This window comes from Bidens hawaiensis, unplaced genomic scaffold, assembly GCF_021521415.1.
Source record: "Bidens hawaiensis isolate Kalapana, Puna unplaced genomic scaffold, B.hawaiensis_p1.1 tig00000458_1, whole genome shotgun sequence".
In the NCBI taxonomy this organism is placed as follows: Eukaryota; Viridiplantae; Streptophyta; class Magnoliopsida; order Asterales; family Asteraceae; genus Bidens; species Bidens hawaiensis.
The window spans coordinates 4,058,750-4,186,821 of record NW_027491030.1 but is presented as its reverse complement, the minus strand read 5'-3'; the positions used below and the strand labels follow the sequence as shown (position 1 = coordinate 4,186,821).

Genomic DNA, 128,072 nt, shown 5'->3' with positions numbered 1-128,072 from the left:
TGAATCGCAAAGCCTATTCTACTAAATATAAATCCTATTCTACTAAATATGTATATTAAATTATATGACAAAATGACATGTTTATTAGGGTTTAGAAATGAGTATATATGGGAATTTCTAGATATTTGGTAATCAATAGGATTTCATCTTGTATATCATAATTGAACGCGTAATATCCAATAAAGACTAGCATACCATTGTGTTCGAGACTGTGTATTCAACATCTAATTTTGTTATATGATTTGGAATTCAAACTTATCTTTTGATGTAATCACTACAAAACAACCGTTTGAAGTTTTGTATAACATTATAACTATCAATATCACGAATGATATACCATCATTGACATTTGAGTTCACCAACATATCAAATAAAATCTTATGGAATTTATAACCAAAGATTGATATAACCTACCAAAATCAAGCCTAATGCATTTGTATGTTTATTTCTAGTTGTTAGTGGCATATATCTCTACCCCAACATTAATATGTGCCTTAAATTTTAAGTTGGCAGGACCAATATGAGCAATTAAACCCACCTACCATATGCAACAATTATTGGGTGGACTCATTTATTTATTTATTTTGGTCAAATTTTTCTAACATGTTTTTCATTGTAATTTTCAAGGAAAAATGGTTTTATTAAACATACCATAGTTACTCATATATTGGCTAAAAAACAAAAAATGCACAATCAAGAATGTTGAAACTCATTGCTTTTAAATAAAGGATAATTATATAAACCAAATTTTATTGAACACTAGTAGATGATCTAGCGTAGATTAAGGGATAACGGGGCTACCTTCAAATTTTCTTTTAGATCCGTTGATGTTAAACACGACGTGTATTGTTGTTGTGTACTGAACTAAAATCAATATTTGTTATTTTCAAAGATTGCAGTCAAACGATGTTTCACCTCACTTATTATGATAACATTTTTAAGTTTGACGTATTCAAAAATAAAATTTTCTTAACAATATCATATATGCGGTTAGTTTTTTATACTTTTTTATTGTTGGAACATTACCGATTCTTTATTTTAAGTACAAATTAAGCCAAAATTGTGAAACCAACCCAAGACAAACTATTAGTAACTGTTTGGTTTGGTTTGGTTCATTTTTAATTTTCAACAATTTGATTTTTTATTATTAAAAAAAAACTGTTATAAAAAGTTTGACTCATGATTTGATGTAAAAGTGTCACGAACATCACTTGTGTGTGTAGTTCCATATATTATGATGGTTTTAAGCTTTTAGATAACTATGAAGATCAGAAGATGTATTAATGGCTAAAGTAAATTTCATTTAAGACCATAAATAGGGGTTGTTTTCGGATGGTTTAAAGAGATCAGTATGCATTGTCATTGATGTTGACATGGATCACAACCATGTGATTTTTTGATTTAGACAATTTTACTAGCAAGATAATAGGCATGCATGTCTACAATCGCTTCATGACTATATGTATGTGTTATTTGGTCCGACTTCTTACTGATAATGCATTAATGTACGATAGGTACGCGACACGCTTAAAGGCCAAAAAAAAAAAAAACTAAAATGCTCAGCCAAAACTAACGCTCGTCCAAAAACCTAAAACGATTAGCCAAAATCCTAAAACGCTCAACCAAAAACCTAAAACGCTCAAAAAAGGTTTCGTGAAAAAAAGTAAAAAATTGATCGATTAACGATCCCAAACTGTTTATTTCGGTGAACCAATGATTAATTGGATATGTATTGACGATTTCAAGATCTTGTGATGTGATTTCATGGATCGATTTCATGAAATATAAGTATTCTTGTATTCTTGTACGTTAAACAATTATTGTATTCCATCTTTTCTCATTATTTGTAATTCAGTTAACATATATTTAAATTCGAGTTTTGTTTTTTATTTAGTTTTACACTTATTTACACTTATATCTAACATAAAAAAAATACTAAGCTTTATTAATTGAACCCGTAATTATGTGATAGGTTAAATGTAAATTGAATGTAATTGTTTTATATAAGCATGTATTTTTCTTTTGTTGTAAAAATGGAAACTTAAAGCATTAATAAGTGAAAAAGAAAAAAAAAACTTTCAGGTTAAAGGGTCGTGTTCGGGTAAACGCGTGAACTTGAAGGTTGTGTTCATGCTCACGTGTCTTACAAGTTTTCCGGGTTCGGTTCATTTTCAGGTTCTTCTCAAACTTTCAGGTTTGGGTCGGGTTGAACCCTCCAACCCACGAACACGGCCTGTTTAACATCCCTAGGCACGATTAGCCGACGGTTAAGAAACCCATTATTGAAAGTCATTAGGCCTATATGTACTCGTTGAGATGTCCGGGCTACTAGGTGGTTCGGTTTGAAGGCCCACTCTTAAAACTTTGGGCTGGTGTAAAGCCCAATGACCCAACTAATGGACTTGGTGGTTAAACTTTTGTTAACTTGAAGTCTTGAAGCCCATTTGAGGAAGTTCCATGAAGGTCCACCATCAACCCAATCACAATATGTCTTGCGATTATCTCTTCAAACGGTCCGACAAGGGCAATCGTGGTGCCTGTTAAAGTTTCCGTTGGACCAGTCACGAACGTGATTTGAAACTGGTCGCTTTATCGATTTCGTGATGCACCTTTTCATCCAACGTAGCCTGACTAGGCACCATCTTAGTCAAACCGAACGAGCTTGGGTTTGAAGGCCCGAAGAAATTCCTGAGTGAACCCAGTGATAGGCGGCCCAATTATCTAAGAAGAGGTGGAGGCCCGTTATGTGATAATTAGGGTTTAATCTATGAGAAGGGGTGGAGGCCTATTATAACTAAGTACGGTTTAATCTATGAGAGTTATTGCATTAGGGTTTTTGAGTTATATTTCCCTAGTATAATAAAATCGGTTTTACTTTATATTGTGTGTTTGCTAATTTTGTTCGTGTTCTTGATATCGATTCAATCCTTGAGGGTTGTGGTTCGGCTTTATGGCTTGGTTGCTGGCTTGAGTCGGCTAGGGAGGTGCTGTGTTAGAGGCTTATAGCTTCGTCTTAGCCTGAGTGCATTTTGTCTATTTTTAGATGTTGAATTTGTTTGCTTATTTTGGAGAAGTCAAAGCAAAAAATGCCTATTTTGGAGAGTATCACTAAATTTTTATTGTATTTCACTTTTTGAAAGCTATAATGGCACCAGTTATCACTTATCAGTGTCCCCATAAAGAACCATGGCTATCTCAATTACAATTAAAACCAACAAGCATAAAAATCATTTGTAACTACTCATACTAATTGATCGAGTTTTTCGAATATATAGACGTAGGTATTACATCTAATGTAGTAATGTTAACATGTATCTTTTTTTTGTTAGTTATTGTCTATCTTATTTGCTCTGACTGATGATGACGATCATGACGTAGGTGGGCTCACCACGAAGAGAAGCATTTAAGCTCACTATGATCAACTACGAATGCTCCAAGGCTTAAATGGTTAAAGGCTCAAAAGCGTCTATTTTGATAGGATGTCTACAGTAACTCTCAAAAGCCTGTGCACCGAACACAAGGACCAAGGTCCACTCGTGGTTGAGTGAGGGATGTCTATTTTCTAGCAGGCCAGACTCTTACTAACCGATATGGAAAAGTCTTGTCTGCGATCAAGGAAAGAAAGAAATCGTCACAACGTCATCGCTTTAAGCCTCTGAGCTGTCAACAAGAGGTTGGCTCAGTCCAACCATTCCACTATAAAAGAACATCTAACTTATTCTCACACCGGAGGCTGATCACATGAGACCCCCTCATGCGATGATTTAAAGTGTGTTCGTTTTGCAGAACCCTTTAAGCCTCGAAACCCTTGGAGACGTCTATATATGCTATCCTTGTCTTATTTTTTGTAGCATCAACAATTAATAATAGCGAATATTACGAATTATAAGAACCAAAATGAATATATTGCAAGGAGTAGAAATTACATGATGGATCATCAATATTACAACACAAGATGCAAACTTCATAAAAGAGAAAAATAAAAATCCTTTACATTCGTAAAAGTCTACGACATTTGGAACTTTCTTTACTTACCCGTAGAGCATATATTTTGGCGGCCTCTTCCTGGAAAGCAATGGTGCTAATCATCGAGGACGGAAGAAATGGGCTTAGTAGCCCCTAAAATCATTAGCAAAGCATATGGGTAGATTACAAACGTCCACTTGCTTTTTTCATATAGAACGAAAAAGCCGATGATAAAAGCCATGACTAAGAAGAACACGGAGTAGAAGAGTAACACATGACCAAGCTTCGAGTTTATATATAATGAATCCAGGTTTTGTCGGTGACCAGAAACGATGATGGTTAGGTAGTTGAGGATTGAAACCGTGGCACTAATAAATGACATGGCATCCATTACTACAAAACCAATGAAAAACTTCTTGTTGTGGAACACAGGATATCCATTGTTCTAATCAAACCCGCCAGGAATTGAAAAGAGTACTGAAAACCCGATGGTGCATACAAGCGCGGCAACCACCATGGATTGATTGATTGTTTCATTTATCCGTGCCACACTTTGGAGAGAAAGATCTTTATGCTTCTCTATGAATACTTCTGCTGGTGTTTGGCCTGCTTCACTCTTTACTTCTCTACAGGGAGGAGGGAGTATATCCTCTACTTTCTACAGTTAAAAGACACACATATATATAAAAACATAATATGATTAGTATGGGTGTAAACGAGTCGAGCTGAGCCCCTAGCTTGACTATCCCTAGGCTCGTTTTGACGTACCAAAGCTTGAGCTTAGCTTGTTTCAAACTCTTTTTTTAAAGCTCGAGCTCGGTTCATGAATTGTTATTCAAGCTAGGGCTCAGCTCGTTTATTATTTATTTGAATTATATTTATATACGTTTTTAATTATTTTAATATATTTTGAGAAAACCTTAAAACTAGCTTAAGCTCGACTCGATCTCATGTAGTACCTTAAACAAGCCAATGTTAGGCTCAAGCTTGACTGTGCAGTGTAAAATCAATACATAGAAGTTCAAAATATGTAAAACTTATAAATACACAAGGCTCGAGCTTAGTCTCAATAAATAAACAAGTTTTACTTCAGGGTCGGGCTCAAGCTTGAAAAAGCTCAACTGGTTTCGAGATTTTATCTATCCAAGCTCAAGTAGCTTACGAGTGACTCAGCTTGAGCTTGGATGTGCAGTTGATGATGTTTTGTTACCCCTATTAAACCCCGGTCCCAATAGATTGTTAGAAAGTTAAACTAAACCCTTATCTTTATCATTATCATTACAATTATCATGGTTCAAAACTGCATATTATATTAGGTTGGGGGTCTAAGCGTCATAAGTGTTACTAATGTTACATTGGTTGCTTCCTAAATGTCGTATCGTTTGGAAACACCATCAAGAATCAAATCAGTCGATGGCACGAAGCAAGTGTGTGTCTGTGTGACCTTGGGTAAAACATCATTGTCATTTAACTAAGAAGGGTCAAGATGTTGTGGCGGTTTGAGGGGTTTGATCAACTAGTGATAACTCATGTTTGATTAGTTTTTCATGAAGTTCATGAAAAGAATTGGGGCTATCTCTAGTTTGAACAACATCGATAACATGTTTGTAAGAGATTTTGGTCTAAACCAGTGAGGATGACATCGGTAATATCCTCGAGAACCATTTATTTATCGATGATAAAAAGCTCATCAATGAGAGTTTTGACATATTGCATATAATCTCTTATAGCTTGATCCGGGTGTTTGGAACATATATTGTTTCAGACAGTGTTGGAGTTTCTTTATATGGCCACGGTATGGGGAAGCATATGTGTTGGAGAGGATCTTCCGAGCTTCAAGAGATGAAGCTATGTTGGTGACGGAACCAGTCCGGGTAATCATGACCAAAAGGATATTTTTTGTGGTAATTCACGACTCCTTCAATATTTCTAAGAACAAAAACTACACGTTACATTTACCATAGACTATCTATATATACTAGAAAAGTATACTAATCCTACTCAAATACTTATCTCAAATAGAATCTAATACAAACATTATCTCTACTAATTTAATTAAACTAGATAACTCTAAATATTAAAATATCATAACCTCTTCAACTTTCTTTTAACTCGTCTCAAATTTAACTTCCAATACATCATGAATGATTGGGACAGGGGCTGATGGAGTCATCTATGTGTTTGTTGATATCCAATCCATGAAGAAGGGCCTTAATATGTGTTTTCCAACTTAGACAATTGTGGAGGTGAGTTTGAGAGATGTGGGGAAAGTGACAAGGGTTAGGGATGGTGTTGAAAGAGGGATAAAACTAAGTGTTGTAGAACTCGTCAGGCGGTAGTTGGACATTGAGGTAGGGACTAGTGTTTAATATGGATTAATCGGATTGGAATTAATATGCAATTTTTCAAACATACACATATATGGTTTGGATAAAATACAAATGAAATTAACGTGTTAATTGTGAGAATCAAGTAGAGTAATTATGTAATTAAATCATAGAGTAATTACATAATTACTTTATGATGTAATTACATAATTACTCTACTTGCATATATAATTACCCTACTTGATTCTCACAATTAGCACGTTAATTTTCCCTACATATATATACATACCAAATTGTATGCGTAACCTTTTCATTTTTGACCAAATAGCGATTAATCGGCGACTTTATCAGTGAGGTACCGAATAGTGGATAATCCACGCCTAGGCACGATTTTGACAACAATAAACGAGATAAGGGATGAGACGGTGCTGCTAGCGGTGGACGTCATTGGGGAGAATAATAAGTTGGCTGAAAAAAAGTGGGGCATTGATGGGTATTTCAAGGTTTGCAAAATCTGGCTGATACCATATAAAAGTATTAACCGTATATTTCATTTCTTAAACTCGAGCCGGGGTCTCACCGGAAGTAGCCTCTCTATTCCTAAAGTGTAGATGAAGGTTGCCTACATCTTACCCTCCTCAGACCCTATCATAGCTTTGCTATCGGTGGGATATACTGAGTACAATGATGATGATGATTATTTCATTTCTTAAACATTAGAAAATATATACAAGAGATTATCCTAAAGACTAGGAACTAACTACAGTGAACAATGTAACCATATAATAACTAACTGATTCTATCTATCAAAGACAATTACAAAATCAATCTAAATAGTTTTGTATGGTTTGGCGAGAATACGAAATGTGTGAGTTTTTCATTCTAAGAATGTAAACATGATTAACAACCTATAAAAGCTTTGAAAGAGATGTACCTTGTACCATACCAATTCGCTAAACATTTGAGAAGTAACCCGTTGATGATCAACACTTATCTTAGGATCATTTCCAACTATATGCAGAATATTATTTTTTTGGTTGTCGGTGATTGAAGTGATACGATCCCTCATTGAGCCAGTCTGATATAATAAATCGTATATATCCTGATGACGATGCGCAACAGCAACATGAAAGATAGTTTGTCCATCATCATTTCTCGTCCATATAAGATCAGGATATTCACGGATCAGCTCAACCAAAAATCCCGTGTTGTTCATTTTTGCAGCAACAAATAGAAGATGAGTAGGGTGGGTATCATTTCCATCTACACTAATCAACGGGCCTTTTATTCTGTTATCAACATCAGCCTTAGGCTTTTGCATTATCCTTTTCCTGAGTAATCTTAGTAATAGCGTGGCATCACTTTCCTCGGTTTTTCCAAAAGCTGCAAGCAACAATCAAATAAGATACTGTGCAGTTTTCATATGTACGTTTCACAACGTCTTCGAAAATCTAAATTATGTTGGGAGAATTTATAATGGTGTGTCATTTATTTCCTTTAATTGCATACACTTAATGTTGAAAACTAAACTAAGTTATCGTTTTGATATATATATTAGTATAAGGGTCATAATGCCATATTGTAATTAGACAGAGGCAATTAAAATGTAAAAAATGATAGTTATTTTCATTGTCTAATCAAGAAGCATGCGATCAATGATTGATTTAGAAGAAACTGATTGTTTTTTTTCAGAATCATTATTTGAAGAACATTAACGATCAGATTGTCAAATTGCATTTTGAAGCTTTTGTACAATGAAATCAGAAACAATGTTTAAACAAGTGAAATGAGCAATAAGAAGAGAAGCGGCTGGAATTGAAATAAATCGTTATGATAATAAGTATAGCAATAGCAACCGGAAGGGAAGACATTTGATAAAAACATCTAGTAGATGTTTTGATTAATTTCAGTGATGTAGGAGAAATCAGTGGGTTGTGTCGGAAGTAATTTCCAACTAAATAGGCTTGTCGCGTGTAGGTTTATGGGGTTGACCGATTGGGCCTGCGGGATTCATTAATAGGTGTAAGGCCCCGTTACCGGTGGCCTTACTTTGTACGTTGGATTTACTCATAAACGCAGTTCTAAATATCAGAGTTAATGAAAACTTTCACGGAATAATAAAACTTCAACCATAACATTTCACATAACCATCAAATCATGTCTTATAAAACATTCGTAGTCAATTAAAACAAAACATAATCTTTAAAACATCACAACATTTCTTCTAGATGCCAGTATCTTCGATTCCATGCCATGTGTCTTCAGTCACGCGAGCTGCCTCAACCTATTTGCCTGCGTGCATACTAAAAGTCAGCTACGCTGAGTGAGTTCTAGTTAATCACATAACTTACTTTTCATACACATATACGTGCCAGAAGGTACGCATTACATGCATATCATGTTCAGCATTCGTCCATACACATTCATATCTAACCATACATTATAAAGGGCGTTTCACCCTACACACCTCGGATATTGTTAGGGTCCGGTACCCTCCATCCTCGGATATTATTAGGGTCCGGTACCCTTCATCCTCGGATATTATTAGGGTCCGGTCACCCATCATCCTCGGATATTATTAGGGTCCGGTACCCTCCATCCTCGGATATTATTAGGGTCCGGTCACCCTTCATCCTCGGATATTATTAGGGTCCGGTACCCTTTCTTCCATAGCTTCATACTATACCTGCTCTTAAATACTTTTCCTGACAATACATGCAATCTCCGAAGAGCGTTCACGTACCATTAACATGTCATGCTTACATTATGCATACATCATATATATTCATGCTTGCATCTTATCTTGACAATACGTGCAATCTCCGAAGAGCGTTCACGTACCATTAACATATCATACGTACATTATGCATACATCATATAGATTCATACTTGCATCTTATCTTACAACATACATGGCAATCACATCTTTAGCTACCACCTGACGGTACATGCAATATCCGAAGATCGTTCACGCACCGTCAAGCAATCATCATACATAAACCATACAAGGTATACACTTACCACTTAAGGTAAGTGTATTAACTATCACATCGAGTATGCACACAGCCCCGAAAACATATCAAGGAAGTGGGGCTAGAAACTCACCTCAATGGGGTTGCGTTCACCGTTTACGGTTATTCCCTTCTTGAGTTGTGCACGACTAACTGTATAATAATTATACGTTTCAGTAAACTATCACTACACGTATCGTCTTTCTAGTTTAATTATTACCCTCAACGAACGGGGGTCCGGGGGCAGCACCCCTGGCAGCGGGGTTCTAGGGGCGGCAGCCCCTAGCAGGGTCCAAGGGGCAGAGCCCCTGGCTGGGGTCGAGCTGCTATTGTCATTCTATTAAACTTCTAATTCGTTACTGGTTCATAGCGAACTGGATGTCCTGGTGAACTGGTTCCTATAACGAATTGAACCCTTAACGAACTGGACTCCTTAACGAATCTGTCCATATAGCGAACCAGTCAAAGTAGCGAACTAGACCTTCTAATTCGTTATCTCCTTTAACGAATGACTATAACGAATTGGAGCTAATTCGTTATCCTTTAACTATAGCGAATCAGGGGTAATTCACTATCTTTTCCCCTAACGAATTGAAGCTAATTTGTTACATTTCTACAGACGAACCAGCTTAGAGAATCACTTCTAAATCACTAAATACCCTTAGCGAACTAGGGTTAGGTCAGGGAAATTCCCTGACAACCTCGTACACGTTTTTCCGGCACCGCCATTGCCGGAATACCGTAAAACTCACCGGAAAAGCGTATTTTCACCGTTTTTCGTCCCGTTCGATCCAGATCTGAGCTAGGGTGACCCCTAAGATCATCTTAGGTCGGTTTATACCCGATTCCACCCGAATCTCGTGACTTTAACGATGTGACGGTGTCGGCTCGTCGTTTTGTGATTATATACAACGGGTTTAAGCTCATACAATCATACTATCATCCTTGGATCGGGATCGGTTCTTCTTCTATGTTTCGGCTAGAGAGAGAGACTTAGAGAGAGAGAGCTTAAGTGTGTGTTTTGGTGGTGTATGGAATATGTGTAAAATGAGGGAATTAATGGTGATTATGGTTTATATATTTAGGGATCATGGGCTTAAGCCCATGGTCTTTCCTTCTTTCTTTCATACCCAAGTCCATAACCCATATCCATTTAACCCAACACTAGCCCAACTCTTAATAACCCATACTTTCATTTATTAACCGAAACCCGAAAAACGGGATGTTACAATAGGCCTGACCTATTGGGCCCGCAGGATTCATTAATGATATAATTGGTTTATGGGGTTGCAATTAAGGTTTTATTATATTTGGTAATGTCTTGACTAGCAAGTTATGTTAGTCTATATAAACCGAGTTATGATTAGACATTAGAGAGGGTGAACATGATGTAACCGAGTTAGGGTTCGTCAAGAGTCATACCGAGTTAGGGTTTGAGGTTTGTAATAAGTTTTTGAGTGAGATTTTCTGATTAATATAAATGAGAGTTATTCGTTTATTCATGTGTGATTATCGATCCGGGACTTGTGGTTGTTCTCACAATTTACAGGAGGTAAGGAATTCGTTCAAAGAAAAAATTGATCAACAATAGTTTGGTGAGGTTTGATCAAATCCAGTGGTGACCAAAAGACTGTCGGGTATGAGATTTTAGAATGATATGTTGGAAGATTAAGCGGTTAAAGATTTGAAGTTTTGGTTGAAGTTTTGCAGGAGTTAAGGAACTTCATTATTGCGAAAGTAACATTGGAATCCTGCGAAACTTCTCGGTAATTTGTGAAAGTTTGGGTTCTCCATCAAGGGGCGGTTAACAAGGGTCAAGGGGCTATAAATAGGGAACCAGGGTTTCATTTGTAATTGTTGGTTTTATGTGTGATCCACCACTCTGCGGGAGCTCACCTGGGGTGGAAGAAACTTATGTAATCATTCTACATTATACAAGTCATTATTGGAATCATAGTTTTCTTTATACTATTAGTTTATATTTTTGTTTTTGATTGTAAACCCGTCTCTACAATTGTTATCGGGAACTATCTCACAATCAAGGTCTACGGCGTTATCAAAGACTAGGCTGTTCTTGCAAGTTTATCGATTTAATTAGTAAGATTTTCTTTTCTACTCCGAGGAGGAAGATTAAGAATCTATGAAGGAAAGATGGCTGAAATCATCAACCATGGAGCTAGTCTAAATGTAATTAGTGTAATTTCGGTTATATTCGTGTTTAAAACGTTATGTTGTTCGAAACGCAATAAGAATAATTGGAGCATTGATTTTACTGAACAAACAAATTGGATATATGGAATCAATCAACAAATTTAAGTTTTATATCCTTGTTATTATTTGATCTTTGTAAAGTGCTTTTTGTATCTGATTTTTAACATTTAACAGTCTATATATTACAAAAAGGTAAATCACTTATAAAGGTGTTGAATGTTCATTGAAGGATACTTGCCTGATTTGATAAATTTGATATACTGAGTGAAAGCAGACTGCGTTTCAACACGAAATGCCTTATGCTTTCGAGCCAATACATGCAACACATCCCATAGATAATTATCATGAGGAAGTTCGTTATTGTCATTCAATATGCGTAGCGCCACATCTATTAAAGGCTCGGCATTCATTCGTATGAATATATATCAAGATGTCAGATTACACTATAGTTATTATATATAGGTAAAATGACCAAAACGTCTATTTGACTAGTAAAGTAGTAATTGTTCCCCATTTTGTCTATCAACATCTCCCAGTCCCAAATCTGTCCATACCAAAACCCGACAGCCAACCGAAATATAAATCATCAACACTGCATTTTAAACCAACCACGTGTCCATACTTGTCAGGGCGCCATAACTTTTATAGAAAACGTTGGACCGTTGGGATCTCTGCCATCATTGTCCCAGATGGTTTTCTATAAAATTTTGGCCGAGCGCCCCGACTGGATATTTGAGCATGTTTGGGATTGAGTTTGAAAAATGCTTATTGGCTTATTGGTGTTTTCAAAATTCAAAAAGCCAATAAGTTAAAATGTGTTTGACAATCACAAAAATCTTTCTTTTTTTAGCTTTTTGAAACGGTTAAAAAACAGTTTTTCAAAAGTCCCAAATCCTGGTTTTTCAAAAATAGCTTTTTGAAAAGCCAATAAGCATTTTTCAAAATCAATCCCAAAACACGTGGCTCTCCCAGGTTAATTTAAACCTATTCGGATGATGATTTATATTTGGGCCGGCTGCCAGGTTTTGGTTTGGACATATTCCTGGACAGATTTTGATGGACGGTCATTTTGGTCATTTACCGTTACATTTATATATTAAGGTACCTTTGCATACCAAAGATGTCTGATTCGATGCATTTCATCAAAACGCCATTCCTGCTGTCATTCGTCCAACACTCACCCGTCATTTTATTAGACTTCTCATATAGAAACTCCACCACATCATGTTTTCCATGATAAGCAGCCAGATAGAGTGGCAACTTGTTGTCATTACCACATATTGTTTGCAGTGCATTGTTTCTCCTAAACATTTCTTCAACCATATCAACATTTCCTGATATAGCGGCAACGCAAAATGCTGTATTGCCATCTGCGTTCTGAAGTTCCAAGTCAGCCGTCTTCAACCTGTCTAGAAGTTTCGACGGAAACCGGATATTTCTATCTCGTGCTGCTGCAACATGAAGTGGTGTATCCTTTTTCTCAGTGATACTATACCGTACCAAATTTCTTTCGTCGTTATCAAGGATGGTATCTGTAGCTTCCCATTCTCCTTTGATTAATGCTCGATAGAGAGGAACAGCGATATCAAGGTAATCTTTTCTTCCTCCTTCTCAGCAATATAAAGATTAATTAAGTTAACGTTCCATATCATAAAGAGTAGTTTTTTTTTCACCGGCAAAGTTACAATAATACATACACACATATTAATCGCCTAGGTTAGAACCCAGGACCTCCTACTAAGAGGCAAGAACCTGTACCAAATGAGCTAGCTCCACATTGACGATAAAGGATAGTTAGGTGCTAACTAATATAATCATTCTAAAGTTCCAAAATCTAAGCATTGATCAATAAATTCTATACAATCTATAATCTATAATATATATAAACGAAACCTTAAAAAGCTCTCTGGTTGCTCCCTACATTCTCTCAAGACACCAGATTGCATTATTTGTAAATGGAGGTTTTTCATGCATATAAACCGAATTCACGGGTATGGGTCTCACTAAACTTAGATAATCCTTAAACGGGTTATAAAATCTCATTATATTCTCACCAAATAATTGGTATGAAAATACTATAAAATAGTGATATACTAAATATTAATATTTGATTAAAAAAATATTATTTATAATTAAGAAACAATTTTATAGTAAAAAAAATAAGCGGGTCATGGGTCTCACCAAATTAACCTATATAGCTTTTAAACCGCAACATCTCATTTATTTGTGAAACCCTTTTATCATCAAATCATAAGTAAAGTATTAACTTCGTTACAATAAATAAAATTAAAATCCAAAAAATATATATAAATATTAGAAACGAATAATATAAAACAACCTCGTAATATTACGGGGGATAAAAACTAGGGAAATTTCACCAAAAGAAAGTCAAGCATGATTACACTTACCGTCAAGTAGATCTCCACAAGGATATGGTGGCGCTTGTAGCTCGGGATCGGCTATGTTGGCCGCCATCACCTCTACTGGCTGCTTGTTTCCCTGCAATTTATACCAATATTAATAACTAAAAGCCGTGGCATGGCTGCAAAAGAAGACCTCGATCAGAAAATACTTGAAATTGTAATAGTTGTCTTGTCTCCAATTGGCCAAGTACTTAATCTTCAATTCTCATCATGTATCAACAATGAGGAGCTAGACATGAACTTTCATATATATATAGAGAGAGAGAGATAGGGAGAGAGAGAGAGAGACTTGGATTTTCAAGTTTCAACCCAATATAATTATTTGCTTCATGTACAAAAACTTAGTAAGACTTTGAATGCTAATCCAAAATAATAAAAGAACGTCCTTTAGCAAAAGAAATGACAAAAAACATATATCATGTTTTAAATATCTTTCACGTTAAGTCCTTTGAGCCTATTATAAAGTATTTTTTGCCCATAAAAAAACCCAACAAATATTATTCTACGTGGGTTTATTACTATTATTAAATATTTAGTAATAAAGAAAAAGGAAATATATATATATATATATATATATATATTTCGTGTTGTGATGGCTTCTTGTCCCCCACATGGCCACAAAATAATATTGGTGATTCTTGTCTGGGCTTCGTAACGTTCTCACCAGCAAATAAAAATAATATAAAGATTGTTTGTGGTTGACAATTGATTCTGCCAACATACAACATATACGAAAGAATTGTGGGATTCCTTTGTTGCTGCCGAAGACCAACAGAGACGAAGACAAGGTTTTGTACTCCATTATTTTGGGTTGTTTTTTAAGAAGATAAGAGACGTTTCAGAGACCAGTATTTTCTCGTTTGTGTTACCTCATACTCGTTTACCCTTTTGTAGTTTGATTTCATATACTTGAAGATTGTTTGTTCCATGTATATGATGTTTTGTGTATGCCTCTAGTTTTATCTAGAGAAGACTTTGTATTGCTATTATTGGTGATAGTGGATTTAAAGCGGCTCTAGTAGTCCTGTGGTTTTTATTCTCGCCTTGAGAGGTTTTCCACGCTAAAACTTTTATGTCTCTTTTACTTTTAAATTACCCTATTTTGTTTGCATCCTCATTGGTTCATTCGGGTTGGGAAAAAGTTTAGTCAAACGAAGATTAATTCCGCACTTTTTGTTTACCGTTCGTGGCTAGGTGGTCGCTTTTCCCAACAGCCTAACCCAGTTAAATTTTTCCGTTAAATCTTATCATGTGCCAGGCACATGAGGGTAGCTTTGTAAATTTACTTGTTTATTTAACTAGAATGAAACCCGCGCGATGTTGCGGCGGCAACAATTTGCAATGCGATACTTGTTTATGTTAATTTATCAATCCTCTCGTGATATGTTGTACAATAGTTATACGTATGTTAGTTTTCTTAATTGTGTAATATTTTACAAAAGTTTATTACGTTAATTGTTTAATTGGTTCGGTTGATGCATGTATATAGGGCTGTAAATGAGCCTAGCCAAGCTAGGCGAAGCTCGAGCTCGACCCGAATACATGTAAAGCTAACTTTAAGCGAGCTGAACATTGGGAGCTTAATATTGGCTCATTCTTAAATCGAGCAAACTCGGTTCAACTCGAAATGGCTCGAACTCTTTTCTTTTGAGTTGTTTTTGACTTTAGTTTGAACTTAACCATAAGATCCACAACCATTACAACGAGTTTGTACAAATAATAACAAAAATCTATCTTAATGGTAGTGTCACGAATGTCATCGTTGTCGTCGTCGCTATCAAACCTACATCTGGATCCCGGTCTATCGTCGTCCTCGCGGCCGCGCCTGACGCCATGTGTGCTCGCTTCATGGTCAGAACGTGGTGGTGGTTTTTTGTGTTTTTTATTGTCACGTAATCCTAAGATTTAATTATCGTCTGTTAACACGCCGATGACGTTGTCATTTATATATATATATATAGAGTAGCAACGGCAATGAGACTAATCCCGATATTCTTTCCCTAGCAATTGGAGGATTCTATTGATCCAACACCTGTATGTAGACCAGGGCCTCCCCCGCTTCAGTTAAGGCCAGAAAGAATTATCTTACACTTCTCTTATGTCAGTTCCTTTCAAAGAAAACCAAGGATGAAGCTAGAATGTGGAGTACGGACTTATCATGCTTTCCAATTCCACTAGCATAAAAGAGTTTATTCAACTCCTGAGAGATTCTATGGTTCCTGAGCTACCCTATGATGAGAATGGGGGAAGAAGTCCTTAGCTATTTCTTTGGCCTATAATAAGAAAGGTTATATATATGTGTGTGTGTGTGTGTGTGTGTGTGTGTGTGTATAAGAATCCTAAGAGAACCATTTGAAAATTGAGAACTTTAAGAACCATTTTGAACCACTAAAAAACCTCTAAAAATATTTAAAAAATCATAAAACAAAGAATAACAAAAATTTTTAAAAAGTAAAAAAACCAAAATTCTTATATTTCATTCTGGTTTCATAAAAAAATAAAAAATAAATAAAAACTTCGTATTATACACATGTGTCTAATTTCATTTAATCTCTAGTTACGTAATGTACACATATGTACATTATCATATACCTTAAATTGTACATATCTGTATAAAAAAACATGTATAAAATTTAAAAATAAGTATTATACATATGTGTATAATTTTGTTAAACCGATACTTTTTTCAATTTTTTTTATTTTTTTTATAAAACCGGGATGAAAAATAAAATTTTTTGGTTTTTTTACTTTTTTTATTTTCGAGTTTTATATATTTTTTTATTTTTTTATTAAAAAGAGTGTTTTATGTGGTTTAAAATGGTTCTCAAAGTTCTCAATTTCAAAATAGTTCTCACATGATCCTAATCCTATATATATATTTCTACATTTTGTTATTATATGTACAAACTCGTTGTAATGGTGGTGGTTTTATGTTTTTTATTGTACAACTTCGTCGTTGTCCTCGCGACCACGCCTAATGCTTGACGTGCTCGCTTCATGGTCATAACGTGGTGGTGGTTTTTTGTGTTTTTTATCGTCACATAATCTTAAGATTTAAGCATCGCCTTTACCATGTTGGTGACGTTGCCATTTAGATAGATTTCTATATTTTGTTATTATTTGTACAAATTTGTTGTAATGGTTGTGTGTGTGTGTGTGTATATCGTTTATTTGCATTGCTTCTTTATAACTTTTGTAATTCTTGATAAAGAATATCAATAAAAAATTTTAATAATACAACAAAATCAAAAACAATAAGCCAAATAAAAAATTAAATTAAAATTAAAATATACATTAAACATAAAATACAAAAAGAACACGTCTTTTAAAAAAACACATATGCCACATAGATAGATATAAGCCACGGTTAGACAAAAGATAAAAAAACCCGTCTTTTTAGAAAACACCTATATGCCATAGATAAAACTATAAGTGACGGTTTGGGCGGTTTTCTGCCTGAAAGAAAATAGAGAAAACAATCAATAATTATGTTTTTATGTATAACAATAGCCTATTTGCTGACTCATATATATATATATATATATATATATTGGATCATTTCAGAAGTTTTTTTTACAGCGAGAAGTGAAGGTGTAACTCCATTAATCCCTAATTTCACTCTCTTTCTTATGTGTAGGTGCGTTGTGTAGGTGCATATGTATGTGTGTAGGTACGTATGTTTGTATATGTGTATGTATGTTTGTATGTGTGTAGGTACATATGTTTAAATGTGGTTCGGTACATTTATATGTTTGTAGATTGGTTTGAATATGTAATTAAGACATAAATACAACCAACCTACATATATGTATGTAACATCATATGAAAATGAGTGAAATTAGGGATTAATGGAGTTATACATTCACTTCTCGCACTTCTCGCTGTAATATCACTTCTCGCAAGATCCATCCCCTATATATATATATATAGGATTGATTACTTTTGAGAACCACTTCGAGTTTTAAGAACTCGAAAGAACTCAACGTAACAATTTTTTTTCGAATTTTTTTTACACATGTGTAATACGTAAGTGTAAGTGATGTACAAAAAATTACGGTATTTTTTTACACACCGAATCGACTTTTTACACATGTGTAACTAACGTTTAAACTTATGTAATTATCAAAAATATTTATTCTCTCTCCTACTTCATTTTTAATTGAATTTAATCTCAGCCACATATTTCATATCATTTAATAAAATTTGTGGTTTAAAATTAAGTTTTTAGAGTTCTTAAAACTCACCATGGTTCTAAAAATAACCCTCCCTTATATATATATATATAGAGAGAGAAAACAATCAATAATTATGTTTTTGTCTTATAACAGCAGCCTATTTGCTGAGTCATAGATATGGATATGCATATATATGATCAGAGAGGAAATTGAGAAAACAATCAATAATTGTGTTTTTGTCTTATAACAGCCTATTTGCTGGCTCATATATCATATATGGATATATATGATCACAGAGGAAATAGTGAAAGTGAGAGAGTTTCTTGTTATTGTCTATTAACCTTTTAGATACACCATATAGGGTCATATTAGAATAAAAATGAGATGGTTAAGAATGCTTTGTGATAAAAAAAAAAAACCTTTTAAAAGAATTAAATAAATAAATCATAACTCAAAATTCAAAAATAAAATAAGTAAAAAAACAAGATGTTTCTCCCGTCTTCATCGTTCTAAAAGAAAGACATAATAAAGAGGGAAAAATATCATTGTGTCTTTTTATTTTTTATTGTATTTATTTTCATCGTTGATTGTGTCTTTTTTTTATTGACATTGTGTCCTTTTTTTGTTGATGTTATGTTATATTACTCATCATTGTGTTATATTTTACTCATTATTGTGTTATATTTTACGATCTATTGCTTTTTGTTTATTTTCGTCATTGTGTCTTTCTTCTCGACATTGTGTCATTTCGGGTTTTTTTAACTCGAAAGACGGGGTAAATATTTTAGTTTTTTTTTTATTTTTTCGTTTCTTATTTATATTTTGAGTTTTAATTTTTTTATTAATTTTGTTGAATTTATTTAAGTTTTTTATGTGGCCACAAATTATTCTCACACTTATCATTTTGTCTCCCTTTATATTTTAATTTTGAGAAAATTACCTAACTATCCCTTTTGAAGAGAGAGAAAAGGCAAACTAGCCCGTGAAATTTTATTTTCTAAAAATAGCCGACCAAATCCAACGTCCACGTGACATTTTGATATTCCCCGTGAGTTTTCGTGGACCAATCAAGATCTGCCATGTGTCAATCAATCCCACCACGCAAGTTTTCATCCCAAATCTGTCTGAAGCGTTGCTTTTGACATCAAATATAACCTGACGAAAACCAACTTTAACGTGATCTTTCAAGCTGTTTTTATCGGCAAAGTGGGCTTTCATATAAGATGACTTTTGAGTTATTTTGAAATTCATCTCCAAAGATGAATTTCATTTGAATTTCGTCTTTTAAAAAAATCATATTCATTATCTTCTTCATCCAACTCCAAGCATTTCATCCAACTCCAAGCATTTCATCCGCCCCCTAATGCTACCAGACACCACCCACCACCACCATGAAACTTGAGCTGAACCATGTTCCACTGCCGTCATTAACAACAATATCGTGGATGCCCGTGATGACGGTGGCGCTGACCGGAATAATGATGAACGTAACCGGAATAAGATTAAAATTGATAAATCAAGAATAGCACATCTCAACCATTGATAAATAGCAAATCTCAACCATTAATAGGCATACCTGCCACGTGCCACCCCAAATATAAAACATAAATAATTGAATTATATATTATTTACTAGGTTAGTTACCCGTGTAAAACACGGGTTAAAATAAGTATTTTTTTAAATAATAACATAATGTGAAATACAAAAAAAAATGTATCACATATATAAAGATATATTATACGGTAAAAAAAGTTACATATTACGTAATTTGGAAATAAAAAGTTGTTAGACTATGTAAATGACTACTTTTTTAAATCAACTCGTGGACCAAAACTCATTTTAATCTTAAACTGTTTTGACATGAACAATCTTTGATACTTTAATCAGTTAAGAAACCCACCCGTTTCGTATTGATTACTTATAAAAATATAATATTAATAACTAATGCAATATATTTTATATTAAACAAATTAACATATTTATGATTGTATTAATTCTTTTAAGTTAAGATGGAATTATTAAAAATGAAATATTAAAAAGAGAGATGTATTTAATATGATAGAGAGAGGGAGAGAGAGAGAAGAGGAATTTTTGTAAGGATAAATATACTAATGACATGTGATGTTTAGAAAGCTTTATTTATTAAATAGTATAGATTGAGTCAACATAATTAGATACAGCATACCGTTGATCTGTAAGTCTACATACTGTGACCATTGCATTCTAAAACAAACCTTGTCATTCAAGAGCATACATTAGGCCTACTAATATATGAATAATTGGTTATCATTAACATGTTATTATCGTTTAAAAAATACGGTGATAACTGATAAATCCAAGCTGAAGTTCAAATTCCGGTCACCGTCACCGTCACCGCAAACATCCACGATATTGTTGTTAATGGCGGCGGTGGTGGCGGTGGTAGCGGCGGTGGAACATGGTTGGGCTCAAGTTTCATGGTGGTGATGGGTGGTTGTGGTGGTGTCCGGTAGCATTAGGGGATGAAATGCTTGGAGTTAATGAATATGATTTTTTTAAAAGACGGAATTTAAACGAAATTCATCTTGGAGATGAATTTCAAAATAACTTAAAAAACCATAAATTTGAAAACTCACGTTGCCGACGAAAACAACTTGAAACATCACGTTAAAGTTGGTTTTCGTCAGGTTATATTTGATGTCAAAAGTAACGTTTCAGACAGATTTGAGATGAAAACTTGTGTGGTAGGTGAGATTGATTGACACATGGCATATCTTGATTGGTCCACAAAAACTCACGGGGAATATCAAAATGTCACGTGTACGTTGGATTTGGTGGGCTATTTTCGGAAAATGAAATCTCACGGGCTAGTTTGCCTTTTCTCTCTCTTCAAAATGACTATTTAGGTAATTTTCTCTCTTTGATTTTTCCCTGTGGTTATATAGGGTAATGTTCAAATAATAAGTTTATTTTTTCAAAAAATGCTAGAAAGAAGGGTATTTTAATCCAACATCCACATTTAAAAACCCACTTATTTTCATCATCTTAACTCACCTCCATTTTCAAAAACCCTAGGAGCCCTACATCTGGAAAAAAACCCACCAACATTTTAAACTCTGCCACCCCCTTCGCCTCCATTTTCATCATTGTCGTCAGTTTCGGTCGCGAATGCCAAAGAGAGATCGATGTTGATTGCTTGTGGCGGTGAGACGACCGTGCTCAAGACTACGATGGTGACACAATGGAACTTTGGAGTTGGGACTTTTGGACCACGTTACTATTTTATAAAACCTGATGTTTTATATTTTCAAACACAATAATGATTAGAGTAAAACACTATTGGAAAACACAATTATGTTTTACATCTATAAAAACACTATGAAAAAAACACAATAAAAAAATACGGTTTTGGTAAAACACAATATGTAAAACACAATGAGCGAAATCTATAACCAAATTCATTGTGGTAGTGGTGAACGAGTGGTGGCAGTTTTGGTGGTTGTAGTGGTGACAAGAGACATGCTACCGACATTAACCGAGTGTTTTTAATTTAAAAAACACAATCGTGTGTAAAAACACAATGTATAAAACACAATTGTATAATACAATGGAAAAAACACTATGCTAAAACATAATTTGATAAGACACAATGCTTATAATCTATTATACAATGTACAAAAAACCCATTAAATTTTTTTAATTTTTTTTATAACAATATGGTACTCATATTAAAGATAAAAAAACGCTCATTATTAAAATGATTTTTTTATAAATGATGGCGCAAAAAAATGTTATGGACGTTTTAAAACGATGTGGGAATTGGCAAACTAATCTCAACCATTCAAATTCAAAATTAATTGTCTAAATTACTTGTTATCATTTCTACAAAGATTGATTATATATATTGTCTCCCTTTACATTTTAACTTATCCCTATGATTATATATACACAAATATATAGCAAAACTCAAACATATATTTGTGAGATTAACGGTGTCACAAGCGGAGAGTAATAAATTAATAACAGTATAATATTTGCACTAATCTAACTATCTATATAATTGTCTACCATTATATCCTACGTGTCACTCTCACATCGCTCTCCACTCCTTCTAGAGCCACCAGATTATTTAATTTCTGAATGAAGATCTCTCATTGATTTAACCCGATTTGACCCATTTAACCTATACACGGGTCATAACATCTCACAGCATCTCAAATAAAATAAAACCTTAACCTCACCTCTTATCCACGTTCCCATCCCAGAATCTCATATACCCAATCTAAAACACCATATTCATTTCAAATCACACCTATAAACCTGTTTATAGACATCGAAGGCATATTCCAATCGATAAAGATTCACTGTTTTCTTCCTCCGATCTAAACGAAAAGTAATCAAAATCAGACGCCCACCTCGCAAGGTCGATTGATCCCTAATTGTAAATTAGGGATTTAGAAATAGTTAACTGTAACATCTCGTCGAAACTTGCAAAGCATTGTTCATTCTGGTGATATCTTGAAAGAATGTATCATGTATAGTGGTAATAAGTGAAACTTGATTTATTTATTTGTTTGTTTTTTGGTTGGCTCTAATGGACCTGAGTAATAATCTGTAGGCAAATGGTCAAACTCCCTGTCGTAGTTGTTAGGTTGATTGTTTTAGATATTTAATGTTTCACTTTTTTGCATAAACTGATATCAAGTTGATACATCAAACATGGCTGCATCAATTGGTGCACACACTTTAAGTTGCACTCATTGTAATCAACGAATTGTCTCAAGGAAAAAAAAAATTGAGAAAAGAGACTTGGCAGTTTAATCTGCTCATATAATGTATATATGTGTGAACTCTCGGGTGGGCAAAAGTTAAATTGCACTAATTTTGACGTTATTTTATTAATCTTGTGAAAATAACGTTAAAATCAGGTATCATGTGGTGGCATTGATAGCCGAAAGACAAGGGTACATGCACCAATCGGCGGTGTCTCGATGGTGGCATTGATACAAAACTACTATCGAGTCGGGGGTGTCACCGGAAGCAGTCTCTCTATCCCTACGGGGTAGATGTAAGGTTGTCTACATCTTACCCTCCTCAGGCCCTACCATAATTGTGCTATTGATGGGATATACTGAGTACGATGATAATGATGGTGATGATGACAAAGAACTCATTTATATCAACAATTAGCACATTAATTCATAATACTTCCATATTTTGCTCATAAAGTAAAATCCATAACGTGCATTTATGTTTTTAGTTTCGTTGGAGACTACTCATTTTTGCAAAGTTGGGCAAAGGCATACGTCGGATTTGGCTGGAAGCAGCGGTGAAAACAAGTTTGCAGGTATGTAATGCTTTAAAATTACAATATTATGGCTTATGTGATATTAGCTAAAATGCTATATATAAGTAAAAACTATTTTTTTGAAAGAAAGTAAAAGAGCGTTGGAAAACATATTTTAGAATACAAATTTTTGAAAAAGTAAATATGAAAGTAAAAACTTTTGTAGGTGTTCTAATTCAAGAGTCTAATGGTTTTGAAACGGAAAGTGAATTTCTTAAAATAAGATGAAAATTTTTCAACATCATAATCAAACGTAGTGAAATGTTTAATGATATAGTAAAAGCACAAACGTCATCATGTGACAAAAGTTGCTTGGTGAAATACTTAGGTGTCGTGTTGATTGGTGATGTTTAGTAGATATAAGTACAAAGAAATAAATTTATTTTTGAATATATTAAAGTAATATTTTACATGGAGAACAAAACATATGACATTTGTATTCTTTCGAACACATCAAACATTAAACCAGCTCGATTATAAAGAACAAAACAATAAATTTAATTGTGTGCGAATTCTAAGTTTGCTACTTTCATGTTCATTTATTAAGAAATGGGCATATTCATGTCCGTTCGTTTAAAACTAAAATAAAATGTTCACGAATATAAACGAACATAAATTAACAAACATAAACGAACACAATTGACCGAATGTAAACGAAACAAACGATCATAGATTAACATTAATGAACACAAACGGACAAGTCTAATACATCACAATTTAAAAGAGCCCCTTTTATGTTTATATTTTTATAAATATAGCTACGCGTGTATTTATTAAAGTTTAAACGAACATAAACGACAAATGTAAAATAAACCCCATAATACAAGGGGCTAAAAATCTATGCACACGGTAAACAATTTTTTTTGTTTGGTGATTGAGTGCTAATTGCATCGTTAATTTGATTTCTATGATTAGGCGCATATGGGATATGCATCCTCACTTTATCATCAATCGTGTATATGCTTCTATGTGACTCTCCATTCAATAGGTTTAATTATTCATGCTTTTATTGTTCATTATCATCAATTCATGATTTTTTTTGTGTTGTGTGTTAAGTATTGGGTAATGTGTGGTATTATTTTTATTTAAAATTCATTAACTCGTGGTCATTTGAGATTTACAGCCAGAAATTAAAAAGAAAAAAAAAAACTAAAAGCAACCGCGTAACACGCTAGGATAAAACTAGTATATTATATATATCTACAACACTCACCCTTAAAAATATATTTCCGCTCATTACACTATTAACATCATGTTTGAGGATGATATTAAATTGATACTTCGGGAGCAATAAAAGAAATTTTATTGGATTAGTTATGTGGTCTCATTAAAAACGTGTATAATACTTTTCCTCATTTTAGTATGTATATGATAGAGGCCAAGTTCGAGATTGGCTAATCTCCTTCTAAAATAAAATAACACTAAATGTAAAGAGACTTGTTTTGATTAAATTGTTCATGTTCTCCATTAAAAACCAAATATGCCTTTTATAGGCTTACAAACATAAGATGCATGAAATAAGGAAGATAGGTTAGTGGTATAACTACCCACTAATGCTTTTAGAAATTGAAACAACTAAAATAAAGGAGTTAACCAACTAATGTAAATAAACATGGGATTGACTTGAGAACATGGAGCCAATAGTTGTGCATCATGGGGGATCCGTACCAGTATTTTTTATATGGCGATGCCGATCTTATGTGAAAATTGCTTAAAACTTGTGTACTCAAATGATTTACCGCTTGTGCATTTGATGTGTAATTCTATAAGGTAAGAAATGATGTATGGATCCATGAATAAACTAATATTCAAGTATCTTTAAAGATGCATTCATGCATGGTTAGTTCATAGTAAAAGATCAATTACTGAAACTCATTAGGCCCAAATAGACCCACTGGGATTAGAGATGCACAAAAACCTAAACTCAGAACCGGACCTGATAAAAATACCTGTTTTTTTATACCTGGGTTTTTAATATCTGAATCCGTACCCGACCCTACCCATAGGGTACGGATAGGGTATTCATTTCAGTACCAAAACTCGTACCCAGAACCGGACCCGATTTTTACCCGGTAATATCTGAAAACCCAAACCGGTTCCATACTCGAACCAGATTTTACAAACACCCGGAACCGGGTTTTTCACATACCCGATATTACCCGAAAAATACCCGGAAAAATAATCCTAAAAGGTGCAACCCCTTAAAAAATCTAATATATATCCGAACAAGAGCCAGAAAAACCCTGAAAATATGGTATTCGTATACCCAGTTTTAGAATACCCGGTTCCATACCCTACCCGAACCCGATACATAGGGTATGGTTTTTAGAGACAATATCCGGACCCAAACCCGAACCGGGTATTGCCAATGCCCGATTTTTTAATATCCGGTCATATCCGAACACGAGTATTAGAAAAACTCGGTTTGTACACCTCTAATTGAGATGTCTGGGACTCTGGGCTAGTGGGTGCTGTGGTTAAATAGCTAAAGGCTAAGGCGACTAGAAGGCCCACTCTGAAAACTTTGGGCTAGTGTCAAGCCCATTGAATGGCCTTCTACAAAATGTGGGTCAACCGACCCAGGCTAATGGATTTGGTGGGTCTAAAGTTTAAACTCTGTTAACTTGAAGCCCATGTATAATATTAATTTTGCCAACTTCTACGACTTAAAGCTCACGCGAGGAGGTTTTATGATGGTCAACCCAATCACAACATGTCTTGCGATTTTCTCCTTGAACTAGATGTCTCACGGCCCAACAAGGACGACCGTGGTTTATTCATTGATCGTTAATATAAAAAGAATTAGAACAAATGATTTGCATGTCTGCACTAATATTAGTCACTAAGGGGTGTTAAGCAACTTATAATTTACTAATTTTTTAAAAAGTTAAAAGGTATTTTGTATTGTATGTTATTATGAAGGGATAAATTAATAAGTTACAAAGTTATAACTTATTAACGTATAGGAAAGGTTATAAGGATGTAAAGTAAGGAATCCCAAACACCCCCTCATCATTATCATTATCATCATCATCGTACTCAGTATATCCCACCAATAACAAAGCTATGGTAGGGTCTGAGGAGGGTAAGATATAGACAACCTTACCTCTACCCCATAGGGATAGAGAGACTGCTTCCAGTGAGACCCCGGCTCGATAGTAGTTTTGCATCAAGCCTTGGATATAAGACACGTAACACTCAATCATCGGGACACTGGCTGATTGGTGCATGTACCATTGTCTTTCGGCTATCAACGCCACCACATGATGTCAGCTTAACGTTCCGCCACTTTTAACATTATTTTCATAAGATTCCCAAACACCCCCCCCCCCCCCCCAAAGGGTAATTTGATAATTTTGTTGTACCTTTTTTTAGCAAAACGATTAAACTTTTTACTTTTTCATGATAAGTTTTAAACTCGTGACCTCTTATGTCACATCAGTGTTATAAAAATCTCGACTATGAACCGATTAATCGTTAGTCGCTACCCCCACCGACTTATTACCCATCAATCCTCATTTGTCCAACATCGGTCAAAATTAAATATATATATATATTTAAAATTTCACATATAAATTTAAATCCGATTAATCATGACTCATCTTAATTAGTCGTTGATCCCTACCCCATCACCGACTAACATATAACGACTTCTACAACACTTTTTCACACGTTAACCACCTTACCTTCGGTGGGTCCGAACGACGATTTGCAATACTTTATATTATTCGATTCTTAATTAAGTCAAAATTGGAATAACAAACAAACAAACAAACCGAATTTGAATGGCAGCATCAATTCCACCATTGAAACCCTATCAAGCATTAATTCCTTTAATCTGCAGGTCTTCATATTCGTCACCAAAATTACCTACTAAAATGGCTCTACACGCTTCCGGTTCATCCGTTACTAGTGCCCGGAAGCTTCCGGTTTTATTGTTTGATATTATGGATACAATTGTTCGTGATCCGTTTTACCACGATATTCCCGCCTTTTTCGGGTATGTTGTTTTATGCTAATAATTATTATTTTAGGATTATTGAATTTGTTGTTAGGATTGAAATGATTTGAGTCAATTTAGTGTCACTGTTATTATAGGACTAGGTCATTTGGATTTTGCCACACTGTAAATGAGCCGAGTGTTCGACCTCGAGCTTGGCTTGTTTTGACTTAGGAGAGCTCGGGATCGATTTTACTTAACGACCTCGAGCTCGAGCTCGTTTTGAATAACTAGAGTTCGAGGTTTGCTTTTACTTACAAGAGTTCGAGCTCATTTCTACGTTTTTACTTACGAGAGCTCGAGGTTTTGAGTAACGTGAGCTCGATCTTAAGCTCGTTTTTACTTACGAGAGTTCGAGCTCATTTTTACGTTTTTACTTACGAGAGCTCGAGGTTTTGAGTAACGTGAGCTTGTTTTTACTTACGAGAGCTCGTGCTCGATGTTACTTACAAGAGGTCGGGCTTGATTTTACTTACGAGAGCTGGAGTTTGATTTTACGTTTTTACTTACGAGAGCTCGTGCTCAAGCTCGTTTTTTACTTACGAGTGCTGGAGCTTGTTTTGAGTAATTAGAGTTCGTGGTTCGCTTTTACTTACGAGAGCTCAATCTCAAGCTTGTTTTTTGCTTACTAGAGCTCGAACTCAAGGTCGTTTTTTACTTACGATAGCTGGAGCTTGTTTTGAGTTACTAGAGTTCGAGGTTTGTTTTTACTAACGAGAGCTCAATCTCAAGCTCGTTTTTTACTTACGAGCAGTCGAGCTCAAGCTCCATTTTTACGTACAAGAGCTGGAGCTCGTTTTGAGTAACTTGAGCTCGAGCTCCTTTTTTTACCTATGAGAGCTCGAGCTCGACTCGTTTCGAGCTCTTTTTCTAGTACTTGAGATCAGCTCGTGAGTCGTTTTTGCAAGCTCGGGCTCGGCTGGTTTTATTATTTATTAATTGATTTATACACATCTTTAATTATTTTTTTATATTTTGAGAAAAACCTTAAACGAGCCTAAGCTCGTCTCAAGCTCGAGCTCGTGTAGTATCTTAAATAGGGGTGTGCACGGTTCGGTTACCAGTTTCAACCAAAGTCATCTGTTATTCTTTTTTTATGACCAATCGGTTTTTGGTCAATCGGTTCGGTTAGTTTATTGATATTCGGTTCGGTCTTAATCAAATGCAACCTTGATCCTTTTTTGTTAGATTTAACTTTTTTGTCACACTTTTATCAATTATTATAAGATATCATCCATATATTCATTCAAATGTTTTACTCAGAATGTCAATGAAGGAACTGTTAGACTGCAAACACCCTACAGCTTGGATTGAGTTTGAAAAGGGTCTCATTGATGAGGTAGAGTTTGATATTATTCGTATTATTAATAATTTTTTACGCTTTTGTTGTTTGAATTAAGTCCTTTAACAGATACATTATAGATGTTTAACTGACATAACAAGCATTTATTTTTGTTATGTTTTCGTTTTATTAATCAACGATAAATCAACATTGTGATTCACGTTGAAATCTGGTTCTTTTGTTTACATTGTAAAAAAGAGTATATATCTTATTTTCAGATGGAACTAGCTAGGATATTTTTCAAAGATGGTAGACATTTTGACTTGGAAGGTAGGCTATAACAGATTTACAAGTTCCCGAATCTTTATTACAATGCATTAGTTACTTAACAACACATTTTACCTTAGAGGCTTAGATGATGGGTATATTTGGCAGGAAGCTTTTAGGAGCTTCTAGCTTCAAGCTTTTAAGAAAAAGCTCCTACTCAATTAAAAGCCTTGTTTGGTTCAAGGAGCTTGAAGCTTTTAGGTCAGGAGAAAAAACTTAAAGCTTAAAGCTTCTACTAGTAGCATTTAGAAAGAGCTACAAGCTTTTAGTATTTTAATTTACTTAAATAACCTTCCAAAATAAATACATTTACTATTATTGTTTTTAGTTATTCCCATTTTATTATTTTATACATTTTATTAAAAGCTTCAGCTACTCTGCGAAACATCTATATATATCTAAAAAATTACAATTACCAGCTTCAAGCCACCAGCTTCTAGCTAGTTTTTGCCAAACATACCCCATGTGGATTTAACAAATCATACATCCAAACAAGTTACGGTCAGCCAAAATATATGTTAGCCAAATATCCAATGTACCTTCATTAGTGAAAGATATAAGAATCTCATGGACCGAAGAATTGATTTTATTAATAACTTATAATGATCGCTGTTAATATCTTTCAATAATGGCATTCCGTCTCCCTTCCAGGCCTCAAAAGTTGTATTTATCAAGGATACGAGTATCTAGAAGGCATTGAAGAACTTCTAAGTGCACTGAAAGAAAATGGCTATGAGATGCATGCTTTTACAAATTACCCAATATGGTATGGCTGAACATCAAGGTTTGTCAAATGTTGTCAGAATATATAAACCCGTTTTATAATTTTCTTAAAAAAAGAATTTGATCCAGTGATCGTAAATTGTTGATGAGCTTCATTGAGTTTTCACACGATGGTTCATTTTACTTAATTGTTTTGTAGGTATAGAATGATTGAGGACAAACTGAAGCTTTCCTCTTACTTATCTTGGACGTTTTGTTCATGCGTAATTGGTAAATATAAAACACACTATTCACATAATTGTCTAAATAGACTTCAATTGCTATGCTACATTCAACTGTCCTTCTCTAAATGCAGGAAAAAGAAAGCCTGATCCTGAGTTCTAGTCAGAAGTTTTGCAGCACCTTGACACCGAGCCACAAAATTGTGTCTTTATCGATGACAGGTATTCTAGTTAACTATTGTGTTACATGTTTAAGTTACTTGCATTTTGTGTACCTACACTTTTACATTATTTTATTTATAAAAATGCTAAACATACCATATTATGGTTAATAGTATTAACAATAACCATAAGCCGGTTGATAACACTCGAAAGTAGAATAACATAAACCATAAGGTAGTTGTTATCCATAACCATAAAATCATATTTATTTTTCTATCACACAATCATATTTACCGATTGCAGCAACTGTTTCATTATAAAATAAAACCAGTTATTATAACAGTCTGGTTCGTTAAATAAATAAATGATAAGGCGTTGTCTGTACGAAACTTTTAACTTAACAGTCTGTTTAATGTTAACTAGGTTGAAGAACGTAGAGGCTGCAAAAGAAGCTGGCATAAACGGCATTCAGTTCAAGAATGCAGTTTCATTACAACAAGATCTCTCTCGTTTGGGCGTCACATTTCAAAACAGCGACACAAAAGCACCACAAAATGGAATATAGATTTGTTCTTGTTGTCCAAACATTAGGACGATGATTCTTTTGATGTTTCTTGACTGAAGTATATATTCAGGGACCGGCCCGGTTGATGCATTGAGTGGTTCTATAGTCTGAAAATTAAAAAAGTTTAAAAAATCAAGCCCCGATTATACGTTCATATAAAAGTGGTATAAGTCTGTATACAAGGGGTATATGCATGTATGCTAGGGGATATTCAGGAACTATATATATGGCCGTATACCAGATATGCGTACACGAATGATATGACCATGGGTGGGGTACATTCGGTAAACACTTCCATAAAGGGGTGTTTGTGTATCATCGCCTTTTAATTATCAAGACCATATGCTCTAGACAAGAAGTGTAGTTACTTTAAATAAGTTGTAAATAGCATATTCACCTCCTCAAGGTTGCTTCAGTTTATTCTAAAATAATTTAATTATTAAATATGGTTTTAGTCAATTTGGTTTGTCCAAATTATCGATTTTAGTCCCAAATTGTTTGTGCTAGTCTATATTTGTGTTTTTTATATTATATTAACTAGTTTTAGAGCCCGTGTTAACTAGTTTTAGAGCCCGTGTAACATACGGGATTATCTAAATTATAAAATTACAAGTAAAAAAAATAATTATATAACGTATATGAAAAAATGTATTACATCTATTGTTGACTTTATTTATATCACAAAATGATTTTTTTAAATGAACTTAATAAAAAAAATGCACGTACAAAAACGTACCCAAGAACGCTCATTTTATTGAAATTTTCATTGTCAGTATCATATATGTATAATTGAAAGAATTAAGGAAGAAGACTTCTCATATAGTCATATAATAGTAGTTCTGACTATTGAGCCTAAATACAGAAGAAGCGTACAATAGTCATATCGTAAGTGTTCCCTATCTATTTTTAAATTTTAATAGTCGAGGGAAAATAGTCAATTTAACAAAGGGTCAGGATAAATGTACCCCCCCCCCTCACTTGCTATCCATACACCCCCCTGAACTTTCATTTCCCCTTAACATTTGTAATTGACATGTTAGTCCCTCTTATTTTAAATTATAATTCTTTCAAAATATCAAATAAAAAACTATCAAGTTTTTATTTTTGTTTTTAAAGTTTTTTTTATATTTTTTATATTGATTTTATTATTTCGTTTCTTTAAGATTTTATTAAAAGTTTGTTTATTTTTTTACATGTATTAATAAGTTTTGTATTTTTCTTTAGCTAGTTGTTTTATTTTTTTATAAAATGTATTCAAAACAATTTGATTTTTTTTTGTTAGGTTTGGATGCATAAGATTAATGTTACCTGAGGAAGGTTTTTATCAAGTTGTATATTATTTAACCTTTTTATTTATAAAAAACAATATGATTTTTATAAAAGAATGTAAACTATCTCTTAATTTTAAAAAAAAACACTCTTCAAAAAGATTAAAACAAGTATATAAAAAAACATTTTTAAAACAAATTCACAACGGTTTTAGATAAGAAAAAAAAAATATTTTTCTAAGTAAGAAAAAATATATTTTTATTAAAGGCTTTTAATAACAATAAAAATATAAATTGTAAAAGACTGTTAAATAAAATAGAATTTTTTTTTTGCCTTTATAAAAATAATAATGATAATAAAAGATAACAAAATGACAAAAGAAACAACAAAAAGGTCTAAATTGTATTAATGTAAAACTTGAGGGAGGGTGTATGTTTAGTAAAATGGATGATAGAGGGGTACGTTTAGCAGCACCCTTTACCAAATCCTAAACCTTTTGATTTTTTTCAAAAATGTCCTTAAAAATAAATTTGAAACCCAAATCATGTTTAAAATTATAACTTTCATCCATTTGACATTTTCAAGCCAAAACTTTGAACCCGTAACAAATTTGACGATAAATCTATTTGCATTCTCGAACTTTTAGAACATCTCATATTTATCATTTTTGACTCATAACAAATTTTGACCCAAATGTAGTAAACTTGTACCAAACAATCTATTTATCAACTTTTGACTGTTAAAACCAAATTTAAGTTCCACAAACCTGAAACAATCCTTGATAAAAAAAATCAAAAATTAAATATGATAAACTTATGAAAGTGATTGGTATATAATTACTAAATTAACCGAAAAAATATACAGTTACCAAATTAACCAAAAAAATAAATTGATAGATTTAAAACGTATATTTATAACTTATAAATTTGTATTGACAATTTATGGTGATAATAATAATAATAGATAAATAGATTAATTTTTAAAAAATTGATCAACTTTTAAGCATAGATTTATGATTTAATAATTAGAAAATTACTTTGTAAAATGAAAGCCTATTCGAGTTTTGTTTTTCTTTATAATCTTCAACAATACACATAGTAAAACATGTTAATGATAACATTTGAAATTATATATTCTTTTCAATCTTTAACAAACCTGATTTGTTATTAATTTTTAGATTTCACCAAGTATTTTGAAATACATAGTATAATAATATGTTAATATTTATTTTTAGAAAAATGTATAGTTATAATAAAACTAAAATATAAAAGGAAAGTGAATATGAATCAATTAATATCTTAGTTATATATTAGTTTTGGAGGGGAAAAATTGTAAGATTTAACCATAAACTGACATGTGTCACAATTATTTTACTTTATTATAATAGGTAGATATATATATTAAAAGTCAAAATAAACTAAATTTAAAAAAAAAATGCATAAGCAAGATTACTTTCATATACATGTATAACAACACTAACCAATCTTATATATCAAAGATAAAAACACACAGGCCATATACAATTGAAACACAACAATACTATGTAACCAGCATTATTTCATGCCTACACAAACTCACAAAACAATGGTTATATATCTTCTTTTGGTGAGATCGAGTCAATATACGTGTGGAAAATGGGCTTCGAATACTTGTGATCATACGCACACTATTGTTCCTTTGATGAATAATCGTTTGATGTTAAAGAACGGAGCAAAGATTGAGCACGAATAAGTTCTTCTCGAAGCATCAAGTTGTACTCGTATAAATCTTGAATATTTTTCTGGATTTCCAAGCCACTTATTTCTGAATCAGATATGGTTTCTGTTGACATGAAAACGGATAGATAATGATCGAGCCGAGCATAAATAAACTCAAGCCTAAATTGTCGCTCAATAAACGAGCTCAAGCCTGAGTTTCAAATACCAAGTGAAACCAAGCTATAGAAATATCAAACAAATTACAAAGTTTCAACTTTGACCCCTCAACTTTTGAAATATCAAAAGGCCCACCAAACTATGCAATTATGTTCATTGACACTAGACTCGGCCAAAAATGACAAAAATACCCGATTTATTTTAGTTTCATGGTCAAGAAATAAAATGTAAACTTCAAGTAGTTAACTGAAAATTTGGAAACAATATTATTGTGTGGTTCAGTCATCAGTGGGCCCTTAAAATATAAAATGTTTGGCAAACTAGACCCTTGAACTTTGAGTTAGTTTTCATTTAGTACTAGAAGTAGACTGGCTAAGGGGTAAAAGGGTAATTTTGATTAAAAAAAGCGAAAATTGTTGCAGTAATTCAGTGATTAGTGAGTACCTAATGAAGGTGGCAAAGGTATGTCATTAGCAGCAGAACTCATTGGCTGTTGTATATGTGCAATTCTGTCATCCACGTCATCCGACCACACTTTTTGTGCCACCTGGATATTAAAGAACTTAAGCTTTCGAATCCGGGATTCCTAGAAATACTTAATGTTCTTCCTAATTGTAAATTAAAAAATCTGTTACAAAAAAACTTATTAATAAAAAATGACAAAAATGCCCATCAATCTATTCACTAGAATCAGCTCTAAATGGATTGGCAAATAATATTCGAGTAGATTCAGGGGTATTTTTGTCATTTTAGGGTTTAGATGCAACAAAAGCTGTACATTTTAGAAATAAAGTATTACCTTGTGATCAGGTATGCTAACTTTTTTGTTGAAACTGATGGTATCTTTACTTATATGCTGTTTTCTTTTAGACAATGATCCTTCATTTTGGTTTGACTTGGTTAATATTCTCGAGCAGCATGATGTCCGCACAACGTTTCCGTCTTCGTGAGGCAGTGAACCACGGCCCCATGTAAAAGCCACGTATTTCCTCAACTATTTAAAACATTCAAATCAATGAACAAGAGACACAAATATTGTAGAGGTGACGGGACAGTTTCAGTACGGGCTGAAACGATCTGGGTCGGGTTGGCTCGTAAATACTTTTTGTACAACTTTTTAAAAAGTTTATAAATAAGTAATGTGTTCAGACATTAATAAACAAGTAATGAAGCCAAATGGGTTTGGGTTGAAAGGGGCAGGGGTGCAAACGAGCCGAGCCGAGCCCGAGCTCGACCAGGCTCGAGCTCGGCTTGTTTTGATCTTATTTATAAAGCTCGAGCTCGGCTCGTTTCGTAGTTTTTCAAGCTCGAGCTCGGCTCAAGCTCGGCTCGTTTAATAATTATTAATTATTTTTTTTATATATTTATAATTATATTTGTGTATTTTTTTCATTATAACATATATATAAAAATTAATAATTATTAAATATATATGTGTATATCAATATATATTTATAAAAAATATATAAATGACAGGCTCGTTTAGGCTCGTGAACCGGCTCGAGCTCGATAAGTGAAGCTCGGGCCCAGGCTCGTTTATTAAACGAGCTTTCTTTAAGGCTCGAGCTCAGGCTCGGGCTCGTTTAAGCTCGGCTCGATCGAGCTTTTTCACGAGTCGATCTCGAGTAGCTCGCGAGCAGCTCGGCTCATTTGCACCCCTAGAAAGGGGTTGTTTTTAGTGCGGGTCGAAACGGGCCATTTTAGGTTCACTTGAAAATACTTTGTGTCCTTTTTTGTTTTTAAATTATAGCTAACTAATGCGTTGAAAAGGGTTCAGGTTAAACCGGGCCATTTTTAATACGGGTGGAAAGGACCGGGTCAAGTCCTGTCGGGTTGGGCTGACCCGTAAACACTTTCTTGAACTTTTTAAAATTATATATAAATAATTATCATGTTAATTATGATTACAATAATAAACTAAATCTTTACTAAAACGATTTACGAGGTCACGTTTAATTATTATTATGAAAGTAATTGAAACCTTTGAATAAAAACAGACTTTATTCGACTTTTAACCCGTTCCCTTCTTAGCTACTTTTTCTTAGTTGACCTGTTTGAGATAAACCGCAGCCCAAACCGGCCTTTTAAGTAACTGGATCAAAACTGTCACCTCTAATGAATCGAGTTTTAATACATTGGATAATGGTTACCTTTTCCCAACGTTCTTGTGCTTTCTTACGGTTTCTTATCCTTCTCATTACTTTATTCTCGTGACGAAACCTCTTAAATCTATATTCAAGCTACAAGGGGATATAGTTACTAGTTAGGACATATTTAAAAGATATATATAGTTTACACATATAGGTTTCATATTAACTTGGAAAATATATAATGGATGAGAAGCATACTTGAACCAATAAGTAGAAGAAAAGCCCAATGCTAACACAATATAGGCCACCCACATCAGCAAGGTAACCCACTGCATGCATAGAACAAAATATATATTATTTTAATATTTATTTTTTAAAATTAATATTATTTTATATATTAATATTTGGTACCATTATCACTATTTTTATTTATCTATTTATTAAAATGACTATTGTTATTATTGTTATTATTACCTATTTATTTATTGTATTTATTTGGTTTTTCTCTGTTGTTTAGAGGTCTAGCGTTGAACTTTGTGTTTCTTTTATACTGCCAAGTTGTTCATGAGCTATTCGAGATCGGCTTGCTTAAACGAGCTTGAGCCCGAACTCAAAGTTAAAAATAAGCTTTTTTAATAAACCCAGCCCGAGCTTCACTTCTCGAGTCCAAGCTAGCGCGCTGGCTAGCGATCCTAAACATGGGTATTATTTATATAACTTCCTTTAATTAACTAATTATAAATTTAATAACTATTGTATGTTTGTATATAAAATTATGATAAATATAACTAAATAACATACATGATGTTAAATATAAATATTATATTTACTAAATAGAGCTCGAAACAAGACGGGCTCAGGCTCGGCGCTCCACTCGTTTACACCTCTATATTTGGCACACTAGATTTTTATTATAAAAGTTTAATTGCCCAAAGGTATTTTAGGTCAACTCAACCCGACCCGTATCAAAAACATGCTATAATCTTGGTAAATGTTAGCATAAATAAACAAACGAAAGAACACAATGCAATGCTAAATAAGTCACCTGGGCCCAATAAGTTCTGATTATCGATCTCAACAATATAAGACGAAAGAAGATGAACATCTAAAGTGATGTTAACAAGCCCATCGCTCGGATTTTGTAACGAGGCCCGCAACTGATTGATCTCGCCAAAAGAAGAGCCCGGAAGAAACTCATGTAACAAAGGCTGAATAAGTTTCAAATCATGTTTGTTTCGGTATATTTTTGGAAACAGATTAAACTGCAATATATTCGGATCATTCCCTCTAAAAGTAACAAACTCTGCATTCATATTCTTTCCCTTTTTCAAAATCCCGCTCACAAAGCCCGTATGCCTTTCGTTTAAACGGTCCCTTGACGTTAGATTGAACTCAAAACCAACCGCACTCGCGGGAACATTTGGAAGATCAATAAACTGCCATGAAGTGTAAAAGTTGTCTCGAATAAGTTGACAGTTGCTGCATTTAAGTGTCACCATCGGCCCGTTTGTGGTGTTTTGGCAAGAAAAGTTGGCAAAAGTGGATAACGGCGCGGTTCTAAAATCCAAAAAACCGGGCTTTCCCATCGTTAAAGTGCCAAGATTTTGAATGTTTGAACAACTCATTGCGGAAACGGTGGTTATGTTGAACTCCATATCGTTGCTAAATGAATTTAAATCGGGTGCGTTTGCTGCTACAACACTATGCACTTCTATGCTTCTTTTTTGTATTATTTGGTATATTCCCCTGTATTTGTAGCAAAACTAATTCATTAATATTTAATCATCACTAGCGATGGATGTAAAGGGTAAAAATGTAATTTTACCGTGGCAGTTGAAACGGGTCGGGTTAACATTTTTTTCCATTTTTTTTTCTGAATTTCTGAAATAACTAGTGTATTAAATATGCTATTTTGAAAATAATAATCCAACCATTCGGCCCGTTTTCTTTTTTAGTTACACTTTTTGTTTGGCCCGTTGAACCGTTTTCACATAAATAGCTAAGGCATTGCTTAACATAGATATTTAAGTAAGTTTATTTACTCACGCGGCAAACAAACCGATAAAAAGAATGATACTCGCGATTGATAAGGCTCCCCCGAGTTCGGTTTTCCTCTTTCTGACAACCTTTTGATCATCCTACACAAACAATGTAGTACAGTTAAAGATAATTAAATTTAAAAATCCCAACTTTAGCTCAAATCAACATTTCTAAGTAGGGGTGTGAATAAAACTGAAAAAACTTATCCAAAACCGAAAACACCGACGGTTTGGTCTTATGTTTTTGTAAAACTGAAACTTATAGTTTGGCTTTGGTTTTGCATGTAATAAAAACTTAACCGAATTATAGATTTTTATTTAAGTAATTTATAAGAATTTATTAAAAATATGCAACTCAAATATTTTAGCTCAAATGTGTAATAATCAATTAGTTATTAATTAACAAAATGATTTATGCTTAAATTCATTATTTTAGGCCAATTTTTATTTGTCAACTCAAAAAATTCAAGCTCATTTGGCAAAACCGAAAAAACCAAACCGAAACCGAATGGTATTCAAAAACTCAAAAAACCAAAGTGTCGATTCTTGGTTCGGTTTAGCCCAAATACCCAAATTCATTAGGCCAAATTTCAACTAAAAATTCCAAGCCCAAATGGCAAAACCGAACCGAGCCCAAACCAAAAGAATCGAATCCGAACAGTTTTCAAAAACTCAAAAAACCAAAGGTTCGATTCTTGGTTCGGTCTAGCCCAAATACCCAAATTAATTAGGCCAAATTTTATTTTTTGACCAAAAATTTTAAGCTCAAATGGCAAAACCGAACCGAGCCCAAAGCGAAAGAACCAAAACCGAACGGTTTTCAAAAATTCAGAAACCGAAGTTTCAATTCTTGGTTCGGTTTTAGCCCAAACCCGACCCAAGCTGAACCGTGCGGCGTGCACATCCGAACCAAAAACACTTAAAACTTATAAAAAAACCATTACCAGCCAATGACTAAAAAAATTCAAGCTCATTTGGCAAAACCGAAAAAACTGAAATAACCGAAACTGAACGGTTTTCGATAACTCAAAAACCAAGTTTCGATTCTTGGTTCGGTTTCAGCCCAAACCCGACCCAAACCAAACAGTGCACACCCGAACCAAAAAAAACTTAATATTAAAAATAAATTAAAAATAAAAAAACATTAGCAGCCAATGACTAAAAAATTTCAAGCTCATTTGGCAAAACCGAAAAAACTGAAATAACCGAAACTGGTCGGTTTTCAAAAATTCAAAAACCGAAGTTCCAGTTCTTGGTTTAGTTTCAGCCCAAACCCGACCCAAACCAAACCGTGCACACCCGAACCAAAAAAAAACTTAAAATTAAAAAAAAACAATAATAATTACCAGCCAATGACTAGTAGCAAAACACACATCCAATCTACTAATCCACCACCTAACTCTAAACCACCTTGTGCCACCATACCTCACACCCACACAAACCAAAAGCCAAACAACAATAACCAAAAAAGTAACCCCAAGAAACACATCTTGAGCCTGCGTGTACTTCTTGATGGAGTTAAATGACAAGACAGTTTCTGGGTTGTTGGTCAAATAGTCAACGCCAGTGCCAACTGAGTACACGCCAGCGCGTGAGACAGTGAATGGATGACATGTGTTGGTTGTTGTGGTGTACAAGAAGCCTGGGTTGCAAGAACATAGTGAAGATGAGTTGTATGTGAAGGAGTTTGGTGGGCAATGCATTGTTTTGAAGGTCTATTATACATGGGGTTTGTGGAGAAATGATGTTATTGGTTTGGAATTTGGATTGTTGAGAAGACAAAGATCTGTATTCTTGGGTTGCTTTACTTTCTCTTTGGTGGATGTCATGTCTTCTAAAATATTCTGGAGTAATAACTATATTTTTAATAACTTGTGTGTGGTTCGTGTTTTGTGACGGGTTTGTAAGAGTTAAATTTAACTAGACGTCTAGTCTTTAATCTGACTTGTCTTAAATGTTGATGATGTTTTGGTTTTATTATTAAAAAAATGGTGAATTGGTTTTTATTAATCTTAACTATCATATTTTGGTCGTTGTCAGTCGGTCGTCGAAAAAACATTTTTGGCCAGAAACTTACTTTTCTGGAAAACTTAACATTTATGTCTCAAACATCTTTGTAACATTGTATCGAACCTTTTTCTAGTAAAGCCTCAATTATTAAGGTCGTCGGAACCCTGGAGCCATCGTCGGAATCGATCGGTGGTACTCAAGTGGTGGTGGTTGGTTGGTGGTGAGTCAGTTGGCGGTGGTCGCGGTGTTCAGATGGTGTTCAGGTTGAGTTTTCCGACAAAAAATTGTGACATTTCATCAGCCAAAAGTGTTTTCCCGGCAACCCGCAAGTAACAGCGTTAGGATTTTGTTAGTCGATGACCGTTTGGAACAAATACATTAAAAGAAGAAACCATCGGCTGCCAATTCATTAGTTGAGACCGACATCGAATACAAGATGATAGTTGGGATTAATAAAAATCAATATACCTACAAAAATTAATGTAATGAATTAAATATGTATTTATTTTTTCCAAATTGTGAACTTCTATAAACAAAAGCCGAAGCCAAAAGCACCCTCCACAACCCGGAGGAGAGCCGAAACAAAGCAAGAAAATACAATTACATCAAGGAAAACTTACACCAGTCTGACCAACAAATTGATTTGTATTTAGATCTAAGTTTGAACCAAAGGAAACTTAACGATCTGATGTCACAGATGATATCTCCAATGTTCGCCATTTTTCCTTAAAAATCAAAGCAGTCTAGGTCCTCCATATCTTCCAGTAAACAATGATTACAATGCCTTTGAAAGCCTCTTTTTCTTTGTGTTTCAGCCCCACATGGTTATAAACTTCAAGTAAATTCTTAACCGAAAAGGCACAAAAAGATGGGATCTTACACCAAAAGATTAAAGCGTCCCAAACATGCGTGGTCACCGAGCAATTGGTGAAGACGTGTTCGGTAGACTATTTTGCAGCATTGCAGAACACGCACGATGAGTCCTGAACGGGGATGTTTCTTCTTTTAATGGCGATCTTTGTGAGGATTCTATCAATGTCTGATTTCCAAGCATGAATTTTACACTTAGACAGGAGCCATTAGACATAAATATGGTTGTAATCCCTGCAAAAGTACTTAATGTAGTTAATTAAATATGCATTATTAAATAATAATGATGTGTAGTAATTATTAGACCATACGTAGTGGTGTCAATATAATAGAAGGGAAAGCGAGCCCACAAAACCAAGGTAACACCCCCTCCCCTAGTTTTGAGCTTAGTTTTGGGTTTGTTCGTTATGTACACATTACACAACGATGGTAGGGGAATGGTTGATCAATTTATTTTTTTTTATTTTTTTATTTTATTATATATATTAAAAAATTTAAAATAATAATAATTGTGTAATGATTGAAAGGAGGCTATGAGACATATTACCACTATGTCGCTTCTTGCAAAACTAGGTATTACTAACTAGCATCATGTGTGTCAGAAAACTCCACTATATACTTAGTTATCACTGCGTGTGGTCTTAGCAATTACAAAAGATAATTTTTCCTTTTAAAATTGTTATTACTTAAAGTGAATGTATTGTAGATATAAAAACTTGTAAAAGTCTTAAAAGAAAAGGTTCTTAATATGTGATTCGCGAATGTATTATAATATAGTATATAGATAACAACTAAAGACAAATTTGATCTTACTGGGTAGTGTATGCTAACTCATTGAAGTCAGAGAACCATATATTGTTTTTAGTGTGATTGCTTTTGTCATTTAAAATGGGTGAAGACACAACTTATTATCAGTTTATCTGTCTTCTTATTGTAATTGTATCATTCTTGTTCGTGACTAAATAGAGTTTGATGTTGGTTTTGAAGATTTTGTTTATTTTTGTACGGATGGGAAGAAAGGAATATTAAAGGTCAGGCCAAACGTACCCCCTGGTTGCTTGTCATACCCCCCCCCCCCGCGCGCGCGGAAAAACCAACTTTCATATTACCCCTTAAAATCATATAATTACCAAATTAGCACAAAATTAAGGATTTCATATATTTTTTTACAAGTTGCGTTTTTTTATTTCAGGTTTAGGGTTCGGGTTTTCGGGTTTAGCGTTTAGGGTTTAGGGTTCAGGTCTAGCGTTTAGAGTTCAGGTTTTCGGGTTTTGGCTTTAGGGTTTCGGGTCGGGTTTAAGGTTTAGGGCTTATTTTGTAAAAGATAAAGAGGTAAAATAAGGATAAATATATATATATACTATTTAAATTTATAAAAAGATATTATAAATATTTAAAATATTAATACTAAAAAATAAATTAATAGTAATACTTGATAATTTTTAATTTGATATATGTGGTGGAGATTATTAAGTTAAAAAAATGTTGTAGGAACTAATATGTATATCAATAATGTTAAGAGGTAACAGTAATTGATCTAATAAGTTCAGGAGGGTGTATATTTAATAAAAATGATGTGAGGGGAGGTACGTTTAGCAACACCCAGTATTAATTGCTTTTGTTGAATATTAATCAATAACTAAAGTAAATAAAGCAAATTTCACTTTTCAAATGATTTTGAGTAGTTTTATCAAGATCAAAAGCGAATTATGCAAAAGGTTATAATTATTGAAAATGTGATGGATAACACTTTTAATTTTCATTTCGTTGTCAAGATAAACTTCATTTTAGCGAAGAATTAACTTTGTATGTTTCTAACTATCGTTTCAAAACAGTTTACAACATTTCGTTTTAATGATTCATTTGGCAGGAACAAAGTTACCACTCGATCATAGTGTGACTTTGCGTTGTAATGAAAGTGAATGTCATGTTTTAACTGTGGATATTGTGTTTCGCAAATATGCTTAGCAGGTTGATTCCTAATAATTAAAGGGAAATTCGATTTTGACAAATCAAAATTATGATTCACATGCTGATAATGACGTTTATTAAAAACGTGGTCAATGTCGTTTTTTGAGTTTTGTTTTTGTATGCTTCTATAACTTTCATTTATGTTGTTTTTAGACATTTTATAATGTCTTGTTTTGGATAATTTATTAGGCACAAACGTTGAAATTGAAAATTGGGTTTGTAACTGGACATGTTGTCTTATGAATTAGTTATAATGTTTGTAATAGTAACAGTTTAACTTATTAAAAATGCATTTGTCATAACGAAATGATGTTAATAAATAAGTTGTGTTGTGGTATAATTGATTGTTAGCATCTTTGAGTAGATTTCATTGTGTTTATTTCATTTGCAGTAAACACTTCGAGGAATAAACCATATTTATAACATAAATTAGTTTTTATCCCCTGGACTACGATGACTGTTTTATATTATTTGTTTATAATATTTATTTATTTTTAAAATTTTTATTTTTTTTATTGTATGAAAGTTAATAAAACACTTATGGTTTGATGATATATTGTTTCACAAATAAATGAGATGTTATAACCCGGTTTAAAAGTTATATGGGTTTGATGAGACAAAAGACTCATTTATTTTTTACTATAAAACTGGTTTTTTAATTATAAGTAATATATATATATATATATATATATATATATATATATTTAAATAAATCAGATATTAATTTTTAATATCCCTACTTTATAAGATATTAAAATCAAATATTTGGTGAGATTAGTTTTTATTTTAATGAGATGTTATAACTCGTTTAAGAAATATCTGGGTTAGATGAGACTCATACCCTTGAATTCGGGTCAAATGCATGAGAATACTCCATTTAAAAATCAAGCAAATCTGATGACTCCAAAAAAAGTGGGAGCGACCACACTGCGACACGTAGGATTTTTATAGTTTTGTTTATATATATTATCCCCCGTATTACGGGGGCTGTTTACATTACTCGTTTTAAATATGTATATACTATTTTGGGTTTAATTTTATTTATTGTAATGAAATTTATAATGTACTTATAGTTTGATGATAAAAATGTTTGACAAATAACTAAGATGTTATAACACGGTTTAAAAGTTATCTGGTTTTGGTAAGACCCAAGGTCCGCTTATTTTTTTACTATAAAATTGTTTCTTAATTACAAATAATATTTTTTTTAAATCATATAATAACTTTTAGTATATTCTATTTTATAGGATTTTCACATCAATAATTTGGTAAGAATAATTTTTAATTTAATGAGATGTTATAACCCGTTTAAGGAATATCTGGGTTTGGTAAGACCCATACCCGTGAATTCGGGTCAAATGCATGAGAAACCTCCATTTAAAAATCAAGCAAATCTGATGACTCAAAAAAAAAAAAGAAACAACTACATCACAACACGTATGATATTTATGTTTTCGTTTATATATATTATAGATTATTGATATTTCTTATAATGTCATATGCTAACCTAAACTAAAGTAAATAAAGTGTCACATGTGATATAAAGGTGTGTTTGCCAACTCTTGCTAGAGGATATGGAGGACATACTCGTGGATACCCAATAACACAATCCAAATGCTCACATCTGTCCTGTCATCTTTATACCACTTATTATAAGTGATCTTTTATTTTATCTTTAAAAGAAAACATATGGTATTTAGCAACTTGATGTATTTGAGTCATAATGCTAGGGGTGGTGTTAGGTTTTTAAGATCGGGTTTGGAGTAAATTGGATCATATTAATCGGATTTTGTTGTTTAAAATTTATATGTAAATGATCAAAATAACATCCGAATTGACCGAATTCTGTTTGATCAGAGTTTTATGTGGTTTACATCAGGTTTTGGTCTAGTCAATTGTCTTTGTATGATACTTATTAGCCCATGTTATGTGGGTTTGGAAAACAAAATACTCAACATCTAAATTGGATGAGTCATGAGTACATAGTTATTTGCTTATTTTATAAGAAACCGACTACCAGATAAAATTTGAAATGTACAAGAAATTAGATAAGCCAATTAACTAAAATTTGATCGACAACTTGATATCATGAACTGTGTTATTCATGTTCACCCGAATGTGGTTTTTGTAACCTAATACCTAAACATATAAGATCAGATTACCTAATAACCAGTTAAGCTTCATTTGCTACCCGTTTTACATGTCTATAATTTAGATCAATAGAGTCAACTTTGTTAAAAACAGCAATCCTACATAATACTCACACATCACACGACATTATATTTTTATTAAAGCAGGCATGCATCAGGAATTTATAACTTTATTTGCTTGAAACCAACTTTTATTAAAGCGTTAGGCTAAACTTACCATCCCTTTCTTAATTTTTAAAAAGTCAAATAAAAAATTGTTATATCTTTCCTCAGAAAATCATTATTTTAAAAATGTTTTTATTAAAAAAAGTTAAAAACACTTTTTGTAAAAAAAATAATAAATAAAATAGTAACATAATCAATAAAAAATGTATGTTTGAAGTGGGATGTTTAGCGTTACCTTTTATTAAATCAGATCACTTAAAAATGAGTTTATACCTTACCCACTATTGCTAGCAAGACCGAAACTTTTTAGTCAAGAGTTATCATAAGGTTATCTTTTCCACTTAATATAGAAGTATAAAACATGTATCACTTTTAAAATTATAGCCTCAAATTTTATATATTGTTAGACAAATCTGATAATTACACAGTAATGATAAAATTGTTTTTGATTTATTACTAAAATCAACACATAATAAAATTGCTGTTTCATAACACTGTAGTGTATTGTTTTTTAATTGATTTAAAAAACATATAGAGGTGTTTGGTTGTACACGTTTTAAGTTTTGTATGTATTTCTTTTGACATTTTAATAATCAAAATCAACGTTATAATGTTAAATAATTGTTTGATTAATAAAGAATGATATGTAAAACTTTATGCTTAGGTGGTGTCATATTTTAGCAGGTGTACTTTTTTACTTTCATTTTTATTTTAAAAATATTAATTAATTTTTTTTTACATACAATTATTTATGTAGAGATCATGTAAGGTTTTTACTCGTTCAGGGCCTACAATCCAACTGATAAAGTTTTACCATTATGAAAAGTTGAAAGTTTACATGTCGTAACACTGTTAAAAATTAAAAACCAAACATGTTACAACTGAGTAAACAACGTGCACTATGGATGTAATTTAATTTTAAAAAGTTAAGATCAAATCATAACCTGACTCTACTGCAGGGACAATATGTGTTATTAACTAAAAATACGAAGTATATGAGGTAAAATTATAAAAATGTCACATATTAGAACAAGTGATAAAAAATTTGAAAGTTTATTTGTCGCAACGATATTGAAATAAATATAATATATTACGAGAGAAAATATATAATACAATAATTGCTTAACGTACATTAGGTACAAGAATATTATATTTCATGAAATCGATCCATGAAATCACATCACAAAATCTCGAAATCGTCAATACATATCCAATTAATCATTGGTTCACCGAAATAAACAGTTTTGGATCGTTAATCGCTCAATTTTTTTTACTTTTTCTTTCACGAAAACCATTTTTGAGCGTTTTAGGTTTTTGGCTGAGCGTTTTAGTATTTTTGTCTTTGAGCGTTTTTGTTTTTGTCTTTGAGCGTCTTGCGTACCTATCGTACGTTAAGCAATATTGTACAGTAACCTCACCCTATATTATGAATGTACATCTACCCTCTTAAGGTTACACAACGTATCATGTTCATCCATTTTATTCATATGTGTTCTATATGTTTCACGAGTGTGACACTATATTTGAGTTAGTATCGGATTCTCGTGAACACAAACCTTTAGCAACCCTAATTTTGCATCAACTTAACATATTTCTCAAGCGTCTATTCACTTCAAAATAAATGTTACTTGATGATTATTTTTCTAATTAACCCTAATTTTGTTTTAATACCATTTAAGTGCTTAATTCAAGCAAATATTTCTTTTTTCCTACTTTTAGATTAAGTGATTCATCAAAACCTAAAATAAATCATATGATGGTGATTCAAATAATTGTGACAAAGACACCCTCAATTGTGTGTTGCGTGGGTCACATTCATTCACCATTTATTATCTTTCAAACGTGTAATAACTAATAAACAAAAGAAAAGGTATACACGTAAATAGTTAAATAGAATAAGGGTTTAATGAACCACAAGACCATCAATCATTGTCGTCGGATCTTATTTTTAAGTTTTCTGTTTTAGTTGGAACTGTTGAACCCGCATGAGACCATGAATGAATTGAGCTGTTTGTAAACTGTCAGCGCATTAAAATTTTAAAATAAAGTCGGGTTTAAACGAATTTGAAGATAGCATTTATATGACAAGCTTAACTAAACTTATGTCTAAATACGTATATTATTTATATGTAAGTATAATATAAATTTATTTTTATGTCACATGTCACCATTTGATGCATACTTGTTTTTTTTCCTTTTCCACGATTCTTTCATATTAGTTATCTACATTTTTCTAATTCTTTTTATTATTTTTTGTTGCCCATCACTCTATTTTTTTAATAATAATAATTTATATAGTTCTTTTCATAAAACATTTTTTATCTTTCTTAAAAAAAAACAGGTTTGTTCATATTATTTTTTTAGAAATTGAACATTCCTTTCATTATTTAATTCATGCGATATGAATTATATTGCTTTCATAAAAACATGTATAGATTTATTAACAATATTATACAATAGTCTATAACCTAGTTATATTATAAACAGATCATTTTCAAGTTAAAAAAAGACCCACAAATCAAACTGACTTTAGACATCCAAGACAAGTGTTGGTGTTGAAGAAATTATGAGAAATTTAGTGAATTTTTATTTTGGGTAGTGAAAGGTTGGTGACTTGGTGGGATTAAAAAGTAACTTTTTTTCAATATGGGCTGTCTCAGAGAATTTAAATATTTCGGCCGAGTTAAAATAAAAAGGTCCGTAGGCCATAACGAAATTTTTTTATTCGCTAATGCACATAGATAAAACTTTTATCCACCAATTTATTATAAACAGAAACCATTCTGAATATTTAATATCTTATAAACCATTACGAATAACCTTATTTTTAACAAAAAAAAAACACATATGTGTAATATGTATAAGAAAGCTTTTGCCCCCGAAATTTACGTGCCCGGCCGATGACGTGGCTCGCACACCCTCCTAGCCTCCCATGTTACTAACTTAAATGATTTATAATTTATAAAGAAAGATTGTAACTTTTAGCATACTCTCCAAGATTCCATTAAAATTCTTGGCCCATCTCTCTGCTTCAGGTATTTTCTGCTTCTTCTATAACTATAGATACAATATGTGTGTATGCATGTGATGATCATCTTGATGTACTAAACAAAGCTTAAAAGCTTGTACTTTTAATCTTGCTAGTTCTTGAACCTTTGTACTTTCTTGAAATCTTTCTTTCTTGATATCAAAATGGGCTGCAAAAAATAAGTTTTTATTCAAGATTTTTATTTTGTGAGTATGAAACTGAAATGGGCATATTTGTTTTTTAATTTAAATAATTTTTAATCGTTTTTCTGTTCAAAAAGCTCGTGGCTCGCTCGATAAAATCTCGAATAAAACTAGCTAAAAAAAATTTGATTTGAAACAACTTGAGTTGGCTCATTTTTGTAACCGAGCCAAACTCAACCCAAGGTTGGCTAGGTTCGTTGCCTCGATCTTAGGCTCGTTTAACTTCAAAATCGAGCTCGAGCCTAGCTGAGCAGTGGCAAAGCTTGAACGAGCTTGGGGGGGGGCTCAAATTTTTAGTCGCAAAAGGCTAAATTTACACTACGTATATAAATGTTCAGACGAAAACAGGTAACTTTACACTACTGCGCAAAAAAACAAGGGGGGGGGGGGGGGTTGGGCCCTCACTAAGCTTCGTCAATGGCTGAGCTGCCTCATTTAATTTCGAGCTTCAACCCACCTTGGCTCGTCTCGTAATAAGTCCTAGGAAGAGGAGGAGGGGGGGGGGGTATACGTTAAGATATGGAGAAAGCTTATTATTACTAAAAATCTTATTTTTACAAATGAGTTTTTTTAAGTTATGATTTGGGGTTTTGAATTGAAGAAATTGGGTCTTGTTTGACAAGATGAATGGCGCTGCATTGGTTGCTATTATTGCTACAATTGGTAATCTCTTACAAGGTTGGGATAATGCTACAATTGCAGGTACTGCACTTCTTTCTCTTTATTAATGTAGTGATAAACCTAAACCGACCCGTTAGGGGCGTTACTTGTGTCGTGCTCGTGGGTTGACGGGTCAAACCCGACACAAACAAGAAAATTTAACATGAACTAGGAAACTGTGTTAGAGACATTAGCCCAAACACAACACCAGTTGAACTGAACATGGCCCGTTTAACTCAAAAAATAATTTGTTTATATATTTGTATACTTGTTATTTATTATTATTATTATTATTATTATTATTATTATTATTATTATTATTATTATTATTACTATTATTATTATTATTATTATTATTATTATTCTTGCATATTAATACTTTAAGTTACATATTTACAACAAAAATACAAATGTGTAAAACTATTAAACATTTTAATCTTTATTATTGTAGGGATAAACCCAAACCGACCCGTTAGGCGTGTTAAATGGGTCGTGCTCATGGGTTGACGGGTCAAACCCGACACAAACAAGAAAATTTAACATGAACCAGGAAAGTGTGTTAGAGACATTAGCCCAAACACAACACGAGTTGAACTGAACACACGGCCCGTTTAACTAAAAAATAATTTGTTTTTTATTTATTTACTTAATTTTTTGCATATTAATACTTACATATTTACAACAAACAATACAAATGTGTAAAACTATAAAGCATTTTATGTTTTAATCTTGGTATAAAAAGCCCAATCAGTTTAAGTTATAACATAAAACATATGCTTTTTAAATGTATAAAAATAAGCATGCTAAACAAGTCAACCCGTCTATATTATGTTTTCGTGTTGTGTCAGAAAATGACGCCTTTATAATATTGATAATGTGTATGTATACAGGAGCTGTTGTATACATAAAGAAGGAGCTAACTCTTGGAAGTACAATAGAAGGCCTAGTTGTTGCCATGTCACTAATCGGGGCGACCCTGATCACGACTTGCTCCGGGCCCATATCTGACTCGGTGGGCCGCAGGCCCATGTTAATCCTCTCATCTTTCTTTTACTTCATTGGTGGATTAATAATGCTTTGGTCACCTAATGTATATGTTCTTTTACTAGCAAGATTAATAGATGGATTTGGAGTTGGTTTAGCAGTCACTTTAACTCCTATTTATATATCCGAAACCGCGCCTCCTGAAGTTAGGGGGCTGTTAAATACACTCCCACAGTTCACGGGCTCGGGTGGAATGTTTTTGGCATATTGCATGGTTTTCGGGTTGTCGTTAATGGTTTCTACATGTTGGCATATTGCGAGGCGTGGAAGATGTTTCGGGTATTTTTATCTAACCCGTTTTGGTAGGCGAAACGAGTTTTTGGTTGGTATATTTAACCCGTTTTTCAAATGGGTCGTGTTCTGGTTGACATGCTTAACCCGTTTAGTTAAATACGCCGGCCCGCCAATCTGGTAAAGTAAACAAGTTGACCCACTAACCCATTTGTAACGTTTTTTCACAGCCCGATTAACAAGTTTACAACTTGGTTATAACCCGCCAACCTGTAAGACACACTTAACTAAATGGGTTAAGTGGGTCGTGTTCTGGTTACATGAATTTACTTTTGCGGGTCAGGGTTGATATTTTTGCCATGAATATAAACATGGGTCGTATTAGCCCGCACCACTAAGTTATACTAGGCTGCTCCGTTCCTCCATATACAAGTGGCAATTTCGACCCATTTACTTTTGAATGGGCCGTTAGGGTTATAAGTTATAACTCATGCTTTATCGTTAACGGGTCAAAATGGGTATAATAAAACGTACCCAAAAATAAACGGGTCAAACCTATCCTTTCAACACAAAGTTTACTTTCAATGATTACTTTTTATGAAAGTATATATATCATCGAAATAAGATATACTTTGTAGTCGTTTTCCCACTTAAAATTTTGTAAAAAAATTGTTTTTGGCCAACCTAGCCCGATCCGACCCATTTTCGTTGGTAAGTTTTCTGCTATTATTTGTAAACTATAACAGCTTGATTCAACAGGCGAAATGGCATTACTAGCAGAAGGTTTAGCGGTTGGAGGTGACACATCGATTGAAGAGTACATGATCGGTTTAGACAATGCAGATACCAATTATCAAGACCGGTTATACGGGCCCGAAAAGGGTCTCTCTTATATAGCAAAACCGGTTAAAGGTCAAAGCATGCGTAGTCTTGTATCCCGTCAAGGGACCATGGTTAACTTGAGTATCCCATTAATGGACCCGCTCGTTACTCTCTTTGGCAGTGTTCACGAAAAACAACCCGAGTCAGGGTGTATGAGAAGCATGTTATTCCCAAACTGGGGCAGCATGTTTAGCATCACGGGCCTGCAGGCGAAAGATGATCAATGGGATGAAGAGAGTGTGCATAATGGAAATGAAGGGTATGGAACGGACGATGGAAATGAATCGGATGAGAATTTACATAGCCCGTTGATTTCCCGCCAAGCGACTAGCGGGCCGGTAGCGCCACATGGCGGCGTGGGGATTGGTGGTGGGTGGCAGTTGGCGTGGAAGTTGTCGGGGAAAGAAGACGGGGACGGGGAAAACGAAGGCGGGTTTAAGAGAATGTACTTGCATCAAGAACCGGTTGGGCCTGGCGGGTCGGGTCACGAGTCGCTTGTTACGGTTATGGGTAGTGGTTGCAATGTTCAAGCTTCTGCTCTAGTGAGTCAACCTAGTCTGTACTCGAAAAAGCTCATGAGTCAAGTTCCTGTGGGGCCCGCAATGGTTCACCCGTCGGAAACCGCTTCGAAAACGCCAATGTGGTCTGCACTTTGTGAGCCCGGGGTTTCACGGGCTTTATTTGTTGGGGTTTCAATCCAAATGCTTCAGCAGGTAAGTTATTAGTGCGGGTCAAAACAGGATGGGTCGGGTTGGCCCGGCCCGTTACATGTTTTTATGCATTTTTAAATCTAATAACACATTAATTTGATACATATGATTGCAGTAATCTGATCTACTAAAATGGTTTTTCGGTTTCATGCATTTCAATACAGTATGAGTTGCTTTCAACTTGGTTAAATTGTTTGGCTGTTTCCTTTTTAGTTAAACGTTTAGCTTAACCCATTTCGACCGGGTACTTTTCAGTACAGGTCAAACGGCCAACTCGGGTTTAGGGGTGTAAACGAGTCGAGCCGAGCCTGACCTCACCTAAGCTTGAGGTCGGCTCATTTCGAGCTGTACTTATAAAGCTCGAGCTCCATTCGTGAGTAGTTTTATAAAGATCGAATTCTGCTCAAGCTCGACTTGTTTATTATATATTTATACATATAAAATTCATTTTTTTATATAATACAGTATATACATTTTGGTTACTTTTATCATGAATTTATATATAACTATTATTATCATGTAAATATATTGAATAAAAAATAGTATAAATCGTAGGCTTGTTAGACTCGCAAGCTTACCCAAGCCCAACAAGTGAAGCTTGGACTTGGGCTCGTTTATTAAACAAGCTTATTTTTTAGGTCCGAGCTCCTTTAAGCTTGGCTCAGTTTATGCTTTTAACGAGTCGGTCTCTTGTAGCTCATGAGCGGCTTGGCTTGTTTACACCCCTAGTCGGGTTGATCGATCATCGGGCACTTTTCAGTCCATTATTTAAACTAATTAATATACTCAATTTGATTAGAAAATGTATATTATCATATGATAATAATCTTGCATTTCTTGAAAAAATAAACTTTGGTAAATTTTTTGGAACAAATTAATAAAAATGTTGGTTTTATTTCAAATGTAGTTTTCAGGAATAAACGGGGTTATGTACTACACGCCTCAAATCCTCGAGCAAGCGGGTGTGAGTGTTCTTTTATCGAGCCTTGGCCTTGGTTCAGACTCTGCTTCTTTTCTTATCAGTGCATTTACAACTCTTTTAATGCTTCCATGTATTGCTATCGCCATGCGATTCATGGATATCACGGGTCGAAGGTAATTTAAACTTGTTTTTACATTAGCATATAATCACATGTGGCCAAACGGGCCATGCGGGCTGGGTAACGGGTCAAACGGGTTTGGGTCAAAACGGTTGTTTTTACTTTTTAGTGTGGTTCATGGATACATTCAGACATAGCATGATGTAAAAAGACAAAAATGCCCCTCCATAAAACATAACCCAAACTAATCCATTATGGGTAAACGGGCTGAAATGACCCATATACGAGCCTATATTACTATATACATATATATACCTAGCACAATGTGAAAAGACGAAAATGCCCCTCACACCGTGTTACTAACTCTTTCATTTCAGGGCTCTTTTGCTGACTACAATTCCCGTACTAATCGCGTCTCTCGTGACCCTCGTTATCAGTAACATAATCAACATCGGATCCGTAATACACGCGGTTATCTCAACGGCATGTGTGGTCGTCTACTTTTGCTGCTTTGTCATGGCTTACGGCCCGATCCCAAACATATTATGCTCGGAAATCTTCCCAACACGGGTTCGTGGGATCTGCATTGCCATATGTGCACTAGTCTTCTGGATATGTGATATCATTGTGACATACACATTGCCAGTGATGCTTTCTTCTATCGGGCTGGAGGGCGTTTTCGGAATTTATGCCATCGTGTGTGTTATTTCATGGGTGTTCGTGTTCTTGAAGGTCCCGGAAACAAAAGGGATGCCACTTGAAGTGATCACTGAGTTTTTCGCTGTTGGAGCTCGACCCAAGAATGAGTGAACCTGAAAAAAATGCAATATTTGTGTGTAATATAACATAAGTTAGTACATCATTAAACCGGCTTAAATTATTATGTTTAGGGTGTGTTTGAGTTCAATGTAGCTCGTGCTCAGCTCGTAAGTATATGTGTAGGCCCGGGCCAATTGTTAGGAGTATTAGACTATACGTATATATAAACTTGAACATGGTTTATTTGTGAGATGATATTTGTGGATTGAATAAATATGAATTATGGGCCATATGGGTTTGGCCCATTTAGAGTTGAAGGCTTGTCTCATCTAGCCCAGTTATAATTGATCAAATTATGAGAGACATAAAATATGAGAAATAAGGATAGCAAAACATTTCTATTTGGTTAAAGAATATGCAGTTTTAAACTTTATGACAATTGTCATGTAATATTAAAGTTTATGAAATCATATTTTCTAGCATTCAAATGCTTTAATTAAGCTCGTAGGAGTCATATATATATATACACCTCATCAACAACATAGAAAATCATAATGTATTTAATTCTTCTCTTATTCACCAATAAGACATGTTTGGCGTGTTTTTACCGTCATTTAAACATGTTTAGATGGGTTATACCAATTCATTGGTATACCAGGTAACAATTGTGGGCTCTAACAATAGTTACTTAAACACAATAAGAGCAAACAGAGTCGTCCTGATTTCCGTTTACCCCCCCCTCCCAACCCAACAAAAAAAAAACACAGAAGCAAATGAATTTTTTTGTGTCGGGGGGGGGGGGGGGGGAGTATTATACCTTTACTTAGATGAAAACCCCACGAAATTGTCTTAACATCCCCATATCTTTTTCTTGATTTGCCTAACATTTCTTGGGAAACTTGCTTGTACTCCCCGAAAACCAGTGAAAATTGACCCAAGAAAAAACCATGGAATGGTGCTCACCCGTATCGGTTTATCCCATGCTTCCTTGACAGAGGTTCATAAACCGGTTTATAACCCAAAACCAGTTGGGGTTCAGACAGGTTCGGTTTGGTCAACAAAATTCAAAACCAATCTATGACCGGTTTAGGTTAAAACCAGTTTCTTGACCAGGTTACGATCGGTTTATGTTCGGGTTTGATTGGTTTGGTTCGGTTTTGGCTATTTTTTGGTTCGGTAGAGAGAATTACAAACCGGTTCTGAACTTACGTTTCAATAAGTTCCAAATTGGTTTCAACATAATCAATTACAAACCGGTTCAGTTTCGATTTAATTTCAGGTCAATTCGATTAACCGGTTCTTTTACCCACCTCTAATCCAGACTCCACTCTCTACGCTCTAATAATTATCTTTGTCCAAAAAAGTAATTTAATTTTTTTTTAAAAAAGACAACTAAATATTGAAAATATTTCAAAACAGGTTGTTTTAGAAGAGTATAAAATTTGTTAGGTATAAAATAACGGCTAAAAAAGGTTTTTATATTTCAATATATTTAGTGACAAGTTATTCCACCCCGTATGTCACGCGGCTTATTCCCTGGTTTTTTTTAATTAAAACAAATCCATCTTTCCTCATTTCTAAATCAAACAAAGACCTTCACATTAGGGTTTGCAATTACACCACTACAGATCAAATCATTTCTCATAATCAAACCAAATCATGGGGTACACTAAGGGCTTATTCTCGGTGATAACACGAGACGGTGAGCCTCTGGTGAAGAAACTGGCCGCTGTGTCAGTCTTCGGTGTGCTTCCGGCAGCCATGGTGGCTTCGCTCATCTACTCTCCTCCAGATTTCGTCTATAACAAGAAATCGGAGTCTAAATAGACAGATCTATATAGAGGTTTGTTATTATTATTATTATTATTATTGTTGTTGTTGTTGTTGTGTTTGCTATTTTGTTGGATCTGTTATAACGGCCTAGGGTTAGTTAGTTAGTTTATTAATTGAGATGATTTGTGGTGTTGATTATGTATTTGAATTAGGGATTGATTCATATGGATTGCATATGCTCAAAGTTTGCCGAGAGCCCGAGTGCCACTAGTCACTAGACTCGAGCTTGGCTCGTTTAACTTACAGAGAGCTCGAGCTTGATTTATAATGCTCGAGCTCAGATCATGACTCACGAGTAGTTTCTCAAGCTCGAGCTCAGCTTGTTTGTTTATTATATATATATATATATACATTCTCGTATATATAATTATAATTTTATACATAATAAAATATATTTTTTAGTTATTTTTCATCATAATTATATATATAATAATGATTATATAAATTTACATTAAATATTCTAAATTAAATTTGTGTAGATATTAGGCTAGCAAGCCCGAGCTCGATAAGAGAAGCTTGAGCTCATTTAAGCTCGGCTTGTTTCAAGCATTTTGTGAGCCAATTTCGAGTAGTTCGTGAGCGGCTTGGCTCATATACGCTCTTGCTATTTGATTTGAGATAATGGGAGATGGTGAGCCACTGGTGAAAACACTGGTTGGTGTGTCTGTCTTCGTGGTGCATCCTGCAGCCATGGTTGCTTTGCTCATCTACTCTTCTCCAAATTTGTTTACAAGAAGAAATATGAGTCTAAATAGACAGTTCTATATAGGTTAGTTGTTATTGTTGCGTACATTGTTCTGTTGGATCTGTTATAACGGCCTAGGGTTAGTTAGTTAGTTTGTTAATTTAGTGTTTAAGTTGCGATGATTTGTGTTATTGATTATGTATTTGAATTACGGATTGATTAATATGGATTGCGTATGCTCAAGGTTTGACTATTTGATAGGGGTGCATACAAGCCGAGCCCGAGTGCGACTAGTTTCGAGCTCGGCTCGTTTAACTTACAGAGAGCTCAAGCCTGGCTTGTTTCGGGCTTGATTTTTAATGCTCGATCTCGGATTATGAGTATTTTTTTAAGTTCGAGCTCGGCTCGTTTATTATAAATATTAATCAAGTTATATATAAAAATACACATTATATTTTTGAAATAAAAATTATATAAATATTAGGTTCTTGAGCCACGACTTGAGCTCGGGAAGTGAAGCTCAGGCTCGGGGTCGTTTGTTAAACAAGCTAATTTTTAGGCTCGAGCTCGTTTTAGCTCCGCTCTTTCGGAGCTTTTTGTGAGCTGATGTAGAGTAGCTCACGAGCGGATTGGCTCGTTTACACCCCTACTATTTGATTTGAAATTGTGATAATGAGAGACGATGAGCTGCTGTGTGTGTCTTCGGTGTGCTTTTGGCAGCTATGGTTGCTTCGCTCGTCTATTATTCTTCAGATTTTGTTTATAACAATAAATCTGTTCCTAAATAAGTAAATTGAGAGATCTATATAGGTTAGTTGTTATTGTTGATTTATGATTATATTCTGTTGAATCTGTTAAAATTCCCTAGGGTTTTTTTTGTTAGTAATTGTGTATGGATTGCATATGTTCAAAGTTTTGACTATTTGATTTGAAGATTATATGATTTGATTGTGATTATTTGATTTGAATATCTTATGTTTGTTTGAATTTAATTTTGTACTGGTGAGATATGAACTGAATTGCAAAAAGCAGATGGATATAAATGTTTTAGGGCTTGCTTGTTTGTTTGTTTGTTTATAACCAATATAGTTATGGACTACACATGTTCAAATTGTGATTATGTGATTGTTGAGAATGTTTAAATCAGATTGCGTGGATATAAGCGATGAATGAATATTTAAGAGCAGATGAGTGTTGTAATAGAAAGGTGGAACCATCAGTTTTTTCATAATGGATCTGTGTGGGACTGTGTTCTACAATTACTCTTATGACTGTAGTGATGTTTGAATAGATACGTAAATAATAGATTTTTAAAACTTAAATATTGTTTTTGCAATTTAGTTTGTATATTGGTTTTGGATTTTTTGAGGCATTTGATTGAACTCAATAACAGATTGAATAGTACCTTCTATAAATTGATGAGAGGCTACTTTTTATATCTAAAAAGCTACAAAAATTTCACATACAAAGCACATTGACGAAGTATGATTAGATGATGCATTTTCAATTTTCATCAATTCAAGGATATCATATAAGTATATAATCGGGCAATCTCAATACCACATTAGTTTTAAGTAGATAACCTCATATGTATGTATTGCCTGACATATATAATGGAGTTAGAAAGACACAAAGTGTTTATGCGGTTCTCAAGGTTTTTTTTACTTAAAACTCATTTTGTAATGAACGCATTCGTATACGTTAACATGTGACAACTGGCATGTGTATCTTTCATAGTACAAAGTACATGGCTATAATGCTACTTTAGGAAATAAGATGCTAATCTTAGGTGACGATATGTACATTCGAATCATATGTGCTAATGATTATTGAATAGATTGCTCTTCAAACTGACACATTTTTTCGGTTTTAGCATGAAGCATAATTGGCAAATTTGAATGTTTTGGGATTGGAATTTTCCTATATGATTTAAATTTGTTAAGCAATTTTTCTGTATGGAATAGCCGTGCTTGCGGTGCGCACATATGATGTATATATGTGTGAACCCTCGGGTGGGCAAAAAGTGAAATTGCACTAATTTTGACGTTATTTTAATAACCGCGTGAAAATAACGTTAAAAGTGACGGACGGTTAATCAGGCATCATGTAGTGGCGTTGATAGCTGAAAGATAAGGGTACATGCACCGATCAGCCGGTGTCCCGATGATTGAGTGCTATGTGCCTTATGTCCAAGGCTTGATGCAAAACTACTATCGAGCCGGGGGTCTCACCGGAAGCAGCCTCTCTATCCCTATGGGGTAGAGGTAAGGCTGCCTACATCTTACCCTCCTCAGACCCTACCATAGCTTTGCTATTGGTGGGATATACTGAGTACGATGATGATGATGATGATTTAAATTTGTTAAGCAATCTATGCCGGTTTTTGTCAAAAGGTATAATGAAACAACAAATGGAACAAGACTTGTATAATCATCAATACAAAATATTACTTTTTTGTTTTTATTTACACAGTTAGTTGTTTTATGGTTCAATTCATGGTTATATCTTCTGAAATAAGTTTATAATATTCTTGTTTGAGTTGCATACTTTTTGCGTTCTGGTAATAATAATTTAGGGTATTGTAGTGAACTAGTTTTTGAGTATTATAACCCATCTATCGAGTTGACTGTGTTTGTGATATTGTATATATGTCAAGATTAACTATCAGTTAGTATAATTTGTACATCTATGTGAAAACTTGCATCATTAGCTTCACATTACGGCCTTTATGACTTGTCATTTTGTATTCGTTTTCTAGAATTTATAATCTTTACATTACTTAGTTGGCTAATAACTGTTCTTATGTTGCAGCTTGCTTTTGCTTGGAAATTGTAGAAATGTGTGTGGCAGAAGGATGGACCGCAATAATTCTAATGGTTAGCCGTATTTGCCATTTGGAAACGTAGTTTGGCTGCTTTAGGCTATTTATTTCTGTTTTTATTATATACTTGATTGTCATAAAATATTGACCAATGCAGCCAGGTCCTAAACCTTATATCTTTTTCTATTGTTCTTTTGATTACTGGGTAAAGGGGGAAAACGGGTGAGTTGAGCACTTGAAACGATCCAATTATGTGTTTTTGTGCGATTCTTGAATTTTCTAAACCGAGAAGTGAAGTCTTTTCTTTCAAGTATTCGATGACATGTCCCCAATTTTTTTTTTAAGTCTTAATGGTGAAACTGAAAAATGAAAATTAAACCGAACCCAGCCCAACCCAATAACGAAACCGAACTGTTATCAAAATCTGAAATTTTGGTTGTTAGCTTAAAACTGACCCAAACCGATCGCAAACCCCGCTAATTGGCAATATGGCATGAGCAAGCGAGGGTGGAAAATTGTGTGTTCATTAGAGTTGATTCAGATTAGAAAACAGTGTTGATTTGGTTGTACTCTATTATATCATGGCTATGGGCCAAAACATACAGTTGTCGACGTGGTTGCCGGCATTACCGTCGCCACCTCACAACCAGCACCCTGACCTCTGTATCACCGTTGTCCCCTTCATTGGTCATCATAAAAGGTTATAGCGTGAATCAGTTTTGATACATTTTTACATAAACCATTGTGATTGTCTTTAAATCGTTTCGATCCAAACTAAAGTAATACTTTGTTAAAATAGCCCAACAAGAGGCGACCCCTGTGGATAATAAGTAACGAGTATCCATCCTATAATCAAATACAAGATTTATAGCTATTTTATGTTTGTATTAGCCATTGATCACTTGATATAATGGCATGGGTTGATAGTTAAGATTTGTGATCTTAGGGCAGTAGAGGTGGACAACAAAACCGGTTCCTGGAACCGGTTCGGTGGAACCGAACCGGAACCGAACCGGTTCCTACCCGTTTTTCGTAGGAACCGGTTCGGTTCCATTTCAACCCGACGATCCGGGACCGGTTTGACATTTTTGGAGGTGGACCGGGTAGGAACCGGAACCGAACCGGAACCGGTTCTGGAACCGGTTCGGAACCGGTTCTAGCCGTTGGAGTAGTTCTAGCCGTTGGGAAACGGTTTTATGGCCGTTTTTTGACCGTTGGGGTCAAAAATGGCCGTTTTTTGGCTCCCCAAACACCCCACTACTAGTATAAATAGGTATTTGGTGTAATGGGTTCATCACAACACTCAAAACGCAAACCCGAACGCAAAAAAATACAAAAAAACGCTATTACAACGTTCCGAGTTCTCTAATCTCTTGTTTTCTCTTCTTCTATATTCATATTTGTTGTTATGGCTGCCTCACAATCATCGGTTGGTCAAGGTTCCACCGCCGGACCAAGTTTCGTTCGTATTGTACCTCATAATCGTAATCAAGAGATTTGGTGCAATTGGGATTTGGTTGAATTGAGTGACCATTCATTGAAGGCTCGGTGCAAGTTTTGTGGGATTTATTTAAACCCACTTTCGAATTCAAATTTGAAGAAACACATCGAAAGACCGTATTGCAGGGCGTTGAAACAGAACGTCGAGTCGCAACAAACGCAAATGGATAGTGAAGGCGGAATATTTACATACCAAATTGATCGAGTTCAAGATCGTATAGCGAAGTTTGTGATTCAAGAAGCTTTGCCGTTTAGCCACTTCGACAACCCTCGCTTAACCGCCATGATTCGAGATACGCTTCAACCACAATACACTCACGTAAGTCGTCATACTCTTAAACGTTATTGTTTAAAATTGTGGAAGAAGGCCAAAGAGGTACTAATTGCATATTTTGAAAATATAAATACGGGAATAAACTTAACTAGTGATGTTTGGTCGGCTCCACATGGTCTACCCGAATCTTATCTTTGTGTCACCGCTCATTGGGTAGACCCGTCATCGTGGGAAATGATGAAACGCACCATTGCTTTCGAACTCTTTGAGTATCCACATACGAGAGATAATTTGTTTGAAATTTTAGATTATGTTATAAAAACTTATAAACTAGAAAATAAAATATTTTCAATTGCATTTGATAACGCGTCGAATAATACATCGGCGGTTGATAAATTAAAATTAAAATATACGCCGATTTGCAATGGTGTATTTTTTCACTCAAGGTGTGTTGCACATATCATTAATTTAATCGTGCACGACGGACTTGCTTCGGATGAGGTTACATCGGTTATAAACGATTTTAGAGTAATGCTACATGAAGTTTTTAAGAAAAGTAAAAAAAGACAAATGGATTATAGAAAATTTTGTAAAGATACGGGAAGAAAAGCTTTGGGAGCTAATTGGGATGTACCTCATCGATGGAATTCCACTTGCATAATGTTTCAAAGTGCTTTGAAACAAAGAGAAACTTTACAAATGTTTCATTCTAGTCTTGCCGAGAATGATTTGACAATCCCCTTTTCAAATGAGAAATGGGAAATTATCAATGACTTATCGACTTTTCTTGAAGTTTTTAAAACATCAACTACGAAACTATCGGGAACGTATTATCCGACAAGTCCCTTGGTTCTTTCGGAGTTATTTTTAATCGTTAACAATCTTAAAGAATTTGAAAATAAAAGTCCAATGTTTTCAAACATCATATTACCAATGAAGTTTAAATTAAAAAAATACTTTCTTGAATTGCCACCGGTTTTTACTTGCGCTGCCGCTTTAAACCCAATGTTAAATGTTACGGGGGTTGAATGTGTGATAGACGAAATTTTTTCAGCCTTAGATATGCATGAAGTTGACCCAAACTTTTCAACAGAGGCACAAAATGATTTTAACTTGAATTTTAAATTTATGTATGACTTTTATATAAATAAATATGGGTCAAACATACACATGCCTACGCCGGGGGGGTCTTCATCAAGTTCAAGTGCTACTAGAGTACGAGACCCCATGATTAGCCTTATGAACACCGTTCGCAACGTAACGGCTAAAAAACAAAGGGGTAACACCCCTTCAAGCGAACTAGGTAGGTATAGTGCATATGATTTCTCTACCGGTTTATCCGAAGAGGAATATGGCACTTTTGATGTTTTGGCTTGGTAGAAGGTAAAGGAAACCGAGTTTCCGATTCTTGCCACCATGGCCCGTGATTTACTAACCGCCCAAGCTTCTACGGTATCTTCGGAATCTGCTTTTTCTCTTAGTGGCAGGGTAATATCGGTGAGAAGAACAAGACTGAATTCGGAGTCGGTGGAGATGTGCATTTGCTTGAAGGATCACTTGGACTCAATCGATCGTGTTCAACACGTAACCACTCTGGAAGACGAAACACCACTTGATGTTCGAGTGCACGACGAACAAGAAGGCGTTTCTACAAGTAATTCTGATGAATAAGTCGCCACTCAATAATTACGATGAACAAGAAGACTTTTCTAGAAATAATATGTCACAACTTTATATTTATAAGTTTAATGTTTTGTTAGTTTGTTTTTGAATATTTTAAAACATGTAACCTTTTTTTTTGAACTTCTTAAAGTAAATAAAATGAATTTTATGTTAATTGTTTTTTTTATTTAACATGTTATACAAATACGAATCGTATAACACCGCTCTTGATTATAATTCAGCATTTGACTTGCGTAAGCCAAAAGACTATAATACATAGCAAACTCAACAAATGTAACACGATACAGATTTAAGTTCACCATTACACGATACACGATACAGACTAATCAATTCAAACACGCTGACACTCATAGCATTAAGTTCAATATGTTGTTTACCATTGCTTTGTGGGTGAACAACAAAAGTAGCATGAGCCTCTTCAGAAATCAGAAGAACACAAATCATCACCTACACAAGCAGCGGAAACGAAAAACGAAAAAAAAAATAATATTTTACACTGTAACCGGTTCCAACCGGTTACAGTGTAAGAACCGGTTTAGGAACCGGTCAGAACCGGTTCCGGATCCGAGGGTTGGGGAACCGGTTCGGTTCCCTAACCGGTTCGACCATGGAACCGGTTTAAACAGTGATGTTGACAAATGGAACCGGTTCTGAACCGGTTCCGGTTCCTTTGACCAACTCGATTTGATCACCTATACTTAGGGGTATTAGGTTTGAAAACTGACTCAGGCGGTTTTTTCATAACACCGGGTTTCCCAATTGATGGTGTTCCTGTGTACAATGGCGAAGGTTTCTTAGGGTCTGGGTTGGCCCCGGCCCACTTATGTTGCAGTGTAAATTTACCCGTTTTCGTCAGAATTTTTTTTATACATGGTGTAAATTTATCCATTTTCGGCCGAAAGTGTGACATCTGCCCCGATCCGACCCGACCCAGGTACCCGTTTCTCTGACCCGATCTCTTTCTTTTATGATTTAATATTTATTTATACTTATACTTTATTTTTAATAATAATGTTTTCCTTCCCGCCTCTTCCTCTCTTTTCCTTTCCGCCGTCCCGTCCCTCTTCTTTTCTCTTTCCGCCTTCTTTTCCCTCTTGTCGCCGTCCCGCCCTTACGCCTTGTTTCCCTCTTTCTTCTAACTCTTTGCTTGTCCTTTGTTCCTTCCCGCCTAAGGTTGTCTGCGCAGCTCCACGCGCCAGACCCCTTACAAGGAATCCTGCGTGAAGACCACCTGTTACAGCGATACGCGAGACGAACTCTTCTCGCATCGCGCTAAGAATTGTAATTCTTCTCGCAGCGCGCTAAGAACGGTAGTTCTTCCCGCGACGCGCTAAGGATTTGTAGTTCTTCTCGCAGCGCGCTAAGAATCGTAGTTCATCCCTCGACGCGCGAAGAATTATAGTTCTTCCCGCGGCGCGCTAGGAATTTTAGTTCCTCCCGCGGCGCGCTAAGAAATGTGATTCTTCCCGCGGCGCGCTTAGAAATGTAGTTCTTTCCGCGACGCGTTAAGGTTGGTTCCGTCTGCCTTCGCGCTCGCGCTCTCTTGACCTTCTGTGTCTGCCTTCGCGCTCGAGCCTTCTCGCGCTAAACCCTTTGAGTTTTCTTCTGTTTAATCTAGCCGTTGCTTTTGTGTTGTCTTATCTTTTGTGCTGTTGACCTAATCTGCTTTATGTCTGAAAAGCCACTTTTGGCGCAGCATGCGCACCAACCCCATTGGTTGGCAGAAAAAGTGACTGACATTATCTTTTGAGATCTGCTTTTTCCATGCCTGACCAGTACCTTTATCTGAACCGCCCATGCCTTTTTACTGTTAACCTGTCAGCTTTTTCTCTTTTTCCGTGCTGCCATATCTTTTGATATCTTTTGCTTTTGGAATCTTTTGCTTTTTGAGATCTTTTCCCCTTTTTCTAGGGATTGTGTCCCTAGGGTTTCTCTATAAATAATAGTATTATTTTTCCTAACACTACACACACAAAACACTTAATCTCTCCTGTTCTCCTTGCTCTCTCTGCCGCCCCCCTCTCTGCCTCCGTCTTCCTCCCTGTTCTGTCCTGCTTTTCCGGTAATATATATATTATATATAATAATTTGTTTAAGTTACTTATTAATTATGCTAACTTATAATCAAGACTTAAAACCAATCGTTAAAACAATAATCTTTAATTATAGGTTAACTTGTGCTTGTTTAAAGTTGGTTCTTGCTTATCTTACACCGCACCGTTTATCAAGTGAGTAATCTCGTACCTAATCCCTTTTTATTTTTAATGTTTTGGGATGTTCATGTGTTCGTACAAACTTAGAGTCTTAAACTTGTTTATGAACTTTAGTCGCGCAGTATCCCATGTGTTGAGGACGTTTACTTGGCTGTTTATTTGTATGTGTGTATCATTAACCGCTTTGTTCGGCCTATTCCGAAGTTTTCATGGATCCATTAGATGAACACGGGAGACCTATCGTTTACGGTTTTCTTTGTTTACACTTGCACAGATGTTTTCTCGTTTTTGTGCTCAATTGGGAGCACGGATTGAACTATGAACTATGAGCTATGATCTATTTAGGCTTGATCACAATCTGATTGCACCCTTGTTAAACACCAGACATACACGTGTTGCGCGCAGATTTATTGTTACCTATGTATTGTATTAAACTTGATTTCTCACCAACACGCAAGTGTTTGACGTTTATTTTAACACATGTTCAGGTTTGCTGTAGCTACATTTGGAGCTTGTGGACACGTAGGACGTTTTTACTTTTGGACCTAGATTAAAATGTATCAAGACAAGTTATTGTTGTTCGAATATTTTGCCTTATAATATATTGAATTATGTTGATTTATGTTATCTGTGTTTACTCTGCGCGTGCGCGAATGAATGTATTTATTAAATATTGACACCCAAATAGTGTCACGAGTAATGAAACAATATGTGGCGCCCCGATGTATAATCCGCCTTTGGTCGGGGTGTTACAGAAAGTTTGTATAGGTAGTGTAAAATTTAGCCGTTTTCGGGCGAATTTTTTTATACGCAGCGTAAATTTAGCCGTTTTCGATCGAAAATTGAGCCCGCCCCCCTTTGTGAAATTTTGTATACATTCCCGCGGCCGCCCCGATGTTTTAGTCCAAGCTTCGCTACTACCTGTGTAAGTGAAGCCTAGAGCTTCAAAATCGAGATGGACGGTTATCCTGACTCAGGAAGTCTAGTTTTGAGGGTAGTTCTAAATTTTGTTAAAAATGTATACATTATCACATGTCATTTAGGTAAAATAGGGTTTAACCAATGACACGCAAAATTTAATTAAAAATGTTCAGAATTTTTTCTACAAAACATTGTGTATTCACATTTAAAATATGTTTTTATTAAGAAAAATATTTTTGTGTTATTAACAAAATGCCCAACAAATTGGTTGAAAATAAGTTTTGCTTTTTTTTCCCCTAATAAGTTTCTGATTTAGTTACATAAAATAATGGATTATGCTTGCAGTATTCATATTGTATGATGGTGAAAACCCAAGTTGAGATTGACATACGTCACTATTGATGGTGAGTTGACGTCAAAAGCTTCCAATCTTTAATCAAATCCAACCCATCCACTCAACTCATAAATGTAATCTTGCATACAAACGACATCGTTTAACTTTTTACCACTTTTAGCCCTTTTGGATTGGACACATTTATATTCACATTTCCCCTATCCAATTTTTATCCAAATCAAGAAACTCAATCCAAACACAAGTTATATAACTTTTATCATAGCTTTTGGAGAACTTGTTTACCTATTTAAAGTACCATTGTCCCCTATGGTCATATCTTATAGTTAGTAAAAACAAATTATTTAACCCGACTTTGTCCAACGCCCCCTTCGCATTGTGACGAGCCTACAATCACTTGTGCATCCCGATTCTAATCTTACACTTCCACCATTGAAAAAAATGACCCATTCCTCCAAACTCCGTTTGCTTAAATGGGAACGGAGTATGGGAGATATAATTTGTCTCACACTAGTGCAAGCTAGCATAATGGAATTCTCGAGTGCTAAAATAAGCCTCGATTTTGCACATTTTAGCAATATGGGTAGGGGGTTTATTTGAGAATAAAGGTTATCATTTTTATTCATGTCTAGGAAACTCAACCCAAGCCCAAATTATATAACTTTTATCATAGGTTTTATAACATTTATTTATATATATAAAAGTACCGTGATCATATCATATAGATGGTAGCATCGAATTATTAAACACAACCTTGTCTAATGTGCCCACCACATTGCTATGATCACTCGTACTCCCTGCATCTAATCTTGCACTGCCACCATTGAAAAAGTGAGTCATTCCCCCGAGCGCTGGTTGCTCAAATAAAAACAATGGAGTCGGGGGGATGTAATCTGTGTCCCACCGGTGTAGGTTAGCACCAGGGAGTTCTTGAGTGCTAAAATGAGCCTCGGTTTTGCACATTTTGGCAACATGGGTACAAGGGGCAAGGGATTGATTTGGGAATAGAGGCTTAACCATGGTTTGGTTAGGGGTATGATTTAGGGTTGGAAATGTATGTAGGTTTAGAAGTGACTTGATGTCTTGATCATGGATTTCTTGATGGTTGTCATCAAATAAATATTGGTTTTGGAAGGGTGGCACCGGTGGATTATGGTGGTGCAAGATGGCGGTTGTGTCGTCGTGAAAGGGCCTTTTGGTAATTTCAACAGGTTTGGGAGTTGAGGGTGATGGTTCAAGTGTTGATTGGTGGTGCTCAAAGTGAGGGTAGTTTTGTCCACCATTTGATTTCTTTAGCCCTAGTTTATGAAATATTCTACAAATCACCCATTCATCCTGCAAAATCGACATAAAATATTTCAGTCGGTATAAGTTATTTTCTAAAAGTTATAAAATTAAAAGGACACTCAAAGAACTAGTAACATCAATTCAAAAACAACTCGTTTAGCTAAACATGTTTGCAGATTCGTATAAAAAATAAACCAAAATCAAGAATTTAATTCACATACAAATTAATACAAGTTAAAAGAATTAATAAAACTCTATTATTATATTATTTCATTAATATTTTTTTAAAAATTTTTAAATCATCAAATTATTATGACAAAACTAAACCAGCAGAAAGTCAAATCAATTTTGATTGAAGAGTCATAAAAGTCAACCGAAAGAAAACGACAAAGCATATGCATAAAAAGGTTGTACAGTTAAACCTGTCAGAGCATATAGTAGTTGTACCTTACACGTGTGCCGATAAGGTTGAGGGGTGTGGAGCGCGAGAGGGGGCGCGTGAGCCCATCCGCTCGCGCCCCGGGGCGCGAGCACCACACCACCGAGGCGCGAGAGGGGCGCGAGCACCGGCTTTCAAAGCAGGCACAAGGCCGCTAGCGGGAGGGCAGAGGCGTAAAGGGGTATTGGGAATGCGTGAAGAGCCGTTGGTATGAAGAATAGAGCCGTTGGATAATATTAACATTGGCCAGCGTCGGATTCCGACGGCCGGAAACCCAAATCGGAAAAACAGAATGAAGGAGATGGCTAATTAAAACAGAAATTAAAATAAATTAGCATATTATAATTTAAATGTATTTTCACTTTTAGCCCTTGATCTTTGAAGCTTTATTAAAACAGAAATTAAAATAAAGTTGCCAATTGGACTTTGTACTTTGAAGCTTAATTTTTTTTATATGTTTTTTTATTTAATTTATTGTTGTATTTTAGTCCGAACTAAATGATGGAACCCAAGAACGATGAACATAAAATAGTTTATTTTATGTTATTATTTATGTATCTCATTGCTAATAATTTTGATTTAAACTAGTTTATATTTAACTGTTATACATCTAGTCACATCTATTATATATTTAAGTATTTAGCTGTTATACATCCGCTATACAAAGTCGATCGGATATGCTATCATAAGTTAAAAAAGTAAATATACAGGAAACAAAACAACAAGGACAAAAGAAAAAAAAAAGAGAGAGAAGAGAATATATAAGTTTTGATGTGACTTTTATCATTATTGCGAGTATAAATAATCTAGAGGATTAAGAACTAACATACGAATTATATAACAATATATAACAATTTAAGTTATATAAATATTTATTATTTCAAAGTAATTATATTAACGGGTCAAATTATTCTACAAAGGGTAGCAAAAATAAGAAGTGTGAGAAGCCATAAATAATTGACATGTATCAAGTGGGGACCAAAATAAAAAGGGTATAGAGTTAATTGTACACATTTTCTCCCTCCATATTCAAGTCACATGTTAATACTCCTATCATTTTAGAACGTTTATAATTTGTTGTATGATATATTTTTTTTAAAAAATTCATCATAATAACAAGTGTTTTATTATCTTTAATATGAGTATAATTTTTGTTATATAAAATTTAAAACAAAAAGGATGTCAATGTGTTTTTTCGCACACCATTGTGTCTTTTCACTTATCATTGTGTCTTTTTTCGTCATTGAGTCTTTCAACTCATCATTATGTTTTTTTAAATATTAATAACACCGTTGTGTAATAATAATATGTAAAAATAATGATAAAATAACAACAATTTATCTAATACATAAAACACAATGATTAATACATGTTACACACTAACTTGAAACGAAAAACACAATGGTGAATATATATAACACAATGACTTGAAACGTAAAACACAATGGAAACAACATATTACACAATGACTTGAACGTAATATACAATGAACGCAATACTATTTTTCACAAATTAAATGAATTTTTCATATGTCAATTCGAATAAAAGACAATGAACGTATTACACAATTACTAAAAGTTAATGACAAACAAAACGACACAATGACGTAATCTTTGTTTTAATTTTTGTCTTTAATATGAGTACCAACTGAAAAATATAATGATCAAAATCTATAATATAATTCATATAAAAACTCAACTAAAAGACACAATGAACAACAAAAATCTCAATTAAAAAAACCCATTAATTTATTTTATTTTTATATAACAATATGATACTCATATTAAAGACAAAAAAAAACGCTTATTATTATGGTGATTTTTTTAAAAAATAGTGTCGTACGAAAAAGTTATGGACATTTTAAAATTATGGGGGGAATTGACATGTGCCTTGCATGTGGAGAAAGAAAATCAACAAGTGTGAGTTATTACCTTCATGCCATTTCCATCAAATTTTATTTATTAAATTAATCTCAATCATTCGAATCTAAGATCAATGAGCTATATTACTTCTAACATTTCTCATTTTTATTATCCTTTGTATTTTAACTTTACGCTTATATTAATACATATTTCTCTTGCTCATCCATTCTTTAGATTTTAACCTTTATTTTCAAAATAATATAGCTTCAAATATTGTATAAAATAAACTATAATTTATATTTAGAAAACGTTTTCAAACCGACAAAAATAGTAATCATCATCGTCATCATCCATGCCCCGTAGACTCTCACAAATAGCAAAACTATATTTGGTATGGCCTAGGAATGATAGGATATAGGCAAATCATACCTTTATCTCAAAGGATAAAGAGTTTTTTTTCAGTAAGACCCTCGGCTCTAGACAAAACCCGGATGTAAAGCATAACACCAATAACAAATATTTATGGTATGCTAATTATCGATTCAAAACTACGGAAGTAGAAAACTACCACTAACATAGAGTGCCAAGGGCAAAAATAATAATTATTACCCTATCATAAACACCATACGGACACAGGAAGCAAAGTCGGAACCATCACTTATAGATCTTTAACCGTAATTACACGTCTCCACGAAATCCTATCTTTGACAATGTTTTCATAACTGTATAAAGCTAACAAATCATGTCTAATACGTTCATCCCAAATGAGTTTAGGTCTGCCTCTAATATTCTAATGCCCATATACAATCTTAATCAATTTAAAATTAGATTAATAATTTATTAAGTATTTAAATATTTATTATTTATTTTGTTCAACTAACGTATGAATCTAAGTCTTAATTTTATGCTCATATAATGGATGGAGCATTTAAAGGGTGAGGGTAAAAAATGGAATAACGTAAAAGATGAGGGGTACGGAGTTTATGCGTGCGTGTGAGAGAAAATTGTCAGGGGATCAGAAGTAGAGTTGAAGAAACTAGGTTTCTAGACTTTTTACTTAACCTGTCACTACTGCCCTCCAACCTCTTTTTTTAATTATTAATACTATTTTGCAATAACATTATGTTAATATAATTATTTTTTTAAATATCAACGAATCATTCAAATGAGGTATTGAATAAATTCATAACACCAGTAGACACTCGTATTTTGATCCGAGGAAAACCCTCACGTAAGGCAAAAGCTCGGGAATACTCGTCAGAAGACATGACAATATGTTGAGGTGAAACCCGTCCAGTTCAAGGATCTAGCTAGTGAACGTCGTCATCTACTCTACTTTTCCATCATCACCTGATGCCGCCGAAAGTAATTGATGAGGGTATGAATCGAAATTGGGTTACATGAAATATCAAGTCTCTTCGTTACCATTTGACCACCAACTAATTGACGTTTATATACTTATTTTATTATATTACTTCTTACAATAAAATATTATGCGGCAACTATTTCGTTTTTGTTTGAATGATCTTTGTTGTATGGTGTTTTTGTTGAAATGAAACCTGCTCTTCAAGAAAATAAAAAACTTACTATTTCAATTCGTTTAACCATAATATCATATAAACATGTGTATATGATATGTAATCTTTCTAACAACATAATTGATGATAAAACGTGTTAAGAGGCATGACATTAATAACATTAAAGTAAAGGGTTTTTTTAATAGGGTATGGATTAGTCTTATAGGCTTAAATGAAATTAATAACGACAACTAAGGGGTGTTTGTTTTTTCTTCAAACATCTTCAAGGGAGCTAATGTCTGCACGCGCGCAGACATTACCCTTGAAGACTGTTTGTTTTTTTTCTTAAAACAGATCTTAAGTTATCTTCTTTCATCTTAAAAGAAAAGCAAAGAAATCTTGCTTAAAACATCTTCGCAAAAAATCATACTCTTATCCCTTTGAAGCCACCCTCTCATCCACTCCTCCCACCACCGTCCGCCACCACCACCCACCGTACGCCACCACCACCATCCCCCACTGCCACCGTCCACCACCATCCACCGCCACTACCCACCGTCCGCCGCCACTACCAGCATCCACCACCACTACCCATCGTCCGCCACCACCACCACCACCACCATCCATCACAGCCACCACCAATCACCACCGTCCACCACCCACCACAACCGTTCATCACCACCACCACCCACTGTCGGACGCCATCACCGTCAACTACCACCGTCCACCACCCACCAAAACCGTCCATTACCACCATCCATCGCCACTACCCACCGTCCGCCGCCACAATTTTATTATTATATTTTCTATGTAACTTGAATAAATGACTTCTATCTTGTGAGATAAGTTTGACAGTTATGCAGACAGTATCAGCTTATAAAAACAAACAGTCTTATATTTTCAGCTTGCAGATCTTCAGACCACATCTTCAGTTGCAGACATGAAAACAGATGAAATCAGCTTGCAGACAGTTTATGTCTGCAAAAACAAACAGCACCTAAATGTCTTGATAAAATATATTTAAACCCTTAGGGAAGTGGGGGCGCTTGCCGTGAACAACCCAAGTGTCATCTCAGCAAACCATCGCCTACCCCCAAAACCCCTGGTCACCGACAACAATGTTAACGACCACCCACAAACAATGTCTCTCCTCTCCACCAACCTCTGCAGCGTTCTCTTTCACACTTTCTATCGTGTGACACAACCTGACCCCCCCTCCTTTTCCTAAATAAGGCCGTCATAATGAGCACCTGTTTAGATACGATAAGACCTATTTAGCAAAAATGTGTTCTATGTAATTTTGTAATTTTTTATTACAATTAATATTATTTAAGATAAAAAAATTAATTAATTGGATATATATATAGGGGTGACATAAGGCTGGTCTAGCTAGCTACTTCTGTTTGCTTGCTTACTCAAGTAAAAGATAGTGACCACAATTACTATGGATCTCTCCGTAGCACTATATCTACTACAAAATATATTGTTTTATATTTTTTTAACAACCAATTTTATTTAACGACGCGTTCGGCTATCCGTTGCGGGTATGTGAAACCGAATGGTTACGCCATCACCACTATTGTGGGTATCTCGTACCCGTTGGAAGGAGAGACTACGGGTCGTGATATGTCTTTAGAAATTTGTGTTTGGTTATCGTTGAATATGACTTTTGGAGGATAATACCTGTTGCGATATGATCATTGGAGGATAAAAATAATCTTTTATCATTAAACTACATATCTCACACTTTTATTTTTGTTACATTTTTTTTCAATTTAACCATCATGCTCAAAGAGACTGTTCGGTAATCTCAAGATTCTATAAGAGGCTACATTTGAATAAGTCAGATCGTAAACCATTACCAACACTTTTTTTATGTAGGAGTCAAATTGATTGTTTCGGATTTGAAATTCGATTTGAATATAAAACGGATAGATCAACGGGTCAAGCGAGATAGAGAAATCACTACTTGTACAACTTGTCGCTTAGACTGAGATAGAGATACAGAAATCACCACTCAATTCTAATTTAGGCTCCAAGAATACCATTTAAACGTGTCGAGTTTGAACTAGCATGAAAATTCAATTTAACTCACAAACATATGAGATAAACCAACCATTAAAATTTCATTCATAATATTCATCCAAAAACTGATCTTTCATATATCCTCGATACAAAATACATAAAAGAGAGAATATTGAGAAGAAACAATCCCACCTTGCTTGTAATTACTAATTACTAATTAGGGTGGTGGTAAAAAAACTAACTGAAAAAGTGAAATAAATAAAAATTAAGATACAAAGAAAATAAACATAAAGTGGACGTGGGCTCATGTGTGATTGTAACCTCCTTTCAGTCCTTTGGGTCAAATGGACCCAAATATTTCCCGGTTGGCGGCTTAGAGGTGAAAAAAAAAACCGAATCCGGACCCCAAAAAAACCCGGAACCGGTTTTTATACCCGGGTTTTTAATACTCGTATCCGACCTTACCCATAGGGTACGGATAAGGTATGCATTTCAGTACGAAAACTCGTACCCGAACCGGACCCGATTTGTGCCCGGTAACACTGGCGAAGCTTCATTGAGGCCCGGGGTGGCCCCGGCCCCCATGTTTTTTTTGCAGAGCAGTGTAAATTTACCCGTTTTCGGCCGAAAATTTTTATACGTAGTGTAAGTTTAGCATTTTTCGGCCGAAAATTTGAGCCCACCCCCCCTTGTTTGTGAAATTTTCAGTCCAAGCTTCGCCACTGCCCGGTAATACCCGAAAACCAGAACCGGTTCCATACTCGGAACCGGTTTTTCCAATACCCGAATCCGGATTTTTCAAATGCCTGATTTATACCTGAAATTACCGGAAATATACCTTAAAAATACCCGAAAAATACTCCTAAAAAGTGCAACCCCTTAAAAAATCCAATCTAAACCCGAAAAAAAAAAATCCAAAAATAGGGTTTTTTTCAATACCCGGAAATAGGGTATTCAAATACCCGGTTCTATACTCGACCCGAACGTGACACATAGGGTATGGTTCTTATAGGCAATATATGACCCGAACCCGACCCGATTATTCCACTACTCGGTTCCATACCCGAAACCGGATATTTGAAAAACCCAATTTGTGCACCACTAGTTGGCGCCAACAAGTCAGTTGTTATGATATCGTTAACGGGTAGAATCCATTGACACGGGATGCGTACATCAGTAGTATGAATAAGAAATTCAACATATCTAAGATCGAGTGTTTTAAGAATCATTTAATATATATGTAATTTATATTTAATATATTGTTTTTAATGTTATAGCGTAGGACTGTTTCTTAATAAAATGCCGCCTTATAAAATAAAATTCGACCGAGTTAGGGAGAGAAATCTTTTTGAGAACTAGATTATTGACTGATGCTTCTAAGTGTTGTCAAGGAGACATGCTTGGATCAAAAGATTGCCAAAAAGAACCAAGCTTTAAGGAAACATATATAAAATTTCAAACATCTTAACTTGAAAGCAACACACAACATGCCTTTGAACCAAACAAAACTCTATATAAACCACACTCCATTCATACAATCCACAACACAACAATGGCATTCATCAAAAACACATCACTTTTCTTTGCATTCGTGTCGGTTTTGGCATGTTCGGCTTTAGCCCACGAGTTTTCAATCCTCGGGTACGCCCCGGAGGATTTATCGTCCATTCATAAGGTTGTTCACCTTTTCGAATCGTGGATCGCTAAACATAGCAAAATCTATGAAAGTTTAGATGAAAAGTTACATAGGTTTGAGATCTTTATGGACAATTTGAAGCATATTGATGATACTAACAAGAAAGTTAGCAACTATTGGCTCGGGCTTAACGAGTTTGCTGACATGACCCATGAAGAGTTCAAGGACAAGTTTTTGGGGTTGAAAAGCGAGCTCGCAGAGAGGAAAGACGTGCCCGTTGAAGAATTTAGTTATAGAGATTTCGTGGATTTGCCGAAATCAGTTGATTGGAGAAAGAAAGGCGCGGTTGCTCCAGTCAAAGACCAAGGTCAATGCGGTAAGTATAAGTAATAAGTAAATGTTAGTTTTTACATTAGAAGTGGTATTTTTAAATTCATTTCCTTTATATAACTTGATTATTACAAGACAATTTTCCGAGTCGATATACGTTTACTAAAAATGACTTTTTTATTCGTTCTCTCACGTAAACAATCGGGCTATAATACTGTTTACAGGTAGTTGTTGGGCATTCTCAACGGTGGCTTCAGTGGAAGGTATAAACCAGATTGTAACCGGAAACCTAACAGTGTTATCCGAACAAGAACTAATCGACTGTGACACGACCTTCAACAACGGGTGCAATGGCGGTCTCATGGATTATGCATTTGCATACATTATGAAAAGTGGTGGACTTCATAAAGAAGAAGAGTATCCTTATATCATGAGTGAAGGCACTTGTGATGAGAAGAAGGTGAACCTTTTAATCTTAAATATTGTATACAAATCTAAAACGTGTCGAGACTCGATGATTCTAAAATATTTTGTATTGTTATAGGACGTATCTGAAAAGGTGACAATAAGCGGGTATCATGATGTACCACGAAACAATGAAGATAGTTTCTTGAAGGCGCTTGCAAACCAGCCCATTAGTGTTGCCATTGAAGCCTCGGGCCGTGACTTCCAGTTCTACAGTGGGGTAAGTCTACAACAATCCGTTTTATGAACTGGTTGATTCGGGCTATGTTTTATCTAAAAACACAAAATATAAAATCTTAGCTAAAAAGAAATTTTTATGGGTAAAGCCAGCTCATTTCAACCCGATTTGGCCCGTTTAGCCAACTTGTGTGATGTCACCATCGAGTTAAAGATTTTCTAACTTTGAAAATGTGATGTTGATTAGGGTGTGTTCGACGGGCATTGTGGGACTGAGTTGGATCATGGAGTAGCGGCTGTCGGGTATGGAACAACGAAGGGTCTAGACTATGTGATAGTGAGGAACTCGTGGGGACCGAAATGGGGAGAGAAAGGGTACATAAGGATGAAGAGAAAAACAGGGAAGCCCCAAGGGATGTGTGGCCTTTATATGATGGCTTCTTACCCTACAAAACAAAAGTAAAATGTCCCTAAATCTTTACTCAATGGTCCTAAAGTGATTTCAACAGGACCATTCACTGTCACATGTATTTCTAATATTTCCATTTTCTGCTTCTTGGTTTATTGTTGTACTTTACTTATGGAATGACAAAATTCACCATTACTCCAACGCGTTGAGTTTTTATCACAAGTGAGTCCATATACAAACGTAACAAACGTGTAAATGAAATATGCTGCTTATGAGCTACTTGAGGCCGGCTCACACGAAACAGAAAGTAGCTCGGGCCTAAAAGTAAACTTGTTTAATGAATGAGCTCGAGCCCCACACAAAAACTAAATAAGATACACTGCGTTGTATATACAAAAATAAAACTATTTATCTATATACAAATCAACTAAATAAATAATAAACGAGCCGAACTTGAGATTGAAGAAATTCTCAACACCTAAGTTTAAACTTTGGAGTTTGGATATAGAGCTCAAAACAAGCCAAACTCGAACTGTGTTAAATAATCTATATTATGTTATTTTTTTATATATAAAACTAAGTGTAAATAAAAAAAATATTTATATCAACAAAATAATTAAAAAACATTAAATACATATCAATATCAAACAAGCCAAGCCTATGCTTGAAACTTTCTTACGAGCCGAGCCCAAGCTTTGGATACATAGCTCAAACGAGCTAAGCTCGAGCTTTGTTAAACTAACAGAGCTGAGATCAAGGTTGGACGAGCTCTAGCTTGGCTCGTTTAGACCCCTTGTCAATTACTCAGTTCATTCAACCCGTACTAAAAACTACGCATTCACCATTACCATTACCATTACCATTACCATTACCATTACCATTACCATTACCATTACCATTACCATAACCATAAAACATAACATCAAAAGTTAGACCCTACAAAAAGCAAACCCAAGTAAAACTAGTACAGAATAGGCAAATTAATAAGAATTGATAACATAAAAATACAACATCTAGAACTAGAACGGGGGTTTTGGCACCGAGTTGACTCAAAACCAACCCCTAATCAATCAGTAACAACAAACTAAGAAGCAAGAGCAGGGGTACCCGGGGCACTGGATTGTTTGACCGGTATGGTGTGCTTCATCACCACGACTTCCAGTATGCCGGTCTTCCGGAAAGTGGGTGAGACCAACCTTGGATCGACTCGGCCCGGTAAGTTGAAGGAGACACTGAACTTTCCTGATGGGGCTAGTTGTTGGACTTTGGGCTTGCATTTGTTGTGATTAGTCATAAATTCACTGTCTTGGATATTACCGGTGATTTCGACCCGCCCGTCAACGCTCACATCAACCTTTAGATTGCCTGTCATGATATATATATTATAACTTATAAGAATTAGTATGTACTTTTTGGAATTTAAAATAGTAAAATACCTATAACAAGACTCAAGTCGATTCAAAATTTTGGATGTATAAAGGTTATTGCTACAAGAGAAATGGGTTAGTTTACAGGTCAAGCAGATTGAGGAACGGGTTTTAGTATGAGTCGAAAAAACCGGGTCGGTCTCGGTTGACCACTTGACCCTCAATAATTAATAAAGTTATGATTGCAAACCGAAGTTATTGCGATAGTTATCTAAATCTTTGAATCAAAGCAATTTAAGAGTTTGTATACTTGTATGCCTTACAAAAAGACATTGGGCAACTTTCAACCCGTTCGGCCCAGCACGACCCATCTTGACCCATAAACCATTAGCTAACATTTTTTTTAATTTGACCCGTTTGAGATAGACACAACCCTAGTCAACCTATTTACAAGTAAATGTCAAGATTTTAATGACGAATAGACACAGGCGTGTGAAGATTACAAAACTATAATTATGTGTATCAAAGTTAGCTTAATTACGACTTTACGGCTAACAAACGTTGTGAAGGACCAAAAATTATAAAGAACCAGTTTTATAAATGTTGTGAAGGTTTTAAACATGCAATCTTTTTTTACTAAGCTTGACTTGATCTTTTTCAAACTATTCCTCTTTTATAAAACATAAAAAATTAAAAAAGACTACTCAAGTTAGTCATTTATTTCCTTAATTTTGCATCATGTAAGTAATACATTTTTGGTTTTGGGCTGCAACAAAACCAGATCAATATAAATCAATTTTCGTTTGATTAACCTTGATTTATAAGCCATTTAAAGCATTAACTTTCAAGTTAAACATGATTTGACTGCTCGATATGTATCGGATAACTGTTTTGACAGAGTAAAATGTCCATTACTAAAATGCCACCTATAATTGTTCTTGAATAGGACTTTATCAAGGTTTAAGCATAGAATCTCGTATTGACAACCCAAAAAAGTAAAAAGATAAACTATAACAAACAAATCAAGTCATTGGTAGTATTTTGTTAATTTGAAGGTTTCACAGTTGATTGTCATATTAATAATTTTGTAGAAATAAAATGGCAAATGAGTACTTACACTGAGGTTTACAGACACCAGGTAGGGAAACCCGAAAAATGTAAGCTTGTTTACTTTCACCTATGTCAACTAGGCCAAGTGGTGGTGCGTGTTTCGCATCCAAAGCTGTACCACTCAAAACAATTGGTGGCTTTGACTCCATTGACTTTGTTCCATCGGCCACAGTCATATTTCCTGAGAAAATAACAAAAGGATATCGTTAGGGCTGCATTAATAGTTCGATGAAGCATTTGTTTGGTACAGAATGCGTGTTTGTTTGCATGCACCTAAAATTAACAAAGTACCGCATAATTTTTGTGTGACATTGTTGATTTGATTTAATATGGCGTGTGACGTCCAGAAGAATAAAAAACAGGACAGAAAATTAACATGTATAACAAAATATAACAAAACTTATAACTACCAATAATCCATGGTATATACGGCTTAAACAAACCTTCACTGGATTTTATTTCTATTTCATAATTCCTATTGAGAAAATATCAGCTCTGACAACAATCTCATAGTCCAACGTAATAGGCTAATAGCAATTAGCACACATGATAATCTTATCATGGTTGTTTAGAAACAAAATGTCAAGTAAAATGATTCAAATGATAATAAGTCATTCTGTATCATAACCACCATTCTTGTCTCACTAATATCATTCATGTGTCCTAAGTTCTCAATCCTCACAACCCGTTATCAACTTTTTTGATCCAACTATCCGATTATTTCTGTACATTCACTTTTTACTGTAAAGCGTCACAAGCTTGGTTTAAAAAAGCTTGTTTGAGGCGCAAACGTGTGGGGCTTCGGACAACTTAAGGTGCAGTTTGTACAAAAAGCGCAAAAAAAGCGCTGAGGCGCACCGGAAAAAAGTCCTAAAGTGCATGCCTTTTGTACACTTACAACTTTTTATGCATTCAGACGTTGTATAACAAGCTTTTTAAGTTGTACATGTATGCAGTTTATATATTAAATCATATATAAAGCTCATTTATGTCTAAATATTGAGTAAAATTGGCTATAAACCTATAAAAAATATATAAACTCAAATGTAATATTGCTTGCGGTGCGCACATATGATGTATATATGTGTGAACCCTCGGGTGGGCAAAAGTGAAATTGCACTAATTTTGACGTTATTTTACTAATCTCGTGAAAATAACGTTAAAAGTGACGGACGGTTAATCAGGCATCATGTAGTGGCGTTGATAGCTGAAAGATAAGGGTACATGCACCGATCAGCTGGTGTCCCGATGATTGAGTGCTATGTGCCTTATGTCCAAGGCTTGATGCAAAACTACTATCGAGCCGGGGGTCTCACCGGAAGCAGCCTCTCTATCCCTATATGGTAGAGGTAAGGCTGCCTACATCTTACCCTCCTCAGACCCTACCATAGCTTTGCTATTGGTGGTATACTGAGTACGATGATGATGATGATGATGAAATGTAATATTGCGCGCCTCGCGTACAAAAAGCCTAACGCTTTTTTGCCTCAGCTTGGGACTATGTCGCCTCAGTGCAGCTGCGCCTTATGCTTTTTAAAAACAAGGTCACAAGATCAATCCATATCACTGGAGAATAACATAGAACATGCTTTTACTTCTCTCAAACATCTCTGGTATCTTCTTTACAACAATCATCAAAGAAACACGCCTTTTACCAAATTCAGAACATACTGGAAAGCCTAAGAAGGTATAGTTCACAAACTTTACAAATCAAAATCACTGCTTTCAGCAGCCTTATTTTCACCTATACATTAATTACAAACTTTGAAGAAATAACAAACATCTAGTTAGTTTTGTATCTAACTTATGAGTCAGTAAACAAGCCTGTGCTGGCTCGCGAGTAGGCCTGTAACGAACCGAACGAACACGAACAAGGGTATGCTCGTGTTCGTTCATTTAACTTTAAACGAACATGAACACTTAAACACAAATATTTGGTGTTCGTGTTCGTTTGTTTAAAAATAACAGGTTTGTGTTCGTTTATGTTCATTTATTTAAAATCTAAACGAACATCTCACGAGCATAAATTAACATAATTGAACAAAGATAAACAAACATAATTGAACATACTTAAATGAACACAAAGAAACATATACAAACGTTCACGAACATAAATAAACGAACGAAACATGTGTTCACGTTCGTTCATTTAATTAAACGAACACAAACTTTTTGTTCATGTTTGTTCGTTTATTAAATTAACGAACTTCCCGTTGAACGGTTCACAAACAGTTTGCCGAACGTTCAGTTCGTATACTATACAAGCCTACTCGCGAGCCTAAACGAGCCTATTATTTATATATTAAATATGTGAAAAATAAGTATATAATATACATTATATTATTGTACATAAAATCTATAATAATAAATATATCAACAAAAAAACAAGTATACATATAATAAGTAAATTAATTAATAACTACTAAACAAGTCAAGCCCGAGCCCGAACTCGGCTCAACTCGTCTACACCTGGCAGCTGTTTAGCCGATCTAGCCGAGAAGCCGATTTAACTACCGGAGTGGTGTCCGGAAACCCTAACACTAATAAACAAGCACAAATACTGAAACTGAAACTGATAAAAAATCAGTAACAGTAACCTAATAAATATAAATCTAGCAAATAAATAAGACATAACGCATATTAACATTTATTTAAACCATATATAATTATGCAATAGGTTGAGATCTGTAGAGAATCCACCTGCAATTATACAACACATGGACTCGTAACGTATAAAACAGTACGATTAATAATCGGAAGCTTACCCTAGGTTCGGTAATCGGAAGTTCACTGGTTCTCGGAGACTGAATTAATTAATGTTGGGGGGTTTTAGTGGGATTTTGTTTTATTTTAAATAGACCCGAGCTCGACTTGTTTCGAGTTACAAGAGCTTAAGCTTGAGTTCGTTTTGTTTCAGACTCTTTTTCTATGGGTTGAGCTTGGACTCGACTTGTATATTATCTATTGATTAATAATTAATTAATTGATATATGTTTTTACTTAGTTTTAGATATTTTGTGAAAACTATAAGTTAAAAATATACATGGTTCGAGCTTGGGCGGCTTGATGACTACATATTATGAGGCCAGTATTAAATTTATTTGAAAGCTGCAATTATATTCAAATAATAGGCTAACTGGCAATAAGCTGCGTCGCTATCCATTTTTAATAACTGAAGGAGCTTTATTTACGGCTTGAGCTTGTTTTGAGCTTTTTATGAATACGAGTGACTATCTTGCGTTCACATCCCTATTTGTGGTTTAGCTCCTAATAATGGCTGTAAAAATCGCGACTAGGCGCCGAGTACTCAACGAGTAATCCCTGCCTAGGCCGAGTTCTCGGTGAGCCATCCCCGAGTACTCTCCGACTAAGGCCGAGTACTCTCCGACTAAGGCCGAGTACTCACCGACTAAGGCCGAGTACACCCAACTCCCCAGTCGACCGCCTAAGGTCCGCCTGGCGACTTTTGCAACCTTGGCTCCTATAACCTCTTCAGTTTAAATTGAAAGGTTTGAACGAATGATCTTCTTGTGTTTATTTTAGTAAGAGGTTTGGACTAAGGATTGTAACTAAACAATCTATATGGCAAAAGTTTAATTCGGGTTTGAACTTAAGCAAAATATTAAATGGATTTAGCTTAAAACCAAAAATAATTTTGTCCCTAATGTCAATGGTAAATGCACAACTAATAGCGTAAATTTACTCTTGCGCCCACCCACATCCCCTCACAAGAGAAAACGCTTAAATGTAAAATAATAATGATAATTTAATAATAATTCAATTATTTATTTTATTTTTATTTTTCTGGTAATGGGTACCCTCTTCCCAAAATTTTTTCACTTTAAAGAATTATTTTGGTTTAGGAAGAGGTGAGATGGGGGTGACATGGTACTCTACACCCCTCCCAACTCCCAAGTACCATCACACACAATTTTTTTTTGCTTAATTTTCTTTTTTACTTTCTTTGCTTGTAAGAATTGTGTGTGTGGAGGGGAGGGAGAAATGATAGACCCGTAATATTTTATGGGGACAGAGATTTGTAGGAGTTACCGCTTTATATAAATATTTCGGTCCACTTTGGGTTGGTCGTATACAAACTTATAATAAAACTAACGATGGTTAACAAAAGTACTTCAAAATATCAATATATAAGGTAGTCAACAAAACCATTTCAAATATAATTACAAAAAGATAATTCAACTTATGATAATCAACAAATAGTCAAATATCATATTATATAAAATCATTATCTTCGTGTCTTCATTTTTTTTGAAATTTTGTCATAAAATCATATACCGAGACGTTCCTTAACCAATCAAACTATCGCTTAAGTTCTCATCACCCATCCCGTAACGCAAATCGGATTTCACTAACTCTAATCCCGAAAAACATCTCTCAATCTTTGAGGTTGCAACGAGTAACACAAGCGCTAGCTTTAATAAACGGGTAATGCGTCGTTGGTTACCTGAATGCCTAGTCTGGTTCGCTGGTGATGATTGGCACTCGTTTTTTTTTATTTTATTTTTTATAACTAAGTTTAATTAAATTATCTACATGGGTTGGATACTTGGGCTTGTTTAAACATGGACTCATTGGTAATGTGCTAATGGCTTTGGCACTTGGACATGAACTAATGAGTTACCAAAATTATTGAATTATATACACAATTATATTAATTTTAATTTTATAAAGTTATATTTGGTTTTTTAGGGGTTGGTTTCTACGGCACCGGCTTAAAAAGTTTAAGAGGCGCGATTGAAAAAATTTGGGGGTTGGGGAGGGAGGGGGCGCTCAGGATTTAACATATATATAACATTAAAAAAATTAAACTTAAGGTTGGCGGCCGACCCCTTAAGGACGCAATAGATCCGTCCCTATAGGGGGTAAGGGTAGGGTTAAGTGGGGTGGGGATAGAGACGGGCCAGTGAGTTAACGAAAAAAGAGGAGAATTTTAATTATATTAAGCTTATCCATCTAACATATTATATATTTTTTACATATTTCATTCCATTTCTAATTCAAAGTTCAATTCAATTCCATTTAAAAAAATTCCACAAATCTAACACGACTTCAGAAAAAGTCATGTTGGTTCTTGATTTAAAAATAAAGGTATACAAAGTTTTATTGACCATAACTTTGTTTGTTTTTGAACTAACCATGATTTTTTTTCTACCTACCGAATTTGAATCCTCACCATATATAAAGACAAAACTTTATCTAACTTTTAGACACCATTAAACCAAAGTCTCTTTTGAATAACTTTACTATATTTGCTTTAATTATTATGCAAACTTTAATTTACACCGATGTAAAACGTAGCACATGATTCGGCTGTGAAGTGGTGCAACTGGGTCCCGAAAAGGTGTAATATTCATGTTTGGAGGGTGGAGAGAATAAACCTCCTACCCGAATGGCTTTGGGGAAGAAGAAACATTAATTCAGGTTCTTTTTCAGCTTTGTGGGCTTTGCGACTTGGAAGTTGAGACGGTCGAGCATGTTTTCTTGGAGTGTTCGGTGGCTTCCGAAGTGTGGGATTTCGTGAGCTCATGGAGTAAAGTCCCTCCGATTTTCGCCTTCTCGTTAAATATATGTTGGAGCTTTGTTCTAGCTCGGGTTTGAGGGATTGTGAGAAGATTGCTTTTCATGGGATCGTGATTATACTCTTGTTGGAGAATTTGGAAAGCTAGATACAAAAGACTCTTTAAAGGTAAAGAGATCTAGGTAGAATATGTAATTGAAGATATAAGATCTCTTAGTTTTTTATGGTTCAAAAATAGTTCAATATGCAAGACTATAGATCGGTCAAAGTGGTGTAAACTTTTAATGTAAGTGTTTGTGGTGGGGCTATTCTCCGGCTTGTGGAGAGGAGCGTGTTTTGTCAGTTGTTTTGGTTGACTTGTTTATAAAAGTTCATAGTTCGAAAAAAAAAGGAGCACATGAACAATTACTTGATAGGAACTAATTCACTTTCTTTAATTTAAAGACTACAACTCAAACAAAAAACAAATCCGAAAAAGGTTCTAATAACGCCCTACATAACTTATAAAGTTATAATATTATTCACTACTGCCACCGATGTCCGCGACAAGTGTGATATCGTCACCTGGACCCGAACCCAAGCCCGGACCAATATCAGCCAAAGGTGGTAAACCATCGGCTGAGGTTTCAGCCTCCGGGTCAGTTTTCCTCACCAAAATTTCCATATAGTTGTCTGCAGTGAAGGAGACTTGAGTGGTCTAATAGTCCACTGGGCCCGGTAAGTTGAAGGAGATGGCCCATGGTTTGGTCGGGCATAACTGTATTCGGTTCCTTCGGCTACCAATTAGCCGTTTATCATCAAAGATTGTCGCAGGAGTTACCTGCCCTACTATTGTCACCTCACCGTTGAAATTTACTGTCCACTCGACTTCGTCTGATGCAATCATAAAAAAAAGTTCATTAAGATGGTTGCATTTTTGGATATAACAACTTTGACCCGTTACTTATTAGTTAGTCTATTTGGGTTATGTTTTATTTCTAACGGGTCAAATTGGTAAATCTAACATGTGAGAAGGCACACAGAGTTTATTTTTTTATTTCTTGATTAGAGAATGTAGGTGAATTGTATAAGCATAAGGTATTCAAAAAATTTGTGCTAAAATCAACAAAATATCTAAGCAACTTTAAAGAACACTAGCGTAACAATTTAAGTCCGTTCATGTCGATTATAGTAAAAATATGACCCTATCATTAAAGGTCTTGTAACGTCTAGAGTTGTAAAATGACAGAGATGCCCTTGTAATCTACTCAAATACTTTCGACAAACCATTTATAAAATGATTCTTTTGAGTAGATTATGAGGCATCATGCCATTTTACTGTTTCCTTGACAAGTCTTTTATCGAAATTAGATAAACGAAACCAAACTGATACTTGTAAACTGGTGTAACCTCTAAATTTGTTTTAATATTTTGGTGACTTCTTGACTGCACAAAATCTCCAGAGACAATTTTCTTCATATAACTTTTTAATCCATAAAACGACTAATCTTTTATTATGAAAAATAAATTTTATTATCAAATTACTTGGATAAACCGTGTTTCGGGTTAATCATATTAGTGATCCTGATGCTTAACTAAAAACCTTTTCTTTATCATATATATATACAATTAAATGAGACTTACTTTCAGAAAACCGAACTTGTGGCAACTCGACTAGAACCCAATAGTGATGGTTACTAGCCTCTAGCTCAGCTACGTTTGCAAGACGGCCAGGTGCATTTGCTGCCGCTCCATACAGTGTCACATCAGGTTTTGGTAATGAAACAATTGCATCAAGTAAAAATTCAAATCCCATTCCCAATGTGCGCACGATCTCAGCAGCCATTGCTATCAAATGATAAGAAATAAATTGGTTATATATATGGTTATGTTGGCAGATACTAATAGGATACACAGATCCTGCTGTTAAATCCACATGATACTTCATATTATATATACGTTATGTAGTTATTACATACCCGAATACTAAAGGGCATACGTCACACGGATGCATAGTATCTAGATTTTTTTTATAAAAATTAAAGCATGAAATTTTATAAAGTGAATTAAATTTTTCTAAAATTAATAGGTAATACAAGATCCGATCCTCACACGCGTGTGCTTACAGATTATTATTACATATATAGCCGATCACTATAGGGCATACGTCACGCAAATGCATTGTATCAAGCGATTTTTATAAAACAGAAGCATGAAATTTTATAAACTTAACTGTGTGATTATCTTGACACGCGCTCCTATCTGAAGTTCTTTTATCCTTTTAAGCATATTACTACAACATAAACAGCAAATAAGTCATCTGTTGCTATATAACTTTCATGGAAGAAGTTATCATAACAAGATCAAGATTTAAGATCTACTGCTTGCAGCATATATATCATAAATATATATATGAGAGTTAATCCTAATAAGGCATACACACACACACACACATGTTTTGATTATATTTTATATGTGATCTGTGTGGAGCACACATTGAATCTCTTGTTCACAAATTAGTAATATCACTTATACCTTCCTAACATAGCCTATTTTAATAATTTAATTACTTCATAACTAAATTTAATATATTGCATAGAGAAAATAGTCCTATAGATAAACACCAGATCCGGTTAGTAAACAGCAATTCATTACAGATTATTCCAAATTGTAGCGATAAATCATCGAATTTCCTAAATTATATCGGGTGATGAATTTTTACATATATAAGCATACAAATTACAAAGTATTACTGATTTATTATATGTACAATTATAATTTTTTAGGTCCATTTTTATAACTCACACAGGCCCTCGAGTTTTCTTCGACGGCCTTTTTATTTAGGCCAACTGGAACAAATTTGCACAAAATTCGCGATCTGATTTCCAGAAAATTTATGTTAATGCATAAAACTTAATTTTGACGGATCTCACATGAAATTAAGTTGATATGAACGACAGAATTCTATAATCGATTAAGTAAAGAAGATAAATTACCGATGATTGTGATGAGCAGACTCTGTTAACCGATTGATTTAGTGTCGCAGATGAAGCAAGCAGTGAATTTGTGTAAGCAATGAGAGTTGTTTGAAGTTATTTATAGCAGGTGATGAGCATTGCATTAGTTCCACCATGCACCGTCAATATATGCTTTTGTGAAAAAGGTTCCCTTATTTTTAGGTTCAGTTTTTCAACTTTGCATTAAAAGTTTGGAACCAGGTTTCCCATATTTAGCAAATACTATGTTGCAACTACTTTTGAATTGATTAAAAAAAATAATACCAACTTTATAAAATATATCTAATAATAACAAGTGATATAGTATAGGTTTATTTCTATTTGAGGTATTGTTTTTTTTCTTCACAAAATAGAATATACTTTATAATTTATATAAAAGCTGGAGTGTAAATAAGTCGAGTAAATAACTCGAGATTAGTGTGATAACAGCTCGGATCGAGAGGAGCTTAAGATTGGCTGTTGCGAGCATAAACAAACATGTAATTTATGCATAAATTAATGTAGTGTTGTAATAATATCATACAATTATATTAATATGATATAATAATATTATATGCCATAATAAGTTACAAATAATCATAACATAGCATAACATAACAAGTTATTAATAATTATCTTATATAATATGATATATATAATACAGTATATCATAACATATTATAAAATTTACATAATAAAATTTATTATATGCATAATAAAAATTTGATATAACATATTCCATTTATATGAAATCGTGCATATAAACTAAGGTTTCACCTGCGCTCTGCCATAGCGAAACCATACAGTATGAAAAAAAATATATTTTATGTGCTGGTCTATTAAAGAACTTTAAAAACTCTTAATAACCAATAATTTTACTTATTTATTTTCTATATATAATACTAGTTGAGAGTAGTTTTATCATTTACTATATATTTAACATATATTAAAATTCAGTATAGATATGTATAAAAACGAATTTTCATAATTGTAATAATAAATTTACATATAAAATAATAACTGCACTACTCTCAAATAATATTAACATATAAAAAAGTAAAAAAATAATTGAGAGTTTTTTAAATTATTTAGGTGTTCCTAAATAAATCTCAGTGAATCTAAAAAGTAATTATATCAACTTTAATACATTTCACTTTTTATTGTCTAAATTAATAATTTAAACGATAACTACTTTTAAATAATATTCATCTAGTAAAAAAACATAAATAAATTATTAGTATTAATATAATATAAGATTTATGCATTACATAATTAAAATAAAAATACAACAATAAAATTAAAGTACTCATCATAGTGTACATTAGCATTCCAGATATGCTCTACCAAATCCGATAGAAGGTTGGTATGTGTTTTAGGTGGAAGGTTGGATTGTTAAACTCGAACATAATCAAAATATTTATTTATGCCAAAAACATTAACCTTAACCTGTGGACTTAAAATTGTGTATCCCGAACCCAACAAGTTTAACCACTTTATATAAACGTTTCAAAGGGTTAATCGGTTAGCGATAGCAATCAAATAGTTAAAACGGTAATTTGGCTAATGTATTGTAATAAGTGGGTTAAACGGGTTGACCTTTTAAATTAAATGTATCAAGCATAACTTGGTTATCAAAAGGGTTAGAAGTGACGGCCCAAAACCTGATTATATTCGTGTTGTGTTAAAAATTGTTAGCCTTCTAGTAAGCCACACATTCTCTATCAAAAAAACAAAGTACCGTTTACGGTTTAGGCTTTCATCTGCTTGCTATTCAAGACTGAGCCCAAAATAAGGGGTACTGTTTACATATACATACATAAGCTCATGTAGAAATCCAATGATCACAACCTCTTTAGTACAATAACATACTTAAAACGAGATAATTCAAAGACTGAAACAATGATCAAACAAAAAAAAACGAAAAGGGTTTTAAACTTCTAATTGCTGATAACTTACAACATTGTAGTGCCTAGATAACTTATAATATTTTTTTAATAAAATTGATATATTAGGATAGTCAAATCATGTAAAACTATATACATACTTCCATTTCTAGAAAACGTTTACAATAAAGTGCAGGCAAACGGGCAACAAGCTGCGCCGCCACCCCCTTTTTGAATAGCAAAACCAATCCTACTAAAAACGAAGCTTTGAGACCTAGGAGTTGAAGACCAATCCAACAAGCTGCGCCGCTACCCCCTTATAATATTATTCATCATTACACACTTCATCAATACCATGAAACTACTCAAGCCATCCTCTATTTGAAAACTTATCGTTTTTTGTTCCTTAGAATAATGTCCATCCACTTTCTTTGCTAAGTTTTAACACGTGCTAGACAAATGAGAGCATTAATGTAATCATATCATATCATATCATATCATATCATTTAGATATATAGATGATCACAACTTTTAAGTTAGATAACATACTTAAAACCTGATAATTCAATGATATTCGACTCAAGTTAACTACCCGATAACTTAAAGCATAATATATGTCTAGATGGATATCGCGGCCATGAAACTATGCGAGCCCTCAATCCTCCATGTCCATTTCATACCAGGTAACGCCATCCACCACCAAGGTTGTCGAACTAGTGGCTGCAGGAACAGTTGGCGGCCTTCTTTTCCGCACTGATATTACTATATTATCATTTGAAGGGAGGGTCAAGGAAGCGGTACTCCAGTCCACCGGGCTAGGGAAGCCAAAGAAAATGGCCCATGGTTCTGTCGGGCAAAGCTGGACCCGGTTTCTTCTGTATCTGGTTATCGGTCTGTCTGCAAATGTTGCAGAAGGAGGTATATGTCCTATAATCGTGACATCACCCTTGTAGTTCATAGTGCAGTCTACTACATCTGATACAATCATAAAAAAAAGTTTATCATCAAATATTGTATTCGGTTGGGCATAACTGTATTCGGTTCCTTTGGCTACCAATTAGCAGTTTATCATCAAATATTGTCGCAGGAGTTACCTGTCCTTCTATTGTCACCTCACCGTCGAAACTTACTGTCCACTCGAATTCGTCTGATGCAATCATAAAAAAAATAGTTCATTAAGATGGTTGCATTTTTGGATGTAACAACTTTGACCCGTTACTTATTATTTGATTTGGGTTATGTTTTATTTCTAACGGGTCAAATTGGTAAATCTAGCACATGAGAAGTCACACAAGTGTTTTTTTTATTTTTATTACAAACTGATACTTGTAATAAGTTGTAACTGGTGTAACCTCTAAATTTGTTTTTAATATTTTGGTGGCTTCTTGACTGCACAAAATCTCCAAAGCCAATTTTCTCATATGATTTTTTGAATACTCGGGTGACCTACACGAACACTATTCCTTTCTAATCCATAAGACGACTAATCTTTTTTATGAAAAATAAACGTTATTATCAAAATACTTAGATAAACAATGTTTCGGGTTAATCATAATAGTAATTATGACGCTTAAAAGCTTTTTTCTTTATCATATTTATTTATACAAGATAAAAATGAGACTTACATTCAGAAAACCGAACTTGTGGCAACTCGACTAGAACCCAGTAGTGACGCTTATTAGCCTCTAGCTCTGCGACGTTTGCAAGACGGCCTGGTGCATTTGCTGCCGCTCCATACAGTGTCACATCAGGTTTTGGCAATGCAACAAAAGCATCAAGTAAAAATTTAAATCCCATTCCCAATGAGCGCACAGATCCTGCTGTTAAATCCACATCATATCTCATATTATATATACGTTATGTAGTTATTACATACCGAATACTAAAGGGCATACGTCACGCGGATGCATAGTATCTAGATTTTTTTATTATTTTTTTTATAAAAATTAAAGCATGAAATTTTATAAAGTGAATTAATTTTTTCTAAAATTATAAGGTAATACAAGATCCTCACACGCGTGTGTTTACAGATTATTATTACATATATAGCCGATCACTAAAGGGCATACGTCACGCAAATGCATAGTATCAAGCGATTAATTTTTATAAAATACAAGCATGAAAGTTTATAAATTTAACAGTGTGATTATCTTGACACACGTTCCTATCTGAAGTTCTTTAGAATAAGGTAATATGATATCCTTTTACGTGTATTACTACAGCATAAACATCAAATAAGTCATCAGTTGTTATTTAACTTTCATGGAAGAAGCTATCATAACAAGATCAAGATTAAAGATCTACTGCTAGCGGCATATATCATATAGGCTATTTTAATTACTTCATAACCAAACTTAATATATTGCATAGAGAAAATAGTCCTAGAGATAATTATAAACACCAGATCCGGTTAGTAAACAGCAATTCATTACAGATTATTCCAAATTGTAGCGATAAATCATCGAATTTCCCTAACATCATGTTTTTTTTTTTTTTACATCTATAAGCAGATAAATTACAAAGTATTACTGATTCTTTATATGTATAATTTTAATTTTTTTAGGCCCATTTTTATAACTCGCACAGACCCTCGAGTTCTCAGGGACGGCCTGTTTTTTTTGCCAACCGGAACAAATTTGCACAAAATTCGTGATCTGATTTCCAGAAAATTTATATTAATGCATAAAACTTAATCTTGATAGATCTCACATGAAATTAAGTTGATATTAACAACCGAATTCAATAATTGATTAAGTAAAGCAGATAAATTACCGATGATTGTGATGAGCAGACTGTTAACCGATTTATCTAGCGTCGCAGATGAAGCAAGCAGTGAATTTGTGTAAGCAATGAGCAGGGCCGTCTCGTGGGTAAGCTAAATGAGGCAATGGCTTTAGGCCTCCAGATTTATAGGGTCTCCATCTTAAATAAAAGTTATTTATTATGAGATTTTGAAAGTAGAGTTCTTTTAGAATTAGTAACTCAATGATGAGCTACAAGCTATGAATGATTGCTTCATATCCATTATCACGACATGTCATCCATATTCTATAATTCGTGTATACTCTCTAGCGCTATACGCATAAAGATAAGAAAATAAAAAGCCTCAACATTTTAGTTAGTTTTAGGTCTCCGAGGACGTTGAGACGGGCCTGGCAATGAGAGTTGTTTGAAGTTATTTATAGCAGGTGATGAGCATTGCATTAGTTCCACCATGCACCGTCAATATATGCTTTTGTGATAAAGGTTCCCTTATTTTTAGGTTCAGTTTTTCAACTTTGCATTAAAAGTTTGGAACCAGGTTTCTCATATTTAGCAAATACTATGTTGCAACCACTTTTGAATTGATTAAATTAAATAATAGTAACTGTATAAAATATATCTAATAATAAAAAGTGATATAGTATAGGTTTATCTCTATTTGAGGCCTTGTTTTTTTACTTTCACAAAATAGAATATACTTTATAAATTTAATTAGAAGCCGGAGTGTGTAAATAAGTCAAGCCGTTCGTAAGTAACTCAAGATTGGTTTGATAACAGCTCGAATCTAGACGAGCTCAAGATTGGCTATTGCGAGCATAAACAAACATGCTATTTTATACATAAATTAATATAAATGTAGTGTTGTAATATGATATCATATAATTTAATTAACATAACATAACAAGTTACTAATAATTGTATATATATATATATATATATATATATATATACTAGTTTTTACCCCCGTATTATGGGGGTTGTTTTATATTATTTGTTTTTAATATTTATCTATTTTTTGATTTTTTATTTTTTTTATTGTATGAAAGTTAATAATTAACTTATAGTTTAATATTAAATTGTTTTACAAATAGATTAGATGTTATAACCCGGTTTAAAAGTTATATGAGTTTGATGAGATCCAAGACCCGTTTATTTTTTTTTTTACTATAAAATTGGTTTTTTAATTATAAATAGTGTATATCTTTTTAAATAAATTATATATTTATTTTCAACATATTCCTACTTTATAGGATTTTTTTATCAAATATTTGGTGAGATTATTTTTTAATTTAATGAGATGCTATAACCCATTTAAGGAACATCTGGGTTTGGTAAGACCCATACCCGTGAATTCGGGTCAAATGCATGAGAAACCTCAATTTAAAAATTAAGCAAATCTGGTGACTCCAAAAAAAGGGGGAGCGACCACATCGCGACACGTAGGATTTTTATGTCTTCATTTATATATATATATATATATATATATAGGGAATGATTATACTAAAAAGAAGTAGTTTCCTAGGAAGACTAGGAATAAATCATAACCATTTGATCATGTTAATCAATGGTTGAGATTTAAATTTACTAAAAACCGACATAGTTTCATAAAATTACTCTTTCATCATTATAATCGACATAGTTTCCTAGAATTATTCTTTCACCATCATTTGTAATGCCTAGTGTAAAAAATTTGTTGGTTCTTATCATTCTTAGGAAACTCCTTATTCTTATTTGAACCATTTTCTATATATATATATATATATAGGGTTTTGATCAAATACAAATGAAATTAATGTGTTAAACGTGAGAATCAAGATTCGTAATTATATATACAAGTAGAGTAATTATGTAATTACATAATTACTTTATGATGTAATTACATAATTACTCTACTTGTATATATAATTACTCTACTTGATTATTATGTTTAGCACGTTAATTTCATTTGTATGTTAACTTTCCCATATATATATATATAAATATGATATGATATAATATAATACAATATATCACACTTTAAATAATAAAATTTATTATAGGTATAATACAAAATTTACTTATACACTACTACATAAATGGGTATTTGCTACGGCCAAATCCATAGCAAATTCGTAGCAAACACCCATTTTGCCACGAATTAGCTATGGATTTGGTTCGTAAGTACAAGTCTCGTAGCAAATTTATTTGCTACGAAATTAGAATTTTGCAACGATTTTAGCTACAAAAAGAGACGTCACTGTTTTAATCACATTAGCTACGGATTTTGCTATGGATATGCTACATAATTGTTTTAATCACATCCACTTTCTTTGTTAAGTTTTAGCATGTGCTAGACAAATGAGAGCATTAATGTAATTATATCATATCATATCGTATCGCATCATATCGTATCATATTATATCATACCATACGTGGTTACATCGTATCATAACATGACATGACATAAGTTCACACGACAAGTTATCTTAGTGCGAGAAATCAATATAGACTACTAATTTAATTATAATTTTTAAATGTTAAAAATAAATGAAAAAAATTTAATTACAACCGTTAATATTTTTTCTCTTTAATTAATACAACTATATATTAAAACTACCAATTTCTCTCTCCAATTAACAGAATAACCAAACTAAAATATTTTAAAATATAAAGATAAAATAATTATAATTCTATTTTAAATTATATCCTACACATAACTAATAAATATATCCAACATGTTGACATTAAATATTATCAAAAATATACATTCTTATGTTAAGAACAAGTATAGGTTATATATTTTTGTATAGGACTGTAGGTTGTATATATATATTTTTATATATTATAATACAAACATGTGTAGGATTGTTTTGTTTTGTTTTGTTTTGTTTTTTTTTTTTGTTTTTGTATTTTTCATTACAATGTAACTATTGTTAATTTATGTACATATGATAATTGAGAAAATTTATGTATTGATGACTTTAAAGAAAATTACGTTGATGGGAATCAATACATTGAGTTAAAAGAAATTATTTTGGAGAGAAAGAAATTGTAATGTAAGAATAAATTGTATTTATGTAGAATAAAAATCAAGAGGGAAGAAAACCAAGTTACAAATATAAGAAAACCAAGTTACAAATATAGATGAATTCTTTATATATTTTTTAATTATTTTAGTTTGATTAGTTATGTTAATTGAAAAAAGAAATTAATGGATTTAATAGTTGTATTAAATTGAAGAAAGAAGATATTTATGGTTGCAATTAAACCATTTTCATTTATTTTTAAACATTTATAATTTCAAATTAAACTACTAGTCCACATTGATTTCTCGCACTAAAATGATTTCTCGCCTGAACAATCTCCAACATAACATAACATAACGTAACATAACATAACATCGCATCGCATCGCATCGCATCGCATCGCATCGCATCGCATAACATAACATAACATATCATATCATATCATATCATATCATATCATATCAAGCAATGTGGTAATATGATATAACATAACATACGAGCATCCACAAAAACAACATTCACAAACCGTCATATCAGCTTCACCTCAAATTTCAATTTTTTTTAACAAACCCCCATTTTTCCACAACAAAGATACACAAACCTCATTGAAAATATTAAAGTTGTATATATATGTGTGTGTATGTGTGTGAGAGAGAGAAAGAGAGAAATGGCCACATCAGTGGTCTGTTTCTAGTTATGCAGACTTTGTAGACAAACTCCACCTCCTGCCAAATGGCTTAAGCTTTGTAACATGACGTAGTTTCTCTAACATAATATAGCACAACACAACACAACATATCATAACATAATAGTCAAAAAAATAATGCACGTGCAAAAACATACACAAGAACACTCTGTATATTGATAATTTATTCTCAGTATCATGTATGTATAATTGAAAGAAATTTGGTTATGAACCAATTTTGGAAAATACTTCTCATATAGTAACGTTTTGAGCTATACTATTAAAAATATTTTGATAACTTTGAGAGACTTCTCGACTTTGCCAATTGACACAAAAAAAAAATAACATGTTAACCCGTTCAATTTTGTGAATGTATTGCTTTACTTGAGCATTATTTTGTATGACATGCTTCACATACAACATTTTGATCACTATTCAAGAAAAAGTCAATGCTGACATAAATGTTTCTAAAAATATTGATAAAAGTTAGAAGTATTGATAGTCATGTGAAAAATATTCAATGTGCAAAATCCCGAATTTTTAGACTATTTCCAAAAATGTCACTAAAAATAAATTCGAAACTCAGTCACATTTAAAATTCTAACTTTTATTTGTTTTACATTTTCAAGTCAAAACTTTGAACCCGTAACAAGTTTGACGACAAATCTATTTGCATTCACACAATTTTAAAAATATTCAGATTACCCATTTTTACACGTAACAAATTTGAGCCAAATGTTGTTAATTTGTACCAAACGATCTATTTATCAACATTTAACGCGTAACAAACAAATTTAAGTTTCACAAAAAAACTCGAAGCAATCATTGATAAAAAAACACAAGAAACTAAATATGATAAACTTTATTATATTTGAAAGTGATTGGTATATATTATACTTATAATTTAACACAGTTACTAAATTAACTGAAAAATTAAATAGATAGATTTAAATCATATATTTTTAATTTATAAATTTATATGAAAATGTATAAAAAAACAATAGATAAATGGATTTATTTTTGAAAAATGGTTCAACTTTTAAGCATATTAGTGTTTTTTTTAAATTACAATCTTCAACAATATACATAGCATAATATGTTAGTGATAACATTTAAAATTATATTCTTTTCAATATTTAATAAACATGGTTTGTTGTAGATATTTGAATTTCACCAAGTATGTTGTAAAATATATTATAACAATGTACATTAGTATAATATGTAAATATTTATTTGTATAAAAATGTATATATATAATACAAATAGAGTTTAAAGAAAAGTGAATAATTTAATTAGATATAATATAAATGGAGTGTAAAGGAAAAGTGAATAATTATTGATATATGCCATATATTAGTTTTGGATGGAAAAAAATTATGAGGATTAACCATAAACTGACACGTGTCACAATTATTTTACTTTATTAGAATATAGGTAGATTAGCAAATTGTTTACTACATGTAATTTATTTAATTTCTAACAATTAAAAGATAACGATTTTAGTTGGCCGCATATATAAAATTTTGTTATTTAGTACATTTTGAACCACCTATTCTTTCACATGCAATATCAGACAGGGGCGTATGCAGCTTTAGGGGAACGGGTCAGCCGAACCCGTACAAAATTTTGTTTTAGTGTTATATATTAATGTATTTCAACATTAAACCCGAATAAAAATCAACATCGAACCCACAGAAAACCCAAATCTAAGTGATAAACCATCGATCATCCGTCCCTCAAAATTTAATTTTCTGAACCCGTAGTAAAAAATTTCTGGCTACGCTACTGACATCAGAAAGAAATCTTGATAGGCTTGTAAACGAAGCGAAAGAACATGAACGGAATATATTCATTTTCGTTCCTTTTAACTTTACCCAAACAGATGGTCAAACATGAACAGTTAAACGAATGGGGTTTTCTTGTCCACATTCGTTCTATAAGAAAATGAATATTTGTTTACTTAAGTTCATTAATAGCATAAACGAACGGTTCACGAACGTAAACGAATGAACATAACTGAACATACATGAACAAAATAATTAGCTAAATTAGTTAAAAGTAAAGTGAAAAACAATGTCATGGACCTAAAAAAGTTATCACTGGGGCCGCGTACGGAGTACCCGGCGTTACTTAGTTGGTCGTTCAAAAAAAATAATAATAATAAATTGTAACAAGTCAAAACAATAAATAAATGAATGCGTTAACTAATGTAAATGAACAAACTTAAACAAACGTAAACTAACGAACATAAATTAATGCAAAAGAACCAACATTAAGTACTATTTCAAATGAAGTAACCTAAATGAACATTTACGAACATAAACGAACGAACGAGACATGTGCTTATGTTCGTTCGTTTTTTTAAATAAACGAACTTCCAGTCCATGGTTCACGAAATATTCAATGATTATTCGTTTTATTTAGATGTATAGATGATCACAACTTTTAAGTTAAATAACATACTTTAAACCTGATAATTCAAAGACTACCATGATATTCGACTCAAATTAAAAACCAAAAAGGGTTCTACCCGATAACTTAAAGCATAATATATGTCTAGATGGATATCGCGGTCATGAAACTACACGAGCCCTCAATCCTCCATGTTCATTTCATACCAGGTAACGCCATCCACCACCAAGGTTGTCGAACTAGTGGCTGCAGGAACAGTTGGCGGCCTTCATTTCCGCACTGATATTACTATATTATCATTTGAAGGGAGGGTCAAGGAAGCGGTACTCCAGTCCACTGGGCTAGGAAAGCCAAAGAAAATGGCCCATGGTTCTGTCGGGCAAAGCTGGACCTGGTTTCTTCTGTATCTGGTTATCGGTCTGTCTTCAAGTATTGCAGAAGGAGGTATATGTCCTATTATTGTAACATCACCGTTGTAGTTCATAGTGCAGTCTACTACATCTGATACAATCATAAAAAAAAGTTATTAAGATGATTCCAGTTTTGAAAAAAAAAACATATTAATATCAAAAAATTTGGACAAATAAATGAAAATTGTCACTTCATGTGAGGAATCTATGATGCCTGCAGCCTGTGAACATTTTTTGTTTGATTTAGACAAAAAAAAAACTAATGGAATCACCTTTGGAAAACTGAACTGGAGGCAACTCGACTACAACTTTGTAGTAATTATTACTAGCAGTTAGTGTAACGACGTTTGCAAGTGGACGGCTTCCACCATATGCTGCCGCTCCAAGAAGTGTCACCTCAGGCGCTGGTAACAGAACAAAATCTTCCACTTCCATTCCAAATTCATGTCCTGTCTGGCGCGCGTTCTCAGCATCCATTGCAATAAAACTATAAGAAATAAAACGGTTATATGCATAATGTTGCCGCAGGTACACATATGTATATGTATATAGATTGCATTATTAAGTGATCTATGTGGAACACACATTGAGTCTCTTCATTGTTTCATTGGCTCTTTTAATTACTTTGTAAATAAATTTAGAAAATTACGGTTTTCGTTCATGTTGTTTGGTCAGAAATTTTGAAAAACCGAGCTAACATATATAACAGATAATTGAAAAGGCAAATGGTTTGGTTTAGTTGTGGTTAATCACACAAAAACTGACCACCGTAACTGAACCAAATCGATGTGATAACAACAGCAAAATGGATCCGCAACAACAATTTTGACATGGACGACATCATTAAAATAGGACTACAAGAAACAATAAGCAAACTAGAATCCACAACATATTAATTATGACGAAGAAATTGGAATTGCTAACACATGAATTTAAGTATAGCAAAACTGAAGAACAACATATGAATCAGTGAAAAACATAAACTTAAAAAAAGACATTTTTGGTTTTAAAAAAACAAGGAATATTGGTTTTAAATAATCCCAACTATGCTCTATTAGTAAATAATAGTTTCAACTTCACACTTGGCTAGTGGCTGTCCTACTTAAAGATGTATTTGTTTACAATAGTCTGTGACTAGCAAAACCTTAACGCCGTTAGTTGTAATCGCCGGAAAAACAATTTTTTTTCCGGAAAACTCACATTTTTCGTTGGAAAACTCAACATGAAAGCCATCACCAATTGACTCACCACCACTTGAGCACCACCAATTGACTCTAACGATGGTTTTAAGGTTCTGACGACCTCAATAACTAAGGTATTCACTAGAAAATGTTCATAAAGTCTGATTTGTGGTTACAAAGAGGTTTTGGTCGAAAAGATTGAGTTTTCCAATGAAAAATGTGATTTTTTTCTAGGAATTTTTCCGGCGACTTGCAACTAACGACGTTAAAGTTTAGTTAGCCGCGAACCGTTGTAAACAAATTTACCTTTAGTTGAGACCGCCATAAGCCAAATGTTAAGTTGGAACTGTTATTTACCAACATGCATGGCATAGTTCTGATTATTTAAAACTAATTTTCCAAAAAAAATTCTAGTTCACAGTTAAAAGGTTCACAATCAATTTAGTAAAGTTAACTAAATGTTTGGTCATGGTAACAGTTTAACACCGATTCACACCGACTCATGCACACCCTTATTTGAAATGATAAAAACAGAAAACCATCATATCTGTGAAGCAAAAAAAAAAGTGATTAATGTATCAATTCTGATCGATATGGACGAAAACCAAAATTGACAAGTAAATTTAATATTTTACATATAGGAAGCTAGTTCTATAGGTAAACACCATATCTCAAATGTGGCCTCATTAAAACCATCAAAATATTGCTAAGAGTGAACTCCAATTTTTTAGCCCCTGTGGTTTGTTCAAAGCTACGGTTTTAGTCCAATAGTTTCAAATTTGCGATTTTTGTCCCAAAGGTTTCATTTCACTTGCAACTAAACCTGAATCCAATAACCCGTTAAGTCTGGCCGTTAAATCCATCAGTGGTCCCCGCCGTGTAGCTCAGTTGGTTAAGGGGACGTAAGACTTGGAACAATAACCTAGAGGTCGTGGGTTCGAAACCGATCCTAAGCGCCAATCACCTTGTTGCTGAGTGAGGCTGATTTACCTATCACGTGATGGCCTGGGACGGTCTGACGTGGGCCGGTTTGCGTGTCCGGAACAACACGTTTTGGAACAATAAATCCATCAGTGTGCCCCTCACATGAGTGACAATTTTGTTCTTTTTCGTTATTTTTCTCCCAAAATAAACCCAACCCTAATTCGCAAGCCCTCCTTACGTGAGGGGTTGAGGTGTATTTGGGAAAAAAAGACAAAACTTCCCCTCACGTGATGGACATACTGATGGATTTAACGACCATATTTAGCAGTGTTATTGGGTTTAATTGGAAATTAAATGAAACCACAGGGATGGAAATCTTTAGTTTGAAACTATTGAACTAAAATCGTATATTTGGACAAACCATAGGGACGAAAACTGCAGTTTACTCCATTGCTAATCAATTCTTGCTTTTCATCTTCTTTGATGATTCATATGGTTTGTAAAAGAGTAATACGTTACAGATTATTCCTAACCGTAGCAAGTAATCCATGAATTTCCCGAAATTAAATCTTATTATGTGTTTTACACCTATAATCATGATTTCTTTTTTGTAATCACAAAACCGGTGCATATAATTTGCGAAATTATTTACAGAACTTGATGAAATTATAACACATAACGCTTAATTCTTATTGATCTTGTATGAAATCTTATATTTATTGATTCAATTTAGTATCAGGTTGATATTGAAACCTAACTGATTACAAAGCTTATAATAATCATGTTTCCAGTTAAGGAACAAATTCTCTAAACTGTAAACAATTAAAGTAGTAAAGTAGATCACTTACTGACGATTGTGATGAACAAACTCTATTTCTGATCGGTTTAGTGTTGTCGATGGAGCAAATTTGAGTAGCCGATAAAAATTGTTTAAACTTTGTAGCAGGTGGTTTGACTTTCGCATTAATTACAACTTGCACCGCACGTATCATGTATCGTTTGTTTTCCACTTGTGCTAAAATTTTTCCCCGAATTTAAGACTTTTTGTGTCATGGTCTTGATCTTTTTGCATTGGACATGCAAAGACATATCACAATTTGTTTATCTTTTTTTTTAATAATTATTTTGCTTCCTGCCCCCTCTCTCCTATTAAATAGTAATGATTTATAATTTTTTTATAAAAGAATTATATAAAAAGAAATTAAGTTTGTTCATAAAACATTTTTATAAATTGAACATCTCTTTCATTATTTACACCCCCCCCTATTATATGAATTATATCGTTTTTAAAAGAAACATATACATTAAATTATACTGTTTTTATTAATAACGAATTTACACTGTGACACAACCTAACATGTCATGTGAGAGTCTTGAGAGACTTCTTTTTATTGAAATATATATATATATATATATAAATTAAAAAAAAGGCCATTGATGATACTTTTAGCAAAAGAAAAGATGGCTTTTTAACGCCCAAGTATGCTCATTTTCATAAAAAAACAAAACAAATGGATGGAATCTCCAACTTTCCAATGGAATGTTATAAAATTACCAAACTACCCAACTATGTTTATCTCTTTATGCTGCTACTTCATCAAATCATAGATTGTAGTGTTTTATTCTTCATCAAAATTCATCATTCCAACTTAAAAATTACAAGTTCTAGACTGCAAAATCGATTAAAACCCCAAAATCAATTAAAACTCCAACCAAAAACGTATCAGTGTTTTCTCCGATGGCAACCATATCATAAACCAACCTCGTAACACCGCACCCTACCGGAGAAGACGGCAGAGCTCCATCTCCGGATGGAGTCGGAAGAACTAATATCAAAAGATGTGAATCATCTGAAGAAGAAGAATCTAAAGAAATTGAAGGCGATGAAGATAAGATGAAGAAGAATTAGGTCACGTTCGTTTCAAGGAATGAAATGGAATTGGAATTTGAAAGGATTTGGAATTTGAAGGAATTGGATTTTGAATTTGAACATTCCAATAGAAATTGGAATTGTGGGGAATTGAAATCCAAATACATTCTTAATGTGTTCGTTTGACAAGTTACTACGAATCAAGAAAGTTTTTTTTTTATTTTTTTTTACAATGATAACGGCGAAAACATTTTAGTTTTTTAGATTTTTTGTTTTTTATTTATATTTTGCGTTATAAATTTTTAATTATTTTTTTTGATTTTTTATGGGTTTTCTATTAAGATCAAAAACCCCTCAAAAAATATTCAAAAATAATAATAAAAAATTCATAACTCAAAATATAAATTAAAACAAAAAAAGTAAAAAAACTAAAATGTTTTATTCATTGTCCTCGTAAAAAAAAACTCGAGATAAGATTCCAATGAATTTTCTTGAATTCCTTCATATTTTGGAAGGATTTGAAATCACTGTATTATAAGGAATTAAATTCCAATTCCAATTATTTGAACCGAATACACCAAAATGGAATTAAGATTCCAATTACAGCGAAACGAACACGTCATGTCATGAGATTTTAATTCCAATTCATTTGAATTCCACGAATTCTGTGAAACGAACACGCCGATATTGACTTTTTGTGTGCCCCCAATTTCATTTATTTCTCTTGAATACTTGAAAACCTCCAGTGGAGCACACAGGAATTTTAGGGTTGGGAATGACGAAGAACGATATTTTATTACAAGGGTAGTTTAGTCATTAAGTTTTTTAAAGATTCCAATTCCTTTATTAATTTTACTAACCAAACATCACATAACATTTTAATAGATTTCATTCCCATTCCAATTCCAATTCCTTTCAAAACATTCCACGAACCAAACGGACCTTAAAGGTATACAAAGTTTTATTGATTCTATTTGGTAGCGTTTGTTATGCAGTAATGATAGACGGAATGGAATGATTCTTTACGTGGGAATGGAATAAGATGTGTTTGGTTGTACAATGGAATGGAATAATCTATTATACATGGAATCCCATTCCATCAAAACCATTCCTTCTCACCCCCTTCATTTTTTTCATTTCATTCCTCATTCATCCTACTTTCTCAACAACACCATCATCTAACAACAACCACCGCCACCACCACCACCACCTCCACCGCCACTACCATCTCCGCCACCATCGTCGCTGCCACCACAACCTGACCGCCACCGTCGCCATCACCACCTTACCACCAAAGCTACCACCACCACCATCATCGCCATAACCACGACAACCATTGTCACTGTCGCCACCCGACCATAACCGCCACCACCACTATCGCTGCCTGGCCACCACCACCCTACCACCACCATCAGTGTTAATGCTACAATCGCTTGACCACCCCACCCCCCCCCCCCCCCCGCCTGACCGCCACCACCACCACCGTCGCCACCCGCCGTCACCATTTTCATCTCCAGAGCTACCACCACTGTGACACCCGGTAATTTCTAGTTAACACTGTTAATACAAGCTCCGTTATCTCAGACACTCATTCATGCATTTCATTAATTAGGGTTAATTAAGTGTGTCGGTTATTGAACAAACATTCACGTACGGTAATTAGGGAATTACTGAATCATGCGGGTCTGACCCCAAACGTTGGTGAAAATATTAAAATAATATCTCGAGCATATGTTCATAATATTATCTATGTGAAATTACATGCTAAATGATTATGTGTTTAGTTCATAGCTTGTTTCATGAAATTGCGATCGATTGCGCGTAATTTGTATGTTTTCACCTTTTAAAAGGTAATATTTATGATAAAACAACGAGGCTTTAGTTTTATGAACTTTGGTTAGAATTTTATTTGTAATGATTCGTTATAATCCGGTTTTGGTGTTATAAAGTTCGTTAAAGCCAAAACTGATTCTAGAAGGACCATTCTTGTAAATATAATTTAATAAAATATTAAAATAAATAAAACCCTAATACCCACCCCAAACCATCGAACTCTTCCTCCCTGCTCCCTCTCATCGATTGCAGCTCACAAACCATCTCCACCATCTTTAATTCAACCTTGGGTCTTGCAATTAGTAGTGTCGTTGAGTGATTCTCAGCATTCCTAACACTAGTTGGTAAGTTTTTATGCATTAATTTCATGCTTTAATGAGTTATAATGAAACCCTATATGTTCAATGTTTGTATTATTGATGATTATGATGTTAATTGATGAATTAGAACCCTAGGGATGTCATAAACATGTTAGAGATTGAGTTTTGATGACAACAGTTTGCTGACAGATTCGTTATTGTTTATTGACTAGTCTGTAACTTGATTTTAAATGATGAGTTTTAATCGATTCTTGATTCCATGATGTTCTACTTTGAGTCTAGTTTCTAGAAAGATATAGTTTGTAATTTTTGGACGAGTTTTGAATAGTATTTATGATTTTACAAAATTATGTGTCAAGGCTGACGTAAGGAGTCAAATTCTGGTTTGTATTCTCGATATCATAACTCTTTTATGGAAAAGTCAAATGGGTTGGTTTTACTTTTTAAACTTCAAACTTTTAGTTAGGATTCTAACCCAGTTGTCCTTGATTAACTAGGTTAAGTATTGATTTCTAACCAAATAAAAACTCAGTGTTGCGCACTGAAAAAGCTGCACGTGCCTTTATGGTTTGGATGAATTTTTGTGATTTTTGTGTGCATTGAAAAACTATAAAAAAATATATTTAAAAATATAAGACATTTATTCCAATGTGGTAAATATTTTATAATTTATTTCTATTATTTGCCTATCTAATAAAATACACCTTTGCATGCTAAAATCTTTCTTATAAATCCAGAATCTGTTCATGTGTTATATGATGAGATGCATGATTATTTGGCTAATACTGGACATATGAATTGTGTTAGAACATCTTTACACTCATGAAAGTAATATAATCACCAACGGGTCGTCGGATCAAACTTGTTGCATTGTGAGTCATTACATGAACCATAGGACTATGTGTTGTTATACACTTGAGTTGTCTAGTTGCATGATCGAACTCTCATAACTTAAACACTTGTACTAGGTAACATTTAGCAAGTCAAGTGCATTCTTTTGTTTTTGAGGAAAGTCTATTACACGCATCAACAGGTGAGTTCATACTTTTCATACTTTCTTTTGGGGAGAAAACACAAAACGTTTTCCTATACTTGTTTTCGGGGAGAAAACACAAAACCTTTTCCTATACTTGTTTTCGGGGAGAAAACACGAACTTACTTACATAATGGTTGTCTGGAGGAAAACACATAGGCTCATTTTAGATTTTTAGTAATTTCTTATATATCACAAGTATATCACTTAAAGTCCATACGTTACCTTGAACCGATAGGATGGGATCGCGGGGTTATATTGAGTAGTACCACTGGGTTTGACAAACCCCACTCAGGCTAGTCGAGCTAGCACGACTGTGATGTCGTAAAACGAGTGTTATATTTACCTAACTTTTATACGCCAGTGTTGGTGATAGACCTGGTAAGAAGGCATACATACAGTCAGCTTCGGTTCAAACGTCTAGTAGCTTGTGAATGGGTTAGCTACCCTGGTATATTTGAAATGTGCTAAATCTACTTACATTAATTTTTACTATAACTTATGAACTCACCAACCTTGTGTTGACCCTTGAGTATTTATACTTGCCAGGTTACTAGGTACGCTAAGGAGCACATGCATGCATTTGTTTGGAGTTTCATTATAACATGGATATTTACCTTACATTGTTTTACACTTGGATGGGTTGTACATGTTTGAGCATGTAACTACTTTGTTTTTAAATTGTTTACATTTACGCTTCCGTAAAAGCAATTACACGGTAACTGGATTTTCTCATATTAATGAGTGATAATAAATGGTATCTTTCATATTAAATGATGTTTAGTATAACAAGTGGCTAGATCCTGGTATGTCAGGCGCCTCGCGGTAAAATCCCGTTAGTTGAAATTTGAGGGTGTGACAACCACCGTCGCCATTTCAGTTTTTTTTTTTTTTGTAAAAAAATATATATTTTGGATAGGAATATTTTTATTATTTCTATATCATTCCTAAAAAAAATTTCGGATACCAAACAACATAAAGTAATTAACCAAACAAGACAAAGGAATGGTAATGATTTATTTCATTCCCTTGTCCATTCTATTCCTTCTCCCATTCCATTCCCCCTTCATTTCATTCCTTTCAACCAAACATACACTTTTAGTATACCTTTTTTTGTTTTTTTTCTGGCTTTTTGAACGAACCATAAATTTTTTTCACATACGGAATTTGAACCCTCACCATTTACAATAACAAAACGTTATCTAACTTTTGAATACCATTAAACCAAAGTCCCTTTTGTGTAACTTTAGTATATTTTCTTTAATTATTATTCAAACTTTAATTTACACCGATGTAAAACGGAGCACATGATTCGGTTGTGAAGTGGTGCAACTGGTCCAGAAAAGGTGTAATATTTATGTTTGGAGGGCGGAGATGGATAACCTTTGCGAAGAAACATTGAATAAATTCAGGTTTTTTTTTAGCTTTGAAGGCTTTGCGACTCGAAAGTCGAGACGGTCGAGCATGTTTTCTCGGGTGTGGTGGCTTCGAAAGTGTGGGATTTCGTGAGCTTGTGGAGTAAAGTCCTTTCAGTTTTCGCCTACACGGTCAAATATTTGCTGGAGCTTTATTCTAGCTCGGGTATGGGGAATTGTGAGAAGATTGCTTTTCATGGGATCGTGATTATACTCTTGTTGGGAAATTTGGAAAGCTAGATACGAAAGACTCTTTAAAGGTAAAGAGATCTCTTAGTTTTTTATGGTTCAAAAATAGGTCCAAATGCAAGACTATAGATCGGTCTAAGTGGTGTAAACTTTTGATGTAAGTGTTTGTGGTGGGGCTATTCTCCGGCTTGTGGAGAGGGGTGTGGTTTGTCGGTTGTTTTTAGTTGACTTGTTTATAAATGTTTACAGTTCGGAAAAAAAAGGAGCACATGAACAATTACTTGATAGGAACTAATTCACTTTCTTTAATTTAAAGACTACAACTCAAACAAAAAACAAATCCGAAAAAGGTTCTAATAACGCCCTACATAACTTATAAAGTTATAATATTATTCACTACTACCACCGATGTCTGCGACAAGCGTGATATCATCATCTGGACCCGAACCCAAGCCCGGACCAATATCAACTAAAGGCGGTAAACCATCTGCTGAGGTTTCAACCTCCGGGCCCGTTTTCCTCACTAAGATTTCCATATAGTTGTCTGTAGTGAAGGAGACTTGAGTGGTCGAATAGTCCACTGGGCTGCTAAGTTGAAGGAAATGGCCCATGGTTCAGTCGGGCATAACTGTATTCGGTTCCTTCGGCTACCAATTAGCCGTTTATCATCAAAGATTGTCGCTTGAGTTACCTGCCCTTCTATTGTCACCTCACCGTTGAAACTTACTGTCCACTCGACTTCGTCTGATGCAATCATAAAAAAAATCATTAAGATGGTTGCATTTTTGGATGTAACAACTTTGACGCGTTATTTATTAGTTAGCTGATTTGGGTTATGTTTTATTTCTAATGGGTCAAATTGGTAAATCTAACATGTGAGAAGTCATAGATGTGTTTTTTTATTTTTTTGATGAGAGAATGCATGTGAATTGTATAAGCATAAAGTATTCAAAAAATTGTGCTAAACTCAGCAAAATATCAAACCAACTTTAAAGATCACCTGTGTACGTAACAATTCACTTCCTTTCATGTCGATTATAGTAAAAATTTTGACCCTATCATCAACGGTCTTGTAACGTCTAGAGTTGTAAAATGACAGAGAGCCCTTGTAATCTACTCAAATACGTTCGACGAGCCATCCAAATGATTCTTTTGAGTAGATTATGAGACATTATGTCATTTTATTGTTTTCAGGACAAGTCTTTTATCGAAATTAGATAATCGAAACCAAACTGATACTTGTAAGCTGGTGTAACCTCTAAATTTGTTTTAATATTTTGGTGGCTTCTTGACTGCACAAAATCTCCAAATCCAATTTTCTTAATATAACTTTTTAAATCCATAAAACGACTAATCTTTTATTATGAAAAATAAATTTTATTATCGAGTTACTTGGATAAACCGTGTTTCGGGTTAATCATATTAGTGATCCTGATGCTTAACTAAAAACCTTTTCTTTATCATATATATTTATACAATTAAATGAGACTTACTTTCAGAAAACCGAACTTGTGGCAACTCAATCAGAACCCAATAGTGACGGTTATTAGCAGCCTCTAGCTCAGCTACGTTTGCAAGACGGCCAGGTGCATTTGCTGCCGCTCCATACAGTGTCACATCAGGTCTTTCTAACGAAACAAAATAGTGTAGAAAAAATTCCAATCCCATTCCCAATTCCAATCCTTGTATCTCCCGCGTGATCTCAGCAGTCATTGCTATAAAATTATAAGACATAAACTGGTTAGATGATTATGTTGGATTAGGACCAACAGTAAATTAATAAAATGTTATCACGTACAGATCGATCCTGTTAGAAATCTATATATGATGCGTGTGAACCTTTTTATATAATTTTGACAAAAATGGGACATACCTTCAGAAAACCGAACTTGAGGCAACTCGGCTACAACTTCGTAGTAATGTTTACTAGCAGTTAGTTTAAGTACGTTTGCAAGTGGACGACCTCCTCCATTTGCCGCTACTCCAAAAAGTGTTACATAAGGTTTTGGTAACCGAACAAGATATTCCACTTCCGATCCCAATTCCTGTCCTATCTTGTGCACTCTCTTGGCATCCATTGCTATAAACATATAAGAAATAAATTGGTTAGAATGTTAGATGATTATGTTGGCATGTACACAGCTATGAATACCTACATAAAAGGGATCTATATGTGATCAATGTGGAACACACATTGAGTCTGTTCGTTACAACAGCGCCGTCTCCGAGAATTTAAATACCTCGGCTAAACAAAAATAAAAAAGGATAACATATTGGTATTGAACTAATCATTAAACAAATACGGGATTAAAAAAAGGATATTGTAGGCAATACAAAATGGGAATTGGACTATCACCATCGGGCTCTCTTACTCTATTAGTTTGTTATTATTGAGTTTAAATTACAAAGGGATCAGGTTAATTTAAAAACTCTAAGTGTGTTTAGCGTCATATTAAGATGGACCGCTACATTAGAGTGGATAAGCGGTAGCAAACCATAAGCAAAATGAAATCAAGAAGATATTAATCCAAAATTTAAAACAATTTCATTTTCGATAAAAAAAATAAATTACAATAGAGAGGTAGGTAAACGGACAACAAACTGCGCTGCAAACCCCTTTTTAAGTGGAACACTGATTTTTGGAATAGTAAACATGAAAACTTAAGTATAATATTGGAATAACAACGTATGAATCGATAAAATACAAAAACTGCGAACTCACAAAACCGATTTTTGGGTTTAAAAAAATATCAAATGCAGTTCATAGTTAACAGACCCATACCCATGTTGAACCGAAACCGACTTAACCCAAATCGATATGTTATCATTGTATGGTTAACAAAAATGGTTACAATTTTAAAAGAAATGTGCACTCCAAGATGAAATAACAAAAACTAAAAACACCCAATGTTAATATTTAACCATGAGAGTGTCATTCTTGCCAATAAGGACGAAACCATAATTTTCTCTTAAATTTTATATTTTACATAAAAAAAGTTAGCCCTAAAATGAATCAGAGTATCCAGAGAGAATTTGTGTATAATATTATTGATTATCAAGTATTCCCATTATACATAAACATATATATATACATGTAAAACATAAAGTAATCGTCAAATACAATTATGTGGGGTATTGTATATCTGGTTTATAACACTCCCCCTCAGATATATATTAATATGCATTATTAACATTATACTACTGGATAATGTTGGCTTGGTTCTTCTGGACCGGTATTAACTAATACTGCAGGATTAGTTATGTTGCCTCGTTAAAACCTTACTAAGAAAACCCAGTGGGACAAAACTTAGTTAAGGAAAAAGAGTACAACGTTTGTGTATTTCTCCCCTTGAATTGAACATAATATCTAAGTCTTTAGAAGCCAATCTTCTACCGTTGCAGCTTGACTTGATTTTGATGTAGTCATCTCTAGTCAGAACAATGCAAGTTATATTGTCTTCTTCTTTGGGTTCGTCATGATTTAGTCTTTACTGTATGATTCTTGTAAATGTTGGATCTGTTGAAAACACTACATGCACTAACAGGATCATTGACCTTTATAAGTGAAAGCGTATTGGAATTATAGCTGATCTCAGTGCAAGTTTGATGGATATCCTGCATAAACATAACACGGGACTATGCTTTTTTTCTTTATGGAACAAATCCATGTTTTGAGTCCTTAAAAATATTAACATATCATTTAATACGCTTAATGACGTTGCATCATTAAAAACCTTGCTAGGAAAACCCAGTGGGACAAAACCATAGCTAAGGGAAAAATACTTGCATCACGTATTTTAAATAATAAACAACATGCTTCAAGATGATGTTAAATCGGTACTTCAGGACCTATATGATTGCAAAACTTAGTGAAGGGAAAAAGAGTGCAACATGTTTGAATATTATTAAATTTCACTAGCACATATACTAATAATGCAATATTCAATCTCGTGATATCTATAAATACATTAGGGCATTGATCGCGTTTAACCATGGTACTTCTGGGCCAAGTACGTCTTCGCCCTCTTCTTGAGGACGGTAAGGATCCATATGTATATCTTGCGATCAACCAATAATAAGTGTGCCTAGTAAATCAAGTTTACTCGTATAAAATATGTTAACATCTTCTAGATGTAATTCGATTAATGAAAAAATATGCAATTACACATATACTCGAACTGCTGGTCGAGAATTAATTTAGTTGCGTCAAGTTATTCTGTATCAAAATTTTCTCTTAAATAGTTTGACAGAGTCTCTCGATGATGTAGGACATCATCACTGTAAACTGCGATTACAAGAACTTTTAAGAGAAATATTTGATATATAGAATATTAAAGTCATTTTATTGCTTCATGCATTTTTATCCATTCAGGGATATTCATGTAAATGTAATGTTCAATTGTTTCGTACAACAATACGCTGATAACATTCATAACTTTTATCTGAAGTCGTTCTAAGATTGCGAGGCCGGTTAAAACATCTAATGGTTATCGCATCCACTTCAGGGGAATACGTTTCCTCATAATCAACTACTGGGATTTGAGAAAAACAACCATTGTGTTATAAGTCACACCTGCATTACAAAATCTTATTCTTTTCGTTTCTTTTTATATATAAAGACACCCATTTATAACCTACTGGTTTGACGTCTATGGGCGTTCGAACTACAGGTCCGAAAACGTTATGCTTGTCATACAGTTCTTGTTTAGCCTTAAAGGCATTTTGCCATTTTGGCAGTCATCTCTCTGTATATACTCTTACAGAGTTTTAGATTCGTAATCTTTCTCATCGATCACATCTGATTCTATAGCATATGCAAGTATTTCATTAGCGCGCGTTTCATTTCGGTTCCATAGTGTACTTTTGTACTAAAATGTAATGAGATCTCATATTCATTCAATACCGGTGTTTCTTCTGGAACGTTCTATAGTCTCTTCTAGGACATTTACCTCTTCTAGGGCATAATATCAATAACCTTATATGTGGTTTTGAATGTAACCTCTTCTGAGGTTATACCAACTGCATTACTATGCTCACTTGATTTTCGTGGGTTTATATCTTTGGAACCAATTTGTCTTCCACGTTTTATTTGTATGGTAATCTTATTTGGATTACTTCAAAGCGAGCATGTAAATTTGATACTGATATGTGTGACTTTCTCACTTTACATGTGTTGTATGAATGCATCTAGTAACTCTTTAGTTACTCTTTACTAATGTATGACATATATTTGACTTCAGATTCATATTGACCTTTTTTAGGATCTAGAATTTGATATTTGTGACGCATTTCATATTATTTTATATGTTACCAGGCTTTTCATTCTTATCTTCCACTAAGACTGAGAATATTATCATATTTAAATGATTCTCTTCTGGAGATTAGTTATTCATTCTTATCTTCCACTAAGACTGAGAATATTATCATATTTAAATGATTTTCTTCTGGAGATTAGTTATAATTGGAAGTATTTTTGATCAGCAGTTGGATATTATGTGATTAGTGCATTGACATACGTTAATATTGATGTGCCAAGAAAATCTCACAAAAACATATGATATGAGTTTCACTAGAGATAACTTTTGGCTATTGAGCTTATTTGATTTTATGTGATTTATTTTGTGCAGTATATTCTAGATGACAAATCACTAGTGTTCTAATATAATATTCTGGCTACGTTTGTCATATGGAAAAAATATATAAACAAAACTAAACACATAAATATCTAAATATGGACGAAACGAGTGGTACATAAGAAAATATAGGCAGTAATACAATTCTAAAGAACATTATTTTCTATCAAGCCATATGCATATAATTTATTTCAACTAATCTTTTATCATCACAATTGTCAATCAAACTAGCAATTAGTTTAATAATACCATAACAACATGAGCATAAAATTGCAAACCTTGATTCTTAATATGATAAACTTATAATGTCTACAAGCATAAACACCATTTGTTTAATAACTATTTAAATCTTATCCTTTCATAATCGCATCCGCAAGCCAGCTTTTCACGGTCTATGTGGGATGTAGATTTGGGATTCCTCACTAGTAATGCCATCATAAAATTTCATGCATAAACTTTGTTTGGAATTAATGGCTATGTTTACCTGATTATTATATTGAATTGTATGTAACCATCCATTCAGTGAACAATTTATATATTTCAAATTTAAAACAATTTTGTATTTCTTCTATTTGAAGATTTAAGAAAAACCGATGTTGTTTTGTTTTAATATATTTGTTCACCCCAAAACTATTTCGTCCCATCGTTTGATCGGATTGGTTTTTTTTATGGTTTCAATTAAATTTAATATCAATATAATAATACCCCTTTGAGGGTATCTTTTATAGAATCAATCTTTCTTCGATGTTGACTGAGAATTAGGACTCCAAAGGCTTGTAATTTGAAACAGTGGTCTCTGCCATACTATTGATTTAATTTTTTTTTATTTAAGTTTTGTTGATTTTTATTGGACTTTGATCGCCGTGTCCAATTCTTAAAAAGTTTAGAGAGGCCACCATAAATCTGTTATTGTTGATTTAGATTTCTTTACGAAAAAACAGGGATGCATTTTTTTTTATTCTTTCTCTTATACAATTATAATTGATGGGTTTGATTTTAATAACATATATACTTATACATACAAATTCATCTTTACACAGAAATATATATCTATGCTATTGTAAACATTAATAACATGATAACATATGCAACAAATCGTGAAGATGACTATGGTTGTGTTTGTTTTTGCTTATAAGGTCTGCAAGGAGCCTATGTCTGCGGACGCGTAGACATAAGCTCTTGAAGACTGTTTGATTTTTAGAAAAAAAAAAGATCTGAAAATTGCTTTTATGGTCTTCAAAAATAAGCTTTTTTCACCATCTTCACACTTTTTAAAATCATACCAAGTACCAACACCCAATTTCCAACACCACCACCACCCACCATCCGCCACCATCCACCGTCCGCCGCCACCACCACCCACCACCACCGTTCGCCGCCACCACCACCCACCACCACCCTCCGTCGCCACCACCACCGTCCGCCGCCGCCACCACCACCCACCACTACCGTCTGCCGCCACCACCACCCACAACCACCACCACCAACCGTCCGCCACCACCACCGTCAACCACCCACCACCACCACCGTCTGTCACCACCACCATCCACCACCACCCACCGTCCGTCGCCACCACCACCCCCGTCTGCCACAACCACCGTCCACTACCACCACCATCCACCACCCACCGTCCGTCGCCACCACCACCCGCCACCACCATCCACCACCACCCGCCACCGCCACCACCCACCGTCCGCCGCCACCACCATCCACCAGCCATAACCATCCACCACCACCATAGTCCACCACCCACCGTTCATCACCACCACCACCCATTGTCGGCCACCATCACGGCCCACCACCCATCACCACAACCGTCCATCACCACCACCCACCGTTCACCACTTACCACAATCATCTACCACCACTCACTTCCATAGTTCATAAACCACTAACAATTATTTTAGGAGTCTACAAACGTTAAATGATTTCTATCTACTGTGATATATATGACATGTAACTAATTTTCAGCTTATGCAAACAATATCCAGTTTATAAAACAAACAGTCTTATATTTTCAGATTGCAGACCTTCAGACCACATCTTCAGCTGCAGACATTAAATCAGATGAAATCAGATTATAGACAATTTTTGTCTTCAAAAACAAACAGCACCTATGTGTACCCGGATATGATGAACAATCAGATGAAATTTTGTAGAGAGCAATTCGTGCTGATAACGTAAAATCTAATGACTGCTTAGTTAAATAGCAATGTTAAACTATAATGCTTTATATAATGGGGCATTTACCACTAACTTCTAGGTAAATATGGTGATACTCTTAGTCTAGTACTACTATCATATCTTACAAGTGCATACACATGTAAATAACAAATATCTAGGAGTAACACAAGTGTCATATCAAGTAAGATGCATCTTGCTTTTTAAGTTCGTTTTAAATATTTCACGTGGAGCAGATAAAAATTTTAATTTAATTTAAAAACAATCAAATTTGCCAAGTCAACTTCCGATGAAATCTTCTTATTTACATTTAAAGATATTGATTAAATTAATCTTAAACAATAAGAGATTTGGTCAAAATTAAACTACCCGAAAACATTTTCTTCTTGGGGCGGCGGTTATCTAATTTGTAGATGGCAGTTTCGTGGTTGATTTTAGTTTCACCGGAAAGATGATTTGTTAAATACAGAAAATAAAAATAACAGAGTTGTAAACTTATCTGTGGATTTCGATCGATCGTAAACGGTATTCGATGATCGTTTGCTCTGATTATTTAAATCTTGATTGCCACCACGAGTGTTATGAGTTTTGTGAGTAGGATCAACGGATGATTTTCGAAACGATAATCTCTTAGGTTTGAAATAATTATGTGATTCAAAAATAAGTCATATATGTTGGGGGTCCTTCGATTATTCGAAAATAGAATAGTAAGTTTTAAACTTTTCTTTCACTGGTGGTTATTCGAAAAATATCCATGTAACATTGGAATTTTCAATAGATTGATCAATGGGGCCTTAATTAATTTAAAACAAAAGTGACAGACTTATCCCACCGTGATTTTAATTTATAACAAATGGTTTAAATTAAATAGAAATTATGATCGTAGTCCGGATTTTGTTCAAAGATTAATTATTTATTTATTTATTTATTTTTCTTTTGTACGTAACCGTCGCTCCCTGTTTTACGTTGGTAAACCGTCTTTCCTTCCCGGTCCGGTTTTCATCGATCCAAAATCCAAAACCGTCAATGCATCATAACCGTAATCTGGCCTGATTGTTGTGGCTGTATAATATGGAGATCCCCTGTTTAAGCCGTGAATCCGGAAATAGTCCAAACGTTCCGTGGAGACTGTTTCCGTTGAATAAACGCATAAATGCTATAACACGTCGTTTGGTCTCAGTTCCCGATGTGGCGGTGTTCGGTGTGGTATGATAGTACCGACTACCGAACGAGAAAGAGAAGAAGAGACAGGGTTGATTACGCAGTGTTATTAGTGTGTAATAAGTTTTTGGATTTTCTTCAAGACTAAAAGTTGAAGTCGTATTCATCGGACGAATGAATTCGTGTATAGAGCAATTCGTGCTGATAACGTAAAATGAATCAGAGTATCCAGAGAGAATTTGTGTATAATATTATTGATTATCAAGTATTCCCATTATACATAAACATATATATATACATGTAAAACATAAAGTAATCGTCAAATACAACTATGTGGGGTATTCTATATCTGGTTTATAACAAGTCCTATGGGTAAAAGATCTCAAATATGTGGCCTAATCAAAACCATAAAAAAATTCGTAATCATTACTCACTTCACATTTTCATGACAATTGATTCATCTAATGCAAAAAATCCCCAACGATATTGTTTATACATCTATAATCACGATCCTTTTTGAAATTTAAATAAAAATTGCATAAAATACACGAAATGATTTATGGATTGAAGAAATTATAATGTAGAACACTTAATTTTGATAGATCTCATACGAAATCTTATATTTATTTGTGTGATATTAGAACCTAACCGATTACAAATCAAATAATAACCATGTTCCAATTGAGGAACACCTTTGTAATAAATTAAAGTAGTAAAGTATATAGCTTACCAATGACTATGATGAAAAAACTATGCTTCCAATCGTTTTAGTGTTGTCGATCGAAGAAGTGATCGATTTGAGTAACCGATGAAATTTGTTTGATTTATATAGCAACCGATTTAAGTTTTACAATACAACCTACACCAGATGCACCGTGCCACATTACAACGTGCACAAGATGCACCGTTTCACAATACAACCTGCACTAGATGCACCGTTTATTTTTCACTTGTGCTAAAAAAATTCTCGGAAATTGGGCCTTTTATTTATTATAACTAGTTGTTAAATATGTTTCTTATATTTTTTATAAAAAGTTCTTATTTAAGTTTATATATATAGTCCGATCAAAAGTCTTAATAAATTAGTTTGAAATTCAGAAAAACTTAACGCTGTTAAGTATTTTTAACGGATGACCATTACTAGTAGATTTTAAATTTAGGACCATCGATGGGGAAACTCAGTTAAGATTCTTATCAGCCAATAGCCATTAGCTGGAATTATTAAAATTCATTAAGCCTAGAATATTTACCATACACATTAATTAGCTAAGGACAATATTGGAATTTTTCCTATATTTTTGTATTTTCGTTTCCTCTTAATTAAACGGGTCGGCATAGACTAACAATGCTAGTTATCTTTTTATTATTATTACTAGTGTCGGATGCTTATTTTTGTTTTCCTTTATTCTTATTTAAGCTTAAAACATAAAAGTATGTATTCATTGTGTATTCTTTTTTTCCAATGGAATAAGTTCTTTATAGTTTTGACTTTCAGTTTGTGCACCTTAAACTTTCAGTTTGTGCACCTTATTTGTTTTCAAGTTATAACTAACGTCCATCCAGTCTCTTTGTTAAGTTTTGGCATGTGCTAGGCAAATGAGAGCATTAATGTAATTACATCATATCGTATCATATAGTATCGTATCATATTGTAGCATATCATATCGTATCGTATCATATCATACCATATGTAATTACATTATACGTATCGTAATTACATTATATGAAGAGGTAGGTCCCAGCAGAGCCCAGTTGGTCCCGCAAGACTCACCTTGAACAGGGACGTCTGCGCAAAGGCCATCTGCTTCCGCAGGACCCACCATGCTCAGAGAACCTTACGCGCAGTACGCAAGCTGTACACGCAGGGAAAGCCTCCCAATGGTGAAGTACCCCGCCTGTTCCCGCAGTTGCGGATACAAGCCATCAGGGAAGGCTACCCGCAGACAGCAGGGCTACACGCACAAGACAATAGATACTTCAGTAGTCACACGAAGGAATGAGCAAGACGGGAACAATCCCGCCAAAATGAGCCAGTCCGTATGATTCTGAAAGATCTTCTGTACTATACCTACCAAGGTATGGATAGGACAGACAATCTGACCAGAACAGCCCATGAGCCAATCACAGGGTGACAGCTCACCGACAACAGTACGAGGAGGAGCACCCTCTAGTACTGTTTGTCACTATTAGCCGCTGCCTACTCACCAACCCTTACTGCAGGGCATGCGCAGCCTACAGTTGGTGAAATAGTGTTACTGTTGGCCGTAACCTATTCACCAACCAGCATGGCCTGCGTATAATCCACAGTAGGTAGGACGTGCATAATCTACAGTTGGAGGAATAGTGCAGCCGACATAGTTACTGTTGGCCGTAACCTATCCACCAACCAGTATGGCCTGTGCATAGTCCACTGTTGGTAGAACAGGAATACTATTCAGCCGGCTATACCTTCTAACCTACCTTCGGCTATAAATACTCCAACATCTTGGAATGGTAAGATCATCTGCTATCCAGTTATCTAGCAATCTCTTAATATACACTTATATTCAGAGCAATCTAGTCTGATTCTCACGCCGGAGGGTGGTCACAAGGAGGAACCCCCCCTTCTCAGTGACGAGCTTACGGTGTTTGTTTTGCAGGTTTCCTGAAGAACAGCCTTCTCAGTTAGATCTCATCCGTGGGAAACATTACTTAACCCCCAGATTATCTATAATCTGTCCAGATTATCTATAATCTGTCCAGGGTTCACTTAGTGTTTCTTCATTGGCGCCATCCGTGCATAAAAGCTAGAACTATTTTAGTTTTTTCACAATTTCTGAAGAAATGGTTAACGTTACTCCGGTCCAAAGGCCAGTAACCGACCAAGAAACCCCGGTAACAACCCCAGCAACTGGGGGGAACACCGGCGGTTATACAATCCTTACGAACACTACTCCGACTACCAAAGCCGGAGCAAGTGCAGTAAATATTCCACTGGGGTCCACCGACACCCAGTTGGAAAAACGAACAAGGGCCCCTCGCCAAACACTAGATCAAGTGAAGGCATGGGCCGAAGCACGGCAAAGAGAATTCCAAGCCGAATTGGATGAACGCTTGCGTTCAGCTCAACAGGCTGACGAATTCGGCAGTACTCGCCAACACCTCAATATGAGCAGTGACTGCGAGTACTCAGACGAGTTAGAGTCCGATACCGACGCGAACCCTCGCCATAAGGCGAAAGGGAAGCGTAAGGAAACGGACGTCCAACCAAAAAGGAATTTTGGGGAAGTTTTTAAACCAATCGCGGAGAGAAACCCGCGTGACTTCTCCAAAACCTTTAGACCAACTGCTACAAATGCAGGAAAGTCTAAATTCGCAAGGGACATTGCGGAAGCAATCGCCCCGAGAAGTGCCAAACAGATGTCCAACATTGGCACTTATGATGGTCTATCCGACCCAGACGACCATTTGAACAGGTTCATTGCGGGGGCTACCGTCAGCAACTGGACGGAACCCACGTGGTGCTACATGTTCCAGATGACTCTGGTCGGAGCGGCAAGGGCATGGTTCGATCGTTTACCGATCCACCACATATATGACTGGGCGGACTTTCAGAACAAGTTCAGCCAGCACTTTAGCCAACAGAGGAAGTACACTGAAGAGCAGTGGACGATCCTCAACTGCGTGAGAGAGGAGGATGAATCTTTACTAGACTTCATCACCCGCTTCAACTCCAAAAAGCTAAGTCTCGGCAACATAAGTGAGGATCTGGTTCGCGCCGCCTTCATCCAAGGCGCCGAATACCCAGAACTTATCCGCACATTGACGGGTAAGGATGGCATGCCATCAACTTGGGATGCCATCATGACGGCGGCAAAGCGCTTTGCCGAGACGGAAAAGCAACTGGGAAGGGATCTTCCCCAGAGTACACACCTCTACACGCAGAGGACAAGGGAGAACAACGTTAGGACCGCCCGGCAGAACAAAAAGAGGCGGCTAGGTATTTGGCAGTCAAGGGTAAACTTTGACACCTCATCCAGCTCTCGCCCTCTTGTTGGCGGAAGGGACAACACACACCCTTCAAACCGAAAAAACCGGTGGACGCCACTCACCAAGAGCGTCACGGAGATATTTGCCACGGAAAAATTGCCATGGCCAAAAGCCCCATTGATCCGGCAGAAACCTAATGCGGATCAAAGCAAGTCCTGTGATTTCCACGGGACAAAGGGTCATGGTACTGAAGAGTGCACATCCTTGAAAGACATTGTTGAAGCATTTGTCAAGGATGGAAGACTTGCACATCTCGTGGCATCAATCAGGAAGGGAGGAAGGAGTGACAACCGGTACAGAGGTAACGGACGAAAGCCCGTCGATATCAGCATCAACATGGTTCATGGCAAGGTCGGAGGAAGAAAAAGACGAATGACAGAACCATGCGCGTGGAAGGAAGCTGAGGTGCGCTTCCCGCGAGTGCCAGGAGGCCCCAGCAAAGAAGGCCCCATCGTCATCAAAAGCCAGATGGGGCATTACATCACTTCCCGCACTCTTGTTGACAACGGCGCTTCGTCGACGGTGATGTACAGGCAGTTCTTTGACAAGCTGGATGATGAAGACAAAGAACGCTTGGAAACGGTCTACGCTTCAATGGAAGGGTTTGATGGCAGCACAGAAACCCCCCTGGGTATCCTATCTTTCCCCGTTACTCTTACTGATGGGAATCATTCACGCACAGAGGACGTGGATTTTGTCGTGATGAGAAAGCCACACCACACGTACGACATCCTATTCGGAAGAGACGGGATGGCAAGATTCAACGCCGTGGTATCTTCAGTCCACGGCATGATGGGATGGCCAACAGCTGAGGGTGTAGCGATGATCACTGGCATTCCCCAGGTATGCATCGCATCTGTCTCATCTAAACCCAAACCAAAAATGGCCAAACCAACCATCACCGAACCGGAAAAATGGGCCTTCAATGGCAAATACCCCGACCAGGCCGTTACCATTGGACCAACAATCGTTGATCCCACCCGCACCTTACTCAAACGCCTACTGCAGAAAAACGCTGACATCTTTGCGTGGACACCAGCTGACATGACTGGTGTACCCCGAAGTAAGGCGGAGCATAAGCTCAAGTGCGATCTGGCTGTTACGCCAGTCGTACAAAAGCGCAGAGTAATGGGGCCTGAACAAACTAACGCGTGTAGAACCCAAGTCAAGGAACTCCTTGACGCAGGCATCATACGCGTTAGTAGATATCAAACATGGGTTGCAAATCCCGTAATGGTACCGAAGAATGACAAACAATGGCGCATGTGCATAGATTTCAAAGATTTGAACAAAACATGCCCCAAAGATTGTTATCCGTTACCAGAAATTGATCTTAAGGTGGATTCGTTGGCACCATTTCGCCTTAAATGCTTCTTGGATGCGTATAAGGGGTACCATCAAATCCACATGGCCGTAGATGACCAGGACAAAACCGCGTTTCGGACGCCCGATGGTACATTTTGTTATAAAATGATGCCCTTCGGACTTAAGAATGCAGGGTCCACGTACCAACGCCTGATGGACAAAGAGTTTCATGCCCAAATCGGGAGAAACTTGGAAGTCTATATGGATGATTTGGTCATCAAAAGCCCCGAGCCAGAAGCGATGTTGAAAGACATTGAAGAAACTTTCAACACGCTCAGAAAGATAAACATGAAGCTCAACCCGAGCAAGTGTTCATTTGGGATGGAAGAAGGGAAGTTCTTGGGAGTCATTGTTACTAAAGATGGCTTCAGAACGAACCCTGAAAAGGTCGAAGCCATTGTTAAAATGGAATCACCTACCACCATCAAACAGGCTCAGACACTGAACGGAAGACTAGTCGCACTTAATCGCTTTTTGGCAAACCATGCAGATAAGTCGTTTCCTTTCGTGTCAACATTAAGAAACTGCTTAAAGAAAACGCACTTCCGCTGGACACCAGAAGCGGAAGCAGCTTTTCAGGAGATTCGGTCACGCCTGATCGAACTCCCAACACTTACAGCACCACAAGCGGGAGAGGAGTTAATCCTATACCTTTCCGCAACAGATAGAGCAACCGGGGCAGTACTGCTAACAGAACGAAAAGGCATCCAGATGCCAATCTATTATGTTAGCCGTGTACTAACAGACGTAGAAACCCGGTACTCTACCCTCGAAAAATTAGTCTTAGCACTTATACACGCTTCACGCAGGTTAAGACGATATTTCCAGGGCCACCCAATCACCATTCTCACCAACTTCAAACTCTCAAACGTTCTAGGCAAACCCGAATTATCGGGACGTCTAGCCAAATGGGCAATTGAATTGGGAGAATATGCAATTAAGTACAAGCCAAGACCAGCCATAAAAGGCCAGGTCCTGGCCGATTTTATTGCAGAAGTCCCCGCTACGCGGGAGAAAGAGTGCCAGGAGGAGGCTCAACCCTCCCCAGCACAGGACATCAACGATATCTGGCGACTCTATACTGATGGAGCAGCCAACTACGAGGGTTCAGGCGCAGGGTTAAAATTAACCAACCCAGCGGGCCAAGAATATACTTACGCTATTCGGTTGGATTTCCCAAGTACGAATAACGAAGCCGAATACGAAGCATTCTTGGCCGGATTGAGAATTGCGCGTAAAATGGGAGTGAAAAACTTGGAAGCCCACGTGGATTCCATGCTGGTGGCCAACCAAATAAATGGGACGTACACGGCTGTGAACGACACAATGGCCCTGTACCTCGCCCAGGCAAAAACCCTTATGCGTGATTTTAATGATTGTAAAGTCATACACGTTAAGCGCAGCGAAAACAAATCTGCGGATGCGTTAAGCAAGCTTGCATCACTAGCCTTCACCCACTTGGGAAAGGACATCCGCATTGAACTCCTCGAAGCACCATCAGTCCCGCACAAGGAAATTGGTGTCATCCAAACCGGTACAGAAACGTGGATGACACCAATAATAAATTACCTTGCAGCAGGAACACTACCAGAATCAAAAACACAGGCAAGAAAACTACGCTGTAAAGCACTAAATTATCAACTCATCAATGACAACCTTTACAGACGTAACTTTCTTGGCCCACTTTTAAGATGCGTGGACAACCAAGATGCTGACTACCTCTTAAGGGAAGTACACGAGGGCATCTGTGGAGTTCACGCAGGTCCCCGCGCTGTTGTGGCAAAGCTGAACAATGCGGGATACTTTTGGGCGGGGATGCATATGGATGCACTGGCATACACTAGAAAATGCAGGTCTTGCCAGCTTTACGCACCCAACACGCATCGCCCGAAGAACGAACTTGTTCCAGTCACTTCTTCGTGGCCATTTCAGAAGTGGGCCATCGATGTGACAGGCCCATTTCCCACAGCAGCAGGAAATGTTCAGTTCCTAGTGGTAGCCATCGATTACTTCACCAAGTGGATAGAAGCAAAACCTTTAGCCCAAACAACCGCAAAACATATCAAAAAATTTATTTGGGAATTTATTATTTGTCGTTTTGGACTTCCACAGAATCTGGTGAGCGATAACGGCACCAACTTTGCTGACAAGAAGCTACAGCAGTGGCTGAAAGAACTTCAAATCACCCACACCTTTATCTCAGTGGCACACCCGCAAGGTAATGGTGAGGTGGAAAGAGCAAACAAGAGCATCGTCGATGGCATAAAGAAAAGACTCTTGAAACACAGATCCGGCTGGGTGGACGAGCTCCCGCACGTCCTTTGGGCAAACAGAACGCTGAAAAAGGCCAGTACGGGGGAAACCCCGTTCAGTCTCACTTATGGCACTGAAGCCATGGTCCCAGTCGAAATTGGTTTACCCTCACCAAGGGTCTTGATCCAGCCAGAAGACAATGATGCGGAAAGACGGTTAGACCTTATGCTAACCGAGGAACGCAGAGACTTAGCCGCAGTGCATGAAGAAAATTACAAACGACAAATGCAAAGGTACTACAACACGCGGGTAAAACTCTGCAACTTCAATGAAGGAGACTACATACTGCGTAACAACGAGGCTTCAAACCAAGAGCGCCCAGGAAAGCTGGCCCCGGTCTGGGAGGGGCCATACATTATCAAAGAAGTCCTGGGAAAAGGCGCATACCGGCTTGAAAGGCTCGATGGCACTCCTATCCCAAGAACATGGAATGGAGCTCAATTACGCAAATGTTATATGTAGATCAATTCCAAACTTGTAAAGAAAAGGCCTAGAGCCACTTCTAATGGAAATGATTCTCCTTACACAATGTGTTGATAGTCTTACCTTTAACTTATGAACTTCCCATGTGCCAGTATTCACCGCACCAATGCGTGAAGAAGTAAGTAGTTGCGTGTGGAAGGCGGCAAAACCCGCATAAACACAACGCTAAAAATGTTAAAAAGTTCTAAGGAAAACCTACACGCATGTCAGTGGTAAGTAAAGTTTAGCCATCCTTGTAAGTGCAAGTGACGGTCTTACCCGCACAATCACAAGCAAGGAAGCAAAACTTCAACCTATCATCTACCACGTTCAAAGGTTAACTTATTCTGAACACTTAGAAAATTTCAAGGAAAATATGAGGAAAACTTCCACGCAGGATAAATGTAAGTTTAGCCATCCTACTAAGTGCAAGTGACGGTCCTACCCGCACAATCATGAAAGAGGAAGCAAAAATAAACTTATAATTTACCACGTCAAAAAGTTAACTTATCTAAGTACTAAAGAAATTGCTAAGTGTAAACATGCGTAAAATAAACAAAGGACAAACACATTCTTTATTTCATCAACTTGAATATTACAAACATTGCTGGGTATATACCCGCATACAAAAGAAGTACAAGAGCAAATATCTACGCTAGTGGTGGAAAGGGATCTTTTGGATCATGCTTCAGGACCACTCCCACTTGGACCCGCACCATCGGCAGAGTGTGACGGTTCAAGGAAAGCTCTAAGGACAGCAAGCCCATCATCAGCAGCAGCAATTTCATTAACCTTCTCCACCACCGGATGCGGGAAGGCAGCATACTGGTTCACTGCTTGGTCATAAATAGTTTCGGTATCCGCATTATACAAAGGGAAGTTGGAAGGCGGGACGCCTTTCTCAGCAAACCCTAGACCAAGCAGGAAGCCGGTCCGTTCCCCATCCTCATGAGAAGCGTTGAGGGCTGCGCTCATAGCATCGTCGTAAGATGTCTCTGAAAAGACCCGATGCACAACCTACAAAAAATGTACAAGCATAAGAACTTCTATCCTACAAAGGAAAGCGTGACGACATAAAGCTAAAATACCTGAGGCAACGCTTCTCGAAGAAGCCATTCCTTGACAACCAGAGCTTGGGTGCAGGCGCGTTCAGCTTCGTTCTTATTAAGATTGGCGAGAAGCACATCCTTTGCAGCGGCCTCTTCAACGCCCTTAAGCTTCCGCTCGGTGTGCGCAAGCACACCCCTCTGTTCCAGGATCTCTTGAAGCTTCTTCGCATCCTCCATAGCCAAGGCATCATGAGCCTGTTGAAAAGCCTCTAACTTAGCTTTAAGTTCTTCATTCTCCAGGCGGAGAGGCTCAGCAACAGCTTCAGCCTTGGTGGCCCTCTCGGTCGCGTTCCTCGCAGTCTCCTTAGCTAGCCGAAGCTGTTCGTTAACAGCTTGGGCAGCCTTGGAGCGGGCCTCGAGTCGCGCTTGAACCTCAACCTCGAGGGCCTTGAAGGCCTTCTCCTTCTCCGCAGATGCTGCGGTTAGTTTTTGGTTCTCCTCCCGGAGAGCACGCGCCTGAGATACTTCTTTAACGCGAGCTGCTTTCAACTTGTCGTTTTCAAGACAAAGTAGCTCGACGCGTGGCTGCATCCGGGCCAGGAGAACCCGAAGCTCGTTGGTTAGCCTACCCTCCTGGTAGCTAACCATGGCTTCCCCCAACGCACCATGGGGAGCAGCGTGGCGAGCCCAGTCCACGCACTCCACAGGTGTGCGAAGGGTTGTTCCTCGGCGAATGTTCCATCTTGGAACATACACTTCATTGGAATCCGACACTGCAAAAGAAACAAAGCAGTTAGGAAAAGATGATAAAAATTGCATAAAGGACAAAAGAACCCTACGCACCTGTAGGGTCGATCACAGGCCGATAGCCACCGAACCCATCACCTGAACCTAAGGGAAATCCATCCAAAAGGTCAGGCAGATGGGAAGGTAACAAAGATCGGCGAGAAGCCCCGCGCGTACCTGAAGGTCCAGCCGTCGAGGCCGATGGCGGAGGCGGCATGGTTTCCGCCGCAGTCGATGGCGGAGGCATGGTGTCCGCCGCGGACGCCGCCGAGGAGTCAGCAGCAACTGTAACCGCCGGCTCGGTGAACGATGCTGTAAAAATTGCACTCACCGCCGGCGGTGACGTCATCTCGGCTGGAACAGTTGGCTCAAAGGATTGAGCAACTGGACCAGCGGAAGCAGGCGAAGGTGCCTGGGTCGACGCCTCAGGTAGGCTGACCGAGCCTACCGTCATTGGCGGAGAGGTACTCCCCTGCGCTCCACCCTGGAATGCGTCAACATCCACGCCTGCAGAAAGAAGACAAGTGTTAATAAATTTATGAAGTATGATAAATCTACAAAAAGAAGAATGTTTATACTTACGGGTTTTCTTGAGCCTGAACGTACGGACGGGCGGGGATGAACCCGATGGAGCCGGTCTCTTGATGCCGGTCACCGTCGTCGTCGGTTCTCCGGAGGTAACAGTCGTAGCCTCCGGAGCAGTGGTCTTCTCACCACCGGGGTTCCCCGCCACCTCTTCATTATCTGACTCGGTGTCAGATAGAAGCACCGGATCAGCTGTGGAGGCCACCTTCTCCTTCCCTTTCCCGCCGGCAGCCTTCTTCTTCCGCACTAGCGGAGGACCATCTGCGGATTCCTCAGAAGAAGACAGGATGTAAGGAATTCCAGCAGCGGGTACAGCATTGAGGGGTTGAGGATAGAATATCGCCTTACCAGGCCGCCGGTGGCTCAGGATCTCTTGGCCCGGCGGATAGACCTCCACAAACCGATCCGCCATTTGTTCCAGGATGGGCAACTCGTTCTCGTCTAGAGCACGAGTACCCATCCGCGCGGGACCGTCAGCTTCCCGCGGGTACAGGAGCGACTCCAAGTTGTTCCCCTCTGAAAGAAAATAAACAGTTAGAAGATAAACTCGTATAAGCAAAGAGAAACGGAGCATACCGTAAGGGATAGAGTTCGAACCGTATTCGAGGACGATTGGAACCTTTTGTGCGTCAGCCTCTTTCCACACTCGGCTCATCCCCAACATCACCATCCCGGACTCCGGAAACCGGAAAACCGGAGATTGGACCCGGGATATATTTGCAAACCATTCCGCCTCCTGGTAATTTGTGGCGTGGTGGCTCGGAATGGCTTGGCCATTTTTAAACTTCATGGCAATGGGGACGGCGCGAGCAGAAATGTAGAAGAACTCCCGCTTCCACGATCGGAGACTGCGCTCTGTCGCGCAAATCTTCAAACCCTTGATTCGGGTTGTCAGGGTGTACCACCCCTGGATGCACCTCCAAGTATAGAAGGTCATCAGGCGGTCCACGTAGGGCTCAACACCCAATATCCGGCACACCCACTCGAAGTGGCGAATCTTCGCGATCGCCGTTGGGTGCAGCTCGGTCAGATGAACACCGTGCCTTTCGAGGACACGGTAAACAAACTTTGTCAATGGGAACCTAAGGTTCCCATAAACAAAGAATGCAGCATATACCCCGATCTTGCCACTGGGGGCATCGTACACGGTCTGATGGGGTTCAGGAAACTCAGGCTCGAGAGGATCGAGCATGAACTTCCTAACAACATACCGGTACTGATCGCCGGGCAGAGCACACTGGCACTCACCAGCAGTACTCTTGTCATCGGCCGAAGACTCAAGATCACGAGAAGACACTGTGCAGAAAAAAGAAAGCGATTTCGGGAAAATGCTAGCCTGAAAAGGGGAGTATTTGCCGGAAATCGCTAAAGAAGAAGAAGAGAAGGGTGAAAGTGTGGATTGCAAACAGCCCTCTCCCCCTTTATATACTAATCGCAATTAATGCGATGAA

The 128,072-nt window shown here is 35.2% G+C and overlaps 7 protein-coding genes, 1 long non-coding RNA gene and 1 pseudogene across 10 annotated transcripts; 4 read left to right on the top strand and 5 right to left on the bottom strand.

Annotated features, from left to right (window-relative positions):
- Nucleotides 1-11,661: 11,661 nt before the first annotated feature.
- On the bottom strand, nt 11,662-14,120 carry LOC143627142 (uncharacterized). Its single transcript, XM_077097037.1, has 4 exons — nt 14,088-14,120; nt 13,924-14,014; nt 12,631-13,125; nt 11,662-11,903 (listed from the first exon to the last, which is right to left on the bottom strand). Exons 2-4 carry the CDS (start codon nt 13,988-13,990, stop codon nt 11,713-11,715), a joined length of 753 nt encoding a protein of 250 aa, XP_076953152.1. The 5' UTR covers nt 13,991-14,014; nt 14,088-14,120; the 3' UTR covers nt 11,662-11,712.
- A 13,064-nt stretch (nt 14,121-27,184) lies between these two features.
- Nucleotides 27,185-30,844, top strand: LOC143627124 (flavin mononucleotide hydrolase 1, chloroplatic-like). 2 transcript variants are annotated; one of them, XM_077097021.1, is made up of 7 exons: nt 27,185-27,439; nt 28,703-28,778; nt 29,000-29,051; nt 29,700-29,814; nt 29,971-30,041; nt 30,127-30,214; nt 30,578-30,844. In XM_077097021.1, the coding sequence occupies exons 1-6, from the start codon at nt 27,225-27,227 to the stop codon at nt 30,153-30,155; spliced, it is 558 nt and encodes a 185-aa protein (XP_076953136.1). In that variant the 5' UTR covers nt 27,185-27,224; the 3' UTR covers nt 30,156-30,214; nt 30,578-30,844. The 2 variants fall into 2 exon arrangements, with proteins under 2 accessions (XP_076953136.1, XP_076953142.1); XM_077097027.1 differs by having other exon boundaries at nt 29,700-29,832.
- Nucleotides 30,845-33,443: 2,599 nt separating this feature from the next.
- On the bottom strand, nt 33,444-39,746 carry LOC143628689 (uncharacterized). Its single transcript, XM_077098206.1, has 8 exons — nt 39,338-39,746; nt 37,999-38,090; nt 36,998-37,698; nt 36,211-36,281; nt 36,013-36,102; nt 34,662-34,856; nt 34,307-34,409; nt 33,444-33,809 (listed from the first exon to the last, which is right to left on the bottom strand). Exons 1-8 carry the CDS (start codon nt 39,692-39,694, stop codon nt 33,655-33,657), a joined length of 1,764 nt encoding a protein of 587 aa, XP_076954321.1. The 5' UTR covers nt 39,695-39,746; the 3' UTR covers nt 33,444-33,654.
- A 9,144-nt stretch (nt 39,747-48,890) lies between these two features.
- On the top strand, nt 48,891-53,765 carry LOC143627118 (monosaccharide-sensing protein 2-like; annotated as a pseudogene). The gene is made up of 5 exons (XR_013152538.1): nt 48,891-49,090; nt 49,939-50,407; nt 51,012-51,918; nt 52,823-53,010; nt 53,333-53,765. The product of XR_013152538.1 is annotated as a monosaccharide-sensing protein 2-like (transcript).
- Nucleotides 53,766-55,322: 1,557 nt separating this feature from the next.
- LOC143627111 (uncharacterized) lies at nt 55,323-59,230 on the top strand. The gene is made up of 2 exons (XR_013152536.1): nt 55,323-55,557; nt 59,044-59,230. It is a non-coding gene; the product is annotated as an uncharacterized LOC143627111 (long non-coding RNA).
- A 7,474-nt stretch (nt 59,231-66,704) lies between these two features.
- On the bottom strand, nt 66,705-67,389 carry LOC143627100 (uncharacterized). Its single transcript, XM_077097000.1, has one exon. The coding sequence runs from the start codon at nt 67,344-67,346 to the stop codon at nt 66,714-66,716; it is 633 nt and encodes a 210-aa protein (XP_076953115.1). The 5' UTR covers nt 67,347-67,389; the 3' UTR covers nt 66,705-66,713.
- A 7,267-nt stretch (nt 67,390-74,656) lies between these two features.
- Nucleotides 74,657-76,344, top strand: LOC143628677 (cysteine protease XCP1-like). The gene is made up of 4 exons (XM_077098202.1): nt 74,657-75,138; nt 75,317-75,552; nt 75,637-75,777; nt 75,982-76,344. Exons 1-4 carry the CDS (start codon nt 74,679-74,681, stop codon nt 76,195-76,197), a joined length of 1,053 nt encoding a protein of 350 aa, XP_076954317.1. The 5' UTR covers nt 74,657-74,678; the 3' UTR covers nt 76,198-76,344.
- Nucleotides 76,345-77,174: 830 nt separating this feature from the next.
- On the bottom strand, nt 77,175-81,427 carry LOC143627090 (increased DNA methylation 3-like). The gene is made up of 3 exons (XM_077096991.1): nt 81,386-81,427; nt 78,628-78,801; nt 77,175-77,508 (listed from the first exon to the last, which is right to left on the bottom strand). Exons 2-3 carry the CDS (start codon nt 78,794-78,796, stop codon nt 77,228-77,230), a joined length of 450 nt encoding a protein of 149 aa, XP_076953106.1. The 5' UTR covers nt 78,797-78,801; nt 81,386-81,427; the 3' UTR covers nt 77,175-77,227.
- Nucleotides 81,428-84,856: 3,429 nt separating this feature from the next.
- Nucleotides 84,857-85,984, bottom strand: LOC143625848 (increased DNA methylation 3-like). Its single transcript, XM_077096081.1, has 2 exons — nt 85,783-85,984; nt 84,857-85,032 (listed from the first exon to the last, which is right to left on the bottom strand). The coding sequence occupies exons 1-2, from the start codon at nt 85,982-85,984 to the stop codon at nt 84,857-84,859; spliced, it is 378 nt and encodes a 125-aa protein (XP_076952196.1).
- Nucleotides 85,985-128,072: the final 42,088 nt, after the last annotated feature.

Bases quoted from the DNA above. Each gene is read 5' to 3' on its own strand.
- LOC143628677 (XM_077098202.1), top strand. From the start codon at position 74,679: ATGGCATTCATCAAAAACACATCACTTTTCTTTGCATTCGTGTCGGTT. The intron at 75,139-75,316 runs GTAAGTATAAGT...TACTGTTTACAG, and splicing joins CAAAGACCAAGGTCAATGCG to GTAGTTGTTGGGCATTCTCA. The intron at 75,778-75,981 runs GTAAGTCTACAA...GATGTTGATTAG, and splicing joins ACTTCCAGTTCTACAGTGGG to GGTGTGTTCGACGGGCATTG.
- LOC143627142 (XM_077097037.1), bottom strand. From the start codon at position 13,990: ATGGCGGCCAACATAGCCGATCCCGAGCTACAAGCGCCACCATATCCT. The intron at 13,126-13,923 runs GTAAGTGTAATC...TATATTGCTGAG, and splicing joins TTGTGGAGATCTACTTGACG to AAGGAGGAAGAAAAGATTAC. The intron at 11,904-12,630 runs GTATGCAAAGGT...AGCCTTTAATAG, and splicing joins CATCGAATCAGACATCTTTG to ATGTGGCGCTACGCATATTG.
- LOC143627124 (XM_077097021.1), top strand. From the start codon at position 27,225: ATGGCAGCATCAATTCCACCATTGAAACCCTATCAAGCATTAATTCCT. The intron at 28,779-28,999 runs GTAGAGTTTGAT...TCTTATTTTCAG, and splicing joins AAAAGGGTCTCATTGATGAG to ATGGAACTAGCTAGGATATT. The intron at 29,815-29,970 runs GTATGGCTGAAC...ATTGTTTTGTAG, and splicing joins TTTACAAATTACCCAATATG to GTATAGAATGATTGAGGACA.
- LOC143625848 (XM_077096081.1), bottom strand. From the start codon at position 85,984: ATGGCTGCTGAGATCGTGCGCACATTGGGAATGGGATTTGAATTTTTA. The intron at 85,033-85,782 runs GTAAGTCTCATT...TGATTGCATCAG, and splicing joins ACAAGTTCGGTTTTCTGAAA to ACGAAGTCGAGTGGACAGTA.
- LOC143627100 (XM_077097000.1), bottom strand. From the start codon at position 67,346: ATGTCGATTTTGCAGGATGAATGGGTGATTTGTAGAATATTTCATAAA.
- LOC143627090 (XM_077096991.1), bottom strand. From the start codon at position 78,796: ATGACTGTGGCCGATGGAACAAAGTCAATGGAGTCAAAGCCACCAATT. The intron at 77,509-78,627 runs GTAAGTACTCAT...ATATCATGACAG, and splicing joins TGGTGTCTGTAAACCTCAGT to GCAATCTAAAGGTTGATGTG.
- LOC143628689 (XM_077098206.1), bottom strand. From the start codon at position 39,694: ATGCATTGCCCACCAAACTCCTTCACATACAACTCATCTTCACTATGT. The intron at 36,282-36,997 runs GTGACTTATTTA...CTATGCATGCAG, and splicing joins TCAGAACTTATTGGGCCCAG to TGGGTTACCTTGCTGATGTG. The intron at 33,810-34,306 runs GTACTCACTAAT...TCATGTCAACAG, and splicing joins ACCTTTGCCACCTTCATTAG to AAACCATATCTGATTCAGAA.